Below are 127,732 nucleotides of genomic sequence, written 5' to 3'. Positions count from 1 at the left end.
CTATAGCTATATGTTGCAGTTCCAGCACATTTAATCAGTAAAAGTGCTCATCTGGCAATACTGACCATGGCATAACCCAATGATGTGGTAGTGTATTCTGTTGTGGTGCTATTGATGCTGTATTGATTTTCCTGGTCAAGGTCATGAGCAAAGAGAAACATCTCTTCTTCTGAGTACACTTCACTGATTGATCGTCTATTAGGGAAGAGCATTAAATATCCCCTGCATTATGTAGCTCTGAAGCTAATGACAAAGGCAGCTAGCACATGACTTATTAAGGCCAAGATGAAATAAAGCTCCACCAATTGTGAAAGTGCTTTCTTGGCACAGATGCACAGCACACGAATCTCCAGCCACAGAAACTTCACCAAGAACCTTGTTTAGTAACATCAGCAAATAACTACGATGATAAATCGCTGCTGGTTAATGATATGCAATATTACTTTCTTATGATAAAACACCCTGATGTGCCATTGGCTTCTAATGAGCAAAACTCGCAATTATTCTTATGAAACTGAGAGGAAAGACCTCTTTTCATCTCTTCAGAATACAGAGACAAGGCATTTAATGTTGTTTATTACATACATATAAAATAAGATAGAAAAATACATTATAAACTTGTAACAATGGCTGTTAAAACAGACATGTCTTCTCATAGGCAATACTTGGGCAGGGAACACACACATTTGGGGCTGAAAGACGGCATGTCGTACACACACATATCCACATGATAAAAGACATTCACACGATCAAACTTGATTCTTAAAGCTGAAGTGTGTAATTAATTTTTTTTGTTCAAATATTTTTAATCCCATTTTAATGTACAGAGATGACTACTGACTTCTCTCAAAACAAGGGTCGATATGTTGTCATTTGTTTTGACCAATGGTGCGAATCAGGGGGCGGGACTTGTTGGACTGACCAATGGCAGGTGGGGAAATGGTCTAGAAGACATGCTTTTTCGCTGATCTTTTTTCGGTGTCAGATACTACACACTTCACCTTTAAACTCAAATCGCAAAACCAGGACAAATCCGACTAATATATTTTTAATTTCTATTGAGTGTGAGACATCATGCTTTATCAGTTACTGTACTCACCTCTCATATTGAAGTTTTTTTTTTTAATTATTCAGATTTCTGTATTCTTACTAACCATAATCTGCTTTTAATATTAAGATGGTTCACATTTCGTATTCCAAAGCATTTTCAAACACATCACGCCTTGATATACCTTCTTTGATATTATACTGTGATGGCACTGTAGAATCATAATTAGAAACGAGAGCAAACGCAGACACAACAGGAAGACATGTTTGATGTCACAGAGACTCCCCTCAAGACGTCAGAGGCCATTCTGTTGCATAGTAAAGAAAGAGTTTGGAGGGGGACGCACGCACATTACAATGATACGGTGCAGGCCAGCGCAGGCCAGCGCAGGCAGTACACACAGCTTATTCACCATCACCGCCTACATACTGATTCATATCCACAAAATACCACTTTTAATCAGGATTTGTTTTGTTTTCAAAAAATATTTCAATTGAGAAGCAAAACCATGTGTTATAAATGTCTTGTCAGATAATATTTCTTGATTTAAAGTGTATAGTTTTCATCCCACTGGCATCAAGAAAACATTTATCATTGTTATCAAGTGTTGAAAACAGCTGTCATGCTTCATACTCATGTGGAAATACTTTTTAAGACTCTTCGATGAATAGAAATTTCAAAAGAACAGCATTTATTTGAAAAAGAAATTTTACCCCAAACATTTGAATTGGTAGCGAAAGCCCAGTTTGTTTATCATTAACTATCAGAACCGGATGGGCGTAAATTACTGATTTATTGGATTTATCAGATACACACAGTCTTGGTGAGCAGAAGAGACTTCTTTCAAAGATTTTAAAACGATCTTAAACTTTTGACCAATTGGTGTTTAAGTTGAAGTGTATATTCTCCGAAAACTCTTTATCATACGCAAACTTCTTATTTGTATATATATATATATAGATATATTAAGATATTTATATATGTTTTACATTAAAACCAGACAAACATACTGATTATTTTGGCACTGAATACTGTATATTCTATATACCATCTGGAACACCATTCTGATATTACAATGGACTAAACATCAACATAAAGTGCAAATTAATTGAAGTACTGTGAGCAAAATACCCACAATTCTGAAGGATGTGTCAAGACTGAAGGCAACAAATAGACCTTGACTCTCGGTGTCGCTTTGACAGTGATCATGTGGTGTGAAAAGCCTTGATTTGATCGCTGTGTAATAGTGGGATTGAGCTTTGGAAGGCAGATTTAGGCTGGTGATACGTCACTTATGTGGTTCCTGAAAGGGGAAAGCTGTGTGTACTGACCTGGACTACATTTCCCAAATCCATCGTAAGCCTATGCAGATCTACGCAGACTTATGATGCTTTTGGGAAATGTAGTCCTGGTCTGCTCATTCGCCACTCATGATGACATTCATATTGAACGTGAGAACTATGATAAGGCAAAGGCACTTGAACGATATTTCCCTCTCAACCCCATCGGTTCTACGAAAGGGCTTGTTTTGGTCATCCACGTCTACATCCAATTACAGAAAACTGGATTGTTTTCACTTCATAAAGGGTTCGGTATTGTGTTTTTTTTTTTTCTTGCGGTTTTCTTCACAATATTCAACAACATAAAATAGCGAGTTGTAAAAATATACGTTCTCTGGAGGATAATAAAAATGTTGCTCCTGTACATGTTTTCTTTCATCACTCTTTTGACATTTATCTACATTTCATACATTTGTACAGCAGATAGGCAAGCATGGCTTATACATCCTCAGAGAGGCTTGTTCACTGAAAAGTGTCGGATTGTTCCGGAAGGGAAATACTCTTCTTTTTAATGTGTTTTCAGCTGAAATGCTTCTCCAATGGCCCGTCGTGACACTTGGCGAGCCGCGGTCGTAGTTCACCTGGTAGAGGTGCATCATCCACTCCGTCATGCATTACATTCAGACTCATTACCGTAACATCAGGATTACTTTAGTGACAGGATGGGGTGCGATGAAGGGCAGTCGGTTTCCTCAACATTGTCGCCGTTGAGCTGGAGGCTTTTGCGAACAACTTGGGAGGTCTGGCTTTGATTTAGAGGGTGTGGGGCAAATCATTATTGCTTATTGCTTACAAAGAGTGCAGATCTACAGCGACAGGAATGTCTGGGCATCTGCCGCCCGCGTCCAACGAGTGAGGCTTAGGGAAGCTGTATATCCATTGCCTGTGAGCTCTTAGATACTCTTTTTGTCAATCATTCATTCATTCATTTTAGGGCAGAGGTGTGATCTGCAGGCAGGTAATGGGCAGGTCGTCATTGGATGGAGAGGTCAGAAGGTCAGGGGTTAGTTGCCAGTGGTGGCTGAGTGGGTTAGAGAGACAAACGAACAGAAAAAAGGGGAGGGAAACAAGGAAAGGAGGAAAGGAACAAAAGATAGAGGAGATTAGTTTCAGCTAGTGAAAGCAGGATGACAATATGAAAAGTATTTATAAACCGATCACAAGTAGGCTCTTGATTCAGTCGAGTCTCCCCACAGCACAGCTTGTATATCTCAGCAACGTTGAGCTAAGACATATAATGGTTGAAGTGGATGATATAGGCAGGAAAATACTTTAGGCAAGGTAAAACACGCTTTCCAGAAACTAAATGTGTTATTTTCCAGATATGTTTTTATTCAGATCGCTATGCTGAATTGAATTGTAATATAGTGTATATTCACAATTTTAGATATTTAACCTAACTTAATATTTTAAATTGAATGTGAATTTGTTAATTTATAATTAAGCCTTTTGTAGGTTTCCCCAAAACTAATGGTGGTGTTTGTAAACGGATTCATTGCACAGATTTATATATATATAACTTTATTTACATACATACAGTACACTAATGTGACGTTATATATACATAAGCAAATCAGTTTATTTTTTTCGCAAAACTAACTATATTGCCGATCAGCTATTAATATAAAGTCGGATATGAGTATGTCACATACTATAGTATACTCATGATATTATCGTCTAACACTAATATGCTCAATGCGAACATTAAGACATGAAGAGATTCTAAACATTAACATCATGATTATCTGTAAAGCTCGTTTGAAACAACGTGCATCTTGAAAAGCACTTTACAAATAAACGTACCTTGAATTGGAAATCTGACTTGAAGGTTTTTGAGGGCGGGAGTTACTGTTTGTCTGACCAATTGAAAACAGGGGGAGTGTTCAGAAAGCCAATCTGAAAGCAATTATTTATGCGATTTGTTTTTGTGGCGCTAATGATGAAAAATTTAATGACCAATAGACTCGAGTGGGAAAAGTAGCCATTGAGGAAGAGTTCACAATAATGTTCGCAATGCATACACGTATGAAATCAAGCTTGTGTATACAAAAGCTTTTGGCTATGTACTTGCGTAGAGTATGTTTCAGGTCAAAATAATAACTCTCGCTGTGGGTCGACTGAATGTGAGAGCCGTGGAAGAACTGTTGGTCTTTATCTTTGTAATATGGTAAAATCATGAGGTAAAAGCATGATTTTACACACAGCATGAAGAACAGCTTATCCTGACAGGTCACGTGTTTAGTAGGAAGAAATCAAGAGAGAAAACATTTAGATAATACAAAGGAATACAACTGTGGCAAATGTGTCTAATGGTTAGTAGCAGTCAAGTGAATTGACAGACTGAAGGAACGGTCACACTAGGCTTTAAACATGACAGGATATGATGTAATGCTCTAGGCCAGTGGGATTCAGTTAAAGCATTCAAATCGATTCAGTTCAGTTCAAATGTTGGGTTTGGATCAAATTAGTGATCTCTGCTTCATGATCTTCGCAAATGTCCAACACAATCTCACGGTAATTCGTAGCTATTTTATGTTTTGGAAAATTAGTGGCTAATTTGTATGATTTCTTTATGATCGGTATGCGAGCAGATGTTTAGTGGTGGAATTAGGGGCTTTATTTATTTTTTTTAAATCATAATTTTTCATATTCATACAAAATCGCCACCTCATAAAACAGTTCGGGTTACAATCGGGTTACACTCGCTATAAATTGCAAATCATGCAGCTGTAGAGTTTGATTGCATTGAGCCGAGAGGTTAATCTGAAGTTTAGACCCTCTAATGCGTCTTGTTCGCTTTATGGCTTCAGATGGGTTCACCGATTTCGTAGTAAAAGGAGAACTTCCCTAGCATATGCTGAGGGCTGCATGTGAATGAATGGGAGCAGCGAGCCTAGTGTGACCGGCCATGAGAGAGGCAGCTACTAATGAAATGAGAGGAGAGGAGAGTCAGTGAAGGTCACAGCGTTACCTGACTGCTATTAAACACTCGAGCTCTTAAGAGGTTCCAGCATTAAGTCGAGAGTTATGATGGAAATGGAAGATCAATGTTTTTCTTAGTAAGAACTGAGGCATTGAGAGATTTAGGCAGAAATAATTTAGGGCCAGAAAAACTGCTGGTGTTTTTTTTTTACTCAATAAAATTTTTTATTGCCTTTTGAAATTCCTTTTTCTTCTATTTACAACAACATCAAAATCTTTGCCTTAATGATACAAAGCAACACTACAAGGAATTTTTCTAGCATAATAGCCATGGAAATTCAAGCTGTGGGACTCTTAGCCATTACCCTCAGCATTGCAGACTACTGACAAATCACAGGACACATAATATAAAATGCTTTTGCATATAAACATTGAAAAAGTCCTGTCAGTCATATATAAAGCCCTAGCATATATCCAAAAATATAGGAAATTTTCTAACATGGTGCTATAAAGCTGCTATGATGCATATTTTTCTTTCCTACAAATAGCCCTCTATAATACCATTGCTATCTCTTCCAAAATACAAGTCAAATTTGACATTTCATATACATTCCTGCTTTATATATTTTTTTTAGATATATATATTTTTATATATATTTTAAAAGCCACAAGTAAATACTATTTTCTTTTCGACAACAAAAATAAAAGAAGCTTACAGTAAAGCATAAAAAATGTATCTTTTTTTTTCTTCTTAAATGCATTTATACTCTGACATGATCACATCCACAGAGTGGCGCTGACATTATCGTCCACTCGGCAGTGGTCAACCGTAAGACTCGACAGACTCCTTTCAGTTTCAAGGTCTGAGGTTTGATGTGGGTTTCACTTTTTCAACTCACGAAGAGCAGAGGAGATGAAGGTTTCTGACGTATTCAGTGCAAAATAAAAGGCTTGTGCCACATAGAACCTCTTTATCAAATGAGGCAAATATTGACAGAAATAATAATAATAATAAAATAATAATAATAATAAGTAAACAGCTGAAATAAAAAAGTGATTTGTGTGGTCCAGTACAAATGCACAGACTGGAAATCTCGAAGCTCTGTGCAAATGGGTTCTCAAAAGTAGATTTTCTTCAAAGCAGTAGTTCCGTTATATAAAAACATAAAAAGGATATGAAAAACAAAACATTAAAAGAGAGGAAGCAATCTCAGTATCTGATCTGCTTGATATCTGCGGTCATTTTGCCAGCTTAAGCAAACATGTGTAACAGTAACCATATACACATACACACATACACACAAATACACAATGTCTAACCTGCGCAAACTGAATTGATATGCACTCAGATGCATGTGAACAGGGAAATATTTGAGGGTTTTTGATTTCGTAATTGTTTCATGATGAGGTGGTTACTGCACCATGGATGCTTTGTCAAATCATTACCCATCATAATGTACTCATTAAAGTAATCATTCATGATTATTGTGATCACTTTAAACATGTGGTGGGGGCAAAATTAAAATCGAATTCAAAATCTAATTTAAACCACGAAATCATTTTGGAGAAATGAAGAAATGTTATGAAAGACTGAAGCTTTGGATGCTTATCTGATCTGGGCTGCGTTTCCCAAAAGCTTCGTAAGCCCAAGAAGTTCGTAAAAATGATGGTACGACTGATTTTAATATAACTGTCTGATTCCAGTGCTCTGGAGTAATCGCAAATCTTTTTAGTTATTTAAAAAAATTTTTTTTTTATAACTAATTGACATCACATTATGCACTTCAATTTGGTCAATTGGTGGTACAGAAAATATCAATATTATTCATACAGGACTTCATACTATTCAGATTTTGATTACAGCCAATCACATCTGCATCAGAAAATAACATCAGTATTTAAATACACCTTAACCAATTAATGAATAAATCTTAAAATGGTTTAATTAATCAGGCTGTATCCAAAAATATGACACAGATTTAGTGAAGGCACAATTTCCATTCTTTAATGCCAAAGTGTCTAATTTCTATTTTAATCAAACAGAACTGCATAAGATCATGTCGGTTTTTATACTGTCCCGTTACTATTATGTCATTGATCAAGTCAATGTAGCTGTGCTCAAACAAACAAAGTTATTGGCTCTATCATTCAAGGGACTCAACCTACAAATGGCTTAATATTAATCACTGCATATATTTCAACACTGACAAAATGATACACTTCAGCTTTAAAGATCTCCTAATGGCGTTTTTCTGATTTGAAAAGCCTATAACCTATTGATATTGAATGTGGATTGAACACACATTATAGCTATCTCTGGGATTTCGATTTGTATATCCACACTACATGTAATTATAAACAGTCACTTTAGCTCATTTGGAAAGGACACATTCATGATCTATTCAAATGCCTCCCAAGAGTCAAGCCTGTTTAGTGTTTGCATAACTAGAGAAAATTAGAAATGCTGAGCCTAATGGGGTGAATAAAGCCCATGTTCACATGAATAGCTCCATTATTTTTCATCAACATCATGCTGAAATCATAAGGTCATCAAAATAATGGAATGAAGTCAACCACTCCACCTGGGCAGGAAAGACCACGCGTGTGTGTGTGTGTGTGTGTGAACTGAAGGGTTTAAAACAAACACACCATATTAAACAGCACAGTGTACTGAATTCAAGCTGTCTTTTAACATGCTCAAACTGCACATGCTTCACAACAGATCAGGACCAACAGTGAGTTTCTACTGGTAATGAGTAGAAGCACATAAACTAAACTAACCTCTGTCTGCGGTCACTACCCTTTGGTAAGGATGGACGCGCATTTCGTGCCTTCGAACTTTAGTTGTCACTGCACCTGCTTGGATTGCAATAACATCACCAGAAAACAGATCAGTCAAACCTCACAAATCATCCCGAATGTGTTTGACAAACGCAAATCATTTAAATTATACAAGTTAAGGCACAAATAATACTTTTTTCCCCCCATATGTAAATATCTCAACACGGGTTTGTACAAAATTCACACATGGTTTCATTTCTCCTCAGTGGATCTGTGGGTTTTTGCGTAGCTTGGATACAGTATGACAGACAGGAGCGCACGCTCTCAACGGGAAGCTTTACCAGTCACGTAATCTCGCGCTGGATGACAGTGTCTTTAAATATAATACTGATAAAGTCACTCTCTGAGAGAGAACAACATTTAGGCACATCTGCTGGAGTACAAAAAAAAGGAGAATAGAAATGCACGGCAATGAATTAAGTGATTAGTAAAGCAGAGCAATCGATTTTCAAGGCGTAGCAGTCAGCCGCACAGTCCAGGGGAAATATGTGGGAGTATGGAGGCTTATGTATGGCATTACAAGTACAGCCGCTGTGGGCTCTGGGAATAGCCAGTGTAAATGAACAGGAGTGTGTCCGACTGACTGCTAGGCCAGATTCATTCTCTGAACAAACATCACTCAAAACCAACAAGGCAGGTGTGAAAGCATGTGAATGTTAACACTCAGATCGGATGAGGGGCTCAGTGAGGATCCTGGGAAACGCATTTAGCCACACCTACAGAATAAAGGAGGGGAAGGGGAAATTAGTGGCAGGACTGACGGCCCTCGGGGAAACAACACACACCACAGTCAGACGGAGCACGTTTTAGGACAGTTCATGAGGCGAGGGCACTGGGAGAATCTCAAGAAATCAAAATCATAAACTACCTTTTTAAAAAATTTGAGTTTTTAATGTTTTTGAAAAAAGTAGCATATGCTTCCTACATTTATTTGATCACAAATATGATAAAAACAGTAACATTGTCATTTATTCCTGTGATGATATACTGAATATTCAGAATCATTAATCCAGTCTTCAGTGTCACATGATCCTTCAGAAATTGTTCTAATAACAAATAAAACAGTTTTTTTTAATTATCAATGCTGAAACCAGTTGTGCTGCTTAATTTTTCTTCCCCCCCCCCAAAGCTTAGAGAACAGATTTGAAACAGAAATCTTTTGTAGCATGATCACCGGTTTTTTTTTTTGCTGCAGTTTAATGCATCCTTCATGAAAAAAATATAAATTTCTTAAAAAATCTTACTGACCCCAAACATTTGAATGGTAGTGTATGCCTGGATCATATTTTAACCAAAAATCAAAAGACAAATATGACAGTATACAATAAAATAAAGCTTTTCTTTATATTAAGATATTTTATATTAAGACAATTAAGCATAATTTCCCATTTTGTCATTAACTATGGTTGTTTTGATTTAGCTTTTTTCTTTTTGAATCATTCTTATTTGAATTCTCAACACTTTCACTAGAGCTGTAATACTGCAGTGCAATACTATTATAACTACTTATTTCTTTGCATAACAGTAGTAAGAAAAAGATTTTTACATGTGTAGGGTTTGATGAAAACTTTCCATTCAGTAAATATGACTGAATTCAGATGGTTTATACACTTCATATCAACACTTTGGCTTTTGGGTTCCATGTAAATTAACTGCTATTTGTATGTTTATGGCTGATACAATTTTTAATACTTTTATTAAACGAAATACCCAAATGTAGTAACTAAACAAATCACTTTTTCTATACTGTTTTATTGTCAAAGGTTTTTTTGCATTTACGCTTCAATTCCACTTATGCATGTGGTTTGAAAAAGGCCTTAGAGAGATACGAATAAATTGGGAGAATGTGCTTGGTTGTCACAATGTAAAAAATAGCCAAACTTGGTGTAGACTTTGACCCAAACATGTTGTTAGAAGGCTTTGGTAAAATATTATAAGCCAATATCCTCACTGTTTGATTATATATTGTGACTATGCCATTTTAAGTCAAAATGCCCCACCATAGTGCATTAAACTGTCCTAAAACTGCTCGATGAACAGCCTGGCTTTCGACAGATGCCCCATCTCAAATAGTTTACCTCCCAATTTGATCCCCACTGTCCCCTCACCATCCTCATGTTTCCCCTCCTGATGCGGCCCGCTCAGACTGAGGGATAGGGGTAGTCCAGAAAGGCTTGTGCAGCAGTTTGGAGCTCAGTGCTTTGTCTCCCTCATCATTGAACACATAAAAAAACTTAAACATCACATTACAGATAAAAACAAAAGTACAAAACCAAAAAAAAAAGAAACTGACAGAATGAATGAGGCCGGGGAGTCCAGCTAGTCCGATAAGAGGGAGGCGGGACAGGGGGCGTGTCTGCGGTGTGAGGGAGGGGCTTGCCGGAGGGGGCGGGGGAGAGAGGGGGCACTTTAAAAGGGAGGCCGGCCGGTTGGCTCTCCGCGCTGAACTGTGATGGGAATGTGACAGGTCTGAAAGCCCAGGTAGAGGGGCAGCTCTTCGGCCTTTGAGGATGCTGTATAGGTCACACAAGAGAGAAGACAGGGTGAAAACCTCCCCTCAGCTCCCCCAACCCCCAAAACATCCAGTCTGTTACGGGACATTCACACACATGATGATTATAACACTGGAGGCTGCCAGTGGCTCTGCTTCACTGGTTCTGCCTTAATTAACCAAATGAGAAAAAAAGAATGTGCACTTATGGTTATCAGCACCAAAAGCAGGTTTTTCATCAAGTCTTCTGCAAGAATTGTCATACAATCAGACAACAGCAAAACCTGTCACTTTCTTCTCAGAACTTCTAATCTAAGAAGATTTTTGTGGATCCAGCCACAGATTAAGACATTAAAAGTCTGGCACACACACTTTTTTTAAATGTAAATTTAATATTATAAACAGGGAAGTTCTTAATGGTTCTGGTGGGGTGTCACTGGTGGGGTGGGACAACTGACTAAACTGATATTCTGAGAAACATTTGGATTATTTTTTGTAAAGGCTTATGCTGAAATGCCTGAAAGTAGTTTTGTAAACACATATACATTTTTAATTTTTATTTTTTTTATTTAAGTCTATTTTTTATTCTAATTACAAAAAAGAAATACAATGACATTTTAAATCTATTTTTCCTACATAAATTCAGTACTGTTTATCCAGGGAGAAATCTAATAAAGTTAATATCATATACATTTAGTTTATTTACAATTTTTTTGCTCACTCTTTTGGTTTCCATACCTGCATTTATGCTATTTTATAATTTTTTTTTCTCCATGACTTTTGTTTCATACAAAGTATAGTATATATTTTCTGACATATCGCTCTAGACTTGCAGAAATAAAAATTATAATTCAGCTTTATTTGGAGTGCTACTTGTGCACATTGCACATTTCTTAATATTATGCCTAAAACGTGTTTTAGGGTCACTATTGATGAGGACTGTATGATCTTTGAATAATATCAGTCTTTAAAAGCCAGATATTTGCAGTGTACCTGATGTATACTTGCAACTCTAGCACAATCAGATAAACTTCAGTATTTCTCTCAGCACTACTTCTGCACAATTAAAGTGCATTAAGCACAAAATTAGTTGTTCCAATTTAGCAGACTTTAAGTTTACCAGTTTAGTATACCAAAAGTACAATGGCAGGACCTTGTTATTAAGCATATAATTACGTGAGTGTATTTGTAGTATACTTAGCATGAAGTAAATTTACTTCAAATGCATTTTAGTTGGTTTTTCACTAGGGAACTGGTAACATTTATGTCTCCATTTTGTACCTCACATCACTGCTCATTTGCATAAAGATGAACTTTTTTCAACGTTGCTGTATCACTGGAGACACCTGACCCACACCAGTTGCTGTCAATCATGTCACTGGAAATAACTGACTTGATGTGTGAACGTGTTGTAGCGTCCTTCCCTCCACCCCAGAAACATCCACCCACAGACAGTGTAAGGCTGGTACAGTCCTATAAGGTCCATGCTGCGAACCATCTTGCTTGAGATGAGCTCAATAAACATGCTTATTGGACAGGAGCTAAACCCTACTTCATCTGCTCTAATTGGACACGCTGCTCTTGGCATTGGAATGGGCTATTTGTCGCTGCTCAACTTAACACCGTGCCTTTGGGAGAAGCCAGTGTTAAACTGGCAGAATGCTGTTGGTAACATGATATTCATAATCGGCTTTTCTCAAGTGCTTTAATGAAGCCATACAGCTTGTGTGGAGTGGAGAGGACAGAGCGCTCTCATTATTCACATAAAGCCAGTAGAGCACTTAAAAGCCAAATCATTTATGCAAACATTTCTTAAAAGGATTAGTTTTTTTTTGTTTTTTTGTGATGAGTAAGGACTTTTTATGACGCTAAATGGATTAAGTGGAAAATACTTGATGCATTGTTGTTTGCTCTTTTATATTATTGCCTATTACTTGCTTCAGTGACAGCAGAGGCTGGTGGTGCTGGTGGCCCTAATGGGGGAAACCAGAGGCTTTTCATTGGTGTAGGAGGGCAGGATTTGTGTGTTGGGGGCTATTTAAGAGGAATGGCATAGGGTAGGGGTGGGCGGTATGACTCAAATCATACATTACAGCATGAGACTTTTTATATAATAGTACAGCAATATATCATAGTGTACTTTATGAAAATGTAAGGTAATTCATCTTGTGGATGTTTTCTCTTTTTATATGGAACTTCATGTAAGCAAACAAAATGCTCAGGGGCCGGATTCACCAAATGTTATTAGGAATAATATTTGTATAAAGAATAAAGATTTGTATTTAGTATTTCTAAACCTTAGAATAAAAATCCATGAAAAGATGGTTCTTAATAATAATAATAATAATAATAATAATAATAATAATAATAATAATATATTCCTTAAAATAGTTCACCCAAAAATAAAAATTACTGAAAATGTATGCATCCTCAGGCTATCCAAGGTGTGGACAAGTTTGTTTCTGTATCAGAACAGATTTGGATAAATTTAGCATTAAGTCACTTTTTCACTAATGGATCCTCTGCAGTGAATGGGTGCCGTCAGAATAAGTTAGGGTTAGGGTCCAAACAGCTGATAAAAACATCAAAATAATCCACAAGTAATCCACACCACTGTAGTCCATCAATTGGGAAGTGTAAAGCTGTGTGTTTTTGAGAAACAAATCTAACATAAAAGCCTTTTATCCTTAAATCTTCACTTCTAGCTAAAATACCAGTCCAAAAATCCATAATATGATTTCCTCCATTGAAAAATTCTCATCCCCTGTTGTCTTCTCACATCAAAATGTGTCCTAAGATTCGTTTTGGATTGTTTTCACTTGTACAGTGCCTGATCTGTGCATATTTCTCTTCTGATTCAGACATGATGACTTTTTCAGTGAAGAAAGCAATATTGTGGAGAGAGGACTCAAATTTAACCAGTAGCAACAATTTAATGTTAAAAGCGTTTTAATAATAGATTTGTTTCATGCAGCTTTTCACTTCATGTTTTTCCACTTTCACTTGATGGTAACTGACTGGAGTGAGGTGGACTGATTGTGGATTATTATGGTGTTTTTATCAAATGTTTGGACTCTCATTCTGACGGCACCCATTCACTGCAGAGTATGAGCAAGTGATGTAATACTACTTTATTTTTTTTCAAATCTGTTCTGAAGAAACAAACTCATCAACATCTTAGATTGGATAAGTGTGAATAACCTTCTTAGAATTGATTTTAAGTAATCGTAACTTTTAAAATTTTTTTGCAACAGATTATTAATATATGCGTCTATCACAAAACATTTTAAAATACACTGAAAGTGTAAAAGCAATATTTTGCATGCATGGTCAGAATCTGGATGCATGAGTTTCGCTAGGTTGATATGTTGCTTGGTAACCAAAAAAAACGGTAATGTTGCTTCAAATTAAACTTCGGTTTTAGATTTTGTATTTATTAACCCATATTTCTTTATAGCACATGTAAATACGGTAAAGCAGATATATTTACAAAATGTCACATGGTTTGAATGGTCATACCTCCCAACCCTAGTGTACAGCCATGTGAGACATAGAGTCCACAGCCCATACTGAAGGAGGTTCTGGGACCTTGGGGGGGTGGGTGGCGGGTGGTCTGTGCAGTGAGACAGGTGTAGCTATGCTTACCTAAAACCCCGCTGGAGTCGATGGGATACTCCAAAATGGAGGTTGCGGGGGCCAGTGTGTAGGGGTAATCATAGGGCGTTGCGTAAATCAGGCCTGACTCTGGACCGGGCTGCACTAGGGTGGCGGTTGCTGGGTGAGCCGAGCCGTTGGGCATGACGGTCTGGATCTGGCGGATGAGGGGCATGATGGTGGGCCCTGCAGGTGTAGGCGTGCGCAAGGCTGTGGGCGGCAGGACAGGTGCTGGGCCGGTGATGATCCGTGGTGCCTGGGCGCTCGCTGCAAGAGAGAATGCAAGGGCAGCTGCAGTGAGCGGAAAAATGAAGATGGGTGGGGTCGGGACAAAAAACAAAATCCGTTAGTACCCTGCACAGGCAAACACTGGACACAGAGCATGACAGCAATGCTATTTAGCTATTCATTAGTAAACAAGTCAGGGGAGGAGCCAGTGCATTCAAATAACACACTCCTGCAGTTCCACAGAGCTTCAGTATTATTTACCGAAACAGCAAAGCGAAGAGGAGGATGTCACAACATTCGGTCAATTAAGGAAACATTGTTTTCACAGATAGCAGTGCATGCTCTCTATTATTTCAGCTCATTAGCTGTTCTTTGGATTTATGTGCTAATTCTGGATCACAATACTGATACACTTGTCAGAGCATTTATCAGGGAATCAGGGTTACTTGAGAGCAGCGGTTACAAAATCCTCAAACAATACTGTCTCTGTTTGCTTGAGAGGAGGTGGCGGCTTACGTGATTTGATGTTGGCGTCTCTGTAGGTGCCATTAAGAATGGCTAGTTCCATCAGTTGCATCTTCTTCAGACTGTCCTCGCCTTCAGCCTGTCGGTGTAAAGAAACACATAAAGATGTCAAAAACACAACACGCTACTGCTAATATTCATACTGCAGTTAGGGTTTTTGTTTTTCTCTCTCTCTCTTAGATAAGTTTGGCCGATGCATTACAAGCACAGTGTTTGTTGTATATATTTAATGTGTGTTCTTTCTCTAATGTGGCGGTAATAAACCTCAGTACTCATGGGAGTGATAAAGTGTCCTTCAAATGTATGAGCCATTAAAGGTAGGTACACTTTAAAAAATGCTGGGTTGTTTCAACCCAACTTTGTGCACTTGTAGTAGTGTACTTCAAATCTTAAAAGCGTATAAAATAAACCTATTTACAGATACTGTAATATGAATGAAATATTAACAAATCATAGACTAAATTTTCATGACTGTGCTTCCTAACACACTTGGATACATTTTTAAAAAGTGCAGTAATGCAATAATGCCTAATCTTTAAATAATATTAAAGTACATTTTAAAGCATAGTGTTTTAATAATCTTTTCATGCTTTTATAAGTACACTTTGATTTGTTGACTAACGTACTAAAGCACTTGATTTTAAATTTAACCATAGTGTCATTCAATATTACATTTAGTCAGCAATGTTAAATATTATGTGTAACTTAAGCAACTTCATCATACAAATGTGTAATTGCAAATATATTTAAATACATGGCTGACATGTTTCAATACAAATGAGGTTAAAGTATATTTTGGTTTACCATAAATGCTTGCCAGTACGTTTCAGTAGTACACTTCAACCGTATTTCAATGACAAAAAGTAATCATCAATTAACAATTAACCTTGCAAATTTCGATTAATTGCATTAATATAAATGTTAACTATCACCCATTTTCATTTAATTGAAATTAATATGCAATTAAGCAGTTACATTGCTCGCATAACAAGCATATGAATTCACAAACGATGCACAGTTTATGTTTCAGACAACTAATTACAAATAGTGCATATGAACTACTGTGCTTTGTCTAGAAGTGTGACAGTAGCTCCGCTGTTTTCAAAATAATTTCCACTCATCACTCCAAAGCATTTCCAGAATTCCCTGCATAGTATATAATGTCATCTGTTTAGCTAAATGATTTAAAAAAAAGCTAACTTGACTAATATTAACCAACTTCACCTTTTAATGCTGGAATGAAACACAAATTTCATTTTTTTTTTCTTTTGTCACATATATTTTTGGGAAAAAAGTGACTTGATTTAGTCCATTTTGAATTGCACAGATTAATCATTCATAATAACTGCAACATTCCATTAAAATATAAGAACTAGTCAAAACTAGTCAATGGCCTACACTCACTGATTGCTCTGAATAGTAACTAAACTTCTGCCAATTTTTTTTTTACACTTAATTTGATTTAAATATGACAGCAGTAAATTTGTAAAAAAAAAAAATATATATATACATAAAAAAAAAAAAAAAAAAATATATATATATATATATATATTGTTTTAGAAGAATAATAGATTCTTATATAATTTCCCAGTCTTTGTTGTATTGCACTTGTTCCAAAAATAGCATGTTTTTCTGTATGGTCAGAAAAAAGAAGATAAAATAAAATTAATAAAATCATTCAATACATAAAATAATGTTCATATGTACTATGAAACAACACTAGAAGAAAGGGCAATGCATGCCATGTCCCTCACATCATGTCTGATCTCAGAGAGTTCACTCCCTCAGTCAAAGTCTCTGTCCCGTGTGGAGATGAGTTACAGTAAGAGAGATGTATTTACTGCCCTGCAGCGCTGCTGGTCCCCTGCGCCTTCCCGTCACCACTGAAATGCTGCCCGCTCCCTGTGTATCTAAATATCAATACTTTATTAAGTCAAGAGCCCGCTGATGAATAGAGCGGGACAGAGCTGTTATAAATCACTCTCTGTCTTTATTTAATCAGCCTAATGTGCTCTGTCCTTGAGAAGCAGGCCTCTGAGAGAGCCATGCTGCACATTCACTTATCAGAACCTGAGAATGAGGTGAGAAAGTTTGGGGGAAAAACTCTTTTCGGAGATGGCCTACATAGAAGAACTTATGAAAGTTATGTTATGAAGTTATGAAATATATATGTTATTTCTTACTGTGTTGTTGTTTTGATCTACAGTACTTCGTCCTGGTGAGCAGACATGCTTTATTAGCGATGACAGATGATGGGACAGCAGGAGGCTATATCGCTTGTTATGAAAGCTCCAGGAGGGGAAAGTGAGCTTGGTCTCATGGATAAAACAGAGTATTTAATGGCTAGGGATAGTGTCGAATAAGAGCGTTTGATTCTGCGGGTTTTTGTCAATTTTTAGTTTTTAACTTTTGTAAGACTGATCAAATAAGGTAAGAAGATATTGTTAAAGTTGGATAGTTCAAACTAAATAAAAATTTAATGGGTTTCTTTCCTCTGTTGAAGAAAATGGTATAACCGAAGAGTTGCTGGTCCCCACTGACTTGTATAGTTTGAAAAAATACTATTGAAATCAACGGGGACAGAAACTGTGATCATTTTTCAGAATATCTTCTTTGGTGTTCAGCAGAAGACTAAAATGAATACAGGTTTAAGTCAGCCTGAGGGTAAGCAAATGATGGCCGGATTGACATTTATGGGTGCACTATCGTGCTTTCATCACATTGCAAATGGAAGGTTGAGTCAATCAAAATTGCATTGTGGGATTCTGTATTTCATTAAGTGTGCTGTACGCCACACATTTTGACAAATACAGTACTGCAATAGTGCATCATACAGTAAATCTGTGTACTGCACATGGTATACATGGCATACTTCCATACTATTTGTACTATTTCATCAGTATGAAATATGTATATTGTGCACAGTATGGGAGTTTTGCTTATCCACTACAATTAAACATTTTGGGGTTGGTAAGATTTTTTCACATTTCTAGAAGTCTCTTATGTTCACCTAGGCTGCATATTTTTAAACAAAAACCCATAAAAATAGAAATGTTGTTCAAATTTAAAATAACTGTTTTCTAACTGTATATATTTTAAAATGTAATGCAACATTGTATATGTCTCTACTGTCAATATCGATCAGTTTAATGCATCCTTGCTACTTTTGAATGGTAGTGGCCAAAAATGCAGCAATAAAACAAGAGCACCTGCAAGGATACTGTATCCCACAATGCATAAAAACTTCCTGAACTTCTGTTTTATAATGTGATGAATGAACCACATTATCCAATATCCATTTGATTGGCATGACAAAAATATGACAAAATGAGACATTTTTACACACAATTAAATTGATATTTTATCTTATTTGCAGCACACAGTGTATTATACTGTGTGTACAGTATGCACCAGAATTCCATTCGGAACACAAGCAACGTTCCAAGCTTGCAGTATCAGGTCTGTGCCAGGGAGAGGTGCTGTGATGTCATCAAAGCGTTCTGTGAAGACCCAGGCCGGGAACTGTAGGGGTGCTAACCTTCTCAGACAGTAATTTAAAAACCAGTCCGTATCATTACCCACACAAGCTAGTCCTGTTCCGCAGCAGATATACAGTGAGCTGCACTTATTGTGAATTTTTCAATCTGTCATGCTTTGGTAGCCCATCCGTTTTTGACCTACAAATCAAAAAATTGTTTTCCGGCTTCGCGGGGTTCAATATGGATGACATCACTCGGTTTTTCACACTTGCCGGTAATGTATTTCAGCATATCTGACAGTCTTTCTCTCTTTCTGCTCCAAGCCACAATCGTTTCTATGACACTCTGCATTTTCCTGGCCTCTACCTCTCCGCTGTACTTCTTTCATCCACACGTCTCTGCCTTCATCTCTGCCCTGGGCCCTTCCTGCTCACATCGTACACCGCGCTGCACGCTGACAGAACAAAGGGCCTCTCTCTGCACCAGAGCGGCCGTGTTAATGCACCGGTATCTGCATGCAGATGCTCCAAGCAAACGCTGATGTCCTGATCTCAGTGTAATATACAGAGGACCCCGGGAGGGCAAACTGCTAAATCAAATTCTCACCATCTGGCCACTGGGTTCTGAATGATTTTGCTACTGAGTTTTGCAATTTCTCCCATTCATAGTTTAACAAGTGGTCCGTTTCCTGTATGTGGCTGGTAAACTTTAAACCTTTGTTTTTGTGCAGTGATTTTATGTAGTGTTATATCATATGAACTTGACTACTTACAAATGTGGATTGAGTGATCTGATCAAAATCCTTTACACCTACACTGCTGTTGAAACGTCTGGGGTCAGATAGATTTCTAAATGTTTTTAAAAGAACCATTAATTTGATAATACAGAAATATACAGGAAAAAAAAACAGTAATATTGTGAAACTGGAAATAAAGCAAATAAGGTAATTCAGACTTTTTTTCTTGCAATTGAGTTTATATCTCGCTTTATATTTCTCGTTTATATTTCTGTTTTTATTTTAAATTTTTAGAACTTATAAACTTAGAATTGCGAGATATAAAAAAAAATTAAGCAGAAAAGTCATATCTGTGAGATATAAACTAGCGATTGCAGGAAATTTTTTTCAAAATTATGAGAAATTACGTATGTATGCATTTAATTATTTCCTGAAATAAAAACTTCACAATTATTTTTTCTAACTCTCTCTCTTTCTTTCTTTTAATTCTGTGGCAGAAACAGATTTCCATTTTTTTTTTACAGAATGCAAAATTTAATTAATTACTTCTTTGACCAAGCTGAATTTTCAGTATCACAACTCCAGTCTCAGTGGCACATGATGCTTCAGAAATCATTCTAATTTGCTGCTCGAAAAACAATAATTTATATATATATTATCAATGCTGAAAGCAGTTTTGATTTTTTTTTTGGATTAATTTAATGTATAATTGTAGAATTAAAGTATTGGTAACACTTTAGTATAGGGACCACTTTTTATAATTAACTAGTTGCTTATTAGAATGCTTATTATTAACACACTGGGTGTTTACCAGTACTTATAAAGCACATCTTCTGCATGACCATATTCTACATCTCTATACCCAATACTTTAACTAAACAAGTTGCTTACTAACTATTAATTAAAAAGAAAGATTAGGAGTTTATTGAGGCAAAAGTCATAGTTAATGGTTCGTAAAGGTGGGAACTGGACCTTCAAATAAAGTGTGAACAAAATATTAATTTACTGACTGTATTAGTGTGCTCAGGTCAGGCAGTGTAATATGCTTTTAAAGTCTGCTTGCATAAAGAGGAATCACTCTGGAGCTATTCAGACTGGGATCACAATGAACTTTAGAACACAATAGCTGCCAGAATACAACTTTCCATCACAGCCTGTCCGGTCTGCCCCTTCATCTCCTCCCCTCCAAACCTAGTGAGCTGCCCTGCTTTCTTCAGACTACAGGTAGCTGTCTCCTAAATGGCCGGTCAAGCTGACAGCCGTTAAACCACTGAAGGTCACGCAGTGTCTGTGGTCTTGGTTGCTACTCAGCTGTATCACTATATTAACTGTTTTGCAGTTCATTTGCATGAAGTTGAACTTAACTTTGTTTAACTTTGTTGCATCGCCAGCGGTCGTTGTCGCTCCTCTCGCTGGAAATCCTGAACTCTCATTAAAAATGAATGAATGCAGGTTGCTTTGTCTCTGTGCAAACCACTGGCAATGTGAACGTCCCTTTAGGCAGCATCCTAACTGAAACGGATCTTTATAAGTGACTGATTTGAAGTGCTCTACATAGGCAACAACAAACAGTGCACCTCCAATGCAATGACGCTCACTGGAGACTCAACCAGGAATTCATTCCAGTAGAATTTGATATTAATTTAATGCCAAGTTGCCAACGATGTGACACTCAAAGCATACAAATACAGAGCACTCACAAATATTGCATAAAAGTTTGAGGTTGATATGATTTTAAAATATTTCTGAATATAAAAACAGTCTCTTATGCTCACCAAGGCTGTATTAATTTGATAAAAATACAGCAAATATTAAAACAGTAATATTGTAACTAACAATATAAGTTAAAATAACATTTTCAATTCTTATATATATATATATATATATAAATGTATTCCTGTGATGCAAAGCTGAATTTTCCTAATACCCTAATCATAATTAGGTGCTTTTACATCTCGAAAAAGAAAGTCTTGTATTCACATATTTTTATCAAGCACTTACAACCACACAAAATACATAAACAAATAATTTAAATAATATAATTAGTTAATACATAAACACTTTTATACAGCATCAAAAGGAAGAAAATATTACTAATTCTAGTAAAGGTAAATTAACCTAACCCTAATCAAAAAATTAATTCCAAGGCATGGAAATCACTTAGAAATAATTGTAATATGCTGATTTGGTGTTAAATAAATATTTCTTATTGATATCAGTGTTGAAAATGCTTAATATCTTGTGGAAACCATTATATATACTGTATATATATATATATATATATATATATATATTTATATATACAGTACAGACCAAAAGTTTGGAAACATTACTATTTTTTATGTTTTTGAAAGAAGTTTCTTCTGCTCATCAAGCCTGCATTTATTTGATCAAAAATACAGTAAAAACAGTAATATTGTGAAATAGTATTACAACTTAAAATAATTGTTTTCTATTTGAATATACTTTAAAAAAAATAATTTATTCCTGTGATGCAAAGCTGAATTTTCAGCATCATTACTCCAGCCTTCAGTGTCACATGTAACATCCAGTCTATCACATGATCATTTAGAAATCATTCTAATATTCTGATTTATTATGAGTGTTGGAAACAGTTCTGCTGTCTAATATATTTGATCAATAAAAGGTTAAAAAGAACTGCATTTATTCAAAATAAAAATAAAAATTCTAATAATATATATTCTAATAATATATTTTCTTTACTATCACTTTTGATCAATTTAACACATCCTTGCTGAATAAAAGTATTGATTTTATTTTAAAAAAAGAAAGAAAAAAAAATTACTGACCCCCAAATTACTGACCAGTAGTGTATATTGTTATTACAAAATATTTATATTTTAAAAACATAGCTTCATTTTTCATTTTGTTTTTTACTTTTTATTCACCAAAGTATCCTAAAAAAATATTAAGCAGCAGAACTGTTTCCAACTTTGAAAAAGTATAATAAATTTAAAAACAATTATTTTAAATTGTAATAATATATCACAATATTACATTTTGTTCTGTATTTTTGATCAAATAAATGCAGGCTTGATGAGCAGAAGAAACTTCTTTCAAAAACATAAAAAATAGTAATGTTTCCAAACTTTTGGTCTGTACTGTATATATAAATATATAAATATATATATTATTTACATAAAGCCTATGAATATATATAAACCAATTAATGTCTTTATTGTCACTTTTGATCAGTTTAATGCATACTTGTTGAATGATCTAATTCAGTTACAAAAAGCATTCTGGGACTGACCTCACCATGAAGCATTCGATAATGCCTTCGAATCATATTGCTTCCTAGCTTCTAAAAAGAGTCTTTGATGTTAAAATGTTAAAATGAACCTTAAAATGTTGTCAAGATATTCAGCCATGGCTTTGGACTATAGATTTGATCTCCATTTCTTTCTATGCCCCCTCTTTCCCCACATGTGTTTCTTTCCGTAACCGTTTTTCTTTCTGAACACAGATTGATGGATTTGTTGTGTGAAGGTCCTGAAGGTCCTACAGCCTTTTACTTTGTTCTCTTTTAGATGTCATTTTCTGTTTTTTTGTTGCTTCTGTCATCTGCACTGTGGACACGCATCTAACTTCCCGCTCTCTCTCAAACCACTTAAAGTGTTTGCTTTCTTTCTAACAGCACAAAGTATGATCCAATTTGCTTTATTCTGTCACACGCTTTATCTTATTAGTAGCATTTCTCAAGGGCAAGTACATAAACTGAACCTGTCAAACACAGATCAGACCATCATTGGTTGAACGGGAAGACTGAAGGACAGAGGAGTGATATAATGGTCTGTAAGGAGGATGGGAGGACTTGGCAAGTGGAAACCGGATGCTAGCGCTCCAAGAATGCGCCTCACTCACAGCGCACACAGCTGCTCTCTTACAACACACAAACACGGACGTTTGGCTTCCAGCCATGCCTCATCCCCTCGACAGGCCTTCCTGTCCCTCCGTGTCGCATCGGAACCCGCTGATTTATCTCAACCCTTCCCTCAACGCTACAACTACAGGCCCTCCTCCTCACAGACTCCTTCCAGAGATACATTTCACAAAATGTTTAAGCATTTACGGTACATGCAACTCAACATATCAACAGCACAAGTAAACAAATCATAAGACATATGTTTATTAATTTTTTTACATCAACACATTAATAAGCTGAAAAAGTTTGTGAACGCCCCCCTGCTTCCATTGGTCAGTTAAACACCCCAATCTCATGCTATTGGTTGAGTTCATGTTTGCTGGGTCAGGCTGGTCAGGATGGTTTGACCTTTAGTGCAATAACGCTGCCTGGCTTTCTGATGTCAAGAAAAGAAAATGTGATTGTTGCACAGCTGCACATATGCTAGATCCTCCCCACACAGACATAAAGACCACCAGAACACACAACACATATTTCCTGCTTGCTTTCACACGCTTACACACACATTCACAGATACAGTCATTGTGAGGATTAAAACTGCTTTATGAGAATAATTACAGCTTAATCCAATATTTATGTTGAGCCTGCTTGCCATACCTCCTGTACTGTAATTGGCTTGCCGATGTGATGAGAACTTGTTAATTAAGAAGGAAATTAATTAAGAACATCATACACTGACACAAACAGACAAAAGCACACAAGACAGTCCATTCCCTTGGACAGAAAGCACTGTGGAGGAACTGAATGCTTACTATATTAATATACAATGGTATTTATATTGGACTCCAAGCAACCCACAAAATTACCATGGAACATGACTAAACAAATCTATGGTACTTCCAAGGAACAAAAAGTACCACTCTAATACCAAGGTTTTTTGGACATGGTATGATGGTACTATCACAGTATATTGAGCATGATAATGTCAGTACCAGAGTATTACCATCACTACAGTAAAACACAGTGGGAAACACAATGCATTGCCATGGTAGTATATCCAAAAACATGGTACTTAGTAAATGGTAAATGATAATGGTTAAAATAGTATTTATAAAGTATATTTACAAGTAATAATGTTTTACAATATTACTGTATTTTCTGTCCATGTCCAAAAAAACAAAAAAACAATGGTAGTAATACTATGGTAGTGTAGTCTTTTTAGTGTCAAATCCGACTGTGAATACATCAGCTATGCCTTATTGACATTTTCAGCCTCCACTAAAACTTCAGGGTAAATTTAGGCACATAAATGAGTGCAAAGATCATGAGCTCTATTCTTTGTCTGAACAACCGCAGGTTAAAATTAGACTGCAGGTTATTTTGGTAAGAGGCAGGGAAGTAGCCTTTCCTGGATGTGAGGGAAAATACTCAGGGTCACAATGGCCTGAGAGGGAGTGAGCGAGAGAGATAGATAGACTTGTGTATGTATACTCATGCGTTTGGAGAGACAGTATGTGAACATGCATGAATACAGCTGAAAATCAGTGAGAGAACATGAAGCTTACAGTCTTAGAAAGTTTCGTGCACATGAGGTTTCATGTTAATTGGCTTTGAGAGAGGGAAGTAGTGCAAGTGTCCCTGGTTCCAAAACTTTGCGTATGTGTCTGCGTCTGGGTGCATACAAATGCAGGCTCTGCCGGATAAAATCCTCATCTGTTCTGTGGCCCATAAACAACAGTAACACACTAAACAGACAAGATGTATTAGGAGTATTAAACAACAGACTTCACACAAAGACGTGCAGTCTGGTTCAAGAGTAAATGAAGACAAACCAGAATGTTAATACACTCCAATCCTGTTCGCATGATTTGGAAGTGTAATAAAGGTATGAGATGACAGGTAACGTAATACGCTTCTCAATCAAGTGCAATAATAGCCCTAATATTTAAAACTTTTATTCATAATTTGTCATTATAATCAATCTGCCTTGCTTGGAAAAACAAACATGAGCACATTTAATCAAGCATTTCTGACATTTACTGGACTGTGAAGGAAAGTGAAAAGGAAATTAAAAGGAGACTATCTAGGAGAACAGGGTTTTTTATTTTTTATAAACAAAGTAGAATAAAAGAGTATGCAAACATACTGTAATGTTAACAACACAAACCAATAAGTTGTTCTTTATTAATCTCTCGAAGCACACTAATGAGTCCATGTTCACAGAACATCTAAATGTCGAGCAGCTTACAAATGCCTACTAGCAACTAGCGGTATAATGACTTTACCGTATTAAAAACAGTCAGTTTAATTCTGAGGATCAATGAGAGGGGGAAACCTGTTAAGTAAAACTGAATTGAATAACCTTGACTAATATAAGTAGACTTCAGGGAAAAAAAAAATGCTAATATGGCCCCTTTTGGTTATCCAAAAAGTTTACAGTAGCCACTGAAATCCATTTTTTATATACATATTATGGAATTCAATGACTACCATTGACTTTTTGGTTACCAACATTCTTCAAAATATCTTTGTGGCTATCCTTTTACAGTCAATATGAAATGCTATTTGCTACTAATTTTATTCGTTAAATTAGTAACAACACAGTATTTTGTTTAGTATTTATTTTAACGTACCGGAGTACTGCCATGTGATACCATAACAGTCAGCACAATGGCAAACTCAGTCCCATGGTAAACCAAGGTACTTAATTATATACACTACCATTCAAAATTGTTATTCACAGTTAGGATAATATTTTTAAAGTATAATATTTTCAAGTAATAATATTCTACAATTATTACAGTTTTACACAATATTACTATTTTACTGCTTAATAAATTACATTTCTTTCAAAAACAGAGTAAAATCTTGACTGAAAACCTTGAATGGTAGTGTAAAATGGAACTAAACAATTGCTATATTTATGTACCATGGTATGCATGAATATAGTACATAGTAAACAAGAAATATGGACACTATGTTACTGTGTACTACTATTATATCATTTTATTTTTTTATTTATTTACTTTTTGGACATTTACCATTGTACAGTATTTCTTTAAGTACCATGTAAAAACCATGGTATAACTACTCAAACCATAATTTAATGACAGTATTTGTAATAAAACTGTGGTTATGATGGTAATCAATATGCCAAAAATCTGTTAACTACACATTCACTACAATAAAAACGTGGTTAATTTTCATAAGGGATATGAATCTCAGTAGGCAAATGCTATTTGCTACTAATTTTACTTAATCGGATTATTTCCGAGTAAAACAGGACAATCAAAGTGATTTATCAGAAATTCTTTGGATTGCGAAAAGTGGATGCATAAATACCACAGTGGAGACAGATGGTTAGAGAGGAGGGGCTGAAAATGAAGAGGGATTTGTCACATGAGCCGAAGAATGAAAGTTGCTTTGATAAATGATTCTGAAGACAAATTTTTTAATTAGAAATGGCATGTACGAATAATTTGCATGCAACAAAATCCGGAATTTCCATCAAATAAATAAATAGGGTCAATTTAGATTTCATATTGCATTAACATCTGTGGCATAGCCAGATAATTTGATCTTGGAACAATCTGATGAGAAATATTTCAGATCATATTGGAATCTTTTTATTGCATACTTATCAGAGAAAACAAACCACTTAAGTAGCCTTATTAGCAAGCCAGATATTACCTGAGTACATTAGAACAGATGGCTGAAATTTTACGGTGTTCTGCCAGCTGTTCTGTCTGTCAGTTTAGCACAGCAAGACACTCTGCAATTGTCCTGCAAACAATGCAAGGCGGCGCACACGTATGCACACGTGTCTAAAAACATACACACAGTTGAAACAGACATGAAGTTTCCAGACAAGTACACCCAACTGGTGAGTAAAGCGGGCCGTGTCAGTGATTAGCTGTCAGAGCATAGGCATCCTCCTCATTGGAATTAAAGAGGTGCAATTAGGAGGAGGAGGACGTCTCATACATCAAACTGGCTTTGAACTGAGGAGACGGCACACAGAGACTGAGAAGAGAGAGAGAGAGAGAGCTTACCAAGGCTCACTTTATCGTTGTGAAACTTTGATTGTTTAGCAGAAGCACACACACTTTCATTCCTTCTCCAAAACACACATTCTTACCCGGTAACCCTAAAACTAGCCATCTCTCCATAACAATACAGACCTCTTATCTCTGTTCATATAAAAGGAAGCTTTGATCTCTCACAACATGCAAAAAAATGAGGACTGCAACAAAAAGGCTGGTCACAAAGTCAAAAACATGATGGGGGAATTAAAAAAAGTGCGAGAAAGAGAGAGAGCGAGTGAAAGTGCTCCTCAACATCACACAGAATTTTCTCATCCTCCAGCAGAGCAGCTCCCACAGAGCATCCACGTCTGTCCCAGACTGTCTGAAAAACAGATTTGAGTAATTTTTCCCTTTAAAAATGCATGTGGTCCTGTATTATTCATCTTCAGGCTGCATGCGGATTCTAAACATTGGCATGAGAAGGACTATTTTCTTGTCTGAATGAAGAGGATTGCTAAGCCCAATCAGAACCACCGGCTAATGATGGCATTCTACAAGAGTAATGAACCAACTTGAACCAACAGAGGAGGGACATGAAGTGACAACCCATATGATAGAAAAATATCAAATGAGATTCCATTAATATCGTATTTGGTTCTCCTAGAAAGCAATGAGTTTGAGAGCAATTGCTAAAAGTCTCCAGTTTATCGTCCAGTCTCATTCCTTAGGAAAAATAAACAAGATATCTGTTGAAAATGAGGCATCTGTTGACAGTACTGAGCATAACACAAATAATTTGGACTATGGGTGAATCTGAGCAGTGTCTTGAGCAGTTAAGGCATTGTTGAGATCTCTTAAGAGAGGGGTGCCCAAACTCTGACGGGGAGGACCACTGTCATGTAGCATTTAGCTGGCTGGAAGTTTCTAGTATGCCTAGATTAGCTATATGACCCTGATTAGCTAGTTCATGTGCATTTAATTGGGGTTACAGCTGAACTCTGCAGGACGGTGGTCCTCCAGAAGAAGGACTGGACACCCCTGTCTTAAGAAACTCCAGAGCTGGGGATCTCAACTCTGACCCTCAAGATCCACTTTCCTGCAGAGTTTAGATCCAACTCTAATCAAACACTCCTGAACAAGCTAATCAAGGATCAGTGGAAAGTTACAGGCAGGTGAGTTTGATCAAGGTTGAAACTAAACTCTGCAGGAAAGTGGACCTTGAGGGCCAGAGTTAAGAATCTCTGCTTTAGAGAAGAAGCAACTAAAATGATATTAAAACAGGGGTGCCCAATCCTGAACCTGGAGCGCTACCTTCCTGCAAGGTTCAGCTCCAAACCTGATCAAACACAACTGAAGCAAATAATTAAGACCCTCAGAATCACTTGATAATTACAGACAAGTGTGTTTGATCAGGGTTCAAATATAATATGCATGCACAATAAACTATTGTAAAATTGACTTACAACACTCGACAGAAAGGTTTTTGCAGGTTTTATTAAAATGTAAATTAATAACATTAATAATAAGCATATTTCCCATATGTGCCTCAGGCTTGCACAATATTGTCAACTCACTCATCAGAATTTTTGGTATTCTACGGCAAACTTCACCACGACTCATTCTGTTCTTGTTGAGTCCTCAGTAATCCTCAGTAAACTTCGATAGTTGGTTGAACCGGCTCAGTCAGTTCTTTTTGAGTTGTATGTGCTATTTCGGCTCTGCATCCTGCGTCATCATCCTGGAACTAAAGTTCGATTCAATTCGATTTGTGAACTGGCTCGACTGGTTACTTCCTGAGAACTGGCTCAAAAGAACGATTCGTTCAAGCACCAAACATCACTACAGGTAGGCAGATATATGGGAACAAGATTGGGCACCCATGTATTAAAACATAAAGGATGGGTTCTTTTTATAATAATGTTATGTAGTTAAACGTAGCTATTAAACTCATGTAACCATTAAGCACACTTCCATATTTGAGCTCAGATTCTAAAAAGAAAAAATTATTTATTATCCTACTTGATGTCTTAACCATTTGATATGTATGTTACTATATACCTCATATAATTTCAAGTCAATCAGATCAATGCACACTGAGATATGAGTCTCCGTGTGCTCACACTGCCTGGTGGCAATTTTGAAAGCTGTCTAAAAACTTTCACTTTTTTTTTAAAGATATTTAAGCTTTTATTTTGGGTAAGTTTCACTACTTATTTTAAAATTAAGAGATTCATGTTCAGACCTTTGCCTATTATAACCAAGAACTTGGATGTGGGAAATAATTACATTAGCTTTAAAAGATAGTTTTAGCAGCATAGCACAGATGCTACAGAATACAGTTAGCTGACTAGCTGTATAAGATTGTGTGCTACGCTAATATGTTACTTCACAGGCATTACTGGTTTGTGGTTTTACATCCATAATATTATAAATTGACAGTTTATTTCTAGGGTCTGATGTTTTACACTGCTGTAATTTTTAAAGATTTCATATTATTTTAAGGCGAGCTTAAAGGGTACACGCCTATGAAAATCACACAGCTTCTGAGTGACATCAGTAAGAAAAATTATAATTCCATAGATATTGTTAATAATAGTTGTTCATATTAAAATATTTATGAACTTAATACATGACCTAGACTATTTATTTAGCAAAATTACTGTCATTTTAATAAATATTACATGAAATTTATGAAAAAAAAAATTCTGCTCCCATTAAGCTCAGTGTGCTCTCTTTAAGCTCTTCCACATTGAACATCTATGTAAATACTTCATAAAACATACTTTAAATATTAACTGATGGTTGTCACTTTAAGTTAATTGATTTACTATAGATTCTGTCAACTCAAATCTGCAGACTGGCTGTGATCTCTGGCAACTAGCATCAACTTCTCCAGACGGTAAATCGGTGGAAAACCGGGACAAAAATCTTGTAGTGTATTCCAGGTTTAAGGAGGATAGATAAGTTGATATCCATTTAATTAGAGGCTTCAAAATTAAGCTAGTTTGTTCATCTCCATTTTTTATTGGGTGGGTCATTTGATTTTTTAATTTGTGTTATTTAGCATGGACTAGTATACTGTAGATTTAGAAAAAAATATGCTTAAATGACACTTCACTATGAATATATAACTGATCAACTTGATTGCCTTGTTGCTTGATTTTAGTGTTTTTTTCTTTTTTTGATTGACTTTGTACCTTCAAAAATATAGATTTTTACAATGATTCTTAAAAACTTTCTCAATCATTTTTAATAAATCACAATGTGAGCTTAATGGGAACAGTGGTGTGCTTAAAGGGTAAAAACATGTACCCATTAAGCACAGCCAGAATTTATTATTTTTTTATTGAATGATGTATATCTTAATTAAAATGCTTTTGTCATTTAAAAAAAAAATAATTGTGTGTGAGAGATTAATATTTTATTTTAATATAACCTTTTGTACTGAAACCAATATCTTGTGCACTAAAAATGTCTCCGTGTAGATTTTGGTGAGCTTAATAGGTACGTTTACCTTAGATTTCTTACTAACCTTAAAGGGATAGTTCAACCCAAAAATGGAAATAACCACATGATTTACTAATCCTCAAGCCATCCTAGGTGTATATGACTTTCTTTTTTCAGACGAATTACAATATAATCAGAGTTATATTAAAAAAATTTCTTGGATCTTCCAAGCTTTATAATGATATAGGGGTCAAGATTTCCATTTATCATAAAAAGGCCTTATGAATCGAATAGATGCATTTGGAAAAATATAGGAAAGATATTCTTATTTTTAATCTTCATAAACCATAACCTCAAGCTTCTGCTAACTGTTAAATGTCAGAGGATTTTGATATAAGCCAACAGCAGACAGTTTTTTCTTTGCTGTAAACAAAACTTGGCTCTCGCAAGACCAGCGTATTCCTGCCGGAGCTAATGCTGCGCTTACGTCATCTTCTGTAATGCCACTCAATAGTAAATGTGTGTACGACAGTTAGCGGAGGCTAGAGATTATGATTTATAAAGTTTAAAATATGGATATTTTTCTTACATAAATGTATCATTTCATTTTAGAAGGCCTATATTAACTCTCCGGAGTCATGTGGAGTATTTTTATGATGGATGAAAGCACTTTTTTGGGCTTCAAAATTTCGATTAGCACTAACCATTATAAAGCTTGGAAGAGCCAGGACATTTAAAAAATAAATTGAACTCCAATTGTATTTAACCTGAAAGAAGAAAGGCATTTACATCTAGGATGGCTAGAGGGTGAATAAATCATGAGGTAATTTTCCTTTTTGGGTGAACTATCCCTTTAACACATCCCAAAAAAACGTTCCACATAATATTCAAAGTTTTCAGTTTGTCTTCATTTTAATCATTTTTCCTTTAATCTCTGTTGGCTTTGGCCTGAAGGAAATTCCAGAAATCAACCCATAGAATTATAAAGGGCAATCTTTTGCATACCCTTTCACCATCAACAATCCCAGTGTATCATATTCATTCTTTACCCTTGCAGCACTGTAGGGAAGTCAGAGTGTAAAAAGAAAAGGTTGCAGAGATGACAACACGCAAGTGATTTCAGTGTTTCCTCAGAAGAAAAGTCAAGCAGTGCATTACAGACTAAGTGCAGCGTTGGGGAGAGCGCCGTTTACTGACAGAAGGTACATGCTTAGAACGGGAGCCTTTATTTTGCTCATGACATTTCGTTTCCGTGGTGCCCAGGGGAGGCAGCTGTTCTATTGGAGCTTGGCAGAGCAGAAAAGCTGGATAGATTTCTGAACGGCCATGGAGTCTGCATCTTTACACTATCCCTCTATTTACACAGGGATTACTCTCTCATTCCTGAAAAGGATAGAGAGAGGTAGCAGAGAGAAGGACAAGGTGATTTGAGTATAAATAAGTAGGTCCACACAGAATCAGGGCCCACAGAATGCTGAAGAAAATTTGCTGCAGAATTTACAGAGACGTCTGTCATTTATAAAATGGTACAAATCTCTGTCCCTCTCTGTTAAAGGTAAAGTGTGTAATTTCAGGGCCACTAGGGTCACCAAACAGGTTCATACACTTCTCCTATCTGCCAATATTTGGACAAACAGAACCCCCGTTCATGAGTCCCATTGGAAACACATGGCATTGGTTGTGTCAGTGTAAACAACATTTAAACCAATTTAAATCCATTTGGTAGAATCCCACATACGTTCCATAAGAGTCAATGTAGAAGATGTGAAAAAATCTGCAGTTTGCATCTGGTCCTATGAACGAGTAATCTTGTTTTTTAAAGTAGCTGAAAATATGAAAGCAGGGGTGGTGGGTGGACGATTTAAGCCCCTCTGTAGTACAGTCACATGACTCGATGCTCTCCTCTGAGGACAGGGCCTCTCAAACAGTTGCCACAGTAATGCACTCTCTGCCCTGTGAACCCCAGCTAGCCTTTATTCCCTGTGCAACCGAACTGTACCAACACTAGCTCCAAAACAAAGTGTTACTCAATAACACCATGAGAGACTGAGGGAGGGACACACAGAGAGATAACAGAACAGAATGAGAGGGAGAGAAAAGATGCTGGACTGTCTCAGAGGAGGGGAAGGGGAATGAGCCCCACTGGGAGCATTATCCAACCCTGTAGGGCCAAAGAGCCCACTCAGGATTTCCACACTCCAGTTGTAAACAAAGAGCCTTTTGATGGTCTCCCAGCCTCAAAGACATGGATGACTACTCAATCATGTGACCACAGAGCAGCCCCGCCGTTACCACATACACCATAGCCACACACAGAGTTACACCCGTCGACATGCACAAAGTCACATTACTGATGGAATGGAGACCTTTTGACAAAAGGAGGCAGCTTGTGCACCTGCAGAAAGGGACAAAGATATGCAAAAATGTGCTGTCATTTCTTGAGATCAGAATGTGCGTGCACACAAATGAACACAACATGTCTTATTTAGAGATTTTCCGGCATCTCACACACACACACACACACACACACACACACACACACACACACACACACACACACACACATTATCTGCAAAGAGAGGCATGGGCTCTATTCAATCTTTCTCTCTTTTTTTGCTAATGTTGAGCAATCTGAGAAACAGCGAGAGGCAGAAAAACATGTCATGCAAGAGGGAGCCTATTGTGCCATGAAGGGAACAGATGGAACCTCCCACAAACCACTGGGGCCTTCATTCTCCTACCTCCCTAAAAAAAACTGCATCACAAACAGCAACATTGGCTCTGCTCACCCATAATGCACCTTTGCTTCTAGATCCACTCAGGCGTTCTTACAAAGATGTGAGGGTGTCCATGTGCAATCTTGCAGGCAGAGATTCAGTTATGTGTGACTAACACTCGCTGTGCACGTCACGGGAATCCCCAAACACAACTTGTGCATACCCCGTCTAGGTATTGCCTCTTAAATGCTTCTCCCAGCAGTCGCTCACAATCTGTGGGGCTCAAAATCCCATCGTGAGCACATGTGCCAGCGGGAGAATTAGGCAAGAAGAGTTTGAGAATCTCAAAAAATGCGGAGTAGAAAGAAATTAGTCATAACTTCTGGAGAAATATAGCACAGACACTGGACTAAGATGAAGCTTTCTAGAGTGCATGTGTGCACTGCCTGAGTTCACGCACACTATCACATGAAGTATACTTTGGGCTTTAGATGTACAGTAGATAGCATCCTTCCTTCAATGTTAATCTACATGATTCTTTTACCCATTGTATCTAAGAAAAGTTATATAATTTAACATTTATTTCCATAGTTTGGGATAGGTTACAGTGGGTTATGAAGTTACGGATAGGGATTTGGGACATATATGTAACTTAACCAGGGGTGTTCCTGGATGGTCTCTGTCTTGTAGAGTTTAACTCTAATTAAACACAACTATAGCAGATAATCAAGGTCTGCAAGATTACTAGAAGTGTCCATGTGGGTGTGCTGAAGCAGGCTGAAGATAAACTCTGCAGGACAGTGGCCTTCCAGGAGCTGGATTGGACACCCCTGAACAATGAGCAACAGTGATGCTTCTGATAGCAGGCACCATGAATCTCACAAAACTCACACACCCATAAAAGCTCAGATACCACAAATGGATGGATAAGCTGGCTCATCCAAAGAAGGAAGTGTTGAGTGATAGTGTGCACTAATCTATGCCATGCTGGGTAGAGGGTAGCTTGGGTACTTCGGCCCCTGTCGGCCCTTGCTGTTTACTTAACTTCTCCTCTTCTTCAACACCACTGCTGGCGCAGCTGGACAACCACATGGGCCAAAAAGAGGAGTTTTGTGTGTGTACATTGTGTGGTAGTAGTGCTTCCACACCCAATTTCAAATTTCACTTTATCTTCAGCCCTGACAATTAGAGCTGCCTCTATCTATCATGGCTTCAGACTGGGAGCCATGGAGGGTCGGCTGACCTACAGGACTTTAATTAAAGTAGTCCCTTCAGCAATGACCATTTATGCCTAGCTACCACTAACACGGGGTGTGGAAACAGAGTGAGAGAATGTTGAGAGCTAACAGATAGTGGTAAGTCCTTCACCTCACCACAGGTTTAGATGCTACCTACCGGCTTATGTTCTAAATAAAGGCCTTAAAATTATTTCTGAAATTAACTTTCTCCGGGGTGTGCATGTAATTTGGTGCTGAAGTTGTGTGTTATAGTTCAGCTTAGCATAGCTGAAAATACTCACAGCAAAGTGACACTAGGCGTCTGTTTTCTTTTCCAGGAATATGAATCATCTGTGACATCTAGGAGGTTAAGAGCTTTAGTTTGAGTAGAACATGGAACATGCAATTTTCACGTGCTAACATTAAATATTGTCTCTCTCTCATGGACATAGGACTTCCTTAATGGATATAAAAGTCAATATAACCTGGCCATTTACAACAGACATAATGATAACCAACAGCTAACAGTGTCACTCCCCTGGACCTTGGAAACAAATGATCAATGCTTTGGCTATGAGCTCATATCCTATGCTCCCGGGCTTCTATGAAACTTCAAACAACTATGTACTCTGAAGAAAATTATAAATGCAACACTTTTGTTTTTGCCCCCATTTTTCATGAGCTGAACTCAAAGATTTAAGACTTTTTCTACAGTATGTACACAAAAGGCTGTCTAAATCTGTGTTAGTGAGCACTTCTCCTTTGCCGAGATAATTCATCCACCTCACAGGTGTGGCAAACCAAGATGCTGATTAGACAGCATGATTATTGTACAGGTGTGCCTTAGGCTGGCCACAATAAAAGCCAGTCTAAAATGTACAGTTTAATCACACAGCACAATGCCACTGATGTTGCCAAGTTTTGAGGGAGTGTGCAATTAGCATGCTGACTGCATGAATGTCCACCAGAGCTGTTGCTTGTGAATTGAATGTTAATTTCTCTACCATAAACCATCTCCAAAAGTGTTTCAGAGAATTTGGCAGTACATCCAACCGGCCTCACAACCACAGACCACGTGTAACCACACCAGCCCAGGACCTCCACTTCCAGCATATTCACCTCCAAGATCATCTGAGACCAGCCACCCTGACAGCTGCTGCCAACAATCGGTTTGCATAACCAAAGAATTTCTGCACAAACTGTCAGAAACCGTCTCAGGGAAGCTCATCTGCATGCTCGTCATCCTCATCGGGGTCTCGGCCTGACTGCAGTTCGTCATCGTAACCGACTTGAGTGGGAAAATGATCACATTCTATGGCGCCTGGCACTTTGTAGAGGTGTTCTTTTTTAATGGATGAATCCCATTTTTTTTTACTGTACAGGGCAGGTGGCAGACAGCGTGTATGGCGTCGTGTGGGTGAGTGGTTTGCTGATGTCAACGTTGTGGATCCAGTGGCCATGGTAGTGGTGGGGTTATGGTTTGGGCAGGCGTATGTTATGGACAACAAACACAGGTGCATTTTATTGATGGCATTTTGAATGCAGAGAGATACCGTGATGAGATCCTGAGGCCCATTGTTGTGTCATTCATCCACGACCATCACCTCATGTTGCAGCATGATAATGCACAGCCCCATGTTGCAAGGATCTGTACACAATTCCTGGAAGCTGAAAACATCCCAGTTCTTGCATGGCCAGCATACTCACCTGACATGTCAGCCATTGAGCATGTTTGGGATGCTCTGGATCGGCGTATAAGACAGCGTGTTCCAGTTCCTGCCAATATCCAGCAACTTCACACAGCCATTGAAGAGGAGTGGACCAACATCCCACAGGCCACAATCAATAAACTGATCAACTCTATGCGAAGGAGATGTGTTGCACTGCGTGAGGCAAATGGTGATCACACCAAATACTGACTGGTTTCCAGAACCTCCTGGACCCGCCAATACAGTGAAACTGCAAATTTTAGAGTGGTCTTTTATTGTGGCCAGCCTAAGGCACACCTCTGCAATAATCATGCTGTCTAATCAGCATCTTGATATGCCACACCTGTAAGGTGGATGGATTACCTCGGCAAAGGAAGTGCTTATTAACACAGATTTAGACTGATTTGTGAGCAGTATTTGAGAGGAATAGGCCTTTTGTGTCTTTTATATAGAAAAAGTCTTAGATCTTTTGAGTTCAGCTCATGAAAAATGGGGGCAAAAGCATTCATAATTTTGTCTGAAGATAAATAGGGGGCTTTTTTAGAGACAGGAAAATAGAAGTGAGATGGAGGAATAAGACAGGGAAGTAAGCCAAATCAGATTCAAATCAGGGTCCCCATGAACCGACACCTTTAAGATGTCCGGAGCATATGCACAGTCCACAGTTTCACAGCTCTGATGCGTCATTATGCAAAAAGCACACAACAATAGAAGTTTAGCAGAATTTTGAAGCTGCCCTTTTCAGTATAATGAAAGTGAATAGTGACAAAGGGCTGTGAAGCACCAAATAATTTACAAAAAGCATCCATGCATCTTTAATGTTATATTCCAAGTCCTCTGAAGTCAAATGATAACTATGTGAAAAAACAAACAAACAACAACAAAAAAAACATTAAAGGCACAAATCGTAAGATTTTTTACAAATATCCAAAAACTACTACAACAGTGATATATATTTTGCTGACTTGTGTACTTACATTATCACAAATGTTTTAAAGAATGTTTAAATCCAGAGAAATAAGCAATTTTTTACTAGTGACATGGACCATGTCCATAGTGTTATTGTGTCGCTTGCCAATTACGTCATAATCCCTTGATTTCGTTTTGTTTTGTAGAAAACATGGAAACACCAAAGATGCTTCAATATGTTGTGCATTTCAATATACCGATGACGACCACAAAGAGTAGCATTATAACAGGTCTTTCAAATGTATCTAGTATGATAAACAGGGCTGCTTTTTTCCCCAACATACGCATGACCGGAAGGAGGGGAAGTCGACTGTGGCCTAATAAAAGCTCTGCTGCTTTCAAGCAGTGTGTAACGCTCGTTCAGCGGCCTCGTTTCGCTTTGATGGCTTTCAGTCTCACCCTGCTTCATTCTACTATGGTAATAATAAATCATTAGTTCATCCATGAACATTATTTCTGCCTGAGTCCTGTCGGATTGCATCGGCTGTTGGAATGAAGACGACAACTCCCATGATTCCACACTCAGTCACGGCATCATCAAACTATGCATGTGTTTCTGTTTGTTTTGAATGCGCACCCTCTAGCGGCAAACATTACATATTGTGCCTTTAAATTACAAGTCCACCATCTCACATATTGCACATTTAAATATGGTGCATAGTGACATTTCAGATGTGATTTTTCCCTCACATAAAGTTATCGTATGACTTCAGAAGACTTGGAATAAAGTGCACGTTTTACAGGTTATATGGGTTACAGTTACAGTACTCTTATGTTCTTTTTTTTTCAGCTTGACAGCCTATAGTCACCATTCACTTTTATTGTATGGAAAAGATCAGCATGTTGCCACTGGTAATATGTAAATGAGCTTTCCTTCCTGCATATGAGAGACAGAGGAGCTCAGGGGAGTCTGGTGAGACCTTGCCTCAGTCAGCACAATCAGATGCAATTGTGAAGCAAAGGCTTTTATATATTTGTCACAAAGTCATTGATGATAATTGCTTTTGACTGTGTTAGCAGTATCCTGCTGGTCACTGGCTTCCTGCGTGCACCACACCAACTGCTGCCACTCCTGCCAGTGCTGCTGATTATGATGATGAGAGGAACGGTGGTGATGTAGATAATGATGATGATTTAAAATAGATGTCGCCAAGCTGATGACTCCTGGTGTGCTGCTATGAAGTGCCTTGGTTGCTAGCTTTCCCTGGACAGTAGACTGCCAATCCAGGAAGTGAACCCCCCCCCCCCCCCAGAATTTGTGTTATAATGCATGTCAGTTCACTCTGGGAATGGTTTGATATACATTTTGTTGAAATTTTCCACAATCACCAATGGTGCACTTCTAGCCTTATCCACATGTGGAGAAGCAGAGTGCAGCTCAAATGCCACAAGATGCGATCAATCAGTATGCAAATTTCAGCAGGGATTATAAAGATCTTTACAGAAGTTGGAGCAGAACACTAGTGGTCGTTATCTTAGCACAAACAGAAAGAAAAAAACCCTGCCTCCATCTGTTTGACAGAGAAAAGTCCCTGTAGGCAAACACAGAGGTGTTAATGGATTTTACCTTGGGATGTGGGGGGAGTACTATCTGACATCATACACAGCAGCAGGATTGATAAGGAAGGGGCAGCCTCTATGGGCTGTCTGGGAGTTATCTGCCAGACAAGGGAATTGCTCTTAGATGAAGGATCAAGTTAAATGATATGCTGTTGTCACAGTAGTAGCTGTAGACTGTGTCCACTGTGAGACCCAAAGTGTAGGTCCACTGATTGGGGAGGTGTGACTGTTCACACTGAGCTTATTGAAGGTGCTGGCAGTTGCCATGACAGCCAACTGAAGCAATAACATATCATCTTTCCTCCTGTGGCCACATAATATACTGTTCTTGCTAAAACTTGGATTGAAAGTCTTTAAATTGCCATACCAAGCTATACTCTACAGGGCTGTGGCACTCCAGGACTGTTGGCCAGCCTTGTTGTCATTGTCATGTCATTAGCACATATGCTACCCCACTATTAAGTAATTCTCAACCCTTGTCCTGAAGTACCCCCAACTCTGCACATTTTGTATGTTTCCCTAATCAAACTCACCTGAATCTACTCATACGCTCATTAATAAAGACACAAAAACATGAAATGACTGTGTCAGATAAAAGTGACTTTCAAAATGAGTACTGTTAAGGTTACTCCATCACCAGGGTTGAGAACCATTGCACTACACCACAATTCTGACCAAAATAAAACAATTTGTACAGTTGTAGTCCCCATAATGTTAACACTGCAAGGAAGCCACATCATAAGCACAATTTATACCACAAAAAATTGTAATATGGCATACATGTATATACACAGACAGCACAAGAGCAAAAACAATCGGTCATATGCTTTAAAGTTGACAGGACAGCAGGGCAAAAGGGAGGAAAACTTTAGGCTAGACTCACCAAAATAACAGTTTCTGTAAGCGCCAATTTCAATCCCTGTTGTAAACTTTCATACATGGCCAGTCTCATAAATTGTGCGGAAGTACTCATAACTAAAGCATTTTTTTTCTTCCTGAAACTATGTTACATTTTGCAACAATGCAGCAGAGAGTAAGCAGCATTTGTAAGCATCTGAATTCTCAGCACTTCATGAATGCCCGGTGGCTAATTAAATAATTGAGGTACTGTAGGACTCAATGGTCATGCAGTAGTCATTAGACTCTCAGAGCTCTGGAATCTGTCTACAACAGTTCGTACTGTATAAACTAAAGACTATGACCTTAATGCACTTACTTCCTCATCACATGACTTTACTTTTAAGGTCCCATGCCCTCATAAATCCTAATAATAGAATGTTTCCCCTGGAATCTATAAGCTCAACATTTGCTGTGTATTATCATCTATTCATGTCAGGTACATTAACTGAGCTGCCTTCACAGTATAGTTTATATATGCAGATACATAAGACCAGGGGCATGTCTAGAGGGGTGGCACACAGTGGGACAAGTGCCGCTTGAAGTTGGACACACCCATGGCCGTAGCCAGGCTTTGAAAATTAGTGAGTTATTATAGAATTGTGCTATAATAACCCCTATAAATACAACTAATTATATACACTAACACTTGAAAAGAGACAGAAATGTAAATTTTTTTGGAGATGCTCATTTTTAAATTTCATTCATACCCTATTTATTGCATCAAAGTTTGTTAATACTATATTTATGGGGTGGATCATTTTATCAGTTGTTTATTATTCATGCAAACATATGTATTGCCCACCAAACGTGTTATTATCGTATAGTCAAGATTACAAAAGACAACATCTGACAGTCAGCTCCAGTGGTGCAGGCGGTCAAACATGTCATTACATATTTTGACGTGATCGACCCGGGTTCGAATCCCCCTTTTGGGAATTTTTTCTCTCTTTTCAAATTTCAGGTCACATCAGAAAAGCATTTATTTTCAATGAAAATTAAGTAAACAATCAAAAAGTTAAGGGCAGGTGTAGGGAGGGCTTTATTCTCCCAATAAGGTGGCATCCATTAAATTAGACTCAATAAGTTATTATTGCATACTGTTTTATAATGTACTACAATACTGAGGTGCAAATAATTGCCACTATTTGCAGTAAGTAGTATAAATAGCAGAAAATCCTGCTATTTTAACATAGTATAGAACTGTATATCTATAGAATCTACAGATATTTGCACTTAGCGCACATATCACTAAAAATAGTGTAAATAGCCGCTGCCTTTTTGAATAACTGCCAAACTAATGCCGGCGATAAAATGTTGCCAGATTTTGCTATTAATATAAACAAAAAATCTATAAATAAATAAAATAAAACAATTTTTTTTTTAAAAATATTTTAGAAATTAGATAAGATAAAGTTATCGCTTACCCTAAACCGCAACTTCCTACTTTATTAACTTTCTAAAGTGTTAAATTTAGTGGAAAAACAAGTAAAAAAAGGCTTACAATAGCTGGATCTGCAACACAATAATATATATATACATTGTTCTTAGTTGTGTAATTCATCCGTGATGCACCAGCACCAGCAGCAATACATTCAAGGTTTTTTTCAAGAAGAAACCATGCATGTCAATGACAGGTAGATGCAGTAGAGTGCAGTGCAGATCAGAGCCAATCCACCAGGCAGGGCCAGGTTCGCCAGCAAATTAGCAGCCCTGAACCTGGCACACATACGCAGTCTGTTTGGACAATAAAAAAAGTTGAGAACAATTATTGTCTGTTCAATGGTTTTTAATTATAAAAAGAGAGTGCAGTGCAATTTTTATGTCATCCCACTTGTGTGGTTATTTATGTCATCAACCCCCCTGTGCCACACCATTAAAAAATCCTAGAATCGCCCCTGCATAAGACAGCATCATTTATGTTTATTCACACACATCACTCACATACTTATCCAACACACATGAAAAATGGATTCCATTATCATTAGCATATTTCCATTAGCATAAGCTAATGATTCAGTAGACTAATGATAACAAAAATAGTCCAAATTAATTAGACCAACACTCCTTTCGAGCACTGAATAGAATACATTATTTACAATCAAAATTTCGCTTGACTTTCATGCTTTAGCTGCATTCTTTTTGGAACAGTTTTTGATTGGAAGTACTTCTATGATGCTTTATAACCCTGCTTAGCCGAACAGATCTACAGTAGTGTGTATTCTTCCTCACTGACATTTCAAGCATTTAAAATGCTTTAATTTACGACCATACAGGCTGACTTGACCCTGTTCTTCCAACCCTTTCATACAGAGTTAAATGACAATGAGTGCAAGGGTTAGCTTAGAGAATGTTTCGAGTGACTGATTGCTCAATCACACCAGCCCTGCACAGCACTTCCCATTTGTCAGGAGAGCATTTGGAGAATGTTTCACTTCCCACTCATCAAGTGACACCAAAAGGAAAGGAAACGAAAGAGGAAAATGTTTTAAAGGCCGCATGCAATCATAGATACACACGTTCTAATGTGCTGTGACTTTTACTAATATAAGAGCATTACTAATACACAAATGCTAATACTGTTACTAATATAAGAATACATTATTAAACAAGATCCAGTATCTCTTTTACCCTGGCACATGCTGCAGCTTTATGAAGTTACATCTATAAAAATTAAGCAAATGTATTGAGTAACTTCGAACAAAACCAGCAGATGTAAAGCTAAACAAAAGTCAATGTCAGATATTATTACATATTTGAAGAAGTGTCTTATTTAAACAGTTATTTTATGGGTGTGTAGCTGTAACATGACCAACAAATCCAAATACTGCAAAGTCTCTGAGAACCTGACACCTTGTAATTTTGGAGACCTCAGCAAGGTTCTGGAAAATGGTGGCGCTGGAGTCTAAATGGTTCCTGATGGTTTTACACCTAATTCTTAAATATTTTGCAGTTAACGTGTCTTTTCTTCTCCACCTGTTTTTTTCTGACCTTGCTAGCCCAGTGAGCATTTTGCTGTTCAATGGTCATGTCTTAACTTTGCAATTTTTGTATTACATTAGTTTTTAATATTTATCATGGGTGATTTAATACTTTTTGACTTTTCAATCTGAGTTAAACCTCTATTTTTGGCTAATTTTATCTGTAAAAGGAAACATGCCTAATAGTTCTGCACACCTTAATATAAGGAATTTTTCACTTCCAGCCTTCATAGACACTTATATATTACTTATAAATGATTAAATAAAAAATTAATAGTAGTTATTAAAATGTATGTGGTCTGGAATTGGTAAAATGTGCTTGGAAAAAAGTATCATCAATATTCTTGGTGCTAATCAGTTTTAAAGGGCAAGTGCTGATGATTAGGTATATTTGCACTTGGAGAGTTGGATATAATAGAGTGCATAAAAACATACTCGCTTACTAATGTAACTTTGGTTCCCTGAGATATGGGAATGAGTAATGCGTCTTGCTTAAGACACTTTGGGGAAAACTCCTTTTTTTCAGAATACTGAAGCCTTTTTCAATCACGCAGTGTAACTGCACGGCCATTGGTTCAACTTGCAGTGTATTTCAAACGAACCAATGGCTCTGCAGCAGAGATGTATATGGGCGTGACATCTGGCTATATAAGCGTGTGCTTCGCCATAGGATCCTCACGTTACTTCAACTGAAGCAACGACCAAGTCATGCAGCTAAATGGCACGAGCAGCAATGCAGTACTCGTTCCCGTATCTCAGTGAGCTGAGGTTACATTAGTAACCGAGTACGTACCTTATTGATACTTCACTCGTACTGTGTCTTGCATAAGAAGCTTTGAGAAACCAGTACAATCCCGCCGTGCTATGACCAATGTTTGAACTTGACTTGAGCACCAAGGGCCCAGAGAGACCAAGTAATTGTAGGGAAGCCCCACAGGAAGCGATAGAGCCAAACTCACAGAGGTCGACCGGAGCTAAGTAATTGTTCCAAAAAAAAAAGGCACAGCAGGACGTCCAGATTATAAAACCTGGTAAATGTGGACGGTGAAGCCCAGCCGGCAACTGCACAAATCTCTGCAATGGAAAACCCTGCTAGACCAGGCCAAGGCAGAGGCCTGCAGATCACCTATATGCTTTACAAATGCTAACGACAGTAGCAGAGCGTTTTTTAGCATCGGGGGATGAATGTCAATGGACTGTAGTGGCTCAAAAGGAGAGCTCTTCAGAGCCCTCAACACCGTGGTCCCATGTAGGGATGGTGACAGGACGAGATGGATTGAGCCATATAAGCCCTTTTAAAAAGTGAAAAACAAGGTTGTTCCTGCCCACTGACTGGTTAGAAATGTGCTCTTATAGTCACCAGATAGCAGCAGGGGACCGGAAGACCACGCTGCTGAGGACGCTGAAGGCAGCTGAAGAGCGGCGAAGTCAGCCGAGCAGAAAGGGATCTTGATCCACTGAGAGGCTTGTTCACGGAGAAGGCTTCTAGTCTCGTAGTGCGACGATCCTGTAGAAATCGGAGGATCCTATGGCAAAGTGCATGCTTATATAGCCAGATGCCCTGCCCATATTGCCGGACTCTTGCGGGCTGTGCCGCCATAGGCTCATGCAGCTCCTCTACCGAGCCATTGGATTATTTTAAATACACTGCACTGTGTGACTGAAAAAGGCTTCAGTATTCTGAGAAAAAAATGAGTTTTCCCCAAAGCGTCTGGAGCAAGACGCAAAATTAGTGAAGTATCGATAGAGAACTCCAATTTATGTGAATAGTTAAACATTGCAGTGAGACACATCATAAAGTCACTCACACACACATATAGCCTGTAAACAGATCCCGTACCAATGCTTGCAGGGGCCAATTTATTGTGTGAACAAGGCCCATGGCATATACCGTAACTTCAAAAGCCCACTTCCTGTTATTTTGACACAAATAACGTCAGGTATCCAAAATAAGCATGATGTGTTATATTCAAGAGTCTTTTGCAACTACAATGACTAGAAAGGAAGTGTGTAACAAGGAGACCAGTGGTACTCACCGCAGGCACGAGTAGCTTGTTAACCTCCTCCACTGCACGCTTAAGCTTTATCTCAGCACGGTTCTGGGCATCCTCCACCGTGATGAGCACATGGAGGTCTTCATTCAGATGCTCCCAGTTGGGTTTGCCTCGGTTTTGTTCCTCCTGCACAGAGAGAGAGGAGAGAGAAAAGTTTCAGATGCACTGCTGCTTTACAAAATGTTGACTGCTACAATCAAGAAGGTCTATAAGAAAGCAAAAAAGGCAAAAAATAATACACACTTCATGCATCTTTCCTGTGAATTGCATCTTTTCCTGTGTCCCAAAGGAGGAGGGACGTCAATAGACGGTGGAGAGTGTATAGTGCACAGTGTAAGTGTATAGTGTATACTGCGTCATTTGGTACAAAACCTTGATCCTTCAGCTGAAATGTACATGTTTTAACAGAGTTGACCAGAAATATGATATGTGTTTGATATGATGAGGTTCAAGAAAGATGTTGGGACTTGTCTCAGCTCCCACTCTTGCTAGGGGGGTTTGATACCTTGATAACACCAAAGTGCAACTGCAAATCTAATAAAAACAGACTACAACAGAGAGGATGCGAAAGTAAAAATAAAACAGAGAAGCTGCTACTTTGATCTGCAGTGTGCTTCAAAGCAGAAGTCAGGATACCATGTATATGTCATCCTGTGAGACAGAGCTCTATAAAAGAGACCTCGTAAAATTCATACAGTCTCAAGATAGGCAGTGACAAAAGCTTCACAGCTATCAGAGAGAAGCAACAATGGCATGAGCAACAAATCAAAACTAGATCACTGCTGAAGCGAGTCAGAGCTCAGCACCGCTCAAAGCTGATGTAAATTTATTCAGTTAATATGCTTTTAACTCCACTTAATATACAGAGACAACTATAAGTAAGCCATTTGTATGTTGTAAAATAGTAACACTTTGAGGTGCTTTCAAAACATTGCTCTGTTTGTTTAAAAATCTAGACCAGAAGCACACAGCACCAGCAACTCAATGGAGTGAGTTTGTGGCGTGGCTATCTGTTCTGGCAGACCAATGGCAGACAGGGAACAGTAGAAGTGCTTGTGAAACCTGTTTGGAAACATCAGTAGGGCCAGCATGATATCAGAAAGTGCACCCCAGCAACCGCATAGCAACTGCATAATAACCAAAGTGGCAAATACCACTCAAATATATATATATATATATATATATATATATATATATATATATATATATATATATATATATATATATATATATATATATAAAATATTAAAATCGGGGTTCGTTACACTTCACCTACACCACCGCTTTTGTTTGTCAGTATTGGGCTTGTTTTGCTGTTTTTCTTGTTTTCCTGAAGGATTTCCAAATGAAAAATCAAGATCTTATTTTCTGCAATAATCAGATATGCAAACGCAGTTTGCAAGTTTTTTTTTTCTCCTCATGACTGCAAGTGGGAAATTGATGGCAATCAGCAACGGCGTCTGTGTTCCCGCGTTCTGCTTGCTGATTTTCATTAAGAATCCATCGTTGCTTCTTTCGGTGTGAAGCGAGGAAGGGTGGAAACAGGGCTGCATATCACCAAACACACTCAATATGATTAACCAATCAGGATGGTGGTGCTCGGGTGTTATGAGGTCACTTCCTTTTTGTCTCTATTCGCCTCTTTGGTTTCGTTTGGCTGATTTACTTGGCTTTCTTTGGATGTGACAAGTGCTAAAAATTGATCTTCTGAGGTTGATTGTCACAGCGCAGCAACCCGCCCACAGCCACACTGTCAATAACACTTGAAGAAAGCCAGCCAGCAGGGATCAGAGTAGAGGTGGTGTGTACATACGTGTATGTGTCAGTCTTTCTGAGGGTAAGATACAGCTAAGACCACAGGCTGGATGTCTTGCATAAGGCGGTGGCTGTTCCTTCTGCGTTGACAGGCTGGTAGTCAAGGTGACGCGCATATTTCAGGAAATATATCCGATTGTGGGGCCCTTTGTTTACACCTCTTTCCCCTCGCTCACTGTCTTTGAGTTGCCCCTGCCATAGCCGAACAGCAGTGCAATCAGTGTCCATAAATCCATTGTCCCGCTCTTTTGTAATCCTTACTGAGGCAGTAATGCCGCTCTGAAGGACCGCCCACCCCTCGGTGGAAAGCTCTGGGAACTAATATCATGAGAGGACGAAAGTACACGCAGTGGGGAGTGTAATGAGACACAAGCTTGTTCTTCAACATACTCACCAATATATTCCACAGTGACCATGTTTACTTTCACACCATTGTCCGATTAAGGTCTACATATATACTGGTTCAGCATTTAAAGGGATAGTTGAGACATAAATGAAAATTAAGATGTTCTAATGCTGTATTGCTTTCTTTCTTTTTTAGTCCCCATAAGGAAAAAAATTAAAGGAATGTTCTGTTCGTGCTTAATGGCTGTGAATAGCAACAAGCATTAAGATGTTAAAAAAGACACAAAAGTAGCACAGAATGATCTCATGACACTTGGCATATTCCAAATGTTCTGGGTATACACTATAGGTTTTGGTGAAAAACAAACTGGAATGTGATGCATTCACGCAGGATATGTGAAGCCTGTGATTTTACTCGAATTTACTGATTTATCTCCCGGATACACAGATGTCAGGGCTTTGAGAGTCCAGTTCTATGGTCCAGATGGATTTTTTGTAAAGAAATTAATAAAGTTTCTTGTGCTGTGTCATTTACATTTGACCAGGTTAAAATAATATCTCAAGCTTTATGCTTGATTTATTTGTAACACATTAACCTCGAAACCTTTTCAGTGTTCTCTTTCTGCAGATTGTATGGTGTAGTGATATGATGACAGGACCCAAAATACTATCAAGCACTCCAATGTAGCTCCATTCTTTCGCGAAAGATGGATAAAAAGGTGCACAGGAAATAAAAACCTCGAAAAATTAGATCCAAATCCAGGCCAAATCACAGAGTTGTCGATTCGCACAGGACTAATATTATCACAGGACCTCCGTGTTCGCAAAAGACCTGCCTGTGTATGGTAGGTCTTTTGCAGGGGAATTTTTACTTTACAAATGACAGACATGGCGATTCACAAGGATTACGATCACAGACTACCTCCTCAATTATTACAAATGACTGGAGGTCACCAGGTAATAGTAATCCCGTGCGAATAGGGCAAAAGTTTGGCAATGCATGAAGCACAGCTCAACCAGAAGTCTTTGAAACCAAACAGGTTTCTGTTCTGAATTTATGTGACCAATTTGAAAACAAATGCAAAATCTCCATGGGAAGTCTTTCAAATTTAAAAGCCAATCCCAATCTTGTTGAACTGAAATCCTATGATTGGACCCAAGAAATTCCACCAAATAACAGTATAAATGACTACACCTTTCATGTATGCATGCGATCAGCCTTTCAGACATAATCAGCGCCCATGGAGCAGGATATGTATGTTCTTTCCAGCTATTTGCTTGCTCTTGTGACTTGTTTCAATTCAGTCTTAATAGTAAAGTGATTTACATCAAAGTAGTTCAGTAGTTTAGTTAACTCATTAATTCTCATTCATGTCTTTGAGAACAGCATACAAAAATGCAATGAGTTATGAAATGTAGGTCATAAGACTTGCAGTGCTATCAGCTGTCTGTATGTTGATTTATATTCCTTTCTTTAAAGGCTGAACAAAATTTTTCCTCATATTCGAGCTTAATGTGTAGCGACAGCTATAAGTAAACCATTTGCAGTTTGATTTCCATAAACAGTGAAACACTGTGACTCATTATAACTTTGCTTTGTTTTGTCTCACATAGCAACGCTGGTTCAACCAGTAGTGTGAGTTATTTATTGGTCTGACCAATTGCAAATGGGGCAGGGAAATCAAACCTTTTTCTCTTTCTGTTTGTTAATACAAAAACATTACTTTAGTATTTAAATGACAACGAATTCAGATTAATACTAGTACATGACAGCTGTCTTGTTCAGATTTAGAAACCAGAATATTGGCATAATCGGTTAATGGAAACCAGTTTAACACTTAACGTTAACATAACAGCAATATGAACAAATTATGATATTTAATGTGCATGTAAAAGTGGTCATGGTTCAGAGCAAGTTCATGTTTTGATGACTCAGTGATTAAGGTCAACCATGTTGCTGATTAGAAACTATGAAAAATCTCCAAGGATCATTGCTGATTCTGATTTCATGATCTTTGTACAATGTATACATTTCTCAGGAAAAACTCTGAGAGAATACAAAACACCAGTTTGGCTGTCTTTCTCGGGATAGATTTAGGAGATCGACAAAGAGCTTTGCCCACAAATCCAAACGATTTGGTGGTTGTGTAAAAGCAAGATACATCAAAGCATCTTGTTAGAGGATTTTAAAGAACAAAGGAAAATAGGTTTACATCTGTTGTTAGAGATCTTTCATCAGGTTTCCTGCCAGACAAATATATAGACCAACATTTCAGTTTATAATTGTGTTTTCATGCCAGTATTCACTTGCGTTTGTTTATCTGTGAATCCTAATTTCTGTTTATCACATGTCTGACATGTTTGACCGATGTTGGATATGGTAGTTGGGACGAAAGCAATACGTCAAAGTATTTTCATTGCAGTATGAGTTACGTAAGTATGAAATTGTTATTGATCAGTATATTCTATACAGTATAACCTGTAGATGTAATGCAACACATATAAATGATATATTTAAAAGTAACTTCACAAAATGTACAGTAACTTTAACACTTATACAAGTGTCCCAGTTTACCTGAATTCAACCTATATTATCTTTGTTTTTGTTTTTTTAAAAAATCCTTTTTAATCCTGTATATTTGAAAATGCGCCATTAAAAAAATTAAAAATAAATCAATTCCTGACTGAAATGATCAGGAACTTTAAAAAATAACTTTTTAGAGAGTTTTGAGTATTGAAAGTCGTTTTCATAATATGATGAACTATTTTGCTAAAACAAATATAATAAAATGTGATGGTTTATAATATGACCCCTATATAATACACATAAAACACTGAATATAACAGTGATATTTACATGTACAATCACTTTAATATGCATGCAAAATGCGAAAAGGAGACCCAGAAATAAAATAGTGTCACACACACGCGGGTCTGTTTAGTGATGCTGCGAGAGGATGAATCTGAAGTGATTGTGACGGCTCTAATAACAGTAATTGCCAGCGGGCCCAGCACTGCAGCTGAGTCTCTCTGACAGGCCCAGTCAGAACAAAGATGACAGCAACTACATCAGCAAGAAAATACGCTCCATATTAACTTTGTATATCAGCGTCAAGAGTCCCTACGTGCCCTGGGCTGATCAACAATTTATTTAGTGCACGCTACTTTTTCTTCGAATCCCAAGGCTTAGTTTTGAAGGATGAAACTAGTTGATTGACTGAATTGATAGAAATGGGATATAATTCTGTTAATTTTGATTATTTGATGCTTATTTTCCATATTTTTACATTTAAATTACATTTGTTGTCATTAAAGTTATTTTTAAAAACACAAGTTAATAATATTATTAACTGTAATCTTTAGAAAATCTAAAAATGATTATCAATTTATCATTTTGTACATTGTAGTGTTGTGATGGATGGATGCTCACAGCAGTAAAAAACAAAAAAACAAACAAAAAAAAACCCGGCACTCTTTCCTTTACATCAAATTTGTGCTTAAGGCATAGGTGAGACAGAGAAAGACTAACTTAATTATATTTAAAAGCAATCCACAATGTAACAACGTTTTAACAGCAAAAACGCTCATGGTATCTTGTGAGATTAAGCTGTTGAAAGCTACTGTTGCAACAAGAAGTGTGAGTGCATGAACTATAGGAGCAGGCATAGAGAAAATCACCTCCTCGCCAATAATAATGACACTAACAGACATTAACTGCTTGTGGAATTGCTGTTCAAACAGCTCTGCTATACCTGGAGAAAATATTCAGTGACAAAAATGTCAGAAGAATGCATACAGTTGCAAATCCTTCACAAGAGACTGAGCTTTGACATGAAACATAAATGTTCAAACTTTTAAGAGCTCTCCAAAAGGAATTGGGCACTGGTACTACAAACCCGATTCCAAAAAAGTTGGGACACTGTACAAATTGTGAGTAAAAAATGAACGAAATAATATACAAATCTTATAAACTTATATTTTATTCAAAATAGAATATAGATAACATATAAAATGTTGAAAATTAGACATTTTGAAATGTCATGCCAAATATTGGCTCATTTGGGATTTCATGAGAGCTACATATTCCAAAAAAGTTGGGACAGGTAGCAATAAGAGGCCGGAAAAGTTAAATGTACATATGAGGAACAGCTGGAGGACCAATTTGCAACTTATCAACTTATTAGGTCAATTTGCAACATGATTGGGTATAAAAAGAGCCTCTCAGAGTGGCAGTGTCTCTCAGAAGTCAAGATGGGCAGATGATCACCAATTCCCCCAATGCTGCGGCGAAAAATAGTGGAGCAATATCAGAAAGGAGTTTCTCAGAGAAAAATTGCAAGAAAAGTTATCATCACCTAAAGTGCATAATATCATCCATAATATCATCCAAAGATTTAGAGAATCTGGAACAATCTCTGTGCGTAAGGGGCAAGGCCGGAAAACCGTACTGGATGCCCGTGATCTTCGGGCCCTTAGACGGCACTGCATCACATGAATGTTACTGTAATGGAAATCACAACATGGGCTCAGGAATACTTCCAGAAAACATTGTCTGTGAACACAATCCACCGTGCCATTCGCCGTTGCTGGCTAAAACTCTATAGGTCAAATAAGAAACCATATCTAAACATGATCCAGAAGCGCAGGTGTTTTCTCTGGACCAAGGCTCAATTAAAATGGACTGTGGCAAAGTGGAAAACTGTTCTGTGGTCAGATGAATCAAAATTTGAAGTTCTTTTTGGAAAACTGGGACGCCATGTCATCCGGACTAAATAGGACAAGGACAACCCAAGTTGTTATCGTTGCTCAGTTCAGAAGCCTGCATCTCTGATGGTATGGGGTTGCATGAGTGCGTGTGGCATGGGCAGCTTACACATCTGGAAAGACACCATCAATGCTGAAAGGTATAGCCAAGTTCTAGAACAACATATGTTCCCATCCAGACGTCGTCTCTTTCAGGGAAGACCTTGCATTTTCCAACATGACAATGCCAGACCACATACTGCATCAATTACAACATCATAGCTGCGAAGAAGAAGGATCCGGGTACTGAAATGGCCAGCCTGCAGACCAGATCTTTCACCCATTGAAAACATTTGGCACATCATAAAGAGGAAGATGCGACAAAGAAGACCTAAGACAGCTGAGCAACTAGAAGCCTGTATTAGACAAGAATGGGACAACATTCCTATTCCTTAACTTGAGCAACTTGTCTCCTCAGTCCACAGATGTTTGCAGACTGTTATAAAAAGAAGAGGGGATGCCACACAGGGGTAAACATGGCCTTGTCCTAACTTTTTTGAGATGTGTTGTTGATGCCATGCAATTTAAAATCAACTTATTTTCCCCTTAAAATGATACATTTTCTCAGTTTAAACATTTGATATGTCATCTATGTTGTATTCTGAATAAAATATTTAAATTTGAAACTTCCACATCATTGCATTCTGTTTTTATTCACATTTTGTACATTGTCCCAACTTTTTTGGAATCGGGTTTGTATAATTGAATGAAATACTTGCAATTAATATATTGCTTGGATAGAAATGTTTAATTAGAATGAATGGCTTTTGAATCTAAACAGAGAAATTCAAGAGAGATTCATTTGCTTTTAGAAATCCCTCTCCTTAACCAGCTGCATTATTGATGCATACAGCATTATCAGATCTGTAACAAAAAATTGTGAGACCCATTACATCTTGAAGTTTACCACTTCAGGGATTTGCAGATTTGCAGATGAATGACATGCGTTGTGCTCCTGTGGAGGTTGCAGATTCCAAATGGACCTACTTATTGGCTTATTCTACCTACTGTATATACAATTGATTAGATTATTCCTTTCTCAGGCAAACATCCTTTTCCTTCATGTCATGTTTCATGTTTCATTGTCATTGGACCCAACAGTTTGCATTGTTGCATGGATAATAAACGACTGATAAAATTTACCACCCATAACCTATAGTAAAGTATTAACAAATTTTGATGCAATAAATATGGTATAATTTAACAATGTTCATCCCTCCAAAACACCCTCCTTTCACAAACATCTACATGTCTGTCTGTTTTAAGGTTTTTAGGCTATATAATGAGTTGTATTTTTAGGGGCTATAACAGCACAGTTCTTAACCCCACCCCAGACTTCACTAATTTTCAAAGCCTGGCCACGGCCATGCATCAGACGTCCATGGCATGTTAGATATATAATCACAGTGAATGACAGATGCATGGTAGGAGGTGAGGAGATCATGTGAAACAAAGAACACAGGCATGAGCTTTTCCACTTATCTACCGGAGCAGCTTGAGACAGCAGAACCTTTAAACACACATGTGAATGTTTGCACAAGAGCTTCAATTGACCCCGTCAGCATTGAAAGGGTCATACTATCAGAAAGGGGCCATCGGTGGTGTGCACACGCAGCTGAGATCTTATCCTCAGACGACCAGCTGCGCTCTGACAGGATGCAGAGCCGATCCAGATGTGCATGAAACGCTGCAGATGACAACAGTGCTTTTCACAAAGCACTTGTTTCATTTTCCTCTGGATCCTCCTCGCGGTCACCCGGGATGGGCTCAGATAACTATCCGCTTCCAGCACTTGTGCAAATACGGGTCCTGCCCAACTTATGGAAACACAAATGCACCTCCAGATCAGATACATATGTGATTTTGTGTGTGTGATCGTGCACATCTGCGTAGTAGTGCAGGCATACTGTGCTCTGCTGCCAAAAATACCAATAATCCCAATGATAATAAACTGGGTGTTTGTGATCATGTGAACGTGTGTTTGCTCAAGTGTTAATGATGGACAGTGCATGTGACCCCGTGCTTCCAGACCATCCCGTGACCCCCACCTCCCTGGCGTTGCTGGCCCAGCATGTCATACGTTGACTGGGGTTCGACTGGGAGAGGAGCCCTGGCAGGGCCAAAGGATCCAGCCCCCACTCATCTGGGGCCAAGGACAATGTTTGAACACCTGCCCACGGCTCTCAGGAGCGAGGGGAGGGCTTGTTATTCCCTGAAAAGGATCACTGCTGGGCAGTGCAGACTGGAGCGGTCTAGTTTACTCTCGAACAAACTGTACTCATGTAAACTCTGTCCAATAGCGAGCGCCGGTGCGTCTGTCATCCGGACAAACATCGAGCCACAGTTGCTGACTGAGTGGATTTTGAGTGCGTGTTCAAAATTAGAAATATGTTAAAGCATATGGATGTGTGAAGACGAATCTAGCCAATCAGATTCCTCCATCTGGTGTGATCGTGAGTTTGTCATGATTGTTCATGCACATGTTATGTGTCTCCAGAGTCCAAAATTTAACACTCATCAATTAACATGATGTTCTGGAACTGCAGCCTGATAGCCTGACCACCGTAAACGTAAGAGAAGTCAAGAAAAACAAAAAAACAAAAAGCAGAATATCATGACTTTTTTTCCGTAGTGGAACATTTCATATATATACACTATTCCATTCCACAAAAGGAACAACATCATGTTATTGTCTCTGCTGAGAAATAAAGACTGTGATTCTGTAAGTGACACAATCATACAATGAAATTAAAACAGGTAAACAACTGCAACATATATAAATATATAAATATTTACTTTTTTTTTAACTGGTTCTATTTAGGATTAGGAATAGGATTAAGGGATCTGAAATATATCTATGGTTCATTAAACCTTAAAAAGTTATTAAGTAATAGCAAATAAATGTTTATTTATTTATTAAGTACATTTTCTTCACATTTACGATGAATGTTTTTACAAATATTTTTGGGAAACTTACTATGAATTAATTGAACAAATATCAAGTAAAAGTTAGAAACACTTAATTAATTTAATGGCAATTTAGTTTTTCCAAAACCTAATCTAAAGTGCCTTTTGAATATTTTCTCGTAATAACCATAAACAATGACTTTACAACTGAAAAATCACTATTTGTATATATTAAGGTATTAACAAGAGACTAAAGTTTCGAATGAACTTTAAACTAATGGTTAGCAAATGATTTAGGGGTTAATTCAGGATAATTAGGACCTTGAACCTGAATTGAACCTACAGTATAAGTACTTTTTTACTGTATACTTATAAAATGTTACACAAATGACACACTCCATCTCTATGTACACGTGTGTTTATTATAAGAGTGTAAGTATGTGTTAGTGAATGTTTGTACATGTGTGTGTTTGTAGCTCTTACCTTCTTTTTGTCCCTCATGGAGCCTTTCCCTCTCACCATGATCTTACATCCTGTCTCTGCCTCCAGCTGTTTGGCTGTGAGCCCCCGCGGACCCAAGATCCGGCCCACAAAATTAAACTGCAACACACAAACACACACATCTCACTCACTGCATCTGCGTCCGGATGGAGCCATAAAGGATTTGACATTTGACAAGTCAAAAACACTATCAAATTTACATTTCGTGTTTACTTTTGAATTTCTTCTCTATAGTGAAACATTATTATGCAGGGGGCAATACACATAATATTCTTAAGTTTGAAATCATTTTAATGTAATTCCTAATTCCTAACACACACACACACGCACGCACGCACACACACACACACACACACACACACACACATACACACAGGCTCCTACCTGGTTGCTTATCACACGCAGTACAATAATTATAATTACCATTTTTAAGCCTGCACCACAGTATTTAGTTGATCTGATTCATCCTCATTCTCCTGCTTTCTACTCTTAGGCCTTCTGGAGACAGTTTGTGGTACAAAAGCTGTCAATGGGGCAGTGATCTTACAAAAAGCACTAAAATGTACAATTTAGGTACTAATATATAAAATTTAGGTAGTGATATGTACCTTTAAGGTACTAATAAGCACCCTTTAGGGATAAATACGGTTTTGTTACCACCCCAATTACAGTTTTTACAGCTTTTTACAGAGAGTGAACAGTTCTTCATTGGATGGATGGTCATTCAGTGTCTTGACCCCTACAGTACAACAGTACAAAACCCTTCTCCAGGGTCTCGGTGAAAAGAGCCGGCAACTGTTCACCTAATCGATCAGGTACATCAGCACTGACCTGAAAGCTGTCGGTCAAAGGCTCTGGCCTGGTTTGTAGCCGGTCATGCTGGAGAACTGGCTGGCAAGTGTGGGTTAGTTTGTGTTACAGTTATAATATCAGACCAACTCTGAATGTGTGTCAGTGTGTCTCATACTCATCAAGGCTGCAGGTTTTTTTTTTTCTTTTTTTTTTTTTGAAATGTAACAAATAAATGTTAAAAATATAGTAAAAGGCAGTAATAATGTTAAATAACCATTTTCTATTTGAATACATTTTATAATGTCATTTATCCCAGTGACGCAAAGCAAATTTTCAGCATGATTACTGCAGTCTTATGTCTTATGATCCTTCAGAAATGATTCTAATATGCTGATTTGCTGCTCAAGTAACATTTTTGATTATTATCAATGTTGAAAACAGTTGCTGCTTAATATTTTTGTGGAAACCATCATTTTTTTCCAGGAATCTTTGATGAATAGAAAGTTCAGAAGAACAGCATTTATTGGAAACCGAAATGTCCTGTAGCACTATAGATGTCTCATGGATTCAATGCATAATTGCTGAATAAAAGTTTTAAACTTTAAAAAAATACTGATTGACTTTTTTAAAGTAATTAATTGCATATGTCAGTACAGTAAGTACATTAAAGGGGACCTGTTATGCAAAATTTACTTTCACATATTGCTTGTACATACAGTAAATGTGTGTTGGCAGTGTGTGAACACAACCACCCTATAATGATAAAAATCCACCCACTCCTTTTTTTTTTTTAAATCCCATAAGTAAAAAGCAGTGTCTCCCAACTACCTGTTTTCAGCATTGCTGCTGATGTGATGTCACATTAGCCACAGGCCTCGCCCACGAAAGTTGACAGACAAGGCTGTTTATACACAGAAGCACTCCGAGAGAGTTGAACACAGTCTGCCATTGCTGTCTCGACACCTGAGTAGATTTTTTTTTTCAGGTTTCTTGGATGAATATAAAGTTTAAAATATTTTCAAATAGAAAGCAGTTACTGTATTTCAAATTGTAAAAATATTTCACAATATTACTGCTTTTACTGTATTTTGGATCAAATAAATGCAGGCTTGGTGAACAGAAGAGACTTATTTAAAAAACATAGAAAATCTTACTGTCCAAAAACTTTTGACTGGTGTAGTGTAGTTAAAAAAAATAATAATAAAAATGTAATATTTGACCTGTTACTTCAGATTATTTAACATGCAACTCATTAACCCCAGACCACAATTATTTCTGCATAATCTTGTGCATTGTGCAACTCTACAGTCATGTGATCACTATTTGTCTCTTTATTTTTTCAGGAAGTTTGCATGCTGCCTTTCTTTCTCTCATTTAGGGAACTCCATTCTAATCCAGTCAGTGTGACGTGCAGCAGCGGTTTGTTTTGCAGCCTTGCATTCTGTAAAATCCCATTTTACACTACAGGCCTCCTGCTCTAATCAATAAGCCTTCGGGGTCTGCTTTATCAGTGTGTTTGGTATTCCGACACTACGCTCTTTTCACATGAATGACTCCATGCATAATCGACTACTGGTAAAACACAGTCACTGAGTATGTGTTTGTGCAGCTTTTATTTTTTATTCTGGCACCCTTCATCCCTGTCCAAGAGCCTTGTGGATATGAATGAAAAGAAGCAATTAAATTTTTCCTTGGAGGCACAAAGCACAAGGGCGTGCATTACATTTGTATGCGTGTGCATCCACCCTTCAAATAAAAGTTCTGTTTATTTCTGCATGTACATAAAAAAGGTGACTATCAATCCACCTGTTTATTATTTGTAAACCTATTACAATATACATATGGCACTTTTTACATGCTAATAAATCATTTTTGAATGAAAGTGTCCAATGTCTAAGAGCATCACACAGTCAAGATTAACACATTTCCACTGATGGTTCATGTTTGCATATATTGCATATATTCACTTATTGTATGAATATAATTAAAATGATCAGGAATAATCACTTATTAATGTGCATGCAATGCAATTAGTGTATAAAATATTTTATTTTTTCTTGCATGCACAGTCAAAACCAAGGTTTTATTAACTTTTATTTAGTTAAAATATCAGTCTTAAAAAACTGAATAAACGTGCCACATATAAATATATGTATTCCACTTAAAAAAAAGAGAAAGATTTATACTCCTTAAAGGATACTTGATATTTATATACAGTACATATGAGCCTGTCTGGAAAATAACCCTCATGAAGCACCAATGGAAATAACAAGCCCTTTCGGAAGCCAAGCCATCTCAAAGGTCATGTATGTTCAGAGCCACTATCGCTACGTGATGGAAAACTGCTCGTTATATCAAATCAAAGTCTTTTCTTTAGGCCTGCACAGGCGAATTTCCAAGGTGCCCTTGGAGATTGAGTAATCAGTGCAAGAGACTCCAGAAGGAACGGCTTCACTCAGAAAGCAGCAGGTGCAAATTATATGTCGGCGGTCTCCCTGCTGTATTCACACATCTGGCGGGATTACACACACAGCTCTCCGTAGCGGCTCACAGACGGTCGGATGACCTCCGCTCTCCGTCTGGATTATGTGACGCTCAGGCCTGGTGAGAGCACTTGAACACAGACACATATGGACAGATCTGAAAAAACTCGCCTTTACTCTGCTTCTGGGTTTCAGAGATGCTGGTGAGAATCCCCCGATGGGAAAAATGTGCTGCAGTGTCCTTCACATATAGTGATTTGAGCTTGAAGTAAATATGCAACTATAAAATCTCATAAAACGCCTCGTCTTCTAAACATGTTAATAATGAATTCAATCGGTTCATTAGTGGATAACCATAAAAAAATCAATATATCATCTATTACGAAGCTATACATAAAGATGGCATTAAAAAGTAATCGCAATAGAAATTAAAAACTTTATTGTTTTCAGTATAGTTTAGATTAAACATTTGTTTTGTTTTGTTACAAAAAAAGTAACCATCTTTGGTTAATGAAAAATACTCTGACACACCATGACACACTACAAATTCAAAAGTTTTGGTTATATATATATATATATATATATATATATATATATATATGGAAATAGTGTCAGTGTCAGATCTTAACCCCATTGAGAATCTCTGGGATGTGCTGGAGAAGACTCTGCGCTGCGGTCCGACTCTCCCATCATCAATACAAGATCTTGGAAAAAAAATTAACGCAACTCTGGATGGAAATAAATAATGTGGCATTGCAGAAGCTTATTGAAATGATGCCATGGCAAAATATGTGCTGTAATCAAAGCTAAAGGTGGTCCAACGAAATATTAGAGTGTGTGACTTTTTATTTTGGACATGCAGTGTATATTCAAATAGAAAACAGTTATATTTAATTAAAATAATATTTCACAATATATAATTATTTTTTTGTATCAAATAAATACAGCCTTGGTGAGCAAAATACTTTTTAAAAAAACAATTAACATTATTTAAAATATAAAATTGAAACATAAACTAGGTTTATATGTAATCAATACAAGAAGATGAATGGGATTTAGCATCGAACCCTTTTTTGTGATCTATATTTAGTGAGAAAAAAATGTAATAATGTAAGATGGACCTGAAATTTCTTCAGCTGGATTTGAGTGGACTGAGGGTGAAAAAGGGTGTTGATTTTAATCATGTTATTTGCTCAAATAAATAAATATAAAAGGCAAAAAAAAAATGGACGAATACTGATGAATCATCCTGAATAAGATCAGGGACATTTATTAAGAAAGTAAATGGGGTCGATTTAGATTTCATTTTGACTGTAGGACAAAAACGATTTAAGAATACAAAAACATTTTATTCTGAAAGCTGAAACTCCCATTTCACAAACATTGCTGGCATATATCCCATTAGTCTGTCTCCCAAAAAAGACAAAAAGCAGGAAGTGAAGCCGCCACACACAGACTCCACGTATTCTCCCACACACAGCACACCAGAAGCGTAAGTGACAGCATCGTCTCGCCTACCTGAATGGATGCAACACTTCCCCACCTCTCAACTCACCGGCTGTCACCCGAAGCTCTCCTATCAAACACACACAATCTCGCTCTCTTGTACCTGTGCCTTTTGTGTGGGCCTACTCCTGCTGCGCGTCTCACAAACTTCCTTTGATGCTTTGATGAATGTCTGCATGCAAGTGTGTGAAGAGGGCTGTGCGAGTGTCTAGGTGTGTTCTTGTAGAGAGTGACGACAAGAAAAGATGAATTAATTTTTCATCTTCCTCGCTGTCAGGTGATGTCAGGGCAATGGGTGGAGGCCGATGCGTGGAACATATTTGCTTGCGTGAATAGGTTAGTGTGAGATGTGTCTGTTTGTGTGGGAGGATGCTGTGCAGAAGTGAAGACGCATGGGCCACTGTGAACTAACTCAAGTATATTAGTGCGCACTCTTAAAAACAAAGGTTCTTTATTGACATCAATGGTTCCACCAAGAACCTTTAAAATCCATGCAGCCTTACATCGCACTAAAGGTTCGTTCTATTATTAAAATGTTCTTCACTCTTTTAAGATTTGTTCACTGAAGGTTATTTGAAGAACCCATAAAGGTTCAAAAAGTTGAAGAACTATTGAAGAACTATTTTTGGTTCCTCAAAAAACCTTTAAGTGATCAGTTCTTCTTTTCTATTATTTTCCTGGTGTGAAGAAGATTTTATTAATCAAAAGACCCTTTTTCCATTATAAAGAATCATTTGTCCAATGGAAAGATTTTAGAGATGTTAAATGTTCTTCATGGAACCATTGTTATTTTTTAAGAGTGTTCTATGGTATCACTGTGAAAACCCCCTTCTGGCGACTTTATCTTCAAAATATTAGTCTACACTCTTAAAAATAAAGGTTCTTTGTTTACATTGATGGTTCCATCCATGGAAATTTTTATGGTTTGTTATAATGGACAAAAAATTCCTTAGATCATTAAAATGGCTCTTTTAAGAAGAGTTCACCGAAAGATTCTCTTGAAAACCCAACATGTTTCTTCATTGACATCACTGTGAAAACCCCCTTCTGGAGGCTCAATCTTTCAGTGTTGTAGTGTCCATTAAACCATTTCTGTGGGTCTCAGTTAGGTCATGGTCAAAATTCTCTTCCTTTTTAAATCCCACATAACCCTTCGCAGCACATGCTGGACCACAGGACCGAAGACAGTTTGTTTGGTGGCCATCTTTGGGAACGCAAAATGCACTTCACTTATGACAGGGAAAGTCTGTCTTGGGTTAAAAGGATAAGTGTACACAACTGGCATTCATTCTTGTATGACTTTTGACAATTACAATGATTTTTAGAGAATAGCTGCTTAAATTTTGGTCTGTTCCTCAAACAAATCGAGACGTCAGAAGCCTTACAATATAGCTCATAAGTCATATGGGATAATTTTATGATTCTTCCATACTGCTTCTCTTCTCTTTTTTCCTATGTTTCAGAGAACTATCCCTTATAGAGCACAATAGTGTTGTCACGGCACCAAAATTTCAGCATTCAGTACCGATACCAGTGAAAATCCACGGTTCTCGGTACAAATTTCGGTACCAAAGCAAAACACAAAAATATGCTAATTAAAAAAATAAAATAAAATAATAATAATAATTATCACTAAAAATAAAACCAATGCCATTCTTTATACTTATTTACAATTGTGTTTAAAGTTTTTCTACAAGTAATATAATTATGAAAAACAGTAAACAAGTTTCACCCAAATTTAATTTGTCTTTTAATTAATGAAATGTAAACATTTTATTTTTTGGTAAATTAAGGGGATTTGCTATTAAAATTTAAACATGGAAGAAATATTGTGTGATTAACTTCTTTAATAAAGTTTTATTAATTTTTTCAACAGTGGTAGCAGTATCACATCTACTAAATAATAGTCATATTTCTAGCACAATGCCTTTATGTAAAAATGTAAATGTAAAACCTTTATTTTGACGGGCTACTTTTATTTTGACACTGGTTTTACTCGAAATGGTAAAATGCTTGTGAAGTGACTCAGAACAGTTCTGGTTATATTGTTTATATATTTATGTCCTCATTGAGACGGCAGATGCTGAAATTACTGCAAGCGTCACGCGCTTCAGTCTATGTAGTAAACAAACCATTCATTCATTCATTCACACAGAGACGCACAGAACATGCAGCGTCTCCTACTTTTCAACCAACTTTTGCGGCTTAACATTTGTTTCTTTATCGGATTAACATCAGATTCTTTATTTCTTGTAAAAAACCGACAACAACAACAACAACATTATTCTCCTCCATGTTTTGAGTTTCTGAAGCGATCTTAGCAATCTCTCAAACTCTGCGCAAATTTCCTGCAATTAAAAGTAAGAGATTTAATTATGAACTCCTACTTTTATCATCCAAATCGGCAGCATTCATTTGACAGTTCTATTTTCTGTCAATAGTTTCATTCATTTTATGTCTACTAAAGGGAAACAGTAACATCTGTGACAAAGTTGACACTTGAAACTGAGAACTCCATGAAGTCTCTTGAGAAAGAGTGAAAAACCTCCTCTAGCTTGAGTTACAGCCCAAACCTCTACAACAGACCAGAGTCCATGCCATTTCTAGACTTAAAACATTATAAACTGACTGATAGTTTCATGCATTCATACATTTTATCTTGACTGGTAGACGTAATCATATCACTGGGCTTTTGCAGCTACAAAGTTCCCTCTATCAGGAACTGTGTGCAAAAGCAACGGATAAAGACAGCTTGACTTATCTGCCTCATCAGCGTACACCTTACCTCAGCTCTTTAGTGCTCTGGCGCCCGAAACAAAAGCCACATAAAAAAGCACTGGGCTTTAATGGAATCTCTAATATCTGCTGTTCGAGGCCGGGGTCTATTTACTCATTCTGCACAGTGGAGATTAAGTGTGTTTTCCATCAACTACAATAAAATAGGCAGCGGGGACGTAATTAGGGCCGTTTAAGACAGAGCGCATGTGAGTCTGCCAGAGACTGGGAGTGATGGCATTATCTTATGAAGATAAACGAGTCGGCTCTGGTAATAGGCAAATTAATTATTGCATGGCTTCTAATAGCACTGCGCTCTGATTCCCTGCTGCAGGATGTATTTTGTTTTCATTATTGTGCAGGACAAGGGGAGGGGAAAGAGAGCGCATCTCTCCTTCGAGAGGTGGGGGACTCGTGGAGAAAAGGAAGAGAGACGTCTAACCGCGTGTATGCCTCCATATCTACAACACTTGATCTCAAATGTTTTATCACAGCTTCCTGTGCTGATGATCCACGAGTGGTATTGATTGGCCGATTCCCTTGTGGTTGTCTAATTTCACTCCGTTATGTGTGTGCGCTGGGTTTATGGAAGCACAGTCCAAATAACGTAGACGCTACATTGCTACCAGCATTAAATTTAAGTTTATTTTTTATTTTTTATATTCTCTGGGAATTGCACTTATGACTTTGGCATTGCTAATGCCATGCTCAACTGTTTGAGCCACAGGAAGGCCTGATAAGTTACACACCAGCTTGTAGTTAATAGGAATCTAGTGTGGACTTTATGTTCCAATTTAAGCAAAAAACTTACGAACGGCTGATGCAACTCAACCCCGCAGTGTTGAAACAGTATAACAATCTTTACAGTGTTTTACAGAGTAATAATCATTCACGCTGTGAGTAACAGGTGTTTTTGCTGAAACAGTCCTCTGATGGTTGTCTTTGTAGATTATTATACATTCGTTAAACGCTCCCACCTGGGTTTCATTTATAAATAAATTTGCCGTAAGGTCTTTCTCTGGGAAGGTTTCTATACGATTGGCTCAGAACTGTCAAAACATAAGAAAGACAAAACAGGTGTCTCATTAAAGCAACTTGATAAATTTGTTTTACTCATATAGTAATGTACAGTGAGGATATGGAGCTTGAACTCAAAGGAAGAAACACCTCAGTTTTATTCAGAGGCCCAAACTTTGGTGCAGTTGATGAGATTTATAGGGCCAAAAAGTACTGCTCTTTCTTACAGTAAAGCAGACTACTTAAATCCATGTCCAGTTTAATAATGATATTTAGTATAATCTGAGTTAAACGGAATATATTTGTGGTTTGCGGGGAAACACTGACCCAGTATGTCATACTGTATATTAACACACTGATGAAATATTGTAACTGCAGTGGTTCAGGAGTCCATCAGGAGTGACAGCCGGAGAGGAAGAATCGAGGTGGATGGCAGGCGTAAAGCAGAGGGCTGTGGTCCTGTTGCGAGCGCTCATCATGTCCTAATGATCCCTAATTAACCTTCATTAGCTGCGAGGTGATCCGGAACGCCGCTGCACCTCTCCCCTGTGTGCGTGTTATTGTTTATTATCACCAGAGTAATGAGAAGTCTCACACACCCACCGTGGGCAGAGCCGTCAGTGTGTATGAGTGCCTGGTTTAAAGGGTTACGTTGACACTGGATCTATAACCTTAAACCTCACTGCCCACTTTCAGCAGACACCCAGAATCAGAACAAATTCACAGTAGGCGATACATATTTACTATGATAGGAATTCAGTTTGATTAATAATTATTTTCAAATATACACGCTGAGGACAACTGAGAGAAGGTGAATTTTCATTTGGATTAGAAATAATTTATGGGTGTATTATGATAATTAAGTCATTATAACTGTAAAAAAGGATATTCAAGTAAGTATTAACAGGATTTTATATATATGTACATATATATATATATATATATATATATATATACACATATACACACACACACACACGCACACACACACACACACACACACACACACACACACACACACACACACACACACACACACACGTATATATATACAGGTCCTTCTCAAAAAATTAGCATATTGTGATAAAGTTCATTATTTTCCATAATGTAATGATAAAAATTAAACTTTCATATATTTTAGATTCATTGCACACCGACTGAAATATTTCAGGTCTTTTATTGTTTTAATACTGATGATTTTGACATGCAGCTCATGAAAACCCAAAATGCCTGTCTCAAAAAAATAGCATATTTCATCCGACCAATAAAAGAAAAGTGTTTTTAATACAAAAAAAGTCAACCTTCAAATAATTATGTTCAGTTATGCACTCAATACTTTGTCGGGAATCCTTTTGCAGAAATGGCATGGAGGCAATCAGCCTGTGGCACTGCTGAGGTGTTATGGAGGCCCAGGATGCTTCGATAGCGGCCTTGAGCTCATCCAGAGTGTTGGGTCTTGCGTCTCTCAACTTTCTCTTCACAATATCCCACAGATTCTCTATGGGGTTCAGGTCAGGAGAGTTGGCAGGCCAATTGAGCACAGTAATACCATGGTCAGTAAACCATTTACCAGTGGTTTTGGCACTGTGAGCAGGTGCCAGGTCGTGCTGAAAAATGAAATTGCATGAAATGCATTGACCCTGCCCTTAATAAAACACAGTGGACCAACACCAGCAGCTGACATGGCACCCCAGACCATCACTGACTGTGGGTACTTGACACTGGACTTCAGGTATTTTGGCATTTCCTTCTCCCCAGTCTTCCTCCAGACTCTGGCACCTTGTTTTCCGAATGACATGCAAAATTTGTCCAAAAGTCCAGTGCTGCTTCTCTGTAGCCCAGGTCAGGCGCTTCTGGCGCTGTTTCTGGTTCAAAAGTGGCTTGACCTGGGGTATGCGGCACCTGTAGCCCATTTCCTGCACACGCCGGTGCACGGTGGCTCTGGATGTTTCTACTCCAGACTCAGTCCACTGCTTCCGCAGGTCCCCCAAGGTCTGGAATCGGTCCTTCTCCACAATCTTCCTCAGGGTCCGGTCACCTCTTCTCGTTGTGCATCGTTTTTTGCCACACTTTTTCCTTCCCACAGACTTCCCACTGAGGTGGGAAATTTCTTTCTGTGTCTTACCCTCTTGCTTGAGGGTGTCAATGATGGCCTTCTGGTCGGCAGTCTTACCCATGATTGCGGTTTTGAGTAATGAACCAGGCTGGGAGTTTTTAAAAGTCTCAGGAATCTTTTGCAGGTGTTTAGAGTTAATTAGTTGATTCAGATGATTAGGTTAATAGCTTGTTTAGAGAATCTTTTCATGATATGCTAATTTTTTGAGATAGGAATTTTGGGTTTTCATGAGCTGTATGCCAAAATCATCAGTATTAAAACAATAAAAGACCTGAAATATTTCAGTTGGTGTGCAATGAATCTAAAATATATGAAAGTTTAATTTTTATCATTACATTATGGAAAATAATGAACTTTATCACAATATGCTAATTTTTTGAGAAGGACCTGTATATATATATAATCGAGAAAATCGATAATTAGATTTATTTATGAAGCATTCTGGAATTTTTTATGTATTTATTTATTTATTGAGAAGTACCAGTGCAAAAGGTCCAAATTATTTTCCAAATAAAATGATTTTTAAGTGAGTGAAAGTGAGGTGAGGTGACATTCAGCCAAGTATGGTGACCCATACTCAGAATTTGTGCTCTGCATTTAACCCATCCGAAATGCACACACAGAGCAGTGAACACACACACACACACTGTGAGCACACACCCAGAGCAGTGGGCAGCCATTTATGCTGCGGCGCCCGGGGAGCAGTTGGGGGTTCGATGCCTTGCTCAAGGGCACCTAAGTCGTGGTATTGAAGGTGGAGAGAGAACTGTACATGCACTCCCCCCACCCACAATTCCTGCCGGCCCAGGACTCAAACTCACAACCTTTCGATTGGGAGTCTGACTCTCTAACCATTAGGCCACGACTTCCCGACTAACCAGTTAAACATTGTGCATATTAAGTTTATAATTCAAATGTTTAATTCATACTTCTGGACACATTCAAGTAATCAATAAATGACACTAAAGACGTTTATAATGTTACAAAAACATTCTATTTAGAATAATTGCTGTTCTTTTGATCTTTCTATTTATCAAAGAATCCTGAAAAATGTACCACAGTTTCCACAAAAATAATGATAATAAGATCAAATAATTAATAAGTAGCAAATCATCATATTAGAATGATTTTTGAAGGATCATTTGACTCTGAAGACTGGAGTAATGCTGCTGAAAATTCAGCTTTGCATCACACTAATAAATTACATTTTAAATGCAGCCTTGGTGAGCATAACAGACTTCTTTAAAACAACAACAACAACAAATAATAATAATAATAAAAAACTCTTCCCAAATCCAAACTTTTGAACAATAGTTTAAATAGAAAAAAATTATATTTACTATTCAAGTTTGACCAATTAAAGTGAATTTTAAGGATCAGAATCAAGACTCTTTCATAATTCTTAAGACTTTATTCATTTCCAAATCTCAGATAACCTCAAAATTACTTGATGTTTCTAGGTTTTCGAACCATGTATTAAAACCCCATAATCATTAAAACATTTTACTTCTGTAATTCACAAAACTACAAAACTGCAAAGTAAGATCAGTCACACACATTCACACGGAGATGAAGTCGTATTAACCAACACCAGCTGCTGCAGGTACAGCAGCCAATACCCCACTTAACTTCCAGTAGTTTTGCTTTCATTAAGCCCTAATTCAGTTCTGAGTTATGGGCCCATCCCATCAGACCCATGTAATTAAAACAATGAGACCTGGAGAGAGGAAGGGCAGGCGGCCAGATCTCCTGCCTGACAGCACAGATCACAAACACACACATGTGCTGAACACGCTGCCCATGCAGCACGCAGCTGCAAGAAAACACTCATAAAACTCACTCACACTGTCTAAACGCAACAGTCTTCCCAAAATAGCAGCATCTCAGAGTGGCACAGCGCTGGTCGAGGAAAGTGAGACTATAATGTATTGTTAAACACCCAGAGGACACGTAGAAGCAGACAGACTTCAAAATATGAGGGGAAAAACAGCAAAAATTGCCATGAAAGTAAATTCATAGACAATATCTTGGGATTTTAGCCAAACCAGGAAAGAAAGAAAAAAATCGCAAATGACATCACTTGAACATCTCAGTTGTTTTTCCAAGACAGTGATTTATGAACAGCAAATGAAGAAAAGTCCCTCAAATCCACAAAACGACCCCAGTAATTTCACACGTGCTCTCTAGAGTTTCAGATGAGAAACTAATGTCCCAAACTACACTCAGATCTGCAATTAAAAGAGATTTCATAAGTTAGATTTCAACACAGTTCAAATTAGATTAGTCCTCTTTATCTGACCTGAAAGACTAACATTAATTTTATAGCTCTATGTGTCAACAATTTTCTGTTTTGTACATATTTAATGACTTAAAAAAATACTGGACACTTACACCAAGTCACAATTATATAAAGCGTAACATTAACTTTATATAATTATAAAAAACTTAATGGCATTTAGTTTTAGAAAAATATACACATATGTTTATTCAGCGAGGATGCAACTAATTAATGAATGTCATAAAATATTTTTATTTTAAATTAAATACGCTTTTATGAACTTTCTATTTATCAAAAATCCTAAGAAAATATGCAAAAAAATTAAGATCATTATTTATTATTATCAAAAAAATTTTTTAAACAAAAATATCATATAAATATATAAACTGTTTTCAACATTTATAATAAAGGAAATCACCAAATCAGCATATTAAAAAATATTTCTGAATGATCATGTGACACTGAAGACCGTAGTAATGATGCTGAAAATTCAGTTTTGCATCATAGGAATAAATTACATATTACACTATATAATCATAAAAAATACAAAAACAGTTTTAAATTACAATAAAGTTTCGTATTATCATTGTATTTCTGATAAATGCACTCAAACCTACATATAGACTATAACACACACATATATATATATATATATAGTGGTTGTGATTCTCTACACTTGTGGTTCCTTGACACATGAGAATATTAGGAGCACTCACTTCATAAATCCACAAAAAAATCCACAAAACACCAGTTGATTAAAAGTAATCCACTGTTCACACTTGCTAAAGAAAGGCGAATCAATCTTTGAGCTCATGTGGATAATGATTAATAACTTTTGATAGTTGCTCATCCTGACAGTAGACGAGCTTGACCCAGAAAAGGACACACTGGGAGAAATGACAGATGACAGCAGCGGTTCACTCTCTCGTTCTCTCCACGCTCAGCATTTAAAAGCTTTGTCCCCACCAAGACCCTGAGCAGAGGATTTATATAGCGCTCTTCCTCTACGGCCCAGTGTCTTTTCCCTGACATTATCTCCCACACACACACACACACACACACACACACAACAATAACTGTAGATTTGTACCTCCGAATGAAAGGCAACAATCATCTCAAGCAGCAGCGCTCTTCTAGGACGGCTGTCTTTCCCAGCCTAATAACATTGTTCAGCAAATCGGAACGGGTGCGTGCTGCTGGGAGAGAGGCGACACAGCACGAGTTTGAAGGAGCAAATTAATTTCTATGCTGCTGCGTGCCTGTCTGGGAGACGAGTGTGTGTGGGGCCGTTCACTCTCTTTTATCAGGCAGGGCAGGCCACTGTTCCTCTGCCCCGATTCCCCGACCTCATCATAGCCTCACATTCATCACCGCCGCACGTCCCAGGCTGCTTATCTTCTTCAGTCTTTCTTTCATGCTCTTCCCTTCATACTATACCTCATCTCTAAATCTATCATGTCATCCTGCCCCTGACCTGGAAATATCAGCGACCGCCCGCGACGAGATAATTAGAGATTTTTAAGCCTGCTGGGGTGGATGGTGTGGATGCTTGTGCGCACATTGGGTCTCATTCATGAAACGGGAGCAGAACAGATTCCTGGGTAAATCATGCTGCATTTTTGGTAATAAGCTAAAATGAATGCATTTCTATTTTTTTCTTTATTTATTCACTACCATTCAAATAAGAATATGCTTGAAATAAGTCTCTTATGTTCCCCAAGGCGTCATTTATTTGATCAGCAAAAACAGTGATAATGTGCCATATTGTTAAAATTGAAAATAACTGTTTTCCTTTGGAATTAAAGGAATTAAAATGTAATTTATTCCTTTGATGCAAAGCTGAAATTTTACCATCATTACTCGTCGTCAGTGTCACATGATCCTTCAAAAATCATTTTAATATGCTGATTTGCTGTTCAATTATCATTTCTGATCAATAAGTTTGAAAACAGTTAATATTTTTCTGGATACCATGACTTTTTCAGGTTTCTTTAATAGATAGTTCAGAAGAACAGAATTTATTTAAAATAGACATCTTAATGTTATAATCTAAACAATATATATTACTTTACTATTACTTTTGATCAATTTAATATTTCCTTGATGAACAGTATTAGTAAAGAAAAACAAAAAACATAATGACCCCAAACATTTTAACAGTAGTATATCTAGATATTCATATATTTGCTTTTAAAGTGTTTTTTTTTCTTCCCCAATCAAAGCAACCATCAAACAGGAGATTTAAGGAGATTTAAAACATTTACATTTAAAAACTAAAATAATTATTCAAGTTAACAGCACATGGTAAAATATTTTGCTAAATATTTTAGCATTTTAAAAATGTCACAAAGAGGGTAAATAAGGTGATCACATGCTTTTTGATGTTGTTAAAGGGGTGGTTCGGGATTTTTGACATCGGACCTCATTTTTAGGTCAGCCTGGTTCTTATTCATCAGTGGAGACATTTTTTTTTTTTTTAATTATCCAGTCCTTATATTTGGATAGATAGCCGATGCTAGGCTAGCGCGAGTCAATGGGTATATGTTAGCCAGCCATTAAAAACCGTTTTACCCACTCCACAGTGCACCAAACGCAAATCAATTATAACACTAGACTATCGATGCAAATGTCCGTTGAGAGAATAATGTTAGAAATCAAACTTTAATTTAATCAGAATTGTAACTTTAATCATTGATATGGAGAGTTTGAAATAAATCATTAAAAAAAAAAAGAATCAAACTTACTCTGATGTCATTTTTGCTAATGAAAAACCTCTGAATGTTTTCATAATGTGCAAGTTGGACATTAGAGTACATGGTTCAGAAAACCTAATTAGATAAATCACAATGTTGCATAATTTTAAATGATCAGAAAAATCATTGTGGATATATTGAGAATTCAATGCAAAAATGTAAGAATGGCTTCACAATTAACAAAGTCATTCATTTAGCTTCCGTTAGGCCTAGATGAACGTCAAGTTCTACCTGCATGCACACATACACACACTCGCACAGTAACCTTTTGAGGGTGATAATTGACATCTTTTGAAGAGAAGCTGTGATATTTAATGACTAATGGTTTAAAGTTAATGATTGTCCAGAGGGGGTCTCCAGCAATTAACATGATTCCCCTCTATATCAGACATCTGCTGAGAGAGATCCAGGCTGTTCTGACCTCAGCAGAGGAAATATAGAGATTACTGGCTCCCCAGAGACGCTCTACAATAAGCGTAAAGGTGAAATATTTTAAAGAGCTCATTCATATGTCGATTCACCTGAAAAGTTTTAACACTATTATCAAAACAACCAACCTGACACAGCAACACTGACTTAACCAATGGCATGAGTATGGAGGCAGGACTATCTAGATTGTCTGACCAATCCACTCTTAAAAATCAAAGTTCCAAAATGATCTTTTTGCAATAGCTGCTTTCATACCAGAGCAACCTTTTAATAGTTCCTAGACCTATTGGCGGAAGGTCTTGCTTTTTGGCGTTTTACATTCTTGCATTTTCGTGTAGATGGCGAATCTGTACATTTTCTGAAACAATGACGTCATCAGCCCACATCTCGCCCCTAGTCAGACACCGCTACATCACGTAACAGCAACCAAAACATGAACAAACAACAACAAAAATCCTGTTCAGATCATTTCAAATAGCCTATTTTATCTTTTTTTTTTTTGGTACTATAATATCCAGTCTCTATGGATATGAAGGACTCCATTGACACTGAGGGCTATTTAAGGACATCTCTTTTATTGCTCATCCTCCACCTCCTAATGAACCCAAACTCACTAATAATGATCCTGGGTGTCCTTCAGACCAGGAAGGGCGGCCAGAACCACACACACACACACACACACTCACGATAGCCTTTACTGCAGTGCTGGCTAACTCTCAGACTTTTAAGAGCAGGAGCTAAATTACCCATAATGCTTCAACTGCAGACAGAAAGCATCATGCCCTTGAAAACCGGAGTTGTAATTGAATATAAAATGAAATTAGCTTTTTATAAAGTTCCAGTATTATGCGCAAGAAACAATTAAATATTAATATTATTAATGCCAAGCATGCCAGAGGTGCAGCCTCGATGACTTTCAAATATCCTCTTATTCGCTCTCATTGTGTGCATTTTATGGATCAACCAATCCATGTTAACAATGCAAGAATTAGTCAAAGCAAAAAGCGTGCCACTGCATCAGCGTTGTTTAACATCGCAGCCCTCTCCTAAAGGCGCATAAACAGCCCCACAAACCAGAAAACGTCAGCAAAATTAAGGGCTCTAGTCCCAAATAGTATTTACACCCCTGCTGGAGAGACTCAATTAGTGCTGTCCGTGCAGGAATCAAGCTGGGATGGAATAAGTTAATTGGGATCAATCAGCTCAGAACTCGACCGGTTCCCCAGGGCCGGGCGCCTTAGGCAAGCAGGATCTGACGGCGATTGCTTGAAAGATTTGTTAACCACCGACCGAGTTGTTGGTGATGCGGTTGAGCGGCTCTGACTCAACACAAACTGGAAGAGTGAGGGGGAATTCAATGTCACCCTGTTACTAGAGATGTGCAGAGAATCAGAGAGAGCGATGGGGGTAGGATACAACTTTCAGAAAAATACATGCAAGGGCACTGCTGGATTTAACGGAATAATTCACCTAAAATGAAACTCTTGTCTTTATTCACTCATTTTTACTCTTCTGTGTAACGTAAACTGTGGTTTTTTTAATAATATTGTGCCACATCTTGGGAAAAAGAAGTACTCTTTGACATACTTTTAAAAATAAAAATATTTTACTTTAAAAGAATAATTGAATGCAGTTTTTCAGATGGTTAATTGCATGTTTAATGCAATTAAAAGAAAATGTATTATAAAAAAGTTCACATAGAGCAGCTGTTACTACACAGAGCCGTTGTTACCTGACTAGCTGCGCAAATAAACGCTGATGATGAACGTGGATTTGCGCAGCTAGTTAACAACGGCTCTGTTTAGTAACAGCTGCTCTATATGAAATCACACACCTGATGGAATTTACCGCTGATTAGAGAACTGACGAGATGCGCATTAACGATCGGGCGATCGTGATCGGTGCACCCCTACTTGTGTGTTTTTTATAGAACGTAACCGACACTTAGTCTAGGTGGCACTAGGCAGGCATAATGAAATGTACAAAAAGGCTATGTGTAATGATGAGCCAGAGACGTTCAGATCCAACGCCTATCTGCACTTTCGGAATTCTTTATTTTCTTTTTCTGCTTGTTTGTGAGTTTTGTTACATATATATTTTTTAATTGTTTAATTATTTTAAAATTAATAGTGTACATAATTTAGTTAAAATCGATTCCCTACTTTCATTTTCAATTTTTTTTTTTGGTTGGTCTGATCGATTGTGCAATCGATTTTCGAACGAAAAGTGACAGCCCTATTCTATATTATATACAGTATTATATTCAATTATATGATATTCTATTAAAACCTGTATGTCATATATTTAAATACATTTGTAATTACACAATTGTAATGATGAAGTTGCAGTTTAAAATATTTAACTTTAAATGTAATATTGAATAACACACTACAGTTAAAATTATAATCAGGTACTTTGCTTATGTGCTTTAGCATGTTGGTAATGTGAAAATGAGACATGAAAATAAGTGCACTTCTTAAAGCACAACAAAAGATTGATAAAATTCACCTAATGTATTAGGTATATAATAATTAAATGTACTTTAAAATAAAACTTTAATTTTTACCTTATGTTAGTGTGTTAGGAAACTCTCTTTAAGTGGTCTTTTATTTCATTAATTCTATATTATCTGCAAGTAAAGTTTTTAAATGTATTCTTATAAGATTTTAATACACTACAAATGCATTCAGTACTATTAATCACACTTCTTTGTCATGAAATATATTTTTTAACAGGACAAGGAAAAGTCATACAAGTTCGGAGCGACATGAGGGTGAGCAAATGACTGAATTTGAACTATCCCATAATAATAAATTACGTTTTAAATGAAAAATGTAATCTTGATGGTGACACTTGCTCAGACACACAGCAAATTTATACTCCTCAGTCGACCACAAACCATCAGCTTAATAACACAATAAATTAAATGGACTCATAAAATGGACTCAAACACTTTGTGCAACCTCACTCCTTCAGTACGTCTAAATGAAATCAATATACTGGACGTGGGCCCATGTTCTAATGCAAGGAAAACTAGATTACATTGACTTGTATGTCTCTATAATTAAATAAGGGCCATACTGAGCAGCTGCACACAGTTATTCACTATTCCATTCACTCACAGAGCTTCAGTAAAAGCCTGTGTGTGTATGCAGGCATTTATTGAAATCCTTTTTAACTGACCTTCAACTGCTGCCCGAGCCTAGATCATGTGACTGAAAGGTTCTCGGGATGCATTTTTAATCATTTGTCATTGGATTTTTAATTTAATGAAACAAACAAACCCACGTGTACTCGCAAAAATGGCATAAATGATTTAAAACACTGTGATGGAGCTCTAAGTGTATTTGCAGAGTGAATGGGTTTTAGGTTTGAGACTCACGTCAGGATATTCTTTAACAGGCACATAGAGTTTCTCTTGGAGCTGAACGATGGGGCCGACGGCGTCCGGGAGCTCGGAGCTTCTCTTCTCTGTGCTGCCGTTTAACGTGTCGTTGTACATGTCCTTTCGTACCCTGCTGATCTCTGAAATAAAGAGAAACACAAGCATCATTAGTTAACTAAATCAACCAGGATGCAGACTGGGCAAGAACAGGATTACAGATATAGTGACAGGATATATGTTACATTTCCTTCACCAATGGATTATATGTGCTTTAATATGGCAGTAGAAGAGTGCAAACACTCCTTAAACACTGCTCTTAAAACTAATGAACCATTCAGTATGTTCCGGCATCTATAGTCACACAACGTGGTTTAATAGAGTAGAGCATGAAGCTAGATTAACGTTTTGTTGTTTGACAATATGATAATCAAACAATTTAGGGCTGCACAGGTACATGATTGAGACTACGATTATTAACTAGGGATGGGCGTTTTCCGCAAATATCACATTCGAATATATGAGCTCACAAAAAACGAATATTCAAATATTCGTTTATTTAAATTAAGTTAAATGAGACAGACGTTATTTTTCAGCAACATTTATTGTTTCCGTCATTTTGAACAAGCTTACAATAAGCTTGAACATTACACATCGTGTTTTGTAGCTGAAAACCTTTAACAATGCGTGCAAACAAACAAAAGTACAGATTAAAAGCAAAAAAAAAAAAAAATGTGAACAAAGAAAAAAAAAGTGAACAAAGAAAAAACGTAAAGCAGCCTGCAGCAATTAGGCTATTGTAGAACGCAGCCTACACTTAACCCTGAAACTTTTAAACTGTCAGCAAATCTTTTTTGCTTTTTTTTCTATTGTTTTACATGTTCTTGTTAAGAAATAAGGGCATGTAAACATGATCGGGGGAAAGTCGGCTCCTTAGTCTGTTAACAATAAGGCCGGCTGCGGAGAAAACGCGCTCTGACGGCACAGACATTGGCGGGACTCACAAATAACGGTGTGCTAAGCGAATAAGTTTTGTGAAGCGCTTCGTGTTTTCGTTTCACCACTGAATGGGATCCTCATCTGGTGGAATACATGGCTCCAGCAAGAACTGTTCCCACTCGTCTGGGCTGGACTCTCTGTAATCATCGCTGAAGAACTGGCTCAGCCTTTTCCGACGAGTGGGCATTGCATCCTCTTCATCGTTGGTGGCGGCGGCTGCATCCGCACCACTCGCATCAAGGAAAATGTTCTGATAATGTTCAAAAAGTTTTTTTTTCTTACTTCTCTCATGTTTTCATCGAGAAACCTGAGATGTTTGTGCCGAGGGTCTTGGGCAGACGCGAGAAGAGGAGTTTTCACTGCATTCTCCAAGTTAGTGGTGTTTATTCGTTGCTTGAGAGATGCCGCAACAATGTTCTTGAATTCGGTCACTTTCTGTGATTCTCCACTGCATATTTGAAGTACTGTAGAAGACCGCAGTTCTTGGGTCCGTTCACATATCGCGTCTTTTGCGCGCTCAAGTTCGTTATTTCCAATGTATGCGCGCTCATACGACCCCTAATTCATTCATTAATAATATCTTCAAATATGCCATGGAGAATCACAGAAAGTGACCAAATTAGGTTTTATTGTGAACCAGACGCAGAGTTTTGTTTTTTACAAATTGCATGGTGAATAATGAACACTTCAGGCTCACAGTATTTTCACATCACAAATGTTTTTGGCAGCTGTTGCAAATGTAACAGTATAAAACTAAACTAATGAAACACAGTAAACAAGTAACACAGTAACAACTTATATGACTTATTTATATATTTATTTAATATTTATTGCATTATTTGTATATTTTATGTATAGTTCAAGTTGCAATTTATTTCTGTGATGTAAAGCTGAATTTTCAGCATCATTACTCCAGTCTTCAATGTCACATGATCCTTCAGAAATATTTCTAATATTGCATTCAAATTATTATTATTTTTTCAATGTTTCCTTCAGGGCTCTTTGATTAACAGAAAGTTTCAAAGAATTTGGTTATATATGCAAATACTTATACTTTTTCTCTCTTTTTTAGCAACAACAGAAATCTTTACTGTCAGTTTTGATCCATTTAATATGCTTTTGCTAAAAATCCAAAAACCCAACTTTCAAACTATTTATTTATTTATTTATTTTGTTTGTTTGTTTTGTATACCATTATAATAATGACATGAAAATATTACTATACTAATAAAAACGTTTAATATAACTGGTTCTTTTAAAAAGAACTCAAGTAAGAACTCTTTCAAAGAATAGCTAACTGTTTCTACGAGCAGCAGAGCATAAGCAGAACACGACTTAATATGGAGATAAGTCACGTGCTACATTGTTGTTTTCACACACCACGTTGAACATGAGAGCTACTGCTTTAACTATAATTTTTAAGCAGTAGCAATACATAAGATTTAAACACTTCAAATCACAATATTTGACCAAAACATGCAGCCTTAAATCAGATGTTAGCTTTAGATCACCACCCACATAAGAACCACAGTATAAAGAGACTCCAGACTCCAGGCTGACATCAGTTTGGCCAGCATTAGTCTCAGCTCAGGATGGACAGTTAGTACATTTCAACAAGACAAGCAAATAACACCTCTGCAAGAACAGAGAAGAAAGAAAGAGACAAGACGTGGGCTAAAAGAGCTTCTCTGTCTTTGAACAGCTGTAAAACCACAAAAGATCTTTCTAAGAGGATATGACTATCTTCTGAATAACCTCAGGAGACATATATATCCATTTTGCCAGGAGGTGCTGGTGAGAACTGCCTCTCCACAGCAACCAGCTTTGCTCTTTTTTCCAATGTACCATATAGAGCCGCAGAAGCAGAAGAGTCTTTCTGCTATTGTTGATTAATAATAAAGGAAGCTCCGGTGACAGGTGATATTTTGGACCACAGACGTCAACCTGCTGTATACGAAGCAGGTCATCTCTGCACATTAAACGACAATGAAAGAAAGCATTTTAAAAGAAAAAAAATACACATTGGAGGAGAACGAGGGAAGACGAAGAACAGGTAATCACTGTTATTACATGTGATCCTTCCTTCACTAAATAAAGTAAGTAATAACTGTCCTTTTCTGAAACCGTCCTTTATTATTTCTGAGGAAAAACACAAGAATGAGGAACGAGAGAGAGAGAGAGAGCCAGTGAGTCAGAGAGGAAGTGAGGGCTCTAATATGGTGGGGAAGACAATTAAAACAACCAAGTCTGTTAATATTTCATATAAGACATTAAATATCCCAGTCCCAAGCTGCTGCCACTGTTGTGTAATTCTATTACTGGATGAAGAATCCTCTGGTGCAATTCTCCGAGGCAAATTGAAGAGGTCGGTTTGAGGGAGAGATGTAATTACAATGATATCGCACACTCCGCACACTCACAACAAGGACACACAGAATGTACACCATTGTGTCCTTTCTCAATTGCAGTATGGTGTAAATTTGACACTTCTTGTGAGGTCATGGGGAATCTTTCTTGAAATTGTAATTACACCTAATGTGAACAATTAGAAAAACACGCACTTGACACGGCAGATGTGCTTTAGGGTCCTCATTAAGAAAACATGCAGTTTTAAGAGCCCGTAATGTTTCCTGTCATTGTTTTTATTTTAAATCCGAAAGCTTTATTTGTTTGTGAACATTAGTCATGAATATTTTTGGTGTGTTTTCTTGAAGCGGTACATGCATATGTCTTCAAAAACATTAGCTTTGCCAACTTTTAACCCTATAAAACCTGGCATATGAAATATTAGTCTGAAAAATCAAATTTATTTTTATGGAATAGTTGATGGAATCTTTAGATAAAATATATCAGAGAACATCTAAAAAATAAAATGTGGCATTTTATGGCTCATACAGTAAGATGAAGGAGAATATGAAGCTGTCACTGAGGAGGAAAAACACCTTGATTTTCTTCAGAGGTCCAAACTGAGCAAAAATATGAAATGTGGTGCAGCTGCTGATATTTATAGGGCCACAACATGAAAATCTTTAATCTAAATCAATGAGATATTTACTATTTATAGATATTTAAATGTTTAGTGTAGTTTTTATTGTGGGGCAAAACATAATTCAATGCAATATAATGATGATTAACAAAAATGCATTGCATTTGATACTCACATTTTAATATGATTTTTAAAAGTGATGTATGGATAATCAAGTATAAGTTGCTTCACTCCAGTAAATGTATTCTTACATTGATTTTTTTTAAAATTCAGTACAAAGCAAAAGCAAAAGACATGTGAAACTTGACCTGAAGGTGAAAATTTTTACAATTATACTAAAACCCCATTTACCCATTTACCATCATGTTGATCATTTAATGGCTGCGTCTCAAATATGATACAGAAGGCTAAGAATATATTACATGACCTCAAAGCTAATACACGTGAACCGAAAGCCACAAAACTCCAAGTTTGATTTAATGTGGTCTAAGCAATCTAGAAAATATTCAGACACTTTTCCATAATAATAGCCTGTGGACCGAGGCTGCCATGGACAGACATTTATCTGTTAAACGTCTGTTTAATGGTGGTCTGTGCTCATCTCAATAAATCACAGCTTAAAAAAGCCCTGTTGATGGCTATAAGTGAGGCAGAGACTCCGGGCTTTATGGCAATGTTGTTATCAAAAGTGATTTAAGCTTTTTGCATTGACATCGAAGGCCACTGCCAAGAAAGACAGTGGCATTGAGAGAGTTTCCTCTGAGGAAAGAGTGATGGCTACAGCATCTAAACACTGGAGCTGATGTGGAAGTGTGCGCAGGGATGGCCATGGATCTGTGAAAATGGATGTAATTAATGGAGTATGAGCAGACCAGTTACTTTCCATTAACTTAGCAGGGAAAGCAATTTATGTACATAAATAGAAACTTGCATCCATAAAACACAGTAGTAAAAAAAGGTGAAAATACACTGCTGACATACTCTGTTGTAGGCGATGAAATGTATAGAGATGCTGCAATTAATCTTAAACTTATCCAATGCTATACATCCAAATGAGTCAAAACAATACAAGCCTAAGATATGAAAAACAACAGCAACTTTAGAATACCTTTTCTGTCATGAATAATTACAAAAAAAAAAAGAATTCTAGTAATTTCTCTTAATAACAAGAAACTGATAAAAAAAATATTAACTAATGACTCAAGTGTTACTGGATCCTTCTCAAGGAATTATTAGCCTATGGAACTGTATTCTGAAGTAAAGATTGTGTTAACCCACTAGTAATGACTCAAGTATTACCAAATCCTTCATTATGAATTACTACACAAAACTGTACAAAAAATCTCAAAAGCATAACTTTAGTCATTACTAGGGAGTTATCATTGATTTTCATTTCTGTTCCAGATAACTACTTATTCCTGTTCTGTCATTTATGAATAACTACACAGGAACAGATGAGTATTAACATTCTGCTAACTACTAGTAACTAACAAGAAATTATGATTGTGTGGCTCAGTACTCAGTACAGTAATCAGTACTTTTTTTTTTAATACATCCTATTTAAGTAACTATATACAGTTTTATCGTTAATGTGAAAAAATACATAGTGTATACTTTATTGGTAACACTTTATTTTAAGCACCAATTATTACTATTGTAATAATGCATATTACTAGAGTATTTGCTTATAAAGCAAATATTATAAAGCCTTAATCTGCATAATATTTTAGATCCCTTAAACCTTCCCCATACCTAAACTTAACATCTACCTTATTAACTATTAATACGCAGCAAATTAGAAATTTGTTCGGGGACAATTCTAAGTTAATAGTAAATATTTGTTCCCTATTCAAAAGTGTTACCAATTCATTCTACAGTGAAGATCATGGGAACCCACTAATAATGACTCAAGTTTGATCAGATTATTAATAACTTGGAATGTGATAACTCTATAGTGAAGGCATTGTAAGCTTTTAAAGTTTATTTGTACAGTTTTGGATTATAATTACTAATAAATATCTGGTAACACTTGAGTCATTACTAACGGGTTACCATGAGATTCACTTCAGAATACTGTTAATAGTTTCTTTAGAAGGACGTAGTAACACTTGACTCAATACTTTAAAAAATATGTTAATCATAATTTCTTGTTAATAGCAGAAACTAGAATGTTAGGTAACACTTTATTTTATGGTCTCTTAACTAGTTGCTTATTAGCATGCATATTATTAAAACATTAGCCATTTATTAGTTGTAATTAAGCACATATTAATGTCTTTTTCTACATGATTTAATTCTATATCCCTAATCCTACCAAATACCTAAACAGTAACAACAACCTTACTAATTATTAATAATCAGCAAATTAGGAATGTATTGATTGAAAATTCCTAGTTATTGGTGAATAAGTCTACCGAATGTTAATATTGTAACTCATTTGTTCCTGCAATTTATTAATTAATGACTGAACAATATTTTGAAGTGTTACCAAAGAACAAACAAACAAACCAAACTGTAAAGTGCAACAAGACTAGTTCGTTGAGTAAAATTAATCAGTAAATTAATTAGATACATAGAAAAATAATAATACACTTTTTGTTTACACAAAAAAAGACACTTATTTTCATTTGATGATTGCTTTTTTTCCCCCTTTTTTTCAACATTACTGATGCAAACAAAAGACAAGTCTATTCCTAACAAATGGATAAATAAATCAAGCTCAGTGCAACATCTGCTTCACATTATATATCATTAAAACAAGCTTCAAAACAGTAATACTTTGTAAATCTGACTGATGGGCATTTGAAGGTGTTTTATATAATCATAGATAAAGACACACCTGTGACCGAGCATCATTTGAATTCTGCATTAATGCAGTACAAAAAATGCTCTCATTGAATTCGACAATGCCATCTACACTGGAAGTGAGAGGACTTCAGTTTTCTGCTTGCTATCAGACTTTTGCTGAATGTCTACCAGTTGACTCATTTCTATTGTTGCATTGTATATACAGTCATCCAACTAGTCCTATTGTATCACATTATTCATAACACTGGAGAGTGTCGCAAATTAAATGACGCACACACACATGCATACACACTATACCGTACGTGTAGACAAGGCTCTGATTGTGATTTCAATGAAAAATTGGCCTTGGCAACAAGTATCTTGTATTGATAATGATAAACACCAGCCAGCCCATCCAGATTCCCACATTAGCATCACAAATATACCCCAAGGCCGTTAAGTCCATATATCCCAGCAGAGATGCCGAGGATTAGCCTCTTCCGCACTGGAGCAGTAAACGCACATCCTCCGCTGGCTCTAACAACTGTGAATTAAGCTCCATTCTCCTCAAGCTTTCAAAGGCTGCTGAGTTTCTCATTCCGCTAACAGCTGTAAAAACCCTGGAAATGCACATAGGAAAATATTTTGTTTCAGACCAGTCAAACTCATTTACCAATGCCAGCAAGAGCACGCTAAGTGATTTAATTATACCGTCTGATCATGTTGGACCATGAGGAGACGTTTATAGATGCTCCCGTCCAAACTCAGAGCGTCTGAAGGCATAAGCAGAGGAGAATGCATGATGTGCTCAGGGCTGTTTTCTTCGTTGGCTGATTAGGGAGGGCTGTCCGGTGGTCAGATCAGGCCCCAGATCCGAGGATGATTAAACTGTCAGTGGTGATTTATGGACAGCGTTATTACAGCGTTTTAAAAGGGTTTTTTAGTGATTTGTCAGCTTTCTTGCCCTCAGAATTCAATCATTTTCCTGCGCCGGCCTCCAGGGCTGAACTTTCTGCACTACTGAGCACGCAACAGCCACCTGCGCACATACTGATACACATTCTGGCACACATTACGAACACAGACCTACACAATCAGCCCATGGTGTGATAGATCCCCTCTGCCTGCCTCCAGAACAGATGTAGAGTATGCACAGAACTTAATTACAGAAAACTGCTGAAGACACCAGCTGAAACCAGCATTGATTTTCAAGCTGCTTTGGCTAGTTTATGCTAGTTAGTGCTGGTTTGATGCTATTTACCTGCAAACTACCTGCAGTTCAACGTGGGTGAAATAGTTCACCCAAAAGTTTTAATCAGCATTTTTTTTCCTAGCCTGCTGAATTTACAACCACATGTTTAAAAAGATGTCTGTCTGTCTGAATTGAAAAATGATGAAAATATGTGAAATAATAAATAACACTTTCTGCTAAATGATCTTTGTAGGCTGCATGCAATAACACAAGGTGACCAATATAGGCATATTTATGAACAAATGAACTGGTTCTTTTAGTTAAATCAAAATCATATTAGTAAACCAGTGTAAATGATTACATAACAAATGATTCTTTTGAGCAAATCAGTCAAAATCGTTCACTGACTGATCTTACTAAATCCTTCATATTTTAATCAGAGGTAGGTAGTAACAAAGTTACATAATCGTTTTGAAAAATTTAGTAGATTTAAAGGTGGGTACTTTTAACTTGCAAAGTTCGAATGGGGAAAATTTTTATCTTTTACATATACTTTTATATATTGCCATATAATACTTTACTCAAATAACTATTAGGATTATTACTTTAACTTGAGTAATTATTTATTTTACTTGAGAACAGTTTTTGGATACCCACCTCTGATTTTCATGTATTACAGGATGAATGAATATATAGTTTTATTTAAAGAAATTAATCCGTTTACTCATAAAGGATGCTTTAAATTGACTAAAAGTGGCAGTAAAGAGATTTAGAATGTTGCACAATAGTTCTATTTTAATTAAATACTGTTCTTTTCTAACTTTATAGTCATAAAAAAACAGAATAAGATTTTTTCTGAAGGATCATGTGACACTAAAGACTGCAGTAAGGATGCTGAAAATTCAGCTTTGCCATCTCAGGGTAAACTTACATTTTAAAACATATTAAAATGATTCCAAATTTAATCATTTTTCACAACATTACTATTTTTACTGTTACATGAAAAAGAATGTAATCAAATCAGTAATCAGTAATCAAACATATCAATAAACACCTAACCGTAATTTTCAAAGGTTTTTAACCATTTAAATGTTGTTCTTATGCAGTCCAAGGAACCTTGTAGCATTCAAAACTAATATAAAACATATGATGTCAAGTCCTGTGAGTCTTTTCAGCAGACCTGCAAAATAGTTCTTGATTCCAGAGTCTAGAAAGGAAAGGACACTCATATGCATCCCTGCGATGCCCAGTCAATACACCCGATCCATCCTCTCTGTCAGTACAACACAATCTGCCTTCCAGATCTCACACAATCACATTCGCCTTTCAGCGCCATTGCAAGCTATTAGCCCAGGGCGAGAGCGAATGACCCTCAACAACCGCTCAAGTCTATCTCGGCAGCCATCTCCAATCGTAATCACAGCTCTGCTCAATCAGAGAATTTCACACCGGCAGCTGCAGCCGTGTGCCTCCGCTGGCCTCGTCAACATCACCGCTGACAGATCGCCGACACCCGGGCTTTCTTAATATAAATCAAACAGCTGGTAAATTACAGGGTCCGACCAGATGACAGTTTCAGCTCAAATGATAGCCACGTGGTGACATCACAAAGCGCTATAGGTGGCAGTGCCTGTGGCAAGGCCTTCATCTGAACAGATGGATGCAGTACAACATCACAGACTCTCGCTGCATGGAGAGACACATGGTGAATGGAAAGAGAGAGAAACAGAAGAGACATTAGAAGAGGAACATATCCACACAAATATAAGCTTAAAGGCAAGTTAAATTGAGAGCAAATGGAGACGTCAGCATAAAAGTGAAGTGTGTCATTTATGCACAGTTTGTAAAATAAAATATGTACTGTATGTTTTGAAACAGGTTCTAAACACTATCTATTAGTCAGGAAACCAGGTAATCAGTGTTATCAATAAGTAAAACTAAAACGTTTACAAATCATTTTTTTTTATTAAACTGAAATAATGCTGGGAAAAATATATAAGTATTATATTAAAAACAAAATGTAAGTGAAAATGATAAATATTACTTTGGCAACTAACTGAAATAAAATAAGTAGAATTACTCAAATAAAACTGAAATAATAATAATTTAAAGCTGAATAGAAATATGTACTTCTACTATTGCTACTAAAACTTGAAAAATGAAAAACAAAAATGGGAATGAATACTGAAAATCTAAAAATAAAAGCTAATTCAAAATAGAATGGTCTAAAAGTAATTCTAATATAACACTGCAGACACACAACCCAAACATACGCTACTGGTTGAGCCAACGTTGCCTGTTCTTGTCTCTCTCTATATATAGAATAAATTATTTTTAACATTTCAACATTTTAACACTTTTCACCTTTAAAAGAAAAGGAGTAGTAGTGCCATTAAATGTCTTTCTTTATTCATTTTCTAGCTTTATATTTTTATTATGCACAAACTTAAATAAGTTTAAAAATATATTAATTAATTAATTAATTAAATACTAAACTTTTTATTTTAAAAATATAAAAAAGTGGCCAAGACACCTGCTATTACCTGTCAATCATTTTTTTTTTTTTAGAAATTCCACATGCACTTCAACTTTAAATGAAGCTTAAATTAGACATCAATTAAGTCTCTAGAGCAACGAATGACACCAATACAAAAGGAAACCACTGATACTCCACTGGGGCAAAGACGCACACTCAGCAGTAAGAGTAATTGGCTATTGTTGAAGGTGGTCGTAGAGGTGGCTCTGGGCATCATGTAACAGCAAAGAAAAAGTGAGTAGCATGACAGCACAGAAAGAAAGTGATATTACAAAGAAGACACTGAGAATAAAAGCTATACCTGACCCAGCCACAGACATGAGCAAAGCAGGCTTTTACTGACACACTTTCCAGAGCATAAAGAAAGGAGAGAATGAAAAGACAGAGCGATGAGAACATCCTGAAAGACAGAGAGAGCTGGGGTAGATGACATCCTTCTGTGTTTGTAATTACGCGGCTCTGTCAGAGGCGACTGCATCACGAGCGAAGATGGCAGCGAGGAGGGAGAAAGAGGGCGCGCTCTCAAACTGAGATGCCATCTGGGCCTGCGCTCTCCTCGGAATGATAATATTGCCCGGCCCTCCAAAAAACACATACACACCAGCGCTCGGATTAATAGAGAACACATGCCCGCTGGTGTGGATGACACGCAAACAGCAAGACAAGTTGAATGGAATCTTCCGGATTCCTCCAAAGAATGAGACAGCTGAGCTGGATCGCTAAGATAAGACATAAGAGACATGCTAGCAACTGAAAGTGGATGAATGCAACCAACTTGCATTCTGGATTCTGATTGCTCATGAATGAGTCCTGTTAAACATGTACTCAAAAAAGACTCAAAGACAAGCTAAAATGGCATGGTTAGCACTATTGTTTAGGTTTAGGGCAGGGGCAGACTTCCCCATTAGGCAAAGGTAGGCGACTGCCTTGGGGCCCCAAAAGCCAAGGGGCCCCTAAACTGCTTTTCATATACAAGATGCACATTAAGCGCGGACAGGTTGCTGTTTATGGTGTTTATTACCACGACAACCGTCTGCGTGTCCGAGTTGAATGTGCTTCTTGTGTATCCTGCTTGTAGCAAATGAAAATATTATGCATCTGAAGCTGACTGCAGCACGAGCGCGAGGTCTCTCTTTCCCAGTGCGCGTGAATACTTCACTCTCTGCGTCTGCTCTGTTCATCGAGCGGCCGAAAGGAGTTGCACTTTCAGTTAAAACACAGATATGTTGCTCCTCTAACTTTACATGTAAGTATAGCCGAAATCACAACACAGCTATTGTCTTGTCTTATGTGTAGCCTATTTGATTTGATCAGACGAAGGCATGATTATAAATCAGGATTTTTGTGAAGATAAACATCTTGGAAGGGAAAGCTGGTTACTCTTAATGGGTTGCATTTCAGTCACTATTTCATATTCATCCTGTTGTCTGACAACAGAAACAGTAAATCTTTTTTTAAATTTAGCTCCATCAAAATACGGTATGTGGCACAGAGATGCAAACAAATAATAATAATAATAATAATAATAATAATGAATAATAAATTTACGTTTTGCATATTCAGAAGAAGTGAGCTGCCGTCTTGCGAAAATGCAAACAGGTTTGTATAAGTATGTAAATTGCTCAGTGCAAAGACAGAGAAGTTATAGGAACTTAGTATTTCTATGTTTTTTTTTTAAACATCTATGACCTATGAAGCAGGACTAGGCCTTAGTAAAATTAAGGTATTTATGCAACTTTTACAAAAATGCCTTAGAAGAAAATGTTACAGGTGTGCATCTTGACACAGAACAATCACACTGACATAATTTAAAATATGTCAGAGCAATATATTTTCAGTTGAGACAGCTCAAACATGTATTTTAGCCTGGGACTAGCTTAAGCCTTGTCTGTGAAACCATGGGGAAAAGTATTCATTTAACCCTTAAAGACCTAGAACATTTTTGGGGCGCCTGACGTACCTGCACTCTTCTTTGTTTTTCAGACCTATTCTAGCAGTCAGCATCAAGTGCCATATATAGTTATAAACAGGAGAACTTACAGTTTAAGTTTAACTAATTTAAAGTCTCAATTTTCCAGTTGGGTGTTTTTTACTGTGTACTCAAACAGAAACTCCAAAAGTTTGGATATTTTTCTTTAGAAAGTTGTGTCTGGGTGTTTTACACTTCCAAATAAAATTTTGTTTACATATACCATTCCCCAAGCAAGTTATAGCCATTTATTACAATATTGTTATCGATGCTTTTAAATGAAAAACAGGCCTATTTCGTTAACTAACAATAGAGATGTGTCCAAAAACATTTTAATGAGTAAAGAAAATTGAAAGAGTGTTATATGATAATCAAACCAAACAAAACAAGTTTTTTCTTCTTCTGAGAAATATATTTTCAATCTGAGTATGAACAATAAACACAAACTACGAAGCATATAGTAAAAACAACTGCGCAAATTTTCTTCAACAATACAGTGCAAAAGCAGTGCAAATGATTCACAAACTACACACAAAATGAGTGAGAAATATTCAGAGTGCAACAGAAAAAAATAGTGCAAACTATCTTTATGAACTGTGTAATTATATAATGATTTACTTAGTATACATAATATACATAATATAAATGATCGATCCGTTGGCTGTAATATGTGTGAGAATCGATTTTACATCGCCTAGTGACCCAAGACATAAATCCCAGTGCTTTATCAGATATGTACCACTGTTTCATCCTTGGTTTCGATTTGTTTCATGTCAAAGTACTTTGTTGAGTGTTTTTTGTGCTTTTTCAGAGTTTTCTCATGCAAATGTGTTATTGTGTACTTGTATTTATGCACTCCCGACAGACTTTACTTACACTTTGTTTTCATTCATTTTCCAAAGCATTATGTTAAGTAGTAGTTCAAAAGACTACTTATTGGTTTAATATGGAACAGTATGAACCAATCTGGGCACGGGGGTGGGACTAAGCGTCAACAATCATTTCTGTTTGGCTCAGAGGAATGAAAGCATTGGTTTCTTCTGACGAATCAATGTTGTCAAAATGCGATGACGTAATCACGTACACTACGGCGCTTCTGAATGTCCAAATGAGATAATGACTATTTTGCGATAAATCGCAATTATATATTTTAATTGACTGACAACCTTAAGTTAAAATGACTAAAATAAAATGTAGGCTTACGCTGGTAGCTCATCAGTGGACTTTCCTCGTCAATATAGGCTATATTTTTTTACACTTTTCTCATTCTCACTAATTCAAGTTTTTATATGAATGAACCTCTGAAGGGAACTGATTGTCTTCAAAAAGGTTTTGATCGCATTTTACCTGATAAAGTATCATTTATAAGCTGAGCTTCTTTGTTTACAGCCATTACCAGGGAAACCACTATATTTCTGAGGTTCCAAAAGCACCTCCTACTGGCAGAGAATTAATGTGCATTTTCAATAATCCAGTCTGCAGTTTTTGTTCAGACCAAAATGTATAATTTATTTAGTTTTTTGTTAAAACTTGTATCTCAACAGTAAATAAATTATTTTGTGGTCTACAGCATGAAATAATAAAAGTGTCTGCTAAATGAATAAAGGTAAATTAAAGAATCCCATTATAACATGTACATAATAAATGTAGAAACATTGGACACAACAATGTGGCACCATTGTGCAGCGGCAAGTATCACAACATAAAAGGAACCTCAAGGTTGATCTAGGTAAATGTGTGGAAATGTATAGGCATTTCCTAGGGCCTCCAATTCACTAAATCCACCCCTGGTTTAGGGTAGGGTGAAGCGCAAGTAGTAGGCTATGTTATTTCCAAACACAATAAAGAATTAACCTTTTAGTACCACTCACTCGAAACTGCCATCATACATGCATTAACCAACATAATAAAAGGTTGTCACAAATGTTTTTTTTACATGCTATTTAATGGCACTCACTGGACATCCCACTTTAAAACTGCCATGAAACATGATACAACCAACACAATATACTTTTTTCATGACATTGGGCTGCATCTGCTTATATCGCCACATGTCATCGGCCAGAGTTATTATGTGCAGTATTTACAATATGTCTGATTCAACCATTGACGTCTGAATTCGCAAGCTAAAAGAACTTTTGAGTGTCTTTCCAAAGAATCTTATCATGATGCCATAAATAAAGAGTGAGTCAGTAAGTTAACAGTTGGAGAACTGCTAACTCAGTCCTACGCAACAACACATTCTGGCAAATACAGATTGTCGCCAGTCAGGGTTAAACGGCATTCTGGATGTCAGGAGGAAGGTTGTGGGCTTCCTCTCAACCTAACATGCACACTTTTGTGGTTAAGTGTGTGAAAGACTGGAAGTGCACTGACGCAACACTTTGTGTCCTACCGCACCACCGCATCAATGGACAGCGACAGCAGCCACCTGTGCCTGGAGGGAAAAAAAACCCAGATTGCAATGGGGATGCTTCAGTGGTGCAAAGCCCCGCCATGAAAAGGAAGGAGGGGGATATGGTCTGTGCATTACCAGCTCTGGCACAGACCCACTTCAATTAGCTCAGTGTGCTGTGGAAGGACTGAACACACACCAGCTCTCCTGTGCAGAGAACACACTCACTACAAATACACACACAAACACTACTTCACATGCAAATGCAAACGGGTCATTTCTGTTAAGCGGGATATTCTGAGCTCTGTAACTAACTAAAGAATATGATTGTGTTGTAGTTTGAAGAAGTGTTACTACAAAAGCTTTTCTTTTTTTTCTTTTTTTTAACTAAATATGAAACATTTTATTAATTATAACCACTAATAATACACTATACAGTACACTAATGATGGCTTGTTTTGCACACTATAAAACATTATTCACACAAAAATGTTTTAATTCAGATTTCAGCACATGAAAGACATATGAAAACATTGGTTCAAATCAAAGAATAAATTTAAATTATTTAAATTTAATTCTATGTTGACTTAAGGTATTGTGATAAAATAAACTAATGTGATTTCCATTTTTAAATACTGAATTTAATATGTTATCCAGTATATTATGACAGACTGTACTGCATAACAAGAAAGACTCAAACCTACTAAAATACAGCATCTCGTTCCAGGACTTCGCAGTGAGTGGATACTCCATAATGAATTTGCATGTTCATATATTTCTGTGCTTTTGTCCCTTGTGTAAATGCCCTTGTGTGTTAAAAAAACCTAGATCTGTCTACTTGCTCGTAGTATGTAATGATTTCTGCCCTATTTAAAAGTGCAAGGCAGCACCTTCCTTTTCAGAACGCCACTGGTGCCATTTAAATAAACGTAGGGGGGAAGAGGTTTATCCCATCAGCCAGAAAAGGCAGCCCATGGCCTCGGGGCAACTCCGGTGTGTATGTGTGTGTGTGCTGTTTAGGCACATTTATAAAGGAGACAGTATTTGTGTGTATGTGTGTGCTGCCTCAGGAGGTGCTGACACAGAGGAAATGATGGTTCTTAGCAGTGAGTGCTACTAAGCTAATATGAATCTCGATCCTGCTGGGCTTCATACTGAGGCCAGCATATGGGCTACTCTGTCACACAAACACACCTCACAAGCCTCCAGGCTCTTTATCAGAACAACCAAATCCTAACAACTCGCAGCACAAATCATTCTGTATAACTAACCAAGCCTTTAAATTATCCCTCAAAATTCCGCTACACAACTAACTCAGTTGTTCAAAAAGACATTAAAACTTTTGTAAATAACCATCCCAGGCTTTCAATACTACACAAACGGACCCCTTCAAATGTTTGATAACCCCTCACAACTCCAATACACAACTAACTCTACCCTAACCCGTCAAAACTACACTACACTACACAACCAACTAAACTCTTCAATAACTCCTCAAAACTCCACTACACAACTAAGTCAATCATTCGATAACCCCTGTAAACTCCACTACACAACTAATTCAACTCTTCAGTAACATCTTCAAAACTCAACTTCACAACTAACTCAACCCTAACACCTCAAAACTCAACTACGCAACTAACTCAAACCTAACACTTCAAAACTCAACTACACAACTAACTCAACCCTAACACCTCAAAACTCTACTACACAACTAAATCAACCCTTCGATGACCCCTCAAAACTACACTACACAACTCAACTCTTCGATAAACCCTCAAAACTACACTATAAAACTAACTCAATCCTTTCGATAACCTCTGCAATCTCAACTACACAACTGACTCAACTATTTAATAACCCCTCAAAACTCAACTACACAACTAACTCAACCCTAACACCTCAAAACTCAATTAAACAACTAACTCAAACCCTAACACCTCAAAACTCAATTAAACAACTAACTCAAACCTAACACCTCAAAACTCAACTACAAAACTCAACTATTCAATAACCCCTCAAAACTCAACTAAATAACTAACTCAAACATAACATCTCAAAACTCAACTACACAACTAACTCAAACCTAAAACCTCAAGACTCAACTACACAACTAACTAACTATTCAATAACCCCTCAAAACTCAACTAAACAACTAAATATATCCTTCGATAACCCCTGCAAACTCAACTACACAACTAAATCAACTCTTCAATAACTCCTCAAAACTCAACTAAACAACTAACTCTATCCTTCGATAACCCCTGCAAACTCTACTACACAACTAACTCAACCCTAAAACCTCAAAACTCAACTACACAACTAACTCAACCCCAACACCTCAAAACTCCACTACACAACTAACTCAAACCTAACACCTCAAGACTCAACTACACAACTAACACAACTATTCAATAACTCCTCAAAACTCCACTATACAACTAACTCAACCCTAACACCTCAAAACTCAACTAAATAACTAACCCAAACCTAACACCTGCAAACTCTACTACACAACTAACTCAACCCTAAAACCTCAATACTCAACTACACAACTAACTCAACTATTCAATAACCCCTCAAAACTCAACTAAACAACTAACTCTATCCTTCGATAACCCCTGCAAACTCAACTACACAACTGACTCAACTATTCAATAACTCCTCAAAACTCCACTACACAACTAACTCAACCCTAACACCTCAAAACTCAACTACATAACTAACCCAAACCTAACACCTCAAAACTCTGCTACACAACTAACTCAACCCTAACACCTCAAAACTTCACAACACAACTAAGCCAACCCTTTGATAACCCCTAAAAACTCTGTTACACAACTACCTCAAGCATAATTAACACATCAAAGCTCTATTAAACAACGTATTTAAAACTCCATTACACAACTAACTCAACAGTTTGATAAAGCCTAAAACTTCTCTAAAAATAACTCCATTCTAAACAAGGATTATCAAGGCATCACTGAATTAATATATATTACTTAAAAGGACTGAAAAACTGTTTTCTGTGTTCAAAAAACACAGAATAATTCTGTGCAGCTGAGACATTAAATTTGTGTGAAAAACTCAAAACACTCAGGCACTGAGATGAGCACAAGGCTGGTGACTGCGGCTGTCTTTTCAGAGACAGACAAGGTACTCCATACAGTACAGGGACATCAGATGACAGGTACACACAGTCTCAGCTTTTTTCGTATATCAGCTAGCAAATGAAGTGAAGCACAGAACCATGCAAATCCCCTCTCTGCTTTGGCCTTTCTGATTGGCTGTCACCTAATTGTGTTGCACTGTCACGGGACGAGACGGTAAGGAGTTAATAGGTTAATTTAAGAGAAATGAACAGCCACACATATCACATGCTCTTGGATCGGAAGGTCACATTTATGCTGAAAACATGACTTTTTAGTGTCAACATCTTACCCTTTATTAAAAGTTAGATCCATACTGTGTTTTCATTGTGAAACATGATTAAAAACCTACAAAAGTATGACAAAACTCATTACCTTGAAACTGTAAATCTACGGTGTACACGGGCAAGCCCAGATTTAACAAATCAAGGGTGGTTATGGCTTTATTGTGACGATAATATTAACAGGGACATTTTTGGCTGCGTACGGATATTATATAAAAACCTGCAAGAGCCATTAGCCTTTAACAAAGAATTAAAATGCACATTTGGTGTGCAAACGGTATGAGATAAATCACGGTAAGTAGGGAAGGGAATCGATCATTTCTAAGATGGCCTGAATTGCTCTTTATCTATATTAAACAGAAGAGTCTAATGGATGGCACTCTAGATGGTCCCACCGTGTCCTTTAAAAGGCATCTGCTTGGGCCCTAGCCCAGAACATTTGAAAATCATTCAGAAGAGGCTAGATTCAATTAAATATCTCTCCCGTACCTTGAACTTTGTGCTGCTGACGAAAGGTAAACACATCAATCTCCTTTTGCTACCCGAGCAGCAACAATCCTCAAATCTGACCAAGCGTTAACTTCGAATCTAGAGCAGACTGAAAAAATAGCCCAACGACAAGAACAGCAGAGGTCTGAGCAAGACCAACATGCTGACATGGATCTCAGGTGGAAAAAGAGATAACTGGATACTTTTACCATATAACCTCAGTAATGTTTAAGAGATATTTAGAGCAATATCAACTGCTGGTTGACCAATATGGGCTTTCAATAATTTCAATATGATAATGCTGATATTGAGAGTATTCACACTTGTGTGATGTTCTTAAGCAACAAGTAAAGTTTAAAAAACTTATAAAGAATCCAATTGATATTTGAGCTACAGTATTGAGCTATTTAGCACTTTCTAGCACACTTTATGAACAAAATGTTTCACAAAACTGAAGTTTGCTTGGTTTTAAATGATCAGTATCCTGATCAACATGAAGACAAAAAGTACTGTGACACTCGGTTGTCAAAAACCAGTGGATCATGTTCATGGTTAGTTTGAACTATACTTGAGGTTACTCTTACAGAACAACCTGTGAATTTGAGAAGAGCTGATTAAAAGTATGTTGTGCACAGATGCCAATGGTGTCAAAACATTCCTAGTTTAATGAATCCATGGAAATGACTAAAAATGCTGTATAATGCATGCCAGGCCAGTAGTTGCCGATGTCACTTTCTAAAGAAATGTTACATACCTGTGCACATTTGCATTACTCACTTAAGTACTTGCGCATGCCTATAGACAGAAGATGTAATATGCATGTGCACGACGCCACAGTTTTCACAAATTCATATTTTTGCAGTTAACACAGAGACAATAAAATTATTGGTTTCAAAAACCTGCACTTTGAAACCCATTTTCAAAAGTTTGCAATGGCAGGGCCCCAAAATGCTGTTGTTGTGTAAATGAACATCCAAAACATCCAAGGATAAAATTTTTAGTTGAAAATGGTGTTGTGTAAACTGAATGGCCTATCACATAAACAGCCATCTATAAGATAATAACGCAGTCCACATATACAGCAATAGTGACAAACACTGCATTTAAATGCAGGTAAAAGTTAAAAAGTTTTGATTAACATGTAAGATCTCAGGCACCATCTCGCTGGAATATGAATTATTTCAGGTTATAGGATTTCACTCTAAGAGGCAATGGGCAAGGATAAGGAACGACAGGAGACCAAAATCTATTGACATAAACGAGCTCAGATTTTGCCTTTTCATTCAGCCTCTTACTTTGAAATCAATATGACTCTGTCTGTGTAGGTAGATTCTATTCACATTCTCCTCTCACCCAGTCTCCCGGCGAGCCCGTGGCGGGCTGGAGACTTAGTCAGCAGTCTGTGAGAAACAGTTTCAATTACACAGAGTGCTTTTAAAATGAGTGATGTAAATGCATTATAAAGCTCAACGCTGATGTATTCACTAATAATGACGGCATCACAGGAAGCCGGCCATAATAATCCCCAATGATGTATAGAGTAACTGATGGAAGCAGAAATGGAAGTGGGTTGTCATGTGATTGATTTCTCCTTGAAATGAACTGGCGCTGCTTTTGAGTGAGGAGAACTGGGGCACATGACTTTGTGACACGAAGACCCTGTGACCCCTGCGCTCTGGCACATCAAGTACTGTCAGATGACAGTCTCGCTGTGTGTGTTCTTTACTTCTGCTCCAATAAACCTTCAAAGTCATCTTGTGACAGGAAATGATGATGTTCAGAAGATTTAAGGAAGGCCTGCTTACCTGAAATAACACGACCTACACTCTGATGCTAACCTTATTAACCTGTTGTGTCCGTTGAGTGCACAATCACCACCTCTTTTTTTTTTTGGAGCATCTCAAAATATCACTGCGGATATCAATGCAAAGAGCTAATCTTAAGCTAAACTTAATGTCGCTGGCACACAGCAGGTCTCAGAATGTAAGATGAAGTGAAACTCACCTCAGGGATCTGCCTGTGACTGGCTGCAAACATTTTTTTTTTTTTGCTAACAGTAATCAAATTGTAAATAGTCACAATGTAGATGTAGAGGCTATCAGAGTGACAATTAAAGGCTCAAAATGACAACTTGTAAGACATGCCGAATCCAAAATGAGATCTCATAAGTGACTAGATTAGAACGCTCTATATGCCACACAAGACTCAACAATTAGTTAACATGTTGCTAAGCTCTCACAAGGCAATACTCTAACAACCATGAAACACGTACCATGCAAATACTGAGTCCATTAAAAAAAAGAGATTTTATATCGATACCTTTTAGTACTAAAATGTATTTCATTCTTAACAATAAATTATTAAATTAAATTATTAATATTAAGCCATTTTGTGTCTCAAAGATACTCTTGAAAAAACAAAAACCTTGGTTTAAATCTGAAAAAGCAAGTTGTTTCAAAATCAGACAACACTATATCCTGTTATTTTATGCTTAGGAAGGTTCCATAAGCATTTGAGAACCAAAGCATAAGGTATTCATACTTTTCTTAAGATTTTTGAGAATTTGGCCCCAGATCAATCTTATTTGTTAATGAATGGCTAAGTGTGATTTATGATCAGACTCTTTTTTTTATTATTTAATCTGTTTTACTGATTCAATTATATGGTCACAGTGGTTCTTAAGGAGAAAATCACTATGAGCTGTCATTGTATGGAAAAGAGCTGCATGAAGATTTTTCCAAATTTCTATTTAAGTATACATTATGAAATACACTCAGTTGAATGTCCCTGAATTGCACTGAGATGCTTCTGGTGTTGTAAGTCACCTGTATCTCTCTCCATCTCTAGCTCCTAATGAGTGAACTGCTCATTTCCTACTCCTTGAATGCCACAAAGTGAGAGGGATTGTAAAGTATCTCAGAAAGGAAAACTACTTTACAACTAATGACAGAGTCCTAAAGAAGACAATTCTGGGTAAATTGACTTTGACCCCAGTAAAACTCCTCAGGATTAGTTAATTGCTCCAATTAGGTGATGAATGTGAACACTTAGACTAATTGTCAGTGGGGTATGCGCTTCTCCAGTCCTCATGGGATTTTTAAGGAGCCTGAAAGTAAAGCGCCTTGTATTGAAGTTTTAGAAGGCAAAGTCATTAAAATGGGTCCTTGGAGGGTGATTATCATCACATCAGTTTTTTGCTATGTGAATTTGAGTGAAAAATTAATGACCGCTCTTAATGTGCTTGTCCTGTTTAGGTAGCAATAAACCTGCTGTTTTGTATGAGTCCTATTTCCCTGGTTAACTACATGTGTGATAGGATTGTTGTATTTGTCAATGAGGCTTCTCACCGGTGTGTCCTCAGGGTTTTTTTTTTGTCGACCACATTGAGAAATTAAGACCAAATTGGTCGCACTCTAGAGCCCTGCATCTTGTTAATTTATTGTCAACCAATTATTTTTTTCCCTTTTAATCAAATCTTATCTGAAAGTTAGTCATCCCATCATCTTTTGACTATCTGTATAAAGTCAGTGTACAGCCACTTAGGAAAGGTCGTTCTGACTGACATGAAAAGTGACCAATCACAGTCAATTTTTGGTGCTGACATGCCATTTAGAGGCTAAAAACAACAACAACAACAGTCAGCTCGGTCACCAAAGAAATGATCAGAAATGAGAAAGACTTTCTGACAATACAAAACTATAAAGTACTGATTATATTACTGACATTAATGTTTAAAAGTTTGGGGTACAATGTTTTAATGGTTTTGAAAGAAGTCTTTCATGCTAACCAAGGCAGCAATTATTTGATAAAAAACTGTAAAAAAAAAACAAACAAACAAACAAAAAACAGAAATATTGTGAAATATTTTTGCAATTTTAAATAACCTTTTTCTTTTCTAATATATTTTAGAATGTAGTTTATTCTTGTAATGCCAAGTTGAATTTTCCGCATCATTACTCCAGTCTTCAGTCTCATGTGATTCTTCAGGAATCATTCTAATATGCTGATTTGCTGCTCAAATTATCAATGTTGAAAACCTTTGTGCTGCTTATTATTTTTTGGGAATTGTGATTCTTTGATGGATATAAAGTTCAAAAGAACAACATTTATTTTAAATGGAAATCTTCTAGAATATTATAAATGGCTTAACTGTCACTTTACAATTTAAAACATTTTGCAGAACACCGCCCCACCTCAAAAAAAAAAAGAAAAAAAAAAAAATTAGAGATACCAACCTTTTACAAATATCTGTTTTTTGGACATTTAGCACTGAATATTTGCTACTAAGAGCCTCCAACAAAACTAAAAAAAAATTCTTTCAAAGATCTGATGCCACAAAACTGGACATTTTTGGCATGTTAGGTAAATAGTTGTTCCCAGAAGCACTCCGTATCTTGTAAACAGGACTTCTTTTCCAGACAGACTGGTGTACCCAGTAGAACAGCGTCAGCCAATCAGATTTCAGCCAGCTCTTGCCATTTTTCTGTGCAATATGCATCAGACTGTCAGTGTTTGTGGGTGGTTCATTGCCATGCTGTCTGAGGCCTGACATCCTACAACTAAGAATATCTTGAATTTAATTCAGAATGTTTGAACATTGCATTCGAGTGCCTTGAATACTAAATATTATGTACTTCTAGTCACTAAATTGCAGCAGTCAGTTATTTAGAAACCTTTTACGACACCATAAAAGAACAATTTGGTGTACAAACCATGAATGACCATTGAGCTTTACCATGCCTTACAGGCCCACATACATCTCTGTTTCTATTACCGTGTCTATTCAAACAGTAACTAACTCCGTTCTCTATGGATGTCAGCAGCACAACTTTGCCTTATGGGCCTTGTACTGATGGCAGCGGCTGCTCCCCTGATTAAATTCATCATCTTTATTACAGCGCCGAGTGCATGGCCTAGCATGGCTGACTGCTCCTGTTGCCCATTGAGAGCATTCATCTGCACTAACGGGGGCAGGGGTTTATGCTTGGTCTGTGCATCAGCCTGTGAGCATCACGTCTGCTTCACACAAATGCATCGCTCACAGGTGACATGCCAGGGCCGGTCGCACGTCTCATATCTAAAGGCCACTGTATCCTTCAGAGCGAGAAGAAACGGCTCTCTACAACAAAGACTATTGCAAGGGGCTTCAAATAATGTGTATGATATACACTTGCATTTGTTAAAGGATGATTTGTCCAATGAATCAATGGATCCTATTCACATACAGTAACACTGTAATCCTAGCACTTATTTTTGGTTAAACTTTATTTTGATAGTCCACTTTAGACATTCTACTAACTATAAGTAACTTTGCAACTACATGCCAACTGATTATCATTAAGTTGCAACTACATGTCCACTAACTCTCAGAGTAGACTGTTATAGGTTTAGGGTTAGCAGAATAAGTCGACATATGCTTGCAAAGTTTTCTTACTCAGTATGTTGTATGTTGTGGACCCATCAAAATAAAGTGTTAGAAGATATTTAGCATACAGTCTACTAATACTCTAATGACTGCTAGTTGACATGTAGTTGCAAAGTTTAACTGCAGAAATGAGGGTACATTAGAAATGCATTTATATAATTTTAGTTTGTAACTAGCAAAAAAACAATAAACATATATATATATATACATATATATATACACACACACACATATATATATAGTACTGTGCAAAAGTCTTAGGTCACTAGTATTTTCACCAACAAAAAATGGTTATTTCTATGTTTTGCTGTAGTGTGTCAGTCTGGATTATATTTTTTGCATGGCAAATCATTGCGAACCCACTGGAAATATACATTGGTAATATATGTTGAAGGTGAATTAAACAATTTTCCCAATCAGTGAACTGACTAAAAATATATCGCTCAAAATGTTTAGTACACAAGTTCACATTTACATTTTACATATAAGTACATATTTGCTTCAGCACAAGCTCTAAATCCCCTTTGGATTACTTAATTAATAACAAAATGTAATGTTTAATACAAAACAGTGAGCAGAAATAGAGGCGAATTTGGTGATTTATTTATTTTTTTGATATTTCAAAATACAATTAATCATGTCCCCTGACCTGCATGCAATTCTTTATTTTAAGGGATTTTCCTGTCACTAAAGCAATTCAAGGTTAGTTAATTGGAGGATTTTCTCAGCAGTTAATTCAAATAATTTTATAGAAAAGCAACCCTAGTTTTAAATGTTATCTGCCATTCAAATAGTTTTTTTTTCATCCAAAGTGTCAGACAGTAGTCTACTAGCTACAAGGACAGTCCCCATGGAGAAACCCAGGGTAAAGTGAAGTGCTCTAGGGCACAATAACAATAAAGGATCCCAGACACTCCATCAGTATACGGTGCCCTCTGTGCCTGGCTCTACACCTACTAAATGAGCACCATCCCAAATGTTCATAAGGGAAAAAAGAGATTACTTTATTTATAAATTGGCATTATTGCAATTTATGAGAGAATATAACAGTTTGTCTATATTTCTAGTTTGAGTAGATTACAGTAATCTAGAGTAATTTACAAAAATTAACAGCGCTCTCATAGTGATAATGACAGCAATTGCCTAAAATCCAAAGTGCTCCCAAGCTACTGCTTGCATCCGATTATGTGATATTACAAACGAGAGTGTAAAATGAATGCACATTATGAGATGGATGCAAGCCGACACAATCGCACACATTCACACACTCTCATCCAAACAGAGCCAGATTTGTTGGATATTACAACACCCCACAGGGAATATCACACATGCGGTCTCACACAGCTACTGAGCGATCGCTTGCCTCGATTATTGAAGATGCCACAGATTTTCAACACTTTCAGTTCATTTCTCCATTTTCATTCTCATAGATCCGTGCAGAAAAGAGTTTCATGTATGATCAATGTAGCAGTCCAGCATTAGCGGAAGACCATAATTTGCGTTCTCTGCATCGTTCTAGGACAGAATAGAGCTGAGCTCTGCAAAAGCTGATGATTTAGCCTTGCTTTGGTGATGGTTCCACTGTAGCGACAAAGCTTCTGAAATTACAAAGGAATATATATAGAGAGAGATGTTGAAGCACGCAGTCTGTGAGTTGCAGTACTGTAGCACGACAACAGGACATTCATTTCTCTATGAATCCAGAGAAGCACATTTTCTGATCTCATAACCACCAAAGATCAAGACCAATTGCAATTAGTTTTCTAAAAGGCATCAGAGGCATACATTGACATACTCCTAACATGCAGATCTGAGCAGTATGTCCTGTTTATCGGAGGTTAGGGCTCAGTTCTGCAATGGTTCAATAGAGGAAGTGAAACCGACTGCTCAGTTCACTATCCTGAGCACAAGATTAACTCGCTGTCTCAGTCTGACGGAGTGTGTGCTCCCATGACAGCGTTATTAATTCAGATTGGCACAAGCTAGACTGTGACAAACCCATAATGTGTGGTGGAGGAAACGACTCTAACTGGCATATTACTCAAAAGGATTGCATTAAACAGCATGACACATATATACGCCAGATTCTCACCAACTCTCTGTATAAAAATCTGTGAAAACTCACAACGTGAGTCATACTTCGCAAGTGAAACGCAGAATATTCATGTTGGCAGGTAAGATCAGCTGCAACGCTCTGATTAAATGGGTAATGTAACAGGCGAACATCATCAGCTTTATCCAGAGAAGAAAGCTAGTTTCGACCAAAGGGAAAGGCTGTAAATGTGAGTGACAAGAAATAAACAAGAAAGCGACTGTGAAACTGCTGCAATTCACAAAGCACAGTGTAAAGCCAGGCCGCAGGCCCTCCCGGGGGGGGTATGATGGTGTCCGAAATGCAAGTTTAACAGGATAGTGTGTAAAAGACACGTTTTGATGGATTTCTAAAGTGACAAATAAGAATTTTTCTGATTATAGTCTAAAAATGAAACTGACATTTTAAAATTACATCACAGAGGAGAAATTAGGCTTACGTCACTCCGCTGTGATTTGCAGATGAATACGATCCTCGGGTGTTTAATTGTGGATGCCAAGGGACTGGAATGGCATGCTGGGCGCAGATGATTCACCGGCGGAAAACAGTTATTTAGGACTGTGTGTCAGCGATTATTAACCTACCAACCTTCCTAACTTGAGCGAGGGAGGGTGGCAGCGTTCAAAGATTTCAAAAATATAACGACACCCTCTCCCTCATACTGTAATGAGAAAGTAATGATGAGTAATGAGTCGGTAATGTAGAGTAATGTGTGTAATGATGGAGAATTATAAACGTAATTTAGAACTTAGGTTTGCTCAAGAGGTTCTAAATTATTACAAGCACATCATGATGTGAAATTACGTTTGCTTTATTTGACAACTGTTTTTTTCAACAGGTTTTCAATTGGCAGGGAAATTCCGTAAAGCAAAAGAAATGAAAATGCATGTGTTAAATAGGCAAGAATATTACAAAACAAAAGAACAATGAAAATCAGTCTACAATGACAGAATGGCCTCTGCGATCAGGAATAAAAGGAACTTACTGTAAGAAGGTGGTTAGAGAGGGCTCTCTATAACAGGCGTCATTTAGATAGATAGATAGATAGATAGATAGATAGATAGATAGATAGATAGATAGATAGATAGATAGATAGATAGATAGATAGATAGATAGATAGATAGATTTAATTTGCATTAAAGGCCCAAGGCTCTATATAAAATATGTATAAAACAGTCTGAATGAGAAAAAGAGCACAGTTTTGGGGAAATATCTAAACCTTATTAAGAAGTTTATAAAGTTTACAGCAGGTGATGGGTACAAGGTTTCTAAAAAATACATGCATAAGTACATGCAATTATCACCCTAAACCACAAATTACTGAATGGTCAACTGCTCTAGGACAACAGTTAAACTATGTCATGGTGCACATACTGTATAAAAAGACTATTTTGACAAACTGAGCTTTGTGAATATTGATGTTTTATACTTAGATAAAGCAAAAAAAAAAACTGTTTGAGGCTATTGTTGTGTGTGCTGTTTTACTTAAAAATGTTGGGCTGTTTTTTTTTTTTTATAGCCTATACTTAACTACTGGCTTACACATAGGCTACTGGGCCATTTTGTTGGGTTATTTTGGTAAACAACAGGTCTGGCGCTCACTATTTAAATAGCGCCGGTCCAGAAGAGGTGTGACAGTCAGTTTCTCTCGCTTGTGTAGGCTCACTCACTACGTGATGGTCAACTTTCTCTTTAAGACCAGTCGAACCGATGAGCTACAAAAGCTCAATATCGACTCCAGTTGTAAATTTCTTGAATTCTGCCTGTGTAGACTGGTTAATTTAGAGATTAAATGAGAGGAATTTTACTTAGGCTACGAGTTTTATTATTATAATTGTATTTATTTGTATTTATTATTATTTTATTTATTTTTTTGTCTCAGAGTTAACAACTGTCTTTCAAATATTAGTGAAACTGTAAAATGAACCTATTGCATAACGGTCTTAATCACATACATTTTTTTTATTATTAATATTAATTAATAACCAGCAGAATCACTGTGAAATCATTTCGCAAGCCACAGGTTATCGCCTTGCAACGGAGAAGTAGCGATACCGAATGGGAGCGTAAACTTAAGCATATCTTAAAGCAGAACTAAAAGGCTGTACGAGTGGTATGTTTGGCAAAACAGGGATGAAGATCTGACATCAAAAATGCAACTGACGATGTAAATTTTTACTGTTAACCGCTTTTGCCCTAAGCGCGAACGACCGCGCTCCGTTTCCAGCACAGTTCGGTGCGATTTGACGGGCATTACCTTCGTCGAGAAGCCGTTCGAGGTGGTTGAAGATCCCGCAGAAGTTGGGCAGACTGCTCATCAGTTTCTTATCGTTCATGAGCTGCATCAGATAATCTGGGGTCGGCTTCGGCTTCTCTTTCGTTTCCATTTCCCCCACCATATTCCACAGAAATCACCACCGACGCCCCAAAATAGACGGAAAGAGTCCCAAAATAAATAAAGGCTTGGATATAAATAATAAATAAAGCAAGTGAAGAAGGCAAGTGCCTGACTCGTCCGCGGAAAAGGCTGCTGTCTCTGTCTTTACGCACAATCCGCTGCTGCAATAGGCTGCTACGGCAATTCGGGAGATGACAGATGTTCAGGGCAGCTGATGAAATGCAATTAAATGAACCAAATGAAATATAAACGTGTGGAGAGGGAAGCCAGGTCACCTTTCAGAAACAATTCCCGATAAATCCCACAAGTTTCTCGCAAAGGCGACTCCCGCGTGCCCAGTGCCCCTTTTAAGATTTATTTTAGCGAGAGATTTGTCCTTAACTTCCTCTTGCGGCGAAGAAAATGCACCCTTTCCCCGAGTTCCCCAGAGCTTCCTGTGTCTTGTCCGTCTGTGTATGTGTGCAGCACTATAAACGTCTGTCCCTCCCGTCTCTCACGCGCAATAAAGGCGCTTTCTCAATTAGATTGGCATTCGGTCCTCCGTTACCGACCAGCTCCTCTTGCGCTCTCCCGTCACATGATCACACTGAGTCCCAGCAGCAGAAATCAGACTGTGGGAGGAGAGAGAGAGAGAGAAGAGAAGAGAAGAGAAGAGAGAGAGAGTCTGTAGGCTACATTTAAAAAAACAATTAGCCCATTTTAAACGCGACTCGTTTCTGTAAGATATGCATCTGGCGTATTGCGATGAATGGCTTCACATGAACTATTCCGTAGAGATGCGGTTTTCCCCCTAGTGCGTGCAAACTACAAGTAAACGTGGATGTCTATGCATTCTCCAAAACTCCTTTTCTATACACTTACATGCATCGCTATACACTATACACAGTTATCACAATTTCTGTGTTTTCAACGTGTTTTCGTTTACTCTCCTTCTGAGAAGATATGGTCTGTTTTCATGCATAAAATAAGACATTGGGCGAATTTTGAGCTGCACTTTCATAAAATATGTCCATATCTGCTACTGCATATTCCAAATCTTATAAAAGTCATGCATTTAATAGGTTTCTGTGAGAAACAGACTAAAGCTAAGTTGCTGGATTCGTTTTGTTACACTTTTTATTGTGCGTAAAGAGCAGACCTTCCAGTCTACCAAATATCTCCATTAGGGTTTCATGAAAGAAAAGTATGCTAGTTTGCAACAACATGAAGGCAATTAGGCCTATCATTTAAAAATAAAAAATAAAAAGCAAAATTAAGTTTAATCTCTCTTAAAATTCTACCTCTGCAAGTTCTGTCCCCATTGTTTTGAGGTGTTTGTGAGACCAAGTGTGTATTGTCACATGGGTCTAATATTAAAAGACTCATTTGTCCTCTTTTGGCAAGCTGGATGGGAATAGTAAAGTAGAAGAAGTGAGATTGACTAAACACCGGCACAGATCAGATCGTACCACAATGGTAAAGAAGAAAACAAGGCATTTATCTCAATAGGACAACGTTTTCTGAAAAAAAAAAGAAAAGAAAAAAAATCATTACACAATGTGGATGGAGGCTAATGCTTTGTCAATATGTGACAATACTCAACTAAAGCTAACGCTATGGGAACAACTTCTCCCTCTGGTATAGAGCACTTTTTAATTTACATTCTTGTTGTCCCTGTTGGAGCAGCATAAGAACAGCACAAGCAGAAAGCTATTACAGAGATTTGAAGTTTGTTGTGCTACATTTTCATTCTCATTCTTTGCATTAATGCAGTGCATTCGATTTTGCTAAATAAACGCTATGCCCCAGTACCACACTTTGAAATAGCAAACATGTGCAATTTCAGAGAGAACTGAAGTTATTTTCCCACACATAATTTATGACTGCTTGAATCCCTTCATTCAATCCCTTCATTCAATGTTTATATAAATACTCTAATTGGCCTAATGGTTTTGTCACTTCTTTTGTTATGCAAAGTGGTTCTCATGCATGGTGCTGTTTGGCTTTTAGACACATCCATGAAAGCAATGTTCCAGTCGCCGTTTGACGTTACTTTGGTCCATCACTCCTATTCACGTGAATGAAAAAAAATAATAAGAAGCACGTATAAGAAATAGCCGGAAAACAAAACGAAGGAGAATGTGAAACAACGCACCAGAGGGCTGAGGAGATGAGGGTAGAGAGGGCTGGCGGCCCAGTATCTGACAGCATGGAAACAAACGACCCACCAGAACAGGAAGGGATTGTCCAGGTCCTGCCCAGCACCTTTTCATCCTTTTGTAATGCTGGGGCTTTCACATGCAGATCGTCTTGGACGCAGAGGCCTATGTTAGGGCGCCTTGCCCTCCTGACTACAGAGAAAGGGGTGTATTTACCCCTCACCCCTTCTACAGCGAGAACTGCCCCTCCTCCCTGCGGCTCCCGGCTCTCCCGCTTGCTCTCCAAATGACGGAAGCCTTGTTTGAGAGTAGAGAAATTATTTTAATGAATGCATTCCTTCACACATGCACCCCGAAACCAGGCAAGCTTGTCTCTGTTTGGTTGAACCAGGGAACAAGTGCACTGTCGCTCTCAAACCTTCTCCTTTTATTTCGTTCTGGCCCCCTCTTTTTCACTTGTTCCCTCTCATTCAGATAGTCCAGATCCCCTCATAAACCACCTTCTCTGTTAGTGCATGTAACCAGTATGTGGGTTTGAGCCGAACATGAAAACAGCCTGTAGACTGATGGATCCAGACACAGTCAAGGAAAAGAGGCACCTTCCCTATGGAATGCTAACTTTTGAACATATATGTGAAGAGTAATTTGCCAAAATGACCTCATTAGTGCTCAAAAGTATACTGATCTTATAATATAAACATATGGACTGTTTTAGCGAAATACGAATGGTAACATTCTTAATTCCGTTAAAATCATAGGTTGATTTGATCATATTTCTGAGAAATGAAGCTCATTTACTCATCATACCACAGTTAACACAATTCCCTTAATTTGAGAGTGCATACACACAGAGCAATAAAATAAAGTGTATTTGAATTATGTCATATCTCATACTTCTTAAGCTTTCTCCTCAAATGGTTTATGAAATGTTTATTCATGATTTACAGACAAATAGGAGCTCTGCTATGGAACTTTGCTAGTGTACAGTTCCACTGTCAATATGTTGATATTGCATGTTACTGTGTCTATAAAAATGTACATGCATATTTTACATACTCAGAATAAGCATAACAGCCCTCCAGAGAGCTGAAAACTGTTACCGGAATAGGAGCAGCAGAAGCTTATTTAAATATAATATTGCTTGGATTAACTTAATGATTAACATTTTATAGAAAATATTTAGGAAATCAATGTGATGATGTGTCTTCTATAAATGTGAAGAATCTGTGCAATTATAGTTTTTTGAAGCCAGAGTGCATTACATTTAATTCAGTCATGAATGATTGAATGCATTACTGAAACAACCATGAAACATCAATAATAATTTCCATAACTGAGCTCCAAGGCTCATTTCCAGTGCGAAATGTCTTATCGAACACATTACTAAATTTGATCATGTTCCACAAAATAAATCGGTCATTAGTTCCCATGGCAGCCCTGTGGCTCAGTGTACATTGAACTTCCATGAGCAGATCCCTAGCTGAAAGAATGGGCCACAAAAAGCCGATCAGGTTGTCTCCAAGTTTTTTTGCTGGCCGAGTCTTTTGTAACTTGAATCCGCTGTGGGCTAATTTGACGCGCTGCAGAGATAAAGGGGGGAACTCATGTTAGTTTCAGCATCAGAGGATCGGAATGTGGGCCATTTAATGCAGGAGTCAGACAATTCCTCTTGGACAGACCCACATGCTTAAATGAATAGAAAAGTAATTAACAGAATGCCTTGAATCGCTGGATAAAACAAAATTCAAATCAGAGAGACTGAGATGGAATGATAAAGGAGGCTGGATGGAAAAAAAAAATCTTGTGTGTTATTGAACAGCAAACTATGAAGAGGAGAGGACAAAGCAATAAACAACTACTAACATGAAAATATTATGAACAGAACAGAGATCAAAGTTACAGTTCAAGAGGCCCGATTTCATTCATAACGCTTGACATTTTGAAAAATGTGCAGTTATTAAATTTTGTTGTTTATTAAATCTTACAAGTATTAAGTCCAAATTAAGACAGTGAGCACAATTTATTTATTGTACATGTTCTGTTGATTTTGTTTTTCATTTATTTTCAAATAATATTTGTGTAAAATCTAAAGAAAGTGAATCTTTATGATGCATATTTGAAATCTCAATTAGAATTTGGAGTTAATGTGCAGTCCATTAGCAAAATTTATACAAAATTTTGTGAGTAAAAAAAGGTTTATTGTCAATAGTGCAGTAAAGCATGAAGCACTGCTCACACATAACTCATTTTCAAACAAAGGATCTTTCTGTTGGCCAATGAGGCGAATTTGCATAACCAACTAAAACACTACATTTGGACAGAGAATGTTTTTACTCTTATGCGAAACCTCATATGATGTGAATTTTTATTGAAATGACTGGATTTTTCCTGTTAAATTTTGCAGAGCAACAGTAAATGTAGTCCCAGTCTCAGACGTCATGCCCACGGACTGTTGACTGAACGTCTGGTGCATATCGCACAAAAAATTGGAAATACTTCAGGAGTTTAGAAGCCATCATTGGATTGGATGGATTCTACAGGATTTTCAGGATACGTGTGTTGCATTCTTCAATGTTCAGCCTGGAAACAAAGAACAAACTATCACATGGAAGAAGAAAGCTGTCAACTGGATCAACTGGGTTTTCAAAAGTATGTGAATTATGTAACATTTGCTGCATAGACTCTTTAAAAATATGTTCAAGTTTAACACAGCAGTCTGTTTTTGTGGGGACATTTCCACGACCCTTAAAATGATGCGGCACAAAAAAAAAAATGTGACTGGTCAGGCATTTGGGCTTTTGGGTGGCCATTGGCTATTCAAAGTGGCCAAGGTTCCCAGATCTTCTGCCGTCAGTCTGAAGGTCTGGCTACACAAGACTAAAATTAATGTGACTACATCTTATACTCATTATAGTATTATAATGGATAGGCTGATTACCATTGAAATATAATAAACATTATCCATATGAAAATACCTGAGATGGCTTAAATAACACAGATAAACGATGTACTGTTATAATCGTGTGCTGATTCTCATCACGTTTCATCATACAAAACATTTCTTTCTGCATTTCATTACAGCGACAGCCTTTGTCCATAAATGGGATTTCCTGGAAGGTAAGTTGTTTTATTACTCCTACGAGTCTCAGTTTAACGATCCATAATGGAGCCGGTTCTGGATTGTTATGTCATAACATCGTATGTATACTATTTAATTTTAAACATCACCAGGTATTCTGGTATATTGAGACACCCCTAATTAACACAACAACTGGTATATCGACATATCCCTACCCACCACTGTTATGACACATTTAGGGTGTATCCATCTTTTATAACTTAAAACACATTAAAGGCAAGCGCCAGAAATGTAAAAATAGTTACCATAAATAATTACCCCATTATTTACACATACAAATTTGGAATGACATGAGGGTGAATAAATGAGGATAGAATTTTCATTTGAAAACTGGGTGAACTATTCCTAGAAATCAGTGTTAGGTATCCAATAGTACATTTTAGTGCTCCTACGTGTCAAAACAGATCAAAAGAGCATAAAAAACGCATCTGAGCATACAACACAATCATTCCACTTCAGCTCTTTCACTATTGTCTACAACATGGACAATTTATTGAGTCAACAGGGGATCTCTGGGAGATAGTCCCTTTATGTGAAATGAGTTGCCAGGCATATTTCTTTCACCTCATGAGTCTATTCCTGCTTGATTTTATACCGCGTCCTTTGAGGCTCAATATCATTATTTTTTTTGTTTGATTTAAACCCTGTTCCAGAATGAACCCAGTTGTGTTGATCAAAATATAGATATTTATTAAAATTCAGAAAACCAGTGCTTTTTTAGCATCTTTAGTCCCTATTCAGACAAATATGTCTACATATTCTGCTATAAGGTTTAAATACGAAGCAGATTGAATTTGTGATATAAATAGATCTAAGGCGTGAACAAAACTGACTTGAGTGCATACTTGAGTGTATCGGTGACATCAGATTTGATTTGCCATGTATGAGTAATGTTTCCCACATGCAAAAACTCAGTCTTTAAACACAAAGAGCTAAACTGTTTTCCCTCCACTGAGAGAGGACTTGCCCGGGCTCTTCCCATGACAGAATATGAATGATGAGATAATCTAATGGCGTCAATATGATGCTATTATAGGCTGCCAGTATCCCAGTCTGAATGTGATTTACATTACAATAACATTTTCTTTCTTCCTAGGCCTTATCACATAAAAAAACCAATTTATCCTGCCCTAATGTATTCATGATTATTGATGTCTATAGTTATTGGTTTATTTATCATCATTTATAATCAAATACACTGTAATATATTCTGTGGGCTTCAGTAGCTCTTGTAAATTTGCCACGTTTGTGTTGCTTTTATATATTATCTGGCATTTTCAATAAACGGTTATGCGAGATTTTTGTCTGGCAGACAATAAAACAGATGAAAATATCCAGTTTCTGAAGACCAGAATAAAGAATTCGGGGTGGTCTCTTTTAAATTGTGCCAGTAAACCAGCAGCAACCCTCAAGGTATCAACAGACAGCACCATTTTGAGACAGGATCCTGTTGTATTGAAAATCTGGGTATGCCTTTTGTGTTGCAGGTCAAAATATTTTTTTTCCTCATTAATGTACACACAGCACCCCATATTGACAGAAAAACACAGAATTGTTGAAATTTTTGCAGATTTATTTAAAAAGAAAAACTGAAAAATTACATAGTCCTAAGTATTCAGACCCTGTATTTAGTAGAAGCACCATTTTGATCTAAAACAGCCATGAGTCTTTTTGGGAAAGATGCAACAAGTTTTTCACACCTGGATTTGGGGATCCTTTGCCATTCCTCCTTGCAGTTCCAGTTCTGTAAGTTTGGATGGTAAACATTGGTGGACAGCCATTTTCAGGTCTCTCCAGATATACTTAATTGGGTTTTAGTCAGGGCTCTGGCTGGGCCATTCAAGAACAGTCACGGAGTTGTTGTGAAGCCACTCCTTTGTTATTTTAGCTGTGTGCTTAGGGTCATTGTCTTGTTGGAAGGTGAACCTTTGGCCCAGTCTGAGGTCCTGAGCAATCTGGAGAAGGTTTTTGTCCAGGATATCCCTGTACTTGGCCGCATTCATCATTCCCTCGATTGCAACCAGTCGTCCTGTCCCTGCAGCTGAAAAACACCCCACAACATAATGCTGCCACCACCATGCTTCATTGTTGGGACTGTATTGGACAGGTGATGAGCAGTGCCTGGTTTTCTCCACGCATACCGCTTAGAATTAATGCCAAGAATTTCTATCTTGGTCTCATCAGACCAGAGAATCCTTCAGGTGTTTTTTTAGCAAGCTTCAAGGGGGCTTGCATGTGTCTTGCACTGAGGAGAGGCTTCCATCGGGCCACTCTGCCATAAAGCCCCAACTGGTGGAGGGCTGTAGTGATGGTTGACTTTCTACAACTCCCCCGATAGCTCAGTTTGGCTGGACGGCCAGCTCTGGGAAGGGTTCTGGTTGTCCCAAACGTCTTCCATTTAAGGATTATGGAGGTCACTATGCTCTTAGGAACCTTAAGTGCAGCAGAAATTTTTTTGTAACCTTGACCAGATCTGTGCCTTGCCACAATTCTGTCTTTGAGCTCTTCAGGCAGTTCCTTTGACCTCATTATTCTCATTTGCTCTGACATGCACTGTGAGCTGTAAGGTCTTATATAGACAGGTGTGTGGCTTTCCTAAGCAACTCCAATCAGTATAATCAAACACAGCTGGACTCAAATGAAGGTGAAAAACCATCTCAAGGATGATCAGAAGAAATGGAAATGTCAACAATTCTGTTTTTTTTCTGTCAATATGGGGTGCTGTGTGTACATTAATGAGGGAAAAAATTAACTTGTAGTATGATTTTAGTAAATGGCTGGAATATAACAAAGAATGAAACATTTAAGGGGGTCTGAATACTTTCCCCCCTAAAATAATCAATGTAATAATGAGTTGTGCATCCTTTCCCAAACACATCTGTTGATACTTTGCATGCACATTTACGATCCTAAAAGAGAAAATTTTCAAGAAGAGAACAATTGTTTAAACAGTGTTTGAAGCTATAAATAATGATAAATAATACACGGTCCATTAAAAAACATGACAAGCCAATTCAAGCCAGTTGTGAAAAAAAATAGTGCACACTTATTATGATTATGATATTAATCTGCAGGCAGTGCAAAAACATGGCCTTTGAGGTGTTTTCTTTGAGGTGTCTTTGGAAAGAATCGTCATACAGTCAGATAACACCTAACCTTTCATTTTATTATTAAGAAAAATAATAAGATGTGTGTTCTTGTCGGGGCAGTTCCCTTTTGAAAGCTACAGTCGATACTGCGCTGCTCAGCACATTGGGAAACATCTTAATCGTGACCAGCTGTGAATAATGTGTGTAACACATCGATAGAATTGACCCGGAGGTAATATAGCCTTGGTTGATGACGTCATCAGAGCGTGCCCGCAACACGGGGCTATAAGTAGATAAGCCACAGGTGCATCAACAGGTCTTTTGTCTTCAGATCATTCTGTGCCTGTGTGCGTCAGGAAAATTCTTTCGTCTACTACAGATCTTCGTTAGGATGAGACAACGAAATGGTGAGTGGTGTGTTCCTCCATGCTCCCTTTCCATGTCTGAGCTAGATACACACGATTACTGTTTTGTTTGTTGGGGAAGAGCACGTGATTCTGGCTGTAGAAGGAAGGCGAGTGTGAGCATTGTGAACTGTTCACAGTGAAGAAAATTACTCTCTTTTTGAAGAAAAGCTCTCGCCTGAACTATTTCCATACCGCACCCACATTATAATCGTGGGGCTCTCGTAGGGACCTGCGTGACGAGCAAGCGATGGGTCCGTCCCTTTCGCTTGCTGCATCACCTGATCCACGCATCCCTTCTCGTGATCTCGAAGCGCGCTCCGGTGCTTCTTCAGTTCACGAGGGGGATCACCGGCGAGCGCTTCTCTCAGTTACCGCCCGGAAACGTAGCGGTGCTAAGAGGCTCGCTACCTCTACGGAGATCTCTACAGCAGCTAGTACGGTTGTCCCCTGCTGGTCCGCCGCTTCAGGGCACCGAGCTAGTGGCTCTAGGCGCACGAGGAAGCGTTCGCTGAGCTTCGTCGAGCCACGGATTTGTCTCCCCGTGCGACCAAGCAAACGGCCTGTGCCATCGGCCATTCTATGTCAGCTTTAGTCAGCACGGAGAGGCATCTGTGGCTTAATTTGACGGGCATTGAAGAAGAATTCGTCAGTTCCTTCCTCGCCGCACTCAAGGGGAGGGGCCATCGGCACCGCATTACACGGTGCCTGTCTCTCCTCAGTGCCCTCAGGAGATCGTTCTGCCAACCCTGCCGCTGTTTCAGGGCGCAGCAATCTCCGGCGAGTGCTTCTCTCAGTTACCGCCCGGAAATGTAGGGGTGCTAAGAGGCTCATTACCTCTACGGGGGTCTCTAGAGCAGCAAGTACGGTCATGCCCTGCCGGTCCGCCGCTTTAGGGCATCGAGCTAGTGGCTCTAGGCACACGAGGAAGCGTTCGCCCCTTCCCGTTACCCTCACAAAACCCCTACATCCCCGCCACCTCTCGTGCTGCAGGGGGCAGTGGTTTCCAGAAAAATATTAGATGTTCCAGTGTTTCCTGCCATCATTCAGGACACGGAACATCTAACATCCCGTCAAAAGAAAGTGTTAAAATTGGTACCACTCTCAGAGAGTCTGAAAGTGTGAAAACTTCTGTCAGACATTTCTGTGTCGCTATTAAGCACAGTACAGATAGGGTACAGGATCCAATTTAATCGTCATCTTCTACGTTTCAACGGTGTGGTCTTTACTTCTGTGAAACCGGAGCTGATGCACATACAGTCACAAGAGCTGCAAACTCTTCTGAGCAAAGAGGTCATAGAACAGTGAGTCGGGATATTACAGCAGATACTTCCTGGTTCCCAAAAAAGGGTGGGTGAGTGCGTCCAAACTTAGATCTTTGAGGCTTAAACCATACAGTAAAAGCACTCAAGTTCAAGATGTTAACCATCAAGACGGTCGCAACCCGCTACACAAATTTCTGAGGTTAGCTTTTCTGGAGCGAAGCGTACCAATTTCAGGTTCTTCCATTTGGCCTAGCCTTATCACCCCGCATGTACTCAAAATGCATGGATGCAGTGTTGGCTCTATTATGACTCCAGAGCATTCGCATTTTGAATTACATCAACGATTGGTTAATACTAGCACAATCAGAAGAGATGGTGCTACAACACAGAGAAATCTTGTTAGCTAATCTAGTTTCCCCTAGGGTTGAGACTCAACACCAAGAAACGTGTTCTTTATTCGGCCCAGAAAATGACTTATGTTGGGATCGTTTGGGATTTGATCACGATGTGGGCACAACTGTCTCCTGCTCGAATCGAGACCATTCGGCAGACCATGAGCGAGGTCAGGCTAGGCCAAGATCGCACTGTTCATCAGTACCAAATGATGTTAGGTTTCATGGCCTCAGTATCTACGGTGATTCCTCTGGGGCTGTTGCACATGAGACCGTTTCACTTGTGGCTAAAAGCCAGAGGATTTCAAGAGCCAATCCTCAAAAGCAAATAAAAGTGACACGCCGCAGGCTTCGTACACTATCTCTGTGGCTCAGACCCCGGTTCCTTGCCTTGGGTCCTGCTCTAGGGGTACCGTGTCTTCGCAGACTGCTAACGACGGATGCCTCCCTGATGGGCTGGGGAGCGGTCTTTGTTGGCCATCCAGCTCAAGGGGAATGGGAGGGTCATCAGCTCAATTGGCACATCTATTGCTGCGAGTTGATGGCCGTTTTTCATTTTCTCCATCAATTGAGGGGCTGTCATGTCCTAGTACGGGTGGACAACACAGCAACAGTCTTTTATATAAATCACCAGGGAGGTCTGCGCTCATGCAATCTGAACAGAATAGCGAGGCAGATTTTTCTTTGGGTCTAGGACAAGTTCCTGTCAATCAGGGCTGTTTACATTCTATGTGGGAAGATATTTACTGTCCAGACATACACTACGGATGGGGTAATGGAAACACAGAATGCGTTTCCTCCAGTTTCTCTGCACCCGGGAGTTCTAGCCAGAGTTCGCCAACAAGGGTCTTGCCTCTTGCTGACAGCACCATGTTGGCCGAACAGAGTGTGGTTCTTGGAGATAATATTTCTCCTCGACGGCTCGCCATGAGCAATTCCGGAGAGGAGGGACCTTCTGTTTCAGGCAGAGGGCACAATATTCCATCCCAGGCCCGACCTGTGGAATCTTCATGTTTGGCCCCTGATGGGTACCAATTGAGTACCCACAACACAGGGCTTTTGCAGGATGTTATTGAGACCATTCTAAGTGATAGGGCTTTTTCTCATGGCAATAACTTATTTAAAGAGAATTGGGGATATGCAGGCTCTGTCCATCTCACCATCATGTTTAGACTTTGCCCCAGGAATAGTGAAAGTGATTTTGCATCCTCATCCTGATTACCTGCCTAAGGTTTCATTTTCGGCTGTACATCCGGTCATTCTAGAGGCCTTCTGCCCTCCGCCATTCACAACACTGGAGCAGGAGAAATCTTAGACTGTGTCCAGTCTGTGCTCTTCAGACTTACATCCACCTCACTAACCAGTTGTGTAAGTCAGAGCAACTATTCACCTATTATGGTGGGGGTAACAGAGGAGCAGCTGCCACCAAGCAGACCATGTCTCATTGGGTCAGGGATGCTATTGCTCTTGCTTATGAGGCGTGCGGTCCAGCTTCGCCTATAGGTCTTAGAGCTCACTCCACCAGGGGGGTCGCCTCCTCTAGTGCTTTAGCAAGGGGTGCCCCCTTACAACAGGTTTGTGATGCGGCAGGTTGGTCCTCTCCACACACATTCATAAGATTTTATAGTTTGGATGTTCATGCTACTCCAGGCTCCAGAGGGGTCAAGTAACGAAGTACAAATACTTTGTTACCTTACTTAAGTAGAAATTTGGGGTATCTATACTTTACTTGAGTAATTATTTTTCAGCCAGCTTTTTACTTCTACTCCTTATATTTTCACGCAAGTATCTGTACTTTCAACTCCTTACATTTTAAAAATAGCTTCGTTACTGCTATATCATTTCAGTTTGTTTTCATTCCGGCTTGTCATCATTCAAAAAAAAAAAAAAAACCTATCCAGATAAATCGCGCCATCCGGATGGAGTGAATTTGATTGTGGTTGGATGAGAAGTATAAACATATACCATTCCGACACCCTATTGGTTTGTACGTGATCCATCGCACCTGCACAAGACACAAATAACATCACACTCCAGCAAGGACATAGCCAGTTTTGGGTTCGTTTATCAAAAAATATATTTCTTAAAAGTAGGGTTGGGTATGGAACCGGTATCCGATCGCCTCAGAGTCAGTCCCCATAAATTTCATATCAAACCGGTGTCAGACCGGTCTCCTCCCCATCTTTCAGCGCACTTTTCAATCTGCAGACCACGAGCGGAGCAGCGCAAGCGCACTTAAACACAAACGGAGGACACAAGGTGTTTATCGATAGATTGTTAGAATATCCGTATCTGTGCAGTTCTTTGTCATAAATACAGTTTACACTAGGTCACAAGGGAGCAGTCAGTTTCTCATCTTCTGTAAAGTTTTCGCTGCGTTCACCGCTCACCACTAAACAGCTGTTTCCTCCAGCGAAAATCTAGCCCTTAACACATATGAATGAACACATACTTTAATTACACATATTTAAATATACTTAATTTAATCATACGTAGTTTATGCATACACTACTGTGCAAAAGTCTTAGGCACGTTAGTATTTTCACTTAAAAGAATGGTGTTCGGCCAGTTATTTATATATTTTGCCGTAGTGTGTCAGTATAAAATATCAGTTTAAATTTCCAAACATTCATTTTGCCGTTGTCAGACTGCTTGTGCATTCAAAATCGCAGTAGATTATTATTAAAATTAATGGCAAACTGATATTTCCTTCTGACACACTACAGCAAAAGATATAAATAACTGGCTTAAAACTGGCTTAAAACCCTTTTTTGGGGTGAAAATACTAATGTGCCTAAGACAGTACAGTACTGTATTTTAAAAATGACATTGTTGCTACTTTATAAAGAATGACCATACAGTAATTCACAGAACTGATTAAAGACAGTGACAGACAGCACCCATCTTAACTAAATATCAGAGTGAGTGACAGAGATACAGTAGAAACATAATGTGTGGTCTTGTATTAAATAATGGCCCAGATTGTGAAATACATTTATTAGCCTTAAAGTAAGGGAAGCACAACTTGAGAAATGACAGCATCCAAGGTGAAAGCTATGGATTTATTTTAAATATTTGTAATGTTCTTTAATGTTATCCATAGTTTTTTTGTGGTTCTTTTTTAAAGTATCGGTTCAGGCACCGTTTAGGCACCGGTATCATTTTAAAAGTATCGAAAAGGCACTGGACCCTACTTAAAAGTTATTATTTCTCACTACTGGCTCATTTACCAAATGGGTGCTTTTTCTTCGTCCTCCACAAATTAAGCTACTGTACAGTAGGTAGTCTCCGGTAGCGATACGTTTTAATAAATTATCGTTTGCGATTGACGACGCGATTGACAATGTTGTGATAAGTAGGCTATGCCAACTTTGTAACTCATTACCCCCCGAACACTGGACATAGCAAACGTATGTACCGAATACTGGAAGCTATCAATCAAGAAGGTATCAGGATTATGAGTTATTTTTCATTTTTAGTTTTTGATTAATCACTTGGATTAATCATTCATTTTGACAGCACTATAATGTTTGTTGTAAATAGACAACCATACAAGAGCAATTGTTACTAAGCCTGCACCAATGTTCTTGTCCATTGCCCTCCCAGATTCCTGCAGCTAAGCTTGGAGGTACATTTACATTCCATTAAAGGTTATTGATGACATGCCTCTGAAGTTTGACTTTTTGCACCATAACAATACTTATAAGTAACTAGTCATCATATCTCTCGTCCTTTAATGTATTTGCATTGTACTAAAGTGCGTTCATTTTCAAAGGGCATATATGCGGCTGAAACAGGTAGCCTAGTGCATCCCAAATTTTTCAAAATGAACATTTTAATATAACATTATAGTCATTATAGCCTATGGCCTTTAGAAAAATGTTTTTTTTTTGAGGAGGTGGGGTAGTGCACAATAGGCCTCTGTGGCGCGACCTAAGCTTTTGTTCTTAATGGCATTTTTTTCCTTACATTACTTTTACTTTTATACTTTAAGTAGTTTTCTAAACCAGTACTTTTACACTTTTACTTGAGTAAAAAGCTTAAGTTGATACTTCAACTTCTACAAAAGTATTTTTAAACCCTAGTATCTATACTTCTACTTGAGTAATGAATGCCAATACTTTTGACACCACTGCTGGGCTCTCATGTCCTTGAGTCAACATCACAAGCTAATGTCTGAGGCCTTCTCGTGGTTTTGTAGCACACCTGCACATCTTTAGGGGTCCAGACATTTTCAAGCACGGCGGCGTGGGTATTCTCGTTCCCAATGCGCTTTTGAAAGGGAACGCTCCCGGTTACTTAACTGTAATCTTGTTCCCTGAGAAAGCGGAATGAAATGCTGCGCTGCATTGCCGTGCTGAAGATGTCCCAGGACTGCTTTTCAGACAAAATATCCTGTTGATACACCTGTGGCTTATCTATTTATCCCCGTGTTGCGGGCGCGCTCCGATGACGTCATCAACCGAGGCTATATTACCTCCGGGTCAATTCTATCGACGTGTTACACACATTATTTACAGCTGGTCACGATTAAGACGTTTCCCAATGCGCTGAGCAGCACAGCATCTCGTTCTGCTTTCTCAGGGAACAAGGTTACAGTTAAGTAACTGGGAACGATCTGTGTGTATGTGTGTGTGTGAGTAATGATGTGCATATGCACAGTCAGAGTGGACAGTGACTCTGCGAATCCAGTGCAGACAGACAGTGATTGTCTTCATCTGGGAACACTGTGCTCTATTGTAACCTGCCGGGACCAGGGAGCAGGGAACCAGGACACAAAGACAATTAGTGTACTTCCAGCTCAGAGACATCACCACAGTGGCCTCTCTCAAACAGCCATACACAGATAACAAGGGCTCCTCCCCTGTACCACAACAGAGAAAAATCTGCCACACCACTGATGACCCCAAAGTCATTCAACCACAGGCACGGGTCCAGTGTGCTCCGTGCTGGATGGGCTGAGAAGGAGAAAAATTTGAGATGTATAGAGCTCAGAGGTTGAAACAAACCATTTAAGCTATGGTCTCATAAATAATTGTAGATATTTGTATGTATAAATTGTGGGACAATTTTGGTACTTTTATGTAGACACTAAAATGAACATATTGCCAGCATCTAAAACATAAGCATTATCCATATATATATATATATATATATATATATATATATATATATATATATATATATAAATACAAACCATTAATAAAGGATTCCATTTCTTTATTTAAGTATATTCGATCATTAGGATTTATTGGCTGCTATCGACTTTTACAAACAATTAGAAAAATGGCAAATAACATTGAATTAAAGATGAAAATTTAAAGCAGATATATTTGTTTTGCAGTGTATAAAAATGATCACAAAACTATTTGAGCGTTATATTTCAAGTCTTTAGAAGCCATATGATAGCTCTATGTGAGGGAAAGACTGTAATTTAACTCTTTTCGCACAGATAATTATCCCCATCTGCCATCATACTTCAAGCTTTCATGAAACATTCATAAATTGTTGTCTTTAGCATTATGACACAAGTTAGTGCCAAACTTTATATTATTTTTTTTTTGAATGAGACATGACTACATACTTGTGCTTTTCAGATGTTAATACAGAAACAGTTTCAGTGCACATTCACACAAAAATGTACAGTATGTTACTTACAAATATTATATTTTTTTTACCTAGAGTGTTTCTTGTAACTGGTCCCTGGTTTTATAGCAGTGTACCTATCTATAGTGTTTATAGTATATGTACTGTAGGTCTATCTTTTCAGACATATGCCAGCTTTCTTATTATATACTGTATGACAATCATCAATCCATCCATCCAGCAAAGCCTAGCAAATAGCACAAAGCATCCAATATAATATAATGTCCTAGCAACTACCCAAAACAACATTGAGCTTTTCAAACACTGAGCTTTTAGTTTTTTTTAATAATCACCAGGACACATTTCTCAATACTTGGGTTAGTTTTTCAAAACTCTTAGTTTTGCACAGTTTATTTATTTTTTCTTTCATGACATGTGCGGGGCTCCATAGTAAGCCATTCTTACTGACCTAAAAATACCAACAATGTGCAGCATTATACAATGTTTACAATGTTTTACAAAACAAGAATGATGGCTCTATAATGTTTAGAACTCACTGCAGTACATTACATACTCTATCTTAGCATTACAGTAAAAAAAAAAAAAAACATTCTGAAGTTTCTTATTTTGTATAGATAATAATACAGTTACAAACCCCTATGTTCAGTTCAGCTTTTTTTTTTTAGATCGAGAGTATATTTCAATGTAATGACTTGCTGTTTTAGTTTTGTATGATGTTTTGAACGTGATATTGTCCGTTTTGAAAAGTGTAAATGTACAAACTGGCCTTTAGTTACGTAAAGTTTTGGTGGTAGTTGTTTTTGAGTGAGAAAATAGTTACAGTATATATCATCTGAAAGATCATTGAATGCATTCTGTGCCAAAGCAATGAAAAATTATCCAAAGTTTAGCCCTTACGTAAGTTTAGTGCTTACGGTGTGAAGGGTTTTGAAAAAGTTGCTCATGTGTTAAGAAATGGGTGTTAGTGATTGTAAAAATAACTGTAAAACTACAAATATTTTACATTTAAAATTCAAGTTTTTCAAATTACTTCAAACTCTTAACTAGGCTTTCACAAACTAATATAAAGTTTGTTTTGACAACCCTTTTTATTTTATTTTATTTTAATCTAGTTGCTTGTTATTCAGATCTCTAGCTCTAATTATGATCAATAGTATAGAGCTAAAGATTGTCTATATGCTTTCCCCTATCCTTAGAGCTGTACACCGATCCCTGACCTGCTCCTCCTGTACATACTTCCTCAGTACTGGGCCAGATTTGAGAACAGAGGGATGTTTACACTGCAGCAGACTCTCTATTCATGTCTTTCAGAGCAAACGTCCGCTGTTAGTAAAGCAGACAATACTGTGTGTCTGCAGAGTGCCCTGACTGCCTGAGAGAGGAGCTACTACTGGACTAAACCTGAAGCATTTATGAAATAGTGTGCAAAAACTGCCTCAGGACTTTATATGTGGAACCAAGTAAACAGCCATAATTCTTCTTGATGTCTTAAATGCACAATATATCACTGGCAATTATGCCGCAAGGTTTTGTAGGCTATATAAGGGCACATAGAACATGGAATTACCTACAAGGAAACAAACATAACAGTAAATGTAAAATAACTTTTTTTAGCATGTCACACCATTTTTCATTATGTATATTTTCATTTTTCATTATATATTTTAAATTGATAGTAAATTTCATAATTAATTACAGAGAAACGTGAATTTTTAAATTAGAATTTGGTCCCACTTTATATTAGGTGTCCTTAACTACTATGTACTTACATTGAAATTAATCATTTGAGACACTGCACTTATTATGTACATACATGTTTTTACATTGTACTTATATTATAAAAATGCCTGCTTGTAATTATTTTTATACAAAAAATAGTGAGCTAAATCGTATGCACGATTTACTAATTTGTTCCCTCAATGTACTAAAATGTTCACATGATTACTATTGCATTCCCTCGATTTACTATTTCGTTCACTCGACTTATAAATAGTGCGCACGATTTAATAATTCGCTCCCTCGATTTGCTAAATCATGTGCATGATTTATCAAATCGAGGGAACGCAATAATAAATTGAGGGAACGCAATAGTAAACGTGTGCATGTTTTATTACATTGAGGGAACAAATTAGTAAATTGTGCGCACAATTTATTTATTTTTTCTTGCATTTCATGTGCGGGTCTCCGTACATCTTTAATTCATTTCTTATAATTATATTGCTGAAATATCCCTTATACCTTAACTCATGCTTAAACCTACCCATACCACTAAATCTTTCCCTAACTTTACCCGCGTGCCACCATAGTGGCAAAAGTGTTTTGCAATACAATATGAACAACACAATAATTAATTACTTATTTTTTGATGTAAGTACATAGTAGTTAAGGCACCTAATGTAAAGTGGGACCAATAATTTAAATGTGAAATTTAACATTAGAAATAGAAAGTCTGAGTATGTTGTTAACATTGATTTATGTGTGCTTAAGTTAATTTCCCTCATTGTCCTTCTGTCCTGTCCCAGACTCCATGTTAGTGCGACTGCACAGGTGCAGCGGAGCAGAGAGAATGGGCTCTTTTCCGCTCTTCTCGCATTCCCATCCTAATCCTAGTAATGTGGTATTCCCTCTATCATGCTCCCTGTCCATCCCATGCTGCAAGATGGGGGTTAATCAGGACCATGAGGAACGGAAACATTACGTCTCCATTCTCCAGCCATGGGGCAAGATGACTCAGAGAAGACATAATTCTTTTTTAAGTAGACAATGGTCATCCATCTATATCATGCTTGGAAGTTTTTCCGAACACAAAGAGTGCAAAAAATGTAGGCCGCTGGGTGTGTTTAAAAACAGAAGATTCTATCAGCTGTGTTTAGTCAGATATCTTCTTACATGTCTTGGGTCTTGTGGATCATTAGCTGAATGATTTAACCTATTTTCGTTAGCTAGAAATATAACTTACAGAAAGTAGTCAAAACACATTTCCTACAGTAAATACTGTATATCAAAACGTAATTTATTATTAGTAATATGCATTGCTAAGAACTTAATTAGAACAACTTTAAAGTCGATTTTCTCAACATTTTGATTTGTTTGATTTTCAAAAAGTTGTATCTCTGCCAAATATCGTCCTATCTTAACACATCAGTGGAAAGCTTTTTTATTCAGTGTCTAAATCCCAATTTCACAAAATTGACCCTTATGACAGGTTTTGTGGTCCAGGGTCACATACATGCTTTTTACACTACATTCAAATAATGATAGATTCTATGTACACTATATAAAAAATATCAGTATATTCTTTGCAGTAACTGTAAATAGTAGTTAGATGCTTTTTATGCTTAGTGCAAATAGTGAAGGATATCTGCCCCTCATTGTATACTGTGTTTCTGCTGTAATTTTGTCTATTCCAACTAGACACTTTTAATGTTACCATTTCTGATTGTTGAAATAATCGGCCCCTGCCTGCCTTGCCATGCCCTATCACACGTCTTTGTCCGTTGGCTTTTGGATTACTGCAGAAAATGACCAACAGCTTATATTGTATTAATGTTGAAGCATAAATTCAATCACCAGAAGACTTGTCAGCGAACTACATCACAGTCACACGAATTCAACATCACCAAAAGGTCTTTTAACCTTTCTTTAAAATCCACAAGACAATGTGACTTGCAAGTGTAAACACAGACTAATGAGTGGATGAGTTTCCCTGCTATTTCAGACATTTAACTGAAACCTATTCAAAATTGATTTCAGATCGATGGAACAGATGAGCAAAACCCAATTTCTGGGTTTTAGGACTCATTCCTGCAGCAGTCTGTTCCTGTTTGAAATATACTGACTAATGCTACATAATATGTTATTATGTCAGAAAAGCATGGCCCTATTGGGCAATACCAGAATATTTTGTGAGGTCTGTCTGGCTGCATTTCGGACAAATACCGATATCTTCCCACTAACAAGGAGCATGTCTTCCCATCATTAGACTGAGGTTGTGTAGCTGTGTAGGAATCACATCAGACCTAAAGCAAAAAGTTGCTTTACCAAGCTTATGTGTTGTGTCTTTATCCCACACCAACATCTGCTCAGAATGTTTTGGCTGAAGGAGGAGGAAGACACTGGCTGGGTGGGACAGTGCAGCTGCTCAGAGGCTCTGGCAGGGACTGATACTATAGAGCCCAAAGGATTGAGCAGAATGCTGGGGCGTGGGCTTCAGCAAAAGCTCTGTTCGGTGTAATTGGTCTGGGTGTGATTACGTAGCTGTCATGCTGCCAAGAGGGCTGTGGTCTGGGCCTGGATGTCAAAAGGAGAACGGGTCAGCTCTGCAGCATTGGGAGCTTGAGACCAACTGGAATGCACATCTTGAGTCAGAGTTGGAAATCTGGACTATGCAGTGCTAATCCTAAAATCCCACGCAGGGTTTCTGGAAATATCAAATAGTGCTAGATTATTAGGAGATGTTCAGCTCTTTGGTTTATTTTCTGTTTGAAAACAAATGCATGTTATGTTGTTATTTTGTGTACATTTCCACATTTTAATGCAAGATGAAGTCTAACACAGTACATTCAAAAATTAAACTTCTGTCAGCATTACGATTTTTTTTCTCAGTCATACTTTAGTTTAGGGACTAGTTCTCACTATTAGCTAACAACTAACAATGACTTTAGCCTCAATAAACTTCTAATTCGGTGCTTATAAATATTTAGTAAGGTAGTTGTTAAGTTTAGGTATGGGTGGAATTAGGGATCTAAAATATGGTCATGCAAAATAAGGCATCAATATTTGCTTTATAAGTGCTAATGAACAACCAATATCTTAGTAATATGCATGCCAATAAGCAGCTAGTTAATAGTGAGAATTGGTCACTAAACTTAGGTGTTACCTTTTTTTGAAAAAAGGAGAACATTTTGAAAAGGAGAAATTTTGGGAAAATGTTCACACTGCTCTTTTTTACACACACACACACACACACACACACACACACACACACACACACACACACACAAATCATTGTATCATACAAAGTAGTTCAAAAGACTCATGCCCCACAACAGTTTATGCGAGAAACAGATAAAAACTAAAAAGAAGTTAATTGCTTATCTGGCTCTAATCTAATTCCTGTTTCCCCATATTAAAATTGATGTGTCATATTCAGTTATGAGTAGAAGAAGAAAAAAAAGATTGTTTGGTGCCAGTAACATCAAATCATCTAAACCAGTGTTACATTTAAAATCTGAATAGGTTCTTCGTTTGACCTAATGATTTTCTCACAACAGTTTAAAAAGCATGTTAAATGTGGTATGTGTGAGTATATCAATGCAATCCAGATGTACTAGTACATTTGTTATGTGACCTACGGCATCAACTGTGTTGCTTGCCTGCCATTCATGTCTCCTCACTTGTACACTCATGGGATAATGTCTATAAAATACACAATCCAGAATATCTGCAGTAGAAGGTCATCAACCGTTTCACATTTTGCAAATGGAGTAGATTGCTTATTTTTACAGTACATTTTTGATGTATAGGGTGTGATGTCATATTACAGCCATAGCAGTGTCCATAGAAACAGACTAATGCATGACCCAATATGGATTTGTCCAATCAAAGGAGGCTCCAGGAACAGTTTGAAAACCCGTGATCTAATGCTGCCTTCATGTGCCATCGCAATTATAGTGAGTACAAGTTTCCTAGTTGGAAATTGGACACAAACAGCCTCTCAAATCTTATTTACAACTGGGAAACGCAAAGATAATTTTGTTACACGAGTTTCTGAATTGTGCGGACTATACGTTTTTTAACATGGCGAAGAAGATAGCTATTGGTGTAGTGAATGTTAAGTTTTAATAATTTCTCATTATTCATGCAAAAAAAAAAATATGTTGGATATTATATTGACTAAATATCTTTTATTTGGATTCATAGCTTTTCTTTAAGAAAAAGTAAGAATTAACATGCTGTTCCTAAGTGATTCCTTTCCTTTCTGGCAGCAAAGCACCTAAACTCACCAAACTCATAATAACAACTTAAGAAATTTGTTTTTAATATTTATAAACTCATATATGTATTTGAGCAGAGAGGAGATTTTAAATGAGTTGTTTTATTTAGCCGTCACTTTTGTTTCATTCTGGTATGTAACTCTGCTTTTATGATCAACCCAATTTCTGATGGATAACATAAAATTTTCTTTATTAAATATCCTGTTTTACTCAGAAATGCGTCAGATTATTGAAATAAAATGGATTGCAAATGGCATGATCTCAGCACCAGGATTTGAACTTGCAATCTTTTTTTTTTTTTATGTTGACCCTCTGACAATGCTGTCTCTGCTGATTTACACAGGGCCTAATGTGTTAGCAAGGACTGTGATAAAAAGACTTTGTTCTGGATTGACACACATCGTTCTAACCCTCAAGTCCTTTTAAAAAGATATGTTATTGCTACACAATTTACAACATGTTAAATGGTTATTCATGTCTTTGAAAACCACTGCACACAAGACAGTAAATATATAATGTCACTCACTTGATGGGCCATTGTTCCTCAAGGTTGAGACATTGATGGGCGGATACTGCGGATGACCTTTCTTGGTTCATGAATCCATGGGTGGGTGAAGTACTGGGAGTGAAGTGGCTATTTGTGTCCTGTTGTCCATGGATGCATGCTGTCAGGTGCGCCCTTGTCAAGGCGAGCCAGGTGTGAATAGCCAGAGTAAACTGATGGCCCTGTTGGGGGCTATTGGCTGCATTTACACTGCAGTCCTTGATGTCCAATTCCAATTTGTTGACCACATTTTTTTTCTTTTTTTAAGGTGATGGGTGATCAGATAAGCACTGCAGATGCAGCAGGAGGGATATCAGACAGGTGAGAACCCACACACACATTTAAAGGCCTTGATGAAGAGGTAAACACTTTTCTTTCTTATCCTGTAGGAAGAATGGAGACGCCGAGCTGGAGACTGGTGACAAGGAACTAGACGCTGGTGATCAGAAATAGGAGACTTGGGAGTGTAGATGAACAACAGGTAAGTAGATTTCAGGTAATGCTGGGTACTCACCAAAAGATAATCGGACTGATTTTGGGCCGATTTCCATCCTTCCAACAATCCTAGCTATGTCCCGATTATCTTGATGGTTCTACAGATTATCTTATCTGATTTTTCCTTGGTGTGAGGTGTGATAAGAGTATCTGAACCTGATCGGAAGAACATTGAAGCCGCCCCGATGATGAATATTCAACATGTTTATTATTTACGATCAGAAATACTGATGTGTGGGAGGAACCCCGAGGACAAACGCGCGCACGCTCTGGAGGTTATCACGTGAAACAACGTCACAGGTTACGAATGTAACCATGGTTCCCTGAGAGGGAACGAGACACTGTGTCCTCTGAGGGGACACTATGGGGAACACCTCGTCGTGACCCGTGTCTGAAGCATACTTTGAAAAACGCCAACGTGTTGGCCGGCGACAGCCTCTGACGTCACTACCAGCGCGACTATAAATACGCGCCTGTAGGACCCGTCACTTTATCTTCTTCGTGAAGCTTGCGTCCGAAGCATGGCAGGGAGCTAGAGGACGCAGTGTCTCGTTCCCTCTCAGGGAACCATGGTTACATTCGTAACCTGAGACGTTCCCTGTCAAGGGAACTTCGAACTGCATCCTCTGAGGGGACACTATGGGGAACAGTATACCCACGCCGCCATGCTGAGGGGAGTGCAGACCAGAATCATGGCAAACACTAAGTACCAACTCTACCGCTTCACCGGGAGTCGCCCCTGGGACGGTTCGACGGCTGTCTATAACATTATCCCTTACGGCCAAAGGCCTAAGCTACATACCCAACTTACCTGTAGGGCCCTGGCCCGGGGTAGAGCTGAAGGCTTGAAATCACAAAAGATTACTTTAAAGGGATACGGCTAAGAGCCTAGCACTTTCCTCTACCAAGTCTTTGCCTGTCACACAGGGGCTACTGCTAGCTTTTGCAAAACTTGCCGAAAGAGCTGTCCCAACAGCACTCTAGTAGCGGCGCCCTGTTCTAGATAGGTATCAGAGGATACCTACGTGGAGTGGTGCCCAAGATGAACGGGGCTTTAACCGACTCAAGAAAGGGCACGAAGCAGCCGCGTGAAGCCCTTACCATATAGGATTTTAGAAAGAACGCAGAGTACTAGCGTGCGAACTTACCACAGTGTGGATTTCAGAAAGTGCGCAAAGACTTTCACGTGCACACTTACCATAACATGGATTTACAAATACTGTTCTAAGGAGGGGCTCCCGTGGAACTCTGGTAGAGCAGCTCATAGATGGAATGGCCCGGGAGCAGAGCAATTGGAGGACGGAACGTACAGATGAAGCCGTGGCCGCGCCTGT

General features: G+C 37.6%; 1 protein-coding gene across 5 annotated transcripts; it reads right to left on the bottom strand.

The window, feature by feature from the left end:
- Positions 1-7,267: 7,267 nt before the first annotated feature.
- LOC132157393 (KH domain-containing RNA-binding protein QKI-like) lies at positions 7,268-103,916 on the bottom strand. Of its 5 annotated transcripts, none has more exons than XM_059566731.1 (8): positions 103,189-103,915; positions 74,629-74,771; positions 55,080-55,196; positions 44,709-44,852; positions 15,041-15,128; positions 14,270-14,587; positions 11,647-11,652; positions 7,268-8,169 (listed from the first exon to the last, which is right to left on the bottom strand). In XM_059566731.1, exons 1-8 carry the CDS (start codon positions 103,328-103,330, stop codon positions 8,087-8,089), a joined length of 1,041 nt encoding a protein of 346 aa, XP_059422714.1. In that variant the 5' UTR covers positions 103,331-103,915; the 3' UTR covers positions 7,268-8,086. The 5 variants fall into 5 exon arrangements, 4 of the variants coding, with proteins under 4 accessions (XP_059422714.1, XP_059422715.1, XP_059422713.1 ...); XR_009437543.1 differs by lacking the exons at positions 7,268-8,169; positions 11,647-11,652 and adding exons at positions 9,323-9,644; positions 10,056-10,664 and having other exon boundaries at positions 14,288-14,587; positions 103,189-103,914; XM_059566732.1 differs by lacking the exon at positions 11,647-11,652 and having other exon boundaries at positions 7,268-8,166; positions 14,288-14,563; positions 103,189-103,916.
- Positions 103,917-127,732: the final 23,816 nt, after the last annotated feature.

Source organism: Carassius carassius, chromosome 14 (genome assembly GCF_963082965.1).
Source record: "Carassius carassius chromosome 14, fCarCar2.1, whole genome shotgun sequence".
In the NCBI taxonomy this organism is placed as follows: domain Eukaryota; kingdom Metazoa; phylum Chordata; class Actinopteri; order Cypriniformes; family Cyprinidae; genus Carassius; species Carassius carassius.
The sequence above is the reverse complement of the archived record's forward strand: the minus strand, read 5'-3'. Positions and strand labels throughout refer to the sequence as shown.

Bases quoted from the DNA above. Each gene is read 5' to 3' on its own strand.
- LOC132157393 (XM_059566731.1), bottom strand. From the start codon at position 103,330: ATGGTGGGGGAAATGGAAACGAAAGAGAAGCCGAAGCCGACCCCAGAT. The intron at 44,853-55,079 runs GTAAGAGCTACA...CTCTCTGTGCAG, and splicing joins CCATGAGGGACAAAAAGAAG to GAGGAACAAAACCGAGGCAA. The intron at 14,588-15,040 runs GTAAGCCGCCAC...CGCTCACTGCAG, and splicing joins AGACGCCAACATCAAATCAC to CTGCCCTTGCATTCTCTCTT.